The sequence below is a fragment of the Mauremys reevesii genome, linkage group 3, assembly GCF_016161935.1.
Source record: "Mauremys reevesii isolate NIE-2019 linkage group 3, ASM1616193v1, whole genome shotgun sequence".
NCBI classification, from domain to species: domain Eukaryota; kingdom Metazoa; phylum Chordata; order Testudines; family Geoemydidae; genus Mauremys; species Mauremys reevesii.
In genome coordinates this window covers 1-115,000 of record NC_052625.1, presented here as the reverse complement: position 1 = coordinate 115,000, position 115,000 = coordinate 1, and the positions used below count along the sequence as shown (strand labels likewise).

General features: G+C 52.3%; 11 long non-coding RNA genes across 19 annotated transcripts; 1 reads left to right on the top strand and 10 right to left on the bottom strand.

The window, feature by feature from the left end:
- The first annotated feature begins 4,554 nt into the window (after positions 1-4,554).
- LOC120402374 lies at positions 4,555-5,772 on the top strand. Its single transcript, XR_005597193.1, has 2 exons — positions 4,555-4,584; positions 4,780-5,772. It is a non-coding gene; the product is annotated as an uncharacterized LOC120402374 (long non-coding RNA).
- A 15,885-nt stretch (positions 5,773-21,657) lies between these two features.
- LOC120401905 lies at positions 21,658-26,229 on the bottom strand. The gene is made up of 7 exons (XR_005596827.1): positions 26,078-26,229; positions 25,826-25,917; positions 24,884-25,648; positions 24,602-24,653; positions 23,818-23,976; positions 22,036-22,890; positions 21,658-21,752 (listed from the first exon to the last, which is right to left on the bottom strand). It is a non-coding gene; the product is annotated as an uncharacterized LOC120401905 (long non-coding RNA).
- Positions 26,230-35,881: 9,652 nt separating this feature from the next.
- LOC120400704 lies at positions 35,882-40,585 on the bottom strand. Of its 3 annotated transcripts, none has more exons than XR_005596014.1 (3): positions 40,175-40,585; positions 38,507-39,564; positions 35,882-38,188 (listed from the first exon to the last, which is right to left on the bottom strand). It is a non-coding gene; the product is annotated as an uncharacterized LOC120400704 (long non-coding RNA). The 3 variants fall into 3 exon arrangements; XR_005596015.1 differs by having other exon boundaries at positions 35,882-38,185; XR_005596013.1 differs by having other exon boundaries at positions 38,514-39,564.
- A 141-nt stretch (positions 40,586-40,726) lies between these two features.
- Positions 40,727-43,419, bottom strand: LOC120400707. The gene is made up of 3 exons (XR_005596019.1): positions 43,366-43,419; positions 41,357-42,198; positions 40,727-41,044 (listed from the first exon to the last, which is right to left on the bottom strand). It is a non-coding gene; the product is annotated as an uncharacterized LOC120400707 (long non-coding RNA).
- Positions 43,420-44,660: 1,241 nt separating this feature from the next.
- Positions 44,661-49,913, bottom strand: LOC120400706. 2 transcript variants are annotated; one of them, XR_005596018.1, is made up of 4 exons: positions 49,879-49,913; positions 47,577-47,703; positions 45,160-45,523; positions 44,661-44,774 (listed from the first exon to the last, which is right to left on the bottom strand). It is a non-coding gene; the product is annotated as an uncharacterized LOC120400706 (long non-coding RNA). The 2 variants fall into 2 exon arrangements; XR_005596017.1 differs by lacking the exon at positions 49,879-49,913 and having other exon boundaries at positions 47,577-48,433.
- A 13,516-nt stretch (positions 49,914-63,429) lies between these two features.
- Positions 63,430-69,595, bottom strand: LOC120400699. Of its 5 annotated transcripts, none has more exons than XR_005596007.1 (6): positions 69,469-69,595; positions 68,516-69,154; positions 67,480-68,217; positions 66,401-67,181; positions 65,739-65,772; positions 63,430-65,364 (listed from the first exon to the last, which is right to left on the bottom strand). It is a non-coding gene; the product is annotated as an uncharacterized LOC120400699 (long non-coding RNA). The 5 variants fall into 5 exon arrangements; XR_005596006.1 differs by having other exon boundaries at positions 66,390-67,181; positions 67,346-68,217; positions 69,469-69,593; XR_005596003.1 differs by having other exon boundaries at positions 67,346-68,217; positions 69,469-69,593.
- A 383-nt stretch (positions 69,596-69,978) lies between these two features.
- LOC120400705 lies at positions 69,979-73,188 on the bottom strand. Its single transcript, XR_005596016.1, has 3 exons — positions 72,965-73,188; positions 71,164-72,011; positions 69,979-70,753 (listed from the first exon to the last, which is right to left on the bottom strand). It is a non-coding gene; the product is annotated as an uncharacterized LOC120400705 (long non-coding RNA).
- Positions 73,189-82,408: 9,220 nt separating this feature from the next.
- Positions 82,409-85,262, bottom strand: LOC120400701. The gene is made up of 4 exons (XR_005596010.1): positions 85,085-85,262; positions 84,530-84,626; positions 84,087-84,198; positions 82,409-82,799 (listed from the first exon to the last, which is right to left on the bottom strand). It is a non-coding gene; the product is annotated as an uncharacterized LOC120400701 (long non-coding RNA).
- Positions 85,263-88,410: 3,148 nt separating this feature from the next.
- LOC120400702 lies at positions 88,411-89,752 on the bottom strand. The gene is made up of 3 exons (XR_005596011.1): positions 89,593-89,752; positions 89,094-89,225; positions 88,411-88,804 (listed from the first exon to the last, which is right to left on the bottom strand). It is a non-coding gene; the product is annotated as an uncharacterized LOC120400702 (long non-coding RNA).
- Positions 89,753-95,326: 5,574 nt separating this feature from the next.
- LOC120400700 lies at positions 95,327-100,215 on the bottom strand. Of its 2 annotated transcripts, none has more exons than XR_005596009.1 (3): positions 100,180-100,215; positions 96,773-96,899; positions 95,327-95,407 (listed from the first exon to the last, which is right to left on the bottom strand). It is a non-coding gene; the product is annotated as an uncharacterized LOC120400700 (long non-coding RNA). The 2 variants fall into 2 exon arrangements; XR_005596008.1 differs by lacking the exon at positions 100,180-100,215 and adding an exon at positions 99,697-99,735.
- A 13,153-nt stretch (positions 100,216-113,368) lies between these two features.
- Positions 113,369-114,699, bottom strand: LOC120400703. Its single transcript, XR_005596012.1, has 3 exons — positions 114,432-114,699; positions 113,991-114,132; positions 113,369-113,424 (listed from the first exon to the last, which is right to left on the bottom strand). It is a non-coding gene; the product is annotated as an uncharacterized LOC120400703 (long non-coding RNA).
- Between the last annotated feature and the right edge of the window lie 301 nt (positions 114,700-115,000).

Below are 115,000 nucleotides of genomic sequence, written 5' to 3'. Positions count from 1 at the left end.
CCATCCCCCCACAAGCAAATGCAACACCAACTGCATACACCGTGACACCTTCTTTTACAGATTACCAATACTAGGACCCCAACATGTACACCCACATACGTGCATCACAAAGCGAGCAGGACTTTAAAAGAACAGCACATGATACAAAACACCGAAAAATATAACCAGATACTCACTCTTTTTCCACCATATAGGGCCTCACATCTATCCTTCTTTCACAAACTGCACCCCTCAAAGCCTCTTAAGGATCTCCAAACACAAAATAATAATCCAACAAGGACTCAAAGTCAAACCGCAGACGATGCAACAAATCCCACCCTATTTCTTCAACAAACCATCTACAGGAACACAGGAATCACCGGTCATGAGATTCCCTCACCCCCCCCCCTTGAACTGCAACTCTCAGTCCCATTACATATTTTCCACACTCGCCTGCCCACCGATACCCCTTCCCTAAGGAATATCAACACATCTCCATACCTACATCACGCAATATATTCAAGGAAAACTACTCAACATTTTAGGGCAAACACAACAACACTCTCACTAACCACCCACCTAAGTCCAACCTTCTTCTAGAGAACAAGCAACAACTTAACCCAAATATTGTCTTCTCCATCTGTTGTCTCACACACAAAACTGGTGATGAATCCATTCACCATAAGCCCACCTTATCTAACACAGAAAAGACCACATTCCCATCAACAGGACTGCACTAAAAGGTCTAACTTAACACTTACCTCATGGATGCAAACAGCTCCTCTGTGCCCACTGGCACCATACTTACAAGAACCCATGTAAACCAAACGGGGCACACTTGCTACAGCCCATTCCCTCAGTTCTGGACTCAAATATCCCTGTGGCACACAAACAATAAACACCAGATTATTGCTAATGGTCACACCACCACAATACCACACTCCCTTTGCTAAACTAACCAATTTGACACCCCAAAAGAGCCCCAGCACATTCCTACCTACGATGAAGCAGCAACCAACTACTTCTATACATTTAGAATCAACATGCAAAATACTCACATTTACACAGTACTCATGGCCCTTTCCCAACACTGACAGGGGCCCATCGGTAACTAGAATGCTCACATCCTCCTCAGAAAACCAACACCCAATAAAGGACAGACAAACAGGATAGTGGTGATCAGTGATGCAAACCCAGTGCCATTTATGAGAGAAGAAGGGAGAATGGAGCATCTCTAGTTATAGACAGGTCACTCTTCCATCAGTCAACTTCCTCCATGGAAAACTCCCACTCCCATTCAATGAGCTGCCTCATGAACCCATTACAAACAGGCAAGCGTCATAGGACTCCCATCCCTACAGCCTCAACAGCACACATACTTTTTGACCATCAACCCCTCCAGCAGATACTTATCTTTGACAGCCACTCCCAATCGCCTTTTCCTTTGTACATGGGCCTTCGCTCCCATACTTCGACATCTATACAGCAATGCAGTGACAGTCAAACAGATGTAGTCACAACCCTCCACAGAATGACACGACACAATACCAGATCTGCATGCATCTGCAAATACAAACATAGCTCAACTGCAAACCTACTCACAAAATGCACAGCTACACAATTCAAAAGAGGACCTCAACTACATACTACTTCCTGAAGAAAAGGAATATCTACTACACATTACACTCTACTCAGACAAGCACCCACCCACCCCAGACACTCATCCACATATTACTGGCCCTACCCACATCCCACCACAACAGCAGCCCTTCGCTAACTAGGATGCTCACATCCTTCTCAGAAAACCACAACCATGTAGAAGACGTATAAAGGATGAAGTGGTGAACTGCCATGCAAACCCAGTACCACGTGAGAAAAAAAGAACTGAGAACAGAGCATCTCTACTTAGAGATGGGTCACTCTCCCAGCAAGCAATTTTCGTCCATGCAAAACACACACTCACTCCCTCCATACAACAAGCTCCCACCCACCCCTTACATGCCCATTAAGAACAGACACAGTTTAGAGGACTCCCATCCATAAACAAGAAGCCTCAACATCTCAAATACTTCTGACCATCAAAGCCATCAGCAAATACTTAACTTTGACAGCCACTCCCACTCTCAATATCTTCTTTTCCTTTCTACAGAGGCCTTCCCTCCCATACGTCACCATCTGTACAGCAGTGCATTGACAGTCAAACAGATGTAGTCACAATCCTCCACAGAATGACACGACACGATACCAGATCTGGAAGCATCTGCAAATACAAACAAAGCTTAACTGAAAAACCAACTCACAAAGCACCCAACTACACAGTATAAAAGATGACCTCACCTCCATACTGCTTCCTGAAGATAAGGAATATCTACTACACATTACACTCTACTCAGAGAAGCACCCACCCACCCTAGACACTCTCATCCACATATTGCTGGCCCTCCCCACATCCCACCATGACAGGGGACCGTCACTAACTAGGATGCTCACATCCTCCTCGGAAAACCACAACCATGTAGAAGATGGAGAAAAGATAAAGTGGTGAACTGCCATGCAAACCCAGTGCCGTGTAAGAAAATAGAACTGAGCATGGAGCATCACTAGTTACAGACAGGTCACTCTCACAGCAATCGACCTTCCTCCAAGGAAAGTGCACACTCCCTCCATACAGTAAACTCCCTAATGCACCCATTAAGAATGGGCAGGGTGTAGAGGACTCCCATCCCTAAACAAGGCTCCTCAACGGCTCAAATACTTCTGACCATCAAACCATTCAGGAGATACTTAACTTTGACAGCCACTCCTACTCTCAAGAAGGTCTTTTCCTTTCTCCAAGAGCCTTCGCTGCCATACATCAATAGCCATACACCAATGTCATGACTGTCAAGGAGACATAGTCACGACCCTCCATGGAATCAGATCTTGGACCAAGTAGTCTTGACACATCTGCAAATAAAAACAAAGTTTGACAGCAAACCTCAGTTATAAACTCGACTCACAAAACTCCAAACTGCACAACATGAAAAATGACCTCATCTCCACATTGCTTCCTGAAGAGAAGGAATATCTACTACACATTACACTCCACTCAGAGAAGCACCCACCCACCCTACACACTCATCCACATATTGCTGGCCCTCCCCACATCCCACCACGACAGGGGACCGTCTCTAACTAGGATGCTCACATCCTCCTCGGAAAACCACAACCATGTAGAAGATGGAGAAAAGATGAAGTGGGGACCTATCATGCAAACCCAGTGCCGTGTAAGAAAAAAGAACTGAACGGAGCATCGCTAGTTACAGACGGGTCACTCTCACAGCAATCGACCTTCCTCCAAGAAAAGTGCACACTCCCTCCATACAGTAAACTCCCTAATGCAACCATTAAGAATGGGCAGAGTGTAGAGGACTTCCATCCCTAAACAAGGCTCCTCAACGGCTCAAATACTTCTGACCATCAAACCATTCAGGAGATACTTAACTTTGATGGCCACTCCTGCTCTCAAGAAGGTCTTTTCCTTTCTCCAAGGGCCTTCGCTGCCATACATCAATAGCCATACAGCGATGTCATGACTGTCAAGGAGACATAGTCACAACCCTCCATGGACTCAGATCCTGTACCAAGTAGTCTTGACACATCTGCAAATAAAAACAAAGTTTGACAGCAAACTTCAGTTATAAACTCAACTCACAAAGCTCCTAACTGCACAATATGAAAAATGACCTCACCTACATACTGCTTCCTTGAGAAGGAACACCTACTACAAATTGGGGTGGGGTGCTCTGAGGGGCAGGGTGCAAACACTCATCCACACAGAAAATAGCTACACCTCTACACACTCATGCCCCTCCCCCTTTCCCTACACCACAGGGGCCTGTCACTAACTAGGATGCTCACATCCTCCTCAGAAAACCACACCCATGTAGAGGAGAACACAATGATGAATTGGTGACCTGTCATGCAAACCCACTGCTGTGTAAGAGAGAGGAATTGAGAATGGAGCATCTCTAGTTACAGACAGGTCAAGCGGCCAGCAATCAATCAATCTCCATACAACAAGCACCCACCCACCACTCTTCTACAATAGTCCAACACCAAAGATGTGCCACTGGTATTGGATACAGGTGTTTAACAGATGCTCTATCAGAAACACCCCCCCCCAATATCTTCCCTCCCAATGAAAATAAAAATCATAAATCAAACACACTATGAACAACCTGCAATGAAATAAAAACACATTACACAGCAATAAGACAAGGAAAACAGTACATTAACCACAAATACATGTCATCGTTACCCTGTATCAATACTCACCATGACTAAAAACACCCATAGAAGCACCTCAGCACATCTCTTTGGACCACCACAAAGCTGAATGACTTCAAGTGACAATACACCAGCTTATATACTGCCTAAGCTCCACCCCTCCATTTCCCAGCATGCCTTAGAAGCCAAAGGCAGCTATAAATACAGACTCAGGTGCCACAGAAACTCTTTAGTTCATTTCTAGCTTGACAGCAGGAAGCACTGTTCCTCTTGATGTAGTGATCAACCTTTCTTCTTACAATGTGAATCTATAGAAGATTCAAACTCTATCACCAGGTAACACTATAATTACCATATTTCACACTCCTAAAAAGAAAATGTTACCTGCAGAGAGTATGGGACTCCACTTGGGCGTTGCTGAAAGAGGTATCTCAATTCCCCCAAATCGGACCCCACGCCTAAGAGAGCCCCATGCCCTAAAGAAGACCACCTAAGTTACATACCTTTTTAATTTTTTTACTCATCCTACAGTGGGCCAGATCTTCAGCAGCATTTCAGTGGTAGCTCCTTCACTCGCTATCAGTCTTCGGCGGCATTTCAGTGATGGGTCCTTCAGTGCCACAGAAGACCAGGAGCAAGTGAACAGCCCGCCACCAAAGTGCCACCAAACACCCAGACCACCGCCGGCTATTCAAATTGAGCCCCACACTTCCTAAAGCTGGCCCTGCTTGCCACCCACAGCACTGCACCATCAGCAGGGCAAGCTGAGGCTGCACAGCAGTAGGGACAACAGGGGATGGCCAGAGGCTAGTTTCCCAAGCCAGGAGCTCAGGGGCTGGGCAGGAGGGATCCACGGGCCAGATGTGGCCAGCGGGCCATAGTTTGTCCATCTCTGTCTTAAGGCAATGCCACCACCCTCAGCAGCATCACAGACATAAGGGTCGCATAGCATATTGCCACCCTTGCACCTCCACTGCTGCTGCAGCTTGTGCTGCCTGGCACTCATCATATAGCTCAAGGCCAACTTCATGCTGTCAAACAGGGGGCTGGAACTTGCCATAGCCCTCTGGCCGCTCATGGCTCACCAGAGGCAACATTTCATATTGAGGCGGTGAGGCAATTTTAATGGTGATTCCAGGGGCTAGTTGAGCACCTGAAAACTCCAGGTTTCTTCCACATAATAACTTAAATAAATAATGTGGCTTTAATTGGACTTTGTATCTGTTTCAATTAAAGAATAAGGATTTAGCTGGCAGGAGTATTGTATCTATGTAAGTTTACTCCAATCAGGAGATAATACAGCAAGACACTCCCACTTCCAAGCATCAGGGTGTCAGTTCTGGAGCTTTAACAATGATATCAGAAACACAAGTTTCATATTTTGTACACTAGCTTTAATACAGATATATACAAATTGAAAAAATAAACAAACTCTGCTTAAAATCCGCTTAACACACACTCTGCATTTACTGCCATTATCTAGTCAAAATTAAATAAATACTCTTTAATATTTTTTTTAGTGAATGGTTTTTCACTGTGTTAATGTGTTGTTTTCTCTTTTATTAAGAAAGGAAATTAATGTCTCTAAATATTTTTGCATTTATGTTTACTTATCAAAATCATGTACATGACTCACTAACATTTGATTCCATCATGGCTATTAGTATCATACATGGAACTACATTTATTTTCATATAAGTGTTAAGGTCTTTTGCAGCTATCACTAAAAATACAATTTGAAAATAAGCAACCTTCAGTTGCAGTGTCTAAAGTTGTGCGTTGAAGCAGAATTTATGGTCTAGCAGGATACTATTATTTGAGTGCCAGACTTTTATCATATTGTGCTCTATCGTTGTTGTTTTAAATCATCAATGACAATTATGCCAGCCATGGCCAGGTGAGGCATTTTAGAACTCACTTCTACCTTAACTTGAATTCTTGGAGTAGTAAAATTATGAAATGCATGGACCACAGAAACAAATAAACTAAGAGTACTGTAATCCTTGAAATGCACTGTACACATATTACTTCTGTTGAAAGAATAAAATAGTAGAGACTATAACAGTCCAACCATATATGTGAAAGACAGAGGCTGTGTGTGTTTGGGGAATGAGAGAAACAGCACACTCTCACTTTAAGCAGAGACCTCACTAATCAGAAGGTTTGTTGAGTCCATCAGCAGCACTCAGCATCTGCTACTCATAACCCAGAGGCAACATCACAGATGCCTGTCACACCCCCACACCCCCACAAACATCAGCCCCTGCCCTCTGCACAGCAGACAAGAGGTTCCCATGACCAGCTTTGCATGGAGCTGCACCAAGCACAGGGGCACTGATACAGAGGGCACCAGGGAGCCATGCCCCATTGCTTCTAATATCACTTTTTACAAGCCATAAGGGCAAGAAACATCCCTGTTTCTCAACAGGACAGGATTCAGGACACACCTCGTGTTCCCATGAGGCATACTATTGATGACACACCTCTGGTTTATGTAGGGTTAGTATTCAGGACACAACTCTTGTTTCCGGAGGGGACACTATTCAGTACACACCCCTTGTTCCCGGGAGTGATATTGATGACAGACTCTTGGTTCTGCAAGGACATTATTTGTGTCACACCTCTCATTTCCAGTGGGGACAGAATTTGTGACACGTCTCTTGTTTCTGGAGGGGACACTATTGAGGACACACTCCTTGTTCCCAGGACGACAACTATTGATGACACCTCTCTTGTTTCTGGGGGGGACAGTATTCAGGATACACCCCTTGTTTCTGGTGGGACTACAATTCAGGACACACCCTTTGTTTCTGGGGGGACTCCAATTCATGACTCACCCTTTGTTTCTGGGTGGGGGGACATTATTCAGGATACACCTCTTGTTTCTAGGGGGACTGCAATTCACAACACACCATTTGTTTCTGGAGGGGACATTATTCAGGATACGCCTCTTGTTTCTGGGGAGACAGTATTTAGGAAACACCTCTTGTTTCTGGGGGGGACAGTATTCAGGTTACACCTCTTGTTTCTGAGCAGGCTGCAATTCACGACACACACCCTTTCTTTCTGGGGAGATAGTATTTAGGATACACTTCTTGTTTCTAGGGGTAGTACAATTCACGATACACCCTTTGTTTCTGGAGGGGACATTATTCAGGACCACCCTTTGTTTCTGCAGGGACTACAATTCAGGTCACACCCTTTGTTTCTGGAGGGGACATTATTCAGGATACACCTATTGTTTCTAGGGAGACAGTATTTAGGATACACCTATTGTTTCTGGGGAGACAGTATTCAGGATACACCTCTTGTTCCTGGGGAGACAGTATTTAGGATACACCTATTGTTTCTGGGAAGACAGTATTCAAGATACACCTATTGTTTCTGGGGAGACAGTATTCAAGATACACCTCTTGTTCCTGGGGAGACAGTATTTAGGATACACCTATTGTTTCTGGGAAGACAGTATTCAAGATACACCTATTGTTTCTGGGGAGACAGTATTCAAGATACACCTCTTGTTTCTGGGGAGACTACAATTCACAACACACCCTTTGTTTCTGGAGGGGACATTATTCAGGATACACCTCTTGTTTCTGGGGAGACAGTATTTAGGAAACACCTCTTGTTTCTGGGGGGACAGTATTCAGGTTACACCTCTTGTTTCTGAGCAGGCTGCAATTCACGACACACCCTTTGTTTCTGGGGAGATAGTATTTAGGATACACTTCTTGTTTCTACGGGTAGTACAATTCACGATACACCCTTTGTTTCTGGAGGGGACATTATTCAGGACCACCCCTTGTTTCTGCAGGGACTACAATTCAGGTCACATCCTTTGTTTCTGGAGAGGACATTATTCAGGATACACCTCTTGTTTCTGGGTAGACACTATTCAGGATACACCCCTTGTTTCTGATGGGACTACAATTCAGGACACACCCTTTGTTTCTGGGGGGACTCCAATTTGCAACTCACCCTTCGTTTCTGGGGAGACTGCATTTCACGACTCACCCTTTGTTTCTGGGTGGGGGGACATTATTCAGGATACACCATTTGATTCTGGTGGGACTACAATTCACGACATGCCCTTGTTCTCTGGGGGGGACATTATTCAGGATACACCCTTAGTTTCTGGTGGGACTACAATTCACGACTCACCCTTTGTTTCTGGGGGGACTGCAATTCACGACTCACCATTTGTTTCTGCAGGGGACAGTATTCAGGGGGTCACCTCTTCTTTCTATTCATGACACAGCCCTTACATCCAGAGGGCAGGGGAGTCATAACACATCTCATGTTCCTACAAAGGACACTATTCAGCACACACCCCTTGTTCCCAGGAGGAGTACTATCTATGACACACCTCTTGTTTCTGCAGGGGGACCACAATTCATGACGCACCCCTTGTTTCTTCAGGGAGCACTATTCAGAGGACAACGTTTGTTTCCAGAGGGGCCAGTATTTGTGACTCACCCCTTGTTTCTGGAGGGTAGAGTACTCATAACACATCTTACGTGCCCAGCAGGGACAGTACACAGGCCACACCACTTCTTCTCACAAGGAGTACTATTGATCACACGTCCCTGCTTTCTGGAGGGAATGTTATTCAAGACACACCTCTTGTTTCCAGAGGGGACAGTATTCAGAACTCACCCCTTGTTCCCAGGAGGAGTAAAACTGATAAAACACATGTTTCGGGGAGGGGGGGCAACATGGAGGCGACAGTATTTGTGTTACACCTGTCGTTTCTGAAGGAGACATTATTCAGGGGACATCTCTTGTTGCCAAAGTATTCATGCCACGCTCCATGTCTCCGGAGGACACTGTACTCATAACACATCTCTTGTTGCCAGAAAGGACGGTATTCAGGGCACACCTCTTGTTCTCAGGAGGACTACTATTAGAAGGGGTGACTCATTGTCTGGAGGGGATACTATTTGAGACACACCTCTCCAGAGGGAACAATATTCAGAACATACCTTTTGGTCCCGATGGGGACAGTATTTGTGACACACCTTGTGTTTCTACAAGAAGTACTATTGATAACACACCCTTTATTTCTGGAGGCAACAGAATTTGAGACACACCTCTCCTTTCCATAGGGGACACTATTCAAGATTCACTTCTTTCGAATTAGGCTTCACAGAATTTACAAAGGCCCCTCGGGGGTATGACAGGAAGCTCACACTGAGACAGATATATCCTTAAAGATTTTTTAATAAAATCAATGAAATAGTAAGTCAATGGTAAAATACCCAGAGTTACAAAGGTACAATTGCATTACTGCTATTCAAAAGATACATATGATAATATAGTATTATATGCAGCAAATCTTTGGTTAACATACTTACACCCTTTGTTTAAAAGCAGCAAAGAATCTTGTGGCACCTTATAGACTAACAGACGTTTTGCAGCATGAGCTTTCCTGGGTGAATACCCACTTCTTCGGATGCAAGTGGTGGAAATTTCCAGGGGCAGGTATATATAAGCAAGCAAGAAGCAAGCTAGAGATAACAAGGTTAGATCAATCAGGGAGGATGAGGCCCTGTTCTAGCAGTTGAGGTGTGAAAACCAAGGGAGGAGAAACTGGTTCTGTAATTGGCAAGCCATTCACAGTCTTTGTTTAATCCTGAGCTGATGGTGTCAAATTTGCAGATGAACTGGAGCTCAGCAGTTTCTCTTTGAAGTCTGGTTCTAAAGTTTTTTTGCTGCAGGATGGCCACCTTAAGATCTGCTATTGTGTGGCCAGGGAGGTTGAAGTGTTCTCCTACAGGTTTTTGTATATTGCCATTCCTAATGTCTGATTTGTGTCCATTTATCCTTTTCCTTAGAGACTGTCCAGTTTGGCCGATGTACATAGCAGAGGGGCATTGCTGGCATATGATGGCGTATATTACATTGGTGGACGTGCAGGTGAATGAACCGGTGATGGTGTGGCTGATCTGGTTAGGTCCTGTGATGGTGTCGCTGGTGTAGATATGTGGTCAGAGTTGGCATCGAGGTTTGTTGCATGGATTGGTTCCTGAGCTAGAGTTACTATGGTGCAGTGTGCAGTTGCTGGTGAGAATATGCTTCAGGTTGGCAGGTTGTCTGTGGGCGAGGACTGGCCTGCCACCCAAGGCCTGTGAAAGTGTGGGACCATTGTCCAGGATCGGTTGTAGATCCCTGATGATGCGTTGGAGGGATTTTAGCTGGGGACTGTATGTGATGGCCAGTGGAGTCCTGTTGGTTTCTTTCTTGGGTTTGTCTTGCAGTAGGAGGCTTCTGGGTACACGTCTGGCTCTACTGATCTGTTTCCTTATTTCCTCATGTGGGTACTGTAGTCTTGAGAATGCTTGGTGGAGATTTTCTAGGTGTCGGTCTCTGTGTGCAGGGTTAGAGCAGATACGGTTGTACCTCAGTGCTTGGCTGTAGACAATGGATCTTGTGGTGTGTCCAGGATGGAAGCTGGAGGCATAAAGGTAGGCATAGCGGTCGGTAGGTTTTCGGTATAGGGTGGTATTAATGTGACCATCGCTTATTTGCACCGTGGTGTCTAGGAAGTGGATCTCCTGTGTAGATTGGTCCAGGCTGAGGTCGATGGAGGGGTGGAAGCTGTTGAAATCATGGTGGAATTTTTCCAGAGTCTCCTTCCCATGGGTCCAGATGATGAAGATGTCATCAATGTAGTGTAGGTAGAGAAGGGGCATGAGTGGACGGGAGCTGAGGAAGCATTTTTCCAGGTCGGCCATAAAAATATTGGCATATTGTGGGGCCATGCAGGCAGGGCCACCCAGAGGATTCCAGCAGCCCAGGGTCTTCGGTGGCAGGGGGCCCTTCCGTTCCGGGACCCGCCACCAAAGTGCCCAAAGACCCGCAGCGGGGGCCCCACCATCACGGAATTACTGCCGAAGCGGGACCCGCCACCGAAGCGCAGCCCGGTCTTCAGTGGTAATTCGGCGGCAGGTCCCGGAACGGAAGGGCCCCCCGCCACCGAATTGCCGCCGAAGACCGAGCTGAACTTCGGCGGCGGGTCCCGCTCCATCTTCAGCGGTAATTCGCCAGTGGGGGGTCCTTCCGCCCCCAGAGCGGAAGGACCCCCCGCTGGCAAAGACTGGAAGAAGCGCCTGCACCCGGCCCCACAAGAGTTTTCCAGACCCGCTCCAGGGGCCCCAAAAAACTCTGGTGGGGGCCCCTTTGGGGCTCGGGGCCTGGGGCAAATTGCCCCTCTTGCCCCCCCCCCGGGCGGCCCTGCATGCGGGTGCCCATAGCAATGCCACTGATCTGGAGATATAAATTGTCATTGAATTTGAAATAGTTGTGTGTAAGGCTAAAGGCACAGAGCTCAGCAACCAGTTGTGCTGTGGCATCATCAGGGATACTGTTCCTGATAGCTTGTATTCCATCAGTGTGTGGGATGTTTGTGTAGAGAGCCTCTACATCCATGGTGGCTAGGATGGTGTTTTCTGGAAGGTCACCAATGCATTGTAGTTTCCTCAGGAAATCAGTGGTGTCACGGAGATAGCTGGGAGTGCTGGTAACATAGGGTCTGAGTAGAGAGTCTACATATCCAGACAATCCTTCAGTGAGATTCCAATGCCCGAAATGATGGGGCGTCCGGGATTTCCGGGTTTGTGGATCTTGGGTAGTAGATAACATACCTTTAGAGCCCCGACCAGGGTTATTCTGATTTGTTCCGGTGTTAGTGTAGGGAGTGTCCTGAGTAGATGGTGCAGTTTCTTAGTGTATTCCTCAATGAGATCTGAGGGAAATAGCCTGTAAAATTTGGTATTGGAGAGTTGTCTGGTGGCCTCCTTTTGGTAGTCAGACCTGTTCATGATGACAAAAGCACCTCCTTTATCAGCCTCTTTGATTATAATGTCAGGATGGTTTCTGAGGCTATGGATGGCATTGCATTCTGCACGACTTAGGTTGTGAGGCAAGCGATGTTGTTTTTCCACAATTTCTGCCTGTGCACGTCATCGGAAGCATTCAATGTATAGGTCCAGACTGTCATTTCGACCCTCAGGAGGAGTCCATGTGGAGTTCTTCCATGGGCACCTGCCACATGGACCTATACATGGACCAACTGCTAGAACAGGGCCTCATCCTCCCTGATTGATCTAACCTCGTTATCTCTAGCTTGCTTCTTGCTTGCATATATACCTGCCCCTGGAAATTTCCACTACTTGCATCCAAAGAAGTGGGTATTCACCCACGAAAGCTCATGCTGCAAAACGTCTGTTAGTCTATAAGGTGCCACAGGATTCTTTGCTGCTTTTACAGAACCAGACTAACACAGCTACCCCTCTGATACCCCCAGGTTATCAAGAAAGTGTGTAAAGTAAGAGACACAGGCCCAGCCTTGCAGCTTCAAGTTTCTTAATTTTTGATGCAGAGCTTAGAAAAACTAATGCTAAGAGCTAACTTAAACTTAAAATTAAAACCTAAGTTAGTTTTATTTATTAGGGTTTATTGACTAAGAAGAAAAGCTTAGGGAAACCAAGCTTAGTCTAGTTCCCTTAAAACAAAGTTTAAGAACAACAAGGACAGCCTATTAATAATGGCTACTACTATCGTAGATAGAATAGAGTGAGTGACTGTGCAACACGGTCGGACTCACCCCTGCAGTGCCTCCTGTTAGTGACTTCGGGAATTAGCTCGATCCAGGCAATGGAGCGCCCTCTGCAGGCTGGTGATCCACCCGTCTTCAGGCCCCCATGTCCCTCCCTGGACCTGGTGCCCTCTCATGGGGTGCTGCCCCCTAGCAGTAACCCCTTTCTTTAGGCTTCCCCTTCTGTCTCAGGGAACCCCCACCCTCTATCCCTACCTTGCCTCAGTATGTGGCTACTGTCAGTCATTGTCTAGCCCCACACCCTGGGGCAGACTGCAGTATCAGCCTATTCATCATTGGCAGGGTTGGGTTGGACCTGCTGCTTTGGCCTACCCCTGGGCTGCCCTCTGCAACCCCCAGTACCTGTTGGCCCTTCGCTACGCCACAGCCTGGGGCTTTCTAGGCTGGAGCTCCTCAGCCCCTCAGCTTTTCCCCAGCCCTGCTTCACCCTAGGTACTTATCTCAGCTCCTAAGCAGCCAGGCCCATCTCCCTCTGAAGGCAGAGAGAGACTGTCTGGACCTCCTGGCTTCCCTGCCTTTTGTAAAGCCCTGGGCTCAGTTTGGGGCATGGCCCCCAGCTGCAGCCATTTCCCCAATCAGCCCAGCCAAAAAGCCCCTTCCCAGGGCTGTTTTTAACCCCTTCAGGGCCAGAGCAGGGTCCACCCTGCTACAGACTGTGAGTAAGATAGAGTAAGTGAAAATGATAGAGCAGAGTGCAGTGAAGTGAAGTGCTCTAGCGAGGAGGGTCACCTCTTTTATAGGGCATAAGTGCCGGAAATCCTCCCTCCTATGCCCACAGTTTATTCCTCGCCCACAAACGTTAGACTACACTTACTCCATAGGGTAATAGGTTTGTGTGTACTGATGACATGTATACAGCATACTCACATAAGTTTCCTTGTGATGTCCCTGTTAAGTCTGTGGGCATAGGAGGGTTGAAACCCCCCCTATGCCATTCTTCATTATCTATGGGTCTAGGTAGAAGGTTAGAGACATAGGCGTGGATACTTATTTACTTCTATAACGTGTCAGCTGTTAATACATCTATATTAAGAGCATTTACCCTGAAAAGTAAAGTTAACTTTCCTTAGCTTAACATACGGGATATAGCCTTAAAGTAATCTTGGCTGTAACGCAAGAGACCTCAAGTATTTGGTTTATTGTAATAGGTTTATAGATTTTTCATAGATAGATATATATTTTAAGTTTAATATAAAATATATGCAAGCAAGCTGGTTAGTCCTATACGCTACATGACTCAGAATCAGGACAAGAGATTCTCCCATTGCATTCTCCTCTGAGCCATTCAAACCTCCTTCACTCATTAGTTTTGAGTCATATTATTTACAAAAGTGCTAGCATCATCATAATGGGGAAAAAACAAATAAACAAACCAACCAGCCAGCCTCCCCATCTGCAAACAATCTCATCTCAGTAGGAAAAGTCCTATAGCAGGCTTGGCCAACAGTTGGAAACTGCAATGTAAACTCCAAATGATCTCACTGTATTTGAGATCCATTCAAATTCCCCATCCAGGTCTGTGACACTTTCATCTCAGGCCCTAAATTACTGTTTTAGGAGCAAAGAAAACAAATTGTGATCCACAAACAGAGGGCTGAAAACCCTGAGTCATATGACACATTCAGTGGTGGAACTGTAGAAAGTGGAGAAGATCAATTCCACATGGCTCTAAAAGCAGAAACACTGCTGGAGTAATTCAGAAGGTGGGAATCCCTCTGACACACCACTGTTTCAGGTGTCACAGAGGTTGAAAAAAAACAACACTTTTCCCCCTCTCGGTCATAGAGTCACCAGGCGATGCTCTGGAACTACTCCATACAAAGCCAGTCAGGACTCTGGGGGAGCCTCCTCTCTCTGAGCACACAGTCAGGGGAAGACGCTTACACAGCTTCAACTTTCCTGGGTCTGATCTCAAAGCATTCAGCATCCCCTCCCTGCCTCACTGTGTGCTTCCCACAGCAAGTCTGCCCAGGCAGGATCCTGGGGAAGCCAGAGGGCCCTGCACCCCAGCTCCGCAGTCAGCAGTGACTCTCAGACAGCCGGGAGAACAGAAGTTTTATTATTTGACAGGAAGGCAGCGTAGAACGGAACTCGTTAGCACAGAAATCAATGACTTTCAGCCCAGTCCATCTTGAAGAGTTGTGGGCCAGATGCCCTGGATTCTCACTCTTCCAGTCCCCCCAAGCAGACTGCCAGCTTCCAGCGACCCAAACTCAGACACCCCCCATTGCTCCCCCTCCTTGTCTTTGTGTCTCTTCCTGAGCAAAAAGTCACTTGGTTGCATCCCATTCCTGGGTCTCAGGTTACAAAGGCACCGTGTGATGGGTTCAGTCACAGACACCCCCTTGGGACTGTCACCTGACGTACTGAAATGACCTCTGAGCCCATTTTCCCTGCCAGCTTGGGTCTTCCAAAACCCTGCCTTGTGGAGCCAGGCACGCTAGCCTGCTGCAACACAGACCCGGGGTCTGAACCACGCCTCCAAAGCTGCAGGCTTTAAGTGAAAACAGCTCAGTAGCTTACTTGTCTCCAGCACCCAGACACCCAGTTCCCAATGGGATCCAAACCCCCAAATAGATCCATTTCACTCTGTATAAAGCTTATATGGATTAAATTCATAAATTGTCCATCCTCTGTAACACCGATAGAGAGAGATGCACAGCTGTTTGCTCCCCCAGGTATGAATCACTTACTTTGGGTTCATTAATAAATCCTACTTAAACAAAAATGATGTTAAGTGGTTTCAAGTAAAAACAGACAGAACAAAGTAAGTCGCCCAGCAAAATAAAGCAAAAACACACAAGTTTAAGCCTAATACATCAAGAAACTGATGCCAGGTAATAGCTCACCCTCAGGAATGTTCCAATAAGCTTCTTTCACAGATTAGACTCCTTCTTATTCTGGCCCTGATCCTTTCCCCAGGTAGTGTTAGTTTCAGCAGACATCTTGCTGGTAAGCAGGGGATTGCTCACGACTGGCCCCCTTTGTGCTGCTCCACCCCCTTTTATAGTGTTGGCACAAGGCTGGAATCTTATCTCTCTGGGTCCCCACCCCTCCTGCTACATGGAAAAGCACCAGGTTTAAGATGGATTTCAGTACCAGGTGGCATGATCACATATCACTGTAAGACCCCTCATCTCCATTCCCCATGGGCTGGCCCACACCTATACAGGAAGGCGTTCAAGTAACTAAGGCCATTTACGACTGATTCTTTCTGGAGCACCCTTAAAGGCCTCCACTTAATACATTTACATCAGTGAGACAAGTTTATATCTTATTCTCCTAGCTCCAGATATAGAGATAATACGTGCAAACACATAGGATGAACACATTCAGGGTATGTCTACACTACAAGAGTAGTTCGATGCAACTTAATTCGAATTTGTGGAATCAACCTTACGAAGTCGAATTTGTGTATCCACACTAAGAACACTAATTCGACTTTGTGATTCCACACTAACGGGGCCAGCATCAACTTTGGAAGCAGTGCACTGTGGGAAGCTATCCCACAGTTCCCGCAGTCCCCGCTGCCCAATGGAATGCTGGGTAGAGCCCCCAATGCCTGCTGGGGGAAAAAATGTGTTGAGGGTGGTCTTGGATAACTGTCAGAATTCAACAGTCCCTCCCGCCGGCGGGAAATCAGTTTGCACACTTTTTCTGGTCAGTGACAGCACGGACGCCACAGCACTGCAGTGCGACTATGGAGCCCGCTGCGATCATCGCTGCACTGATGGCCATTGACAACTCCTCGCACCTTATCGTCCGCCTCTTCCACAGTCAGATGCTGAGAAATCGGGCGAGGAGGATCCGGCAGCGCAGTGAAGACATGAAGTCAGAGAGTGGCTCAGACCTCTCACAAAGCACGGTACACCGCGCCGTGAAGATCATGGTGGCAATGGGTCATGTTCATGCTCTGGGACAGCGATTCTGGGCCCAGGAAACAAGCACGGACTGGTGGGACCGCATAGTGCTGCAGGTCTGGGATGAATCACAGTGGCTGCAAAACTTCAGGATGCGTAAGGGCACTTTCCTTGAACTGTGTGACTTGCTGTCCCCTGCCCTGAAGCGCAAGGACACCAGGATGCAAGCAGCCCTGACTGTGCAGAAGCAAGTGGCCATAGCCCTGTGGAAACTTGCAACGCCAGACAGCTACCGGTCAGTAGCGAACCACTTTGGCGTGGGCAAATCTACCGTGGGGGTAGCTGTGATGCAAGTTGCCAACGCAATCGTGGAGCTCCTGCTCTCAAAGGTAGTGACCCTGGGAAACGTCCATCTATGACGAGCTGGCTTCGCCATGATGGGATTCCCAAACTGCGGTGGGGCTATAGATGGGACTCACATCCCTATCCTGGGATCGGCCCACCAGGCCAGCCAGTATATTAACCGAAAGGGCTACTTTTCAATGGTGCTGCAAGCACTGGTGGACCACAGGGGACGCTTTACCAACATCAACGTCGGGTGGCCGGGCAAGGTTCATGACGCGCGTGTTCAGGAACTCTGGTCTGTTTAAATGCCTGCAGGAAGGTACTTTCTTCCCGGACTACAAAATAAATGTTGGGGATGTGCAGATGCCTACAGTGATCCTCGGGGACCCAGCCTACCGCTAATGCCCTGGCTCATGAAGCCCTATACAGGCACCTTGGACAGTGACAAGGAGCTCTTCAACTACCAGCTGAGCAAGTGCAGAATGGTGGTGGAGTGTGCTTTCGGACATCTGAAGGGGAGATGGAGGAGCTTACTGACTCGCTCGGATCTCATCGAAACCAATATCCCCATTGCTATTGCAGCTTGCTGTGCGCTCCACAATCTCTGTGAGAGGAAGGGGGAGACCTTTATGGCGGGATGGGAGGTTGAGGCAAATCGCCTGGCTGCTGATTATGCTCAGCCAGACACCCGTGCAATTAGAAGAGCCCAGCGGGAAGCGGTGTGCATCCGGGAGGCTTTGAAAGCTAGGTTCCTCAGCGAGCAGGGTAACCTGTGACAGTTTTGTTTCTTTACAGAGAAGCTGAACCTGCCCGTTTCACTTACTGTTGACTTTTTTCTATGCTTACATACCCCGTTCACCACATTTCCCCCTTTCCAACACCCGTGTAAAATAAAGGTAATGGATTATTTTAAATTAACAACCTTGTCTTTACTAATGATGCCGCGTTAAAGGGTTGAAACAGGGACGCGGACTGTGGTGGGTAGGGTGTGCAGTGATGTAGAGACTGCTTCTAGACTCCAGGAATGATAGGCTACCGCTCCTACAGCGATCTCTGGGGGGAGGACGGTTACAGGTGGGTGTGCAGGAAGGGGTGAGGGGTGCAGGGTTTGGGACGGAGTTTGGGTGCAGACTCTAGGCAGGGGTGGGGGCGTAGTAAGGGGTGAGGGGTGTGTGGGAAGGGGGAGGAGGTGTAGGGGGATGAGGGCTCTGGCTGGGGCTGAGGGTTTGGGGCATTGTAGAGGCTCAAGGCTGTGGTGGAAGGTGTCGAAGAAAAACTCAGTTCTCGCTTTTTGTTTGGGTGCAGCAAAATCAAAATACTTTATTAATTCTCTAGTGAACACAAGAGGGAGAGAGTGTCAGGAACTGGGTTGCCCCTTGTCCCGGACGGATCTCTCTCAATTAGTAAACAATTCATAACAATCTTTATACCTTTCTAGCAGACAATGGTTAGTAATCTTGGAGACATTGAAGATAAACATTTGCATTTGTTTATACATAAGCCTATTCGCTATCTTATTTGTCTGCAATACTAGAACAGAAAACAAGACTGCAATTCACAAGGTCGTAATGACTCTTCACACAATTCTCTTTGTACCACATACCTTACAGCATGCAGGGTCACATTAACTTCTAACATACATTAAGATCCCTTCAAACCTATATTAATTAATTCTTGGCCTCCACAAAGGGCAGGGTAAGGGCAGCCTGCCTTGCCATTTGCGGATGGCAGGCGCTAGGACCCTGGGTCAGCAGACAGAGACCCACCTCCAAATATACCTTGAGCAGGGCACCTGCCGCCTATGAACAGAACATTAAAAACACCTCACAGACTGACCAGGGTGCCTAGTGACTGCACTCTGTGTGTGACCTGCTGTTGATCCTGCCCCCATGTCTGTACCCTGGTAATGGTGACTGTCCTACGCAATTACAATGCCCCTTCCCCTTCACACAAAGTCTTCTGCAAATAAATATGGCGGAAACAGTAATTAACAGCAAACTACTTTTAATACTCAACAACACAATTCGGGGATGAAACTGGGATTTGGGCTTGGGTGAGCCAGAAAGGTAGGGACTTTTCAAAATTTATGGACTGAGAGCTTGTGGGTAATTGAGCTCTCTGCTGGGGTGCAGTGACAGTTTTCACGGCCCCTTGCGCCCCTCCTTCTGGTTGTTTTGGGTGCGGGGGGTATTGGACTTTGTGGCGGGGGAGGGCAGTTGCAGATACAGTGCAGGGGGGCTCTGTCCTCCTGCCTGCGGTCCTGCAGAACATCGACAAGGCGCCTGAGCGTGTCCGTTTGCTCCCTCATTAGTCCAAGCAGCATTTGAGTTGCCTGCTGGTCCTCCTGACGCCATCTGTCCTCCCGTTCGCTGTGTGAGCGCTGCTGCTGAGTGAGGTTCTCCCTCCACTGGCTCTGCTGGTCCGCCTCGGCTCGGGAGCAGCCCATAAGTTCAGCAAACATCTCGTCCCGTGTCCTTTTCTTGCGCCGCCTAATCTGCGCCAGCCTCTGTGAGGGGGATGCTGGGGCAGGTCTGGAGACAGTCACAGCTGTGAGATGGGAAAAAGGGAGTGAATTCCTTGCAAAGATACATTTTTGCGAACAATGAACATAGTCTAATAGGTGCTGTGCATGGTCTTGTTAACAGACACTGATCTCATGCGAACTCACTCAGGGAAAGTTTGATTTTTCTGAATTCACTTTCATTGCCTGGGGTATCGCACTGCAGATCAGAGAAGCGGGGCAGGACAGCAGAATCCGTGGAGCAGCCAGGCATGGTAAGCCAAAGACTTTTGGCTGCTTAAAAGTGAATGTATAGCTCTGTCCTCTTGCTGCAGGCAATCCTGAAAGCATAAACTCTGCCCCTGTTCCACCCCCTCACGGCTCTTCCCTGGGAAAGATCCCTGTATGCTGCCACTCTGCAGCCCCCACCACATGGCTGTAAAGTGACGTTTCTTGTTGTGCAAAGGAACAGTGAAGCACTACCAGTACTAATAGTACACAAAGCACTCTACTTAAATGCAGGAGTCTGCGCGCGAGATCACCCTGAGGAGGGTCAGTGAGGCAGACAGAGAGCACATGCTGCATGAAAGCCAGCACAAACCAGGGGCCTTTGCTGCCATGCTCGTGAAGACAATGGTCCCGGAGTACCAGGTGAGAGCCTGGCGCGGAAAAGTGTGCTACCATGGAGCACCCAATAAGCCAGCTCTCCCCAGGAACCTCCTGCGGAGGCTTTTTGATTACCTCCAGGACAGCTTCCTGGAGATCTCTGAAGAAGATGCCTGTTCCGTCCCCCTCTATATAGACCTTCTTTTCGCCTAGCTTATATTCCTGTTTTGTTAAAAAATAAATGTTAACATGTTTAAATCACTTACCGACTGATCCTTCTCCTGATTCAGGGTCCGTGGTAACGGCTGGGGAGGGTTGGTAGGGGATCTCAGTGAGGGTGATGACGAGATCCTGGCTGTCGGGGAAATCAGCATTGTAAGCACTGTCGCCTGCCTCGTCCTCCTCAAACCCTTCCTCATCTTCCCCGTCCGTGAACATCGTTAAGGAACTGGCCGTCGACACTATCCCATCGTCAGAGTCCATGGACACTGGTGGGGCGGTTGTGGCAGACCCACCGAAAATGGCATGCAGTGCCTCGTAGAAGCGGCATGTCTGGGGCTGGGCTCCGGAGCGTCCATTTGCCGCTTTGATTTTTTGGTAGCCTTGTCTCAGGTCCTTGACTTTCACACGGCACTGCATTGCATCCCGGCTGTATCCTCTGAGTGCCATGGCTTTGGAGACCTTCTCATAGGTCTTTGCATTCCATTTGTGGGAGCGCAGCCCCGAAAGCACAGACTTATCGCCCCACACAGCAATCAGATTCAAGACTTCCCGGTCAGTCTATGCTGGGTCCCTCTTTCTATTCACAGATTACATGAACTCCTCTGCTGGAGAGCTCTGCATTGCTGCCGGTGCTGCTGAGCTTGCCCCGATGTCCAACCACGAAATGAGATTCAAACTGTCCAGACAGGAAAAGGAATTCAAATTTTCCCGGGGCTTTCCTGAACTTCCAAGCTCGGACTGCTGTCCAGAGCGTCAACAGAGTGGTGCACTGTGGGATAGCTCCTGGAGCTACTAATTTCGATTTGCATCCACACCTAGCCTAATTCGACATAGCCATGTCGAATTTAGCGCTACTCCCCTCATTGGGGAGGAGTACAGAATTTGAACTAAAGAACCCTCTATGTCGAATTAAATGGCTTCCTGGTGTGGACGGGTGCACGGTTAATTCAAATTAACGCTGCTAAATTCGAATTAAAGTCCTAGTGTAGACCAGGCCTCAGAGGAACAGTGACACCATGTGGCCACGCAGGGTAATGCACAGAGCTTTTCCTGCATGGAGCTACAGTGACACCGTGTGGCCACGCAGGGTAATGCACAGAGCATTTCTCTCAGAGGAAGAGGGACACCATATGGCCATGCAGGGTAATGCACAGAGTAGTTCCTGGAGCGAAGCGGGCAGTGAGCAGAGCAATCACCAAAACAGACACTTATCTCATTGAGAGTGGTGGCTGCTCCACTCCCAGCTGGATGGCTCTTACCTGGCATCAGTAATGCTTGCTATCTCATCGCACTCACTCGCTTTCCATCGCAGGAGAGGAGTGGACGCTGACCTTCCACTTCTTTTCTATTGGTACTAACCCAGCACAAAGGGGGGAAACAAACAGGTTAGCATCTCAGTCTGCAATGGTTCTTCTCCCATTTTCCACACCCCAGACCTCCACCCATAATCCTTTTTCCGTTACACCTTCAGGACCACAACTAGAAAGAAGCCTGTTGCAACTACACCCAAAACAGCCACTCTGAACAGGAGACTTGTGCCTTTCTCTCACCTGAATCCCACAGAGCCACATACCCAACGAAGAGCAAAACTGGAGTGACAACAGAGGAGGGATTCCAAGCACTAACCGCTTACTCACACCCCGTTATGTGGAAGGTAGAAAGTTGAGGCCTGTTAATCTCTGCTTAGAAGGATGTCCAGGCTGCTCAGGTCCATGTCTGCCAATTTCTCCTCTGGCTGCTGCTCCTGGATGATTCCTCTGCAAATGCAGCAAGTAACCCAAGCAAAAGCCATGACGACACAAAATTCAATTGGTGCACGAAATCTTGCCCTCATCCCTGCCTCCCTCTCCCATCACATCTGCTTCAGCTCCACTAGAGCAGAGATTCAATCAACACCCACAGTCACCGTTGCACTCTAGTGCCCACTACCCTGCATGATTTCGGGCCCTTCCTACTTGTTCATAGCTCCTGAGACCAAGCCTGTGGGGATGCACACCTACCACACCTGTCCATGTCCTAAAAAAGGAGACAGCACAAGGAAAAAGCAAGGACAGAGAGAGAGTGACAGACAGAGTGTGTGTTGGCCAACATATTAGAGGAGAGAGACAGAAAAACGTGGGAGGAAGTCAAGAAACTCACTACCTGGAGTCATCCCCCTGGATCCAACCCTCTGCTGCGTAGGACACACTGCTTGTGGACGGAGAAATGACCAGCCCCTGAAAACGGGAACCTTGTCTCCCTCGTAACCACAGCTAGTCAGGAATCTTTTCCTACAAACCGAGCCACATTTAACGACCAGTCCAACCCTGGAGGCAGGTGTGCCGTTACCAGAGTCTTCAGCAAACTAGACACTTATCTCACTGGTGGTGATGGCTGTTCCGCTCCCAGCTCGACGGCATCGCCATAGCCTGGCATCAACAACGCTCACTGTCTCACGGCTCTTGTGTGCTTTCCATCTCACAACGGGGACCTTGACTTCTCTCTCTGCGGTACTAAGCACAACACAAGAGGGAAAAACAAAAGTTATCATCGGAATCTGCTGTGTTGTGTAGGTTCTTCTTCTATCATCTCCCATTACACCTTTATAGATACAATTAAAAAGCACACAACACACACTCGACATATGGAGCTCCTTGCCAGAGAATGCTGTGAAAGCCAAGACTATAACAGGGTTCAAAAAATAACTAGATAAATTCATGGAGGATACGTGCATCAATGGCTATTGCTGAGGATGGGCAGGGATGGTGCCCTTAACCTCTGTTTGCCAGAAGCTGGGAATGGGCGACACAGGATGGATCACTTCTTGATTCCCTGTTCTGTTCATTCCCTCTGAAGCACCTGGCGTTAGCCAGTCAGAACACAGGATACTGGGGTACATGGACCCTTGGTCTGCATAACATTTGAATGTAAGAATGGCAGTGCTTGGTCAGTCTATTGCACCTGCACCCAATAGAGCAGGGGTCCCCAACCTTTTAGTGTGGCGGGCACCAGACAACTAGCCACCGAAGAGCTTGGTCACCAAACAAGCAGCCGCTGAGAACCAGCGTCATCACTGCCAAGAACCAGGGTCATTGAGAGGCGCAGCCGCCGAAAATCAGCAACATTTCGGCAACAACGCTTCTTGATGATGCTGGTTCCAGGTGGTATTTCTGCCGCTGCTTGTTTGGCAATTAGTAGGCAGGTGCACATAGCTGTCTCGGCAGGCATCATGGCACCCACAGGCACCGCATTGGGGACTCCTGCAATAGAGTCACACTAAAGGAGACTATTGTCTCTTCTCCTCATCATAATCCCACAGCTATTCCCACAATAGTGAAATTCTCCTCCCACATCCAGAACAAGGAGGAAAACTTTTATGAGAAACCAAACCCACCTAAAGGAAAGCAGCCGCCTGTATTCAGCTGCTACCCTGCATTTACCTTAGGCTTCAGATGTGATGCTAAAACTCGTGCAGTGTAGTTATGCAGAAGGCAGAAAGTGAGGACTGTTCATGTCTGCTTAGAACGATGTCCAAGCTGCTCAGATGCAGTTTCTCCTCCGGCTACGGCTCCAGAACAACAATTCCTCTGTTAGAACAGCTAAAAAAGCCAAGCATGAGCCGTCATTACACAGAGCTCTTGCCCTCATCCCTGCCTCCCTCTTCCATCCTACCTTCATCGGCCCCCCCCACAATGAGACCAAGTTAACAGTGACAGTCACCGCTCCACTCGCACCGACAGCCCTCCATGATTTTCGTCCCCTCCTACTACTCCCTGGCTCACGAGACATGCAATACACACATGCCAGTGTTCTATAAAGGGAGACGGCACAAGAAGGGGGGCGAAGAGAGAGAGTGTGTTGGCCAACACACTAGAGTAGAGAGCGAGAGAGAAACATGGGAGGAAGTCAAGCAACTCATCACCTGGAGTCATCCTCCTCGATACAACCTTCTGCTGCGGTGGAGAAACTGTTCCTGACCAGAGAAGTGAGCCATCTCTGAAAATGGGACCTTTTCTCCCTCGTAACCCACAGCTAGTGGGGAACCTTTTCCTACACACCCAGCCCTACATTACCAGGCTACCCAACTTGAACTCAGGCGGGGTGTGAGCAGAGCCCTCCCCAAACCAGACACTTATGTCACTGACAGTGGCCTCTACTCAGCTCCCAGATGGATGGTGCTTGTCTGGGATCAACAATGATCGCAGTCTCACAGCTCTCACTTACTTTTCACCATGTCACGGCAGTAGACTGACTCTTGACTTCTTTTCCCTTGGTACTAAACCCAGCACATAGAGAAAAAATCCAAAAAATTAGCATCACCGTCTGCAATGTGTTGTAGTCTTTTCATTTCACTTCTCCCATATCCCATGGCTCCGCTCGCAACCCGTCTCCCATTACTACTATAGAACTGCAACTAGAAGGGACCCATTGTAACGGCACGCAAAATAGTCTCTTTTTTCAGGAGATTCTTGTCCCTTCCCCAGCCTTAATATCAGAGCCTCTTACCCAGTCAGAAACATGAGAATTATTCATGTCTCTTTAAAAGGATGCCCAAGCTGCTCAGATCCACTTCTGATATAGTCTCATCCAGCTAAGTCTCCTAGACAATTCCTCTGCAAACTAATGAAGCCAAACAAGAACTATCACTACACACAGCACTATTGGTGCTTGGAATCTTGCACTCATCCCTTCCTCCCTCTTCCATCCCATCTACATCGGCCCCACTCGATGAACAGAGACCAAGTTAACACCAACTGTCATTGCTCCTTTTTAGCATCCACAGCCCCACATGACTTTCATCCCCTCCTACTACTCCAGGGCTCCCAAGACCTAACCTGTGGCAATGCACACCTAGCATGCCTGCCCATGTCCTACAAAGGCAGATAGTGCAAAGACAGAGAACGGGTGTGTGTTGGCCAATATAGTAGGGAACAGAGAGACAGACAGACAGACAGACATGGGAGGAAGGCACGCAACTCTCCACCTGCAGTCATCCTCCTGGATCTAACCTTCTGCTGCAGAGGACACAGCGCTACTGGCCAGAGAACTGAGCAGCCCCTGAAAATAGGTATCCTGTCTCCCTCATAAGCACAGCTACTCAAAAAACAGAGCAATCACCAAGACAGACACTTATCTCATTGAGAGTCACATCTGTTCTCCCAGTTGCACAGCTTGTTCGTGGCAGCAATAATTCTCATGGTCCCATTGCTCTCACTTGATTTCCATCGCATGAGGGCAGTAGACTGATGTGAGCTCTCTTTTCCCTTGGTACTAAATCCAGCAGAAGGGGAAAAAACAAACAAGTTACCATCTCTGTTGGCAATGTTGCAGAGGCTCTTCTTTCTACCTCTCCCACACAGTGGTGATCTGCCCTGAACCCTCCTCCCATCGCACCTTTAGCATTACAATCAAAAAGCATCCCTTGAAACAACACCTGAAATACTCAACTCTGCACAGCAGAATCTGGCCAGACACATCAAATCTTATGAAAGGAGGAGAGCAGACTCTGACCCTCCACTTCTTCTCCATTGGTACTGAACCTAGCACAAGGGGGAAAACAAATCCGTTACCATCTCAGTCTGCAACATGCATAGGTTCTTCTTGCATCTACCACACCTCACGGCTCCACCGTTCCTCCCATTACAGCTTTAGCACCGCAACTAAAAAGCAGCCTGTTGCACCTACATCCAAAATACTCACTCTGCACAGGAGACTTGTGCCTTTCCCTAGTCTGAATCCCACAGAGCACCGTGTTCAACGAGGAAGTTCACAGTCTCTGAACAAAACCAAAGCGAGTAGAGATGAGGAATTCCAAACACTGACCCCTTACTCACAGCCAGTTATGCAGGAGGCAGAAAGCTGAGGACTGTTCATGTCTGCTTAGGATGTCCAGACTGCTTAGGTTCCCTTCTGCAACTTTCGCCTCTGGCTGGGGCTCCTGGACAGCTCCTCTGGAAGCGCAGCTGCAAAAGCCAAGCATGAGCCATCACTACACAAAGTTCTATTGGTAGTTGAAATCTTGCCCTCATCCCTGCCTCCCTCTCCCATCCCATCCACATTGGTGCCACTCGATGAATAGAGACCAAGTTAACACCGACAGTCACCGCTCCACTCTCGCATCCACTGCCCCGCGTGAGTTTTGTCCCCTCCTACTTCTTCCTAGCTCCCGAGACACAGCCTGTGGGGATGCAAAGTAGCATGCCTACCCGTGTCCTATGAAGGGAGACAACACAAGGAGAGGAGAGGAGAGAGAGACAGAGAATTGGCCAACACACTAGAGTACAGAGAAAGAGAGAGAAAAACCATGGGAGGAAGGCAAGAAACTCATCAGCTGGAGTCATCCCCCTGGATCCAGTGTTCTGCTGCAGAGGACACACACTCCTAGCCACAGAAATAACCAGCCCCTGAAAAGCTTGTCTCCCTAGTCAGGACTCTTTTCCAACAAACTGAGCCCCAGCTAATGTTAATTCCCGGCCTAGATGCACGTAGGCAGTTACCAGAGTCCTTCCCAAACCAGACACTTATCTCACTGATGGTGACGGCTGCTCCACTCCCAGCTCGACATCATCTGCATAGCCTGGCATCAACAATGCTCACTGTCTCGTGGTTCTTGTGCATTTTCCATCTCACAATGGGGGTGGGCTCTTACCCTTCACTTCTTTCTCGTTGCTACAAAGCACAATCAGGAGGGAAAATCAAATGTTATCATTGGAATCTGCAGTGTTGTGTAGGTTCTTCTTCTCCCATTACGCCTTTACAGGTACAATTAAAAGCACACAACGCACACACAACCTGTGGAACTCCTCGCTGGAGAATTATGTGAAGGTCAAGCTTAATGGAGTTCAAAAAATAACTAGAGAAGTTCATGGAGATCCATCAGCTGTCAAGATGGGCAGGGGTGGTGCCTTTATCCTCTGTTTGCCAGGAGCTGGGAATGAGTGACAGCAGATGGATCACTTGGTTATTGCCTGTTCTGTTTGTTCCCTCTGGGGCACCTGGCATTAGCCACTGTCTGAAGAAAGTAGCCCGTTGCACCTGCATCCAAGAGAGAGTCACTGTGCAGAGGAGACTATTGTCCCTTCCCCTCGTCATAATGCCACAGAGCCCCATGCCCAACAAGGAGGCTCACAACCTCTGAAGAAATCTAGAGTTGTACAGATGAGGAATAGAGTGCCGTAATTGTTCACTCACAGCCAGTCATGGAGAAGAGAGAACGTAAGAATGGCCATAGTGGGTCAGACCAAAGGTCCATCCAGCCCAGTATCCTGCCTACTGACAGTGACCAATGCCAGGTTCACTCCCTCTGGGGCAGCTAACAGGTATATGATCAAGTGATCTCTCTCCTGCCATCCATTCCACCCTCTGACAAACAGAGGCTAGGGACACCATTCCTTACCCATCCTGGCTAATGGACTTAGCATTTAAAAGAGAACTGGATCAATTAATGCAGGTTGTTAGTCCTAGCCTTCACAACCTCCTCAGGCAAGGAGTTCCACAGGTTGACTGTGCACTGCATGAAGAAGAACTTCCTTGTATTTATTTTCAACCAGTTGCCCATTAATTTCATTTGGTGGCCCCTAGTTCTTATATTATGGGAACAAAGTAAATAAATTTTTCCTAATTCACTTTCTCCACACCACTAGTGATTTTACATACATTTATCATATCCCCCCTTAATCTCCTCTTTTCAAAGATGAAAAGTCCTGGCCTCTTTCAGCCCTCCTCATATGGGCAACGTTCCAAACTCCTAATCATTTGAGTTGTCCATCTCTGAACTTTTTCTAGTACCAGTATATCTTTTTTTTAGATGAGACCACCACATCTGTACAAAGTATTCGAGATGTGGGTGGGCCATGGATTTATATAAGGGCAATAAGATATTCTCTGCCTTATTCTCTATCACTTTTTTAATGATTCCAAACATCCTGTCTGCTTTTTTGACTGCCGCTGCACACTGCGTGGACATCTTCAGAAAACTATCCATGATGACTCCAATATGTCTTTCCTGATAAGCTGTAGTTAAATTAGCCCCCATCATATTGTGGGTATAGTTGGGGATATTTTTTCCAATATGCATTACTTTACATTTATCCCCATTACATTTCATTTGCCATTTTGCTGACCAAACACTTAGTTTGTGAGATGTTTTTGAAGTTCTTCACAGTCTTCTTTGGGTTTAAGTATCTTGAGCAGTTTAGTATCATCTGCAATCTTTGCCACCTCACCTTTCTCCAGATTATTTATGAATAAATTGAATAGGAGTGGTCCTAGGACTGACCCTTGGGGAACACAACTAGTTACTCCTCTCCATTCTGAAAATTTACCATTTATTCCTACCTTTTGTTCCCTGTCTTTCATCCAGTTCTTAAGCCATGAAAGGATCTTCCCTCTTTTCCAATGGCTATTTTATTTACCTAAGGTCCTTCACCAAAGGCTCTTATCAAAGGCTTTCTGGAAATCTAAGTACACTATGTCCCAAAATAGTCACTTTGTTCAGGAGCCTCTTGTCCCTTTCCCAGCCTTAATCCCAGAGCCTCGTACCAAACGAGGAAGAACACTGCCTGTGAAGAAAACTACAGTGAATACAAGTGAGGAATTGAAAGCACTCACCTCTTACTCACAGCCCAGTTATGCAGAAGGAAGAAATCTGAGGACTATTCAAGTCTCCTTAGAAGGATGTCCAGGCTGCTTAGGTCCAGTTCTGCATATTCTCGTCTGGCGAGGGCTCCTGGATGATTCCTCTGCAAACTAATAAAGGCAAGCAAGTACTGTCACTACACAGAGCTCTATTGGTGCATTTAATCTTGCCCTCATCCCCGCCTCCCTCTCTCATCCCATCTACATCACCCCACAAGGGCAGAGACTCAGTCAACACCCACAGTCACTGCTGCACTCTACTGCCCACTGCCCTGTACTATTTCGGTCCCCTACTTGTTCACAGCTAACAAGACCTAGCCTGTGGGGATGCACACCTACCAATGTCATGTGAAGGGATACAGTACAAGGTGAGGCAAGGACAGATAGAGAGAGAGAGACAGAGACAGAGACAGAGACAGAGACAGTGTGTGTGTTGGCCAACACATTAGAGGAGAGAGAGAGAAAACGGTGGGATAGAATCAAGAAACTCACCAACTGGAGTCATCCTCCTGGATCTAATACGCTGAGGAGGACACACCAGTCCTGGCTAAAGACATGAGCAGCCCCTGAAAATGCGGACCTTGTCTCCCTCAAAACCACAGCTAGTCAGGAATCTTTTCTTACCAACCCTGCCCCAGCCGATGGTGCGTCTCTACCTGGAGTCAGATGGAGCGTGAGCAGAACCCTCAACAAAACAGAAACTTATCTCAGTGTCGGTGGCGTCGGCTTGGCTCCCAAATGGACGGCTCTTGCCTGGCATGAACAATGCTCACAGGCTCGCTGCTCTCACTCACTTTCCATCGCATGAGGGCAATAGAATCTGACGTGTGACTTCATTTCCCTCGGCACTAAACGCAGCAGAGGGGAGAAGAACAAAGTAAATTAGCATCTCTGTCTGCAATGTTGAGTAGTCTTCATTTCACAGCTCACGTATCCCATGGCTCTGTCCTCAACTACTTCACACCTGCAACTAGAAGGGACCCATTGTAACTGCACCCAAAATAGTCACTTTGCTCAGTAGACTCTTGTCCCTTCCCCAGCCTTAATCCCAAAGAGCCTCGTACCCAACTGTGACCAAGTGGGAATGTTCGCAATGTTTTCTCGGAATACTGTGTGGGTGTCTCAGTTTCCCCTATGCCTTTCTTAAATATCTAGGTGTGGGGGATCAGGGTGTATGATATTTGCAGATCCTTAGAGGGCCCCTGTGATACTGTCTGCATAGAGAATGGCCGGCACTCTCTCCTGGCAACTAACGGCCTGGGCCCCTCCTCTATTCTCTGACACCTTCAGTTGGCCCCTTTGCAAAGACATCCGGTGACCTCCTGGCCTGGGAAAGAGACAAAGGCCAGAGAGGAGGGGCTGGAGAGTCTCCGATTTGAGCTGGCTGGGAAAATGGAGGGGAGCCCAGATGGGGCTCTGGCCTCCCTGGGGCCCCCCAAGATGGACCTACCTGAAAGGGTCCTGTGATCTGTACTTGCAAGACCTGTCTTGGACTGTGTTCCTGTCATCTAAATTAGCCTTCTGTTTTACTGGCTGGCTGACAGTCATCATGAATCGCAGGAAGCCGGGGGTACAGGGCCTTGTCTCCCCCAAACTCCGTGACACCAATGAGGAAGCACATGGCCTGTGAAGAAAACTACAGCGAGTACAGATAAGGAATTGAAAGCACTGACCTCTTACTCACAGCCAGTAAAGCGGGAGGCAGAAAGCTGAGGACTGTTCATGTTTGCTTAGAAGGATGTTCAGGCTGAGCAGGTCCACCTCCGCCAGCTTCTTCTCCGTTGAGGGCTTCTGGACAATTCCTCTGGAAGAGCAGCTGGAAAAGCCATGCATTAGCCATTACTACACACATCTCTATTGGTGCTTGAAATCTTGCCCTCATCCCCACCTCCCTCTTCCATCCCATCAGCCCCACTCGATGAACAGAGACCGAGTTAACACCGACAGTCACCACTCCACTCCCATGCCCATTACTCTGCATTATTTTCATCTCCTTCTACTTCTTCATGGCTCCTAATACATAGGCCGTGGGGATGCAATCCGAGCATGCCTGCCTGTGTGCCATGAAGGAAGACAGCACAAGGAAAGACAAGGACAGACAGACAGACAGACAGACAGACAGAGAATGTTGGCCAACACAGTAGAAAAGAAAGAGAGAAACATGAGAGGATGGCAAGCAACTTTCCAACTGCAGTCATCCTCCCGGATCTAACTTCTGCTGCAGAGGACACACTGCTACTGGCCAGAGAACTGACCAGCCCCTGAAAATGGGGACCTTGTCTCCCTCATAACTACTAGTCGGGAACCTTTTCTTACAAACCCAGCCCCAGCTAACAGGGTGTCCCTACCTGGAGGAGCAGAACCCTCAGCAAAAGAGATACTTATCTCAGTGATAGTAGCGGCTGTTCTGCTGCCAGATGGACGGCTGCTGCCTGGCACCAACAACGCTCACCGTCTCGTCACTCTCACTCGTTTTCCATCACGAGGGCTGTAGACTCTCACACGTGAAGTCTTTTTCCTTCACACTAAAACCAGGGGATAAAACAAGTAAGTTACCAGCTCAGTCAGCAACGTCTCGTAGGCTCTTCTTTTCGCCTCTCCTGCACAGCGGGGCTCCACCCTCAACCCTCTTCCCATTACACCTTTAGGACTACAAGTAGAAAGCACACCTTGCAACTACACCCGACAGAGTCGCTCTGCACAGCAGACTCTGCCCACTCCCCAGCCTTAATCCCACAGAGCCCCGTACCCAACAAGGAACCACATGGTCTGTGAAGAAAACTACAGTAAGTACAGATGAGGAATTGAAAGCACTGACTGCTTACTCATAGCCACTTAAGCAGGAGGCAGAAAGCTGAGATTTATTCATGTCTCCTTAGAAGGCTGTCCAGGCTTCTCAGGTCCACTTCTGCCATATTCTCGACTGGTGAGGGCTCCTGGATGATTCCTCTGCAAACTAATAAAGCCAAGCAAGAACTATCACTACACAGAGCTCTATTGCGGTGTTTAATCTTACCCTCATCCCTGCCTCCCTCTGCAGTCCCATCTACATCTGCCCCACTCAATGAACAGAGACTGAGTCAATGCCAACAGATACCGCTCTACTCCACTACCCTGCAGGATTTTTGTCCCCTCCTACTTCTTCATAGCTCCCGATACACAGCTTTTGGGGCTGCACACCTAGCACGCCTGCCCATGTCCTAGGAAGGGAGACAGCACAAGGAGTGGAAAGGAGAGAGAGAGTCCATGGGGCTGATCAATGGACACGTTCAGTAGGAATTTGGGGTCCGTGCATCAGTGGCTTAGTTGTATGATATTTGGGGGTGGGGACTGCACTGTGAGGTAGAGGGGTTTAGGGTTCCCAAGCTGTACTGAGGGAATGTGGGATTCATAAGCCTTGGAGAGTAAGGGCAGGGTGGAGGGGATTGAAAGGCCCCAGTGTGGCTGGGAAAGGTAACAGGAATTGGAGAGGGAAGCCTGGCTGGCTGTGGGTGGCATGGGGAAATGGGGCCCAGCAAAGGAGAAATAGGTTGGAGCCAATTGGGGTTGAGGTGTATGGATTGGGTGTCATGGAGAATATTGGGGTGCCCTGAGATGGGGAACAGATGGGGTGGATTGGAGGGCCACGTGCAGGGGGCAGATTGGGGTGGGGTGAGCAGAGTGCTGGCAAGTCTGGGGATGCCGGAGCAGGTTGGAGGAGGTTGAATGGGTCCCGGTGGGGGGCAGGCTGGAATGCACTGAAGGAGATGCTGGGTGCATTACCTCGAGTGGCCACCTGGTGTCACTAAGTATTTTCCTCCCAGAGCAAGAGTGAAACCGGGTGGCCAGTCCAGATAATTCACAAACCATTTCCCCTCATCAAGGGACAGTGACAACGAGGGACCACTCGGGGTTAATGCACAAAGTATTTCCCTCATGGAACAGCAGTGTCAGTGGGTGGCCTCTTGGGAGAATGCAGAGAGCATTTATCTCATGGCGCAAGACAGACACCGAGTGGGCCAGGGCTGGCTCCAGACCCCAGCGCGCCAAGCGTGTGCTTGGGGCGGCCTTCCACGGGGGGTGCTCTGCCTGTCGCTGGGAGGGCAGCAGGCGACTCCGGTGGACCTCCCGCAGGCATGCCTGCGGATGCTCCACCGGAGCCGTGGGACCGGTGACCGCCAGCGTGCCCCCCCCCGCGGCATGCCGCCATGCTTGGGGTGGCAAAATTGTTAGAGCCGCCCCTGGGGTGGGCACTCTGACTACTGGACAAAGCATTTCCTTCATGGAGCAACTGTGCATCACCCTGCGTGGCCACACGTTGTCACTGTTGCTCCACGCAGAAACTGCTCTGTGCAATACCCTGCGTGGCCACACGGTGTCACTGTTGCTCCACGCAGGAAATGCTCTGTGCAATACCCTGCATGGCCACACGGTGTCACTGTTGCTCCACGCGCCAAATGGTCTGTGCATTACCCTGCATGGCCACACGGTGTCACTGTTGCTCCACGCGCGAAATGGTCTGTGCATTACCCTGCGTGGCCACACGGTGTCACTGTTGCTCCACGCGTGAAATGCTCTGTGCATTACCCTGCGTGGCCACACGGTGTCTCTGTTGCTCCACGCGCAAAATGCTTTGTGCATTACCCTGCGTGGCCACACGGTGTCACTGTTGCTCCACGCAATAAATGGTCTCTGCAATACCCTGCGTGGCCACACGGTGTCACTGTAGCTCCATGCAGGAACTGCTCTGCGCATTACCCTGCGTGGCCACAGGGTGTCACTAGTTATTTCCCTCATGGAGCCACAGAGACACTAGGTCAGTGGTCAGCAACCTCCGGCAGCCACGTGCCAAAGACGTCACGGGAGCCGATTTTCAATGGCACGCGGCTGCCTGCCGGGACTCCAGGGTGCCATTAAAAATCCTGCCAGCGCGGCAAGCCACAGGGTCCGCGCTCCCGGGCTGGAGCACTGGGTTGAGCGCAGCAAGCCACCGGCCTCTCCCCCGGATCCCTGCCGCCACGCGCAGAGTTCTGGGTCTGGGGCTGCGCGCTCCCGTGGGCACCGTTTGGCTCTGCGGGGAGGCAAAGACGCTCCCCACTCATCCAGAGCCCTGCCCCCATGCGCACAGCACTCTGAGGGGGTGGGGCTGTGTGCTCCCGCGGGGCAGCATAGGCGGCTCTGCTTGGAGGCTCATGGTAAGGGGATCTGGGGCCGGGCAGGTTGGGTAAGGGGTGGGGGCAGTCAGGGAGCAGGGTTGGTTGGATAGGGGGTGGCTAGGGGCAGAGGTCTCTGGAGGCAGCAGGCAGGGAACAGGGGCGTGGATGGGCATTGGGAATTCCGGGGTCTGTCAGGGGGTGGGGGCTGGATAGGGGTCAGGGGACACTTAGGGTGGGGGGGGCTCTCTGGAGATGGTTAGGGGACAAGGAGCTGCGGCGGTTGGATGAGTCAGGAGTTTGGGGGGGGCTGTCAGGAGGCAGGGGGAGGGTTGTATGGCTCAGGAGTTCTAGGGGTCCTGTCAGGGGGTGGGGGTGTGGACAAGGGTTGGGGCAGTCAGGGGACAAGAACAGGGAGGCTTAGATAGGGGATAGAGTTCTGGGGGCCAGATAGGGGCAGGGGTGCCAGGAGGGGTGCAGCAGTCATCCCGCCCTCTGTCCTGAGCCCTGACCGCCCTCCCCCCACCCCCCACAGAGGCCCCTGCCCTGAGCCCGGTACCTCCCTCACACACACCCAGTCCTCTGTTGACTCCTTCACCCCCCCAACCCCAGCCCTGACTCTGGTACCCCCACACATATCCAGCCCCCCCACCCTGACACCTGCACCCCCCTCACATGGCCCCAGTCCTCTGCCCTGACTCTTGCACCCCTGCACATCCCCACCCCCACCCTGAGCACCAGAGGGGAGCTCCTGCACCCCCCCTCACATTCCCACCTGCACCCCTCACACCAAATGGGAGCTGCCCAGTTAAGTGCCCCCACACCCAGACTTCCTGCCCCAACCCTGAGCCCCCTCCCTCATTCTAGCTCCTGGGCCAGACCCTTCAGCCCCAGCCCTGTGCTCGGTCCACTCCCACCCTCAGCTCAGTGCAGAGAGAGGAAGAGAAAGGGCCAGAACCAGGGAGAAGGTAGCTACCCACTGTATGTGGGCAGGGCCCCGCCGAGCCTGCTGGCGGCCTAGTGGAACAGAACCCCAGACCAGCAGCGGGTGGAGCAGGCCAGTGCTGTAAGATCAACTTTTTAATTTAATTTTAAATGAAGTTACTTAAACATTTTGAAAACTTTATTTATTTTACCATACAACACTGGTTTCTATGTCTATATATTATAGAACTAAAGAGATCTTCTGAACAACATTAAGGTTTCGCGTGCCAGTAATACATTTTAGAGTGAATAAATGAAGACTCAGCCCACTGCTTGTGAAAGGTTGCCGACCCCTGATATAGACAATAACGCTATTTCACTCCAGTGTCTTCCTAAATGTTAATAGTGCTTTTTTGATCTTTGAATCACAGCTATAGCAATAGACAAGACCTGAGCTAACATTTACCCTTCTAACAATGCAGGCTGCATTTCAAACCTCTATTCCTTTATAAATCTTCCTAACCAGTCTTTAAAGTTCAGCCATGGGTCAAGGTCAGTTTGTGAGTTAACTAACTCTTGCAGGCCCCGTCACCTTACAATGAGATATTACATTACACGCAGATCACCACAAGGTCTCTGTGGGTTTGAGCTCCTTGGGATCTAGCCTTTAAAATGCTCTTTGCCACTGACCAATCCCTGTGAGAAGGGTGCAGGTCTCCCCTTTCTAGCTCCTCTTGGGCCGCTGGCACTTGCTGGGCAATGAGACCACGCTCTCCTGAGGGAACGGAGGTCTCTCCTTTACAGCGCTTTTCTCTCTGCCCCATTCGAACGCCCCTGGCTTAAGGACCACCCTGTAAGGAAGGTTTGGGTCTCCTTTGCCAAGCAAATTAAACCACAGGTCACTTTGACACACCTGGCAAAATGACTGCCCTGTAACCAGGGTGTAAGGTCTTATCCCTCCAACGCTTAAACTAGGGGAGCCTTTTTGTGCCTGTGGCTGAGTGACACCCCACCGCTTGAGAAGGCTTGAGCTTCTGTTTCTCTTAGTGACAGGAAATTCCCCCACAATTATTTCTACTGGACTTTTTTGAGATTTGAAGTGAAATCTTACTTGCATCTGACCTGGATAGGTCGCAACATGGTGTGGCGAAGGGGCAGCTGTAAGGGGATGGTGGAGGCCGTGGAAAAGTCGCCCCTTTTCTCAAAAAAGCCAAGAAATGGCCCAACCCATGCAAATGTCACACCGTCTGGAAATGAACAGGTGAGGTAGGGGGCTCCTTTCAGACCCTCACTTCCACCTCATCCTTCCTCAAGTCCTTTTCCCCTGCCCAACTTACACCGCTCAACCAACCACAACTTTGACCCTTTGTTTTCTTGTGCACAAGAAACACACCGTCGCACTGATGAGTGTTCAACTGTAGACATTCGGACAGCTCCCTCAGCTGTGTCCAAATTCCAGGCCTTGTGTCTCTTTGGAGATAGACAGAGGAGATTCCTAGGGCTACGTCTGAAGGGATTGATATGGCTATCCTTTCTGAAATGTGTTGATGTTCAGGTGTTGTAAGCACATGTGGTGGTATTCAGAGCCAGCACATGGGTGCACCTAACCCTACTAACAGGACTGTGTCACAAGGACGAGGGGTCTTTTCTGGTAAAGGTTAGGGAGCACCAGGTTATTTTCTTGGTGAGGTAGGAAGGTAAGTCCGGAAGGGTGTTGCTGAGAGATGGAGGATTGATCGGAAAGGAGACACTCAGCAGGATCCCTCCCTTACCTGTTCATTTCCAGATCTTTTCACATTGGGGACTTCCCCCCCACACACACACCGCGTTTAAAGAAGGCGTATTTTACTAAAGAAAGGGTGACCGCCCTGTAATCAGGGTTCAGGCCCCTTTTCTCCTGTCTACATTGGCCCTCTTAATGGCACCCAACATAGTCACTCTGCAGAGCAGATTCTGGCCCCTCCCCAGCCACAGAGCCCCGTACCCAAGGAGGAAAAACACAGCCTATGAAGAAAACTACAGCAAGTGCAGATGAGGAACAGCCAGTTATGCAGAAACCCGAGGACTATTCATGTCTCCTTAGAAGGATGTCCAGGCGCCTCAGGTCTGCGTCTGCCGCTTTCTCCTTCAGCTGCTGCTCCTGGATAATTCCTCTGCAAGCGCAGGAAATGAGCGTAGCAAGGGCCATCACTACACAAAATTCAATTGGTGCAGGTAATCTTGCCCTCATCCCTGCCTCCCTCTCCCATCCTATCTACATCAAGCCCACTTGGAGAGAGACAATCAACATCCACAGTCACCCGCCCACTACAATGCATGATTTTCGTCCCCTCCTACTTGTTCGTAGCTCCCGAGACCTAGCCTGAGGGGATGCACACGTAGCACTCCTGCACGTGCCCTATGAAGGGAGACAGCAAAGAGAGAGAGAGAGAGAGAGAGAGAGTGTTGGCCAACACAGTAGAGTAGAGTAAAGTAGAGAAGACAGAGAGAGAAACAGAGGAGGAAGGCAAGCAACTCACCACCTGGAGTCATCCTCATGGATCTAACCTCCTCCTGCCGAGGACACACCGATCCTGGCCAGAGAAATGATCAGCCCCTGAAAATGGGGACCGTGTCTCCCTCAAAACCACAGCTAGTCAGGAACCTTTTCTTACAAACCCAGCCCCACCTAACGGGGTGTCTCTACCTGTAGGTAGCCAGGTGGGCCGTGAGCAGAACCCTCAGCAAAACAGATACTTATCTCAGTGATAGTAGCAGCTGTTCTGCTCCCAGATGGACAGCTCCTGCCTGAGACCTAGCCTGTGGGGATGCACACCTAGCCCTCCTGCCTGTGTCCTATGAAGGGAGACAGCACAAGGAGAGGCAAGGACAGAGAGTGTTGGCCAACACACTAGAGAAGAGAGTAAGAGAGAGAGAGAGAGAGAAACACAGAGAAAGGCAAGAAACTGATATGGGCCGTGAGCAGAACCCTCAGCAAAACAGACACTTATCTCACTGACAGTGGCGTCTGCTCGACCCCCACATTGACGGCTGTTGCCTGGCATGAACAATGCTCACAGGCTCGCTGCTCTCACTCACTTTACATCGCACGAGGGCAGTAGACTCTGATGTGTGACTGCTGGGTTTAGTACCAAGGAAGAAGTAAAAGGAAGAAAAAAATAAAATAAAATTACCATCTCCGTCTGCAATGTCCCATAGTCTCTTCATTTCACATCTCCCGTATCCCACAGCTCTGCCCTCAACCCATCTCCCATTACTTCTTTACAGCTGCAACTAGAAGAGACCCATTTTAACTGCACCCAAAATAGTCACTTTGCTCAGGAGACTCTTGTCCCTTCCCCAGCCTTAATCCCAAAGAGCCTCGTACCCAACGAGGAAGCACACGGCCTATGAAGGAAACAAGAGTGAGTACAGATAAGGAATTGAAAACACTGACTTCTTACTCATAGCCAGTTATCCAGAATGCAGAAAGCTGAGGACTCTTCATGTCTCCTTAGAAGGATGTCCAGGCAGGTCAGGTCCACTTCTGCCAGCTTCTTCTCCAGCTGAGACTCCTGGACAATTCCTCTGCAAACTAATAGAGGCAAGCAAGAACTATCACTACACCAGTGCTTCTCAACCTTTTGTACTGATGGTCCCTTTTACATAGCAAGCTTCTGAGTGTGACCCTCCCCTTATAAATTAAAAACACTTTTTGTATATTCAACACCATTATAAATGCTGGAAGCAAAGTGATGTTTAGGATGGAGGATGAAATTTCACAACCCCCCAAACAACAACCTTGCGGCCTCCTGACAGGACCTAAACCCCAGTTTGAGAACTCCTGCACTACATAGAGCCCAATTAAGGCCCTTTTCCCTGCGTCACTTTCGATCTGTCTTAGCCCCGCAACACCCACAGTCACCGCTCCACTCTAGTGCCCACTGCCCTGCATCATTTCGGCCCCTACTTGTTCATAGCTCACAAGACCTAGCCTGTGGGGATGCACACATAACACACCTGCCTGTGTCCTACGAAGGAAGACAGCACAAGAGGAGGCAAGGAGAGAGAGTGAGAGACAGACAGACAGAGTGTGTGTTGGCCAACACATTAGAGGAGAGAGAGAGAGAAAAACGTGGGAGGGAGTCAAGAAACTCACCAGCTGGAGTTATCCCGCTGGATCTAATATGCTGTGGAGGACACACTGGTCCTGGCCAGAGACATGAGCAGCCCCTGAAAATGGGGACATCGTCTCCCTTGTAACCGCAACTAGTCAGGAACCTTTTCTTACAAACCCAGTCCCAGCTAACGGGGCATCCCTACCGGGAGCAAGATGGGCTTTGAGCAGAGCAATCACCAAAGATGACACTTATCTCATTGAGAGTGGTGGCGGTTCCGCTCCCAGATGGACGCCTTCTGCCTCGCATCAACAACGCTTGCAGACTCATCGGTCTTGCTCTCTTTCCATTGCACAAGGGCAGTAGACTCTGGCCTGTGACTTCTTTTCTCTTGCTACTAAACCCAGCACAAGGGGGAAAAACAAATCAGTTACCCTTTCAGTCAGCAACTTTGGGTAGGCTCTTATTTTCCCCTCCCACACACAGTGGGGCTCCGCCCTCAACCCTATTCCCATTACACCGGTAGGACTACAAGTAGAAAGCACCCCTTGCAATGACACCTGAAATAGTCACTTTGCACAGCAGACTTTGGTCACAGAAACCAAATCTCAAAGGGGAAAATAAAACATAGAAATTGGGCTTGTATTTGACCTGTACCTTATTGCTTGTTGTAGCTTGCTGCTTCCGGCAAGCAGGGGCAAAGGGGGGAGAGAGTCAGGGGTGCACAGCGGACCCACCACAGTCCCAGACTGCACGCCAGGAGAGATCTAGTCATTGAGTGTTGGGGTTCTTAGGAATCGGCTTGTTTTGGCCTTATTGGAAATAGGATTAGCTTGATTTTTGGAATACTGTGAATTCAGGGTTCTTATGTACCCAGTGAAAGTTGGCAAGTATGACTCTGGTCTCTTCCCCAGCCTTAATCCCACAGTGCCCCATACCAAACAAGGAAGGAAACGGCCTATGAAGAAAATTACAGTGAGTACAGATAAGGAATTCCAAGCACTCACCGCTTACTCACAGCCAGTTAGGCAGAAGGCAGAAACCTGAAGACTGTTGAGGTCTCCTCAGAAGGATGTCCAGGCTGCTCACGTCCACTTCTGCATATTCTCGTCCGGCAAGGGCTCCTGGATGATTCCTCTGCAAACTAATAAAGTCAAGCAAATACAATCACTACACATAGCACTACTGGCACATTTAATCTTGCCCTCATCCCTGCCTCCCTCTCCCATCCCATCTACATCCGCTCGACTCAATGAACAGACACTGAGTCAACATCCACAGACACCGCTCCACTCTAGCGCCCACTGCCCCGCATGATTTTCATCCCCTCCTATTTGTTCATAGTTCCTGAGATCTAGCCTGTGGGGATGCACACCTAGCACTCCTATCCGTGTCCTATGAAGGGAGACGGCACAAGAAGCAGCAAGGACAGAGACAGAGTCAGACAGACAGACAGACAGTGTGTTGGCCAACACATGAGAGGAGAGAGAGAGTAAAAAACACGGGAGGGAGTCAAGAAACTCGTAAACTGGAGTCATCCCCCTAGATCCAACCTTCTGCTGCAGAGGACACACCCCTCCTGGCCAGAGAAATTACCAGCCCCTGAAAATGGGGACCTTGTCTCCTTCATAACCACTAGTTAGGAACCTTTTCTTACAACCCCAGACCTTGCTAATGGGGCGTCCCTACCAGGAGCTGAGCCGTGAGCAGAACCCTCAGCAAAACAGACACTTATCTCAGTGACAGTAGCATCTCCTCGGCTCCCAGATGGACGGCTCTTGCCTGGCCTGAACAATGCTCACAGGCTCGCTGCTCTCACTCACTTGCCATGGCACGAGGGCAGTAGACTCTGACGTGTGACTTCTTTTTCCTTGGTACTAAACCCAGCAGAGGGGAGAAAAAGAAAAAAAAATAGCAGCTCAGTCTGCAATGTCGCATAGTCTCTTCATTTCACATCTCCTGTATCCCACAGCTCCACCCTCAAACCAACTCCCCTTACTACTTTACACCTGCAACTAGACAGGACCCATTGTAACTGCACCCAAAATGGTCGCTTTGCTCAGGACACTCCTGTCCCTTCCCCAGTCTTAATACCACTGTGCCCTGTACCCAACGAGAAAGCACATGGCCTGTGAAGAAAACTATAGCAAGTACAGATAAGGAATTGAAAGCACTGACCGCTTACTCACAGCCAGTTGTTCAGAAGGCAGGAAGCTAAGGACTGTTCATGTCTCCTTAGAAGGATGTCCAGGCTGCTCAGATCCACTTCTGCCAGTTTCTCCTTGGGCTGGGGCTCCTGGACAATTCCTTTGCAAGCGCAGCTGCAAAAGCCAAGCATGAGCCATAACTACACGCAGCTCTATTGGTGCTTGAAATCTTGGCCTCATCCCTGCCTCCCTCTTCCATCCCATCTACATCGGCCCCACTCGACGAACAGAGACCGAGTTAACACCAACAGCCACCGCTCCTCTTTAGAGCCTACTGCCCAACATGGTTTTCGTCCCCTCCTACTACTCCAGGGCTTCCAAGACCTAACCTGTGGGGATGCACACCTAGCACACCTCCCCATGTCCTAAGAAGGGAGACAGCATAAGGAAAGGTAAGGATAGAGAGAGGGTGTGTGTTGGCCAACATACTAAAGAACAGAGAGAAAAACACAAGAGGAAGGCAAGCAACTCTCCACCTGCAGCCATTCTCCTGGATCTAACCTTCTGCTGCAGAGGACACACTGCTCCTGGCCAGAGAACTGAGCAGACCCTGAAAACGGGGACCTTGTCTCCCTCATAACTACTAGTCGGGAACCTGTTCTTACAAACCCAGCCCCAGCTAACGGAGCATCACTACCAGAAACAAGGGGGCCATGAGCAGAGCAATCACCAAAACAGACACTTATCATTGAGAGTAGCAGCTGTTCCACTCCCAGTTGGACGGCTTTTCCGTAGCATCAATAGTTCTCGCAGACCGATCACTTTTGCTCACTTTCCAACGTATGAAGGGAGTAGACTGACGCCTGATTTCTTTTCCCTTGGTACTAAAGCCAGCACAAGGGGAAAAAATAAGTTACCATCTAAGCAGGCAAAGTCACATTAGCTCTTCTTTTCACCTCTCCCACACGGCGGCGCTCTGCCCTCAACACTCTTCCCATGACACCTTTAGCATTTCAGCCAAAAAGCAGCCCTTGCAACAGCACCCGACAGTCACTCTGAACAGCAGACTCTGGCCACTCTCCAGTCTTAATACCACAGAGTCCTGTACCCAACAGGGAAGCACACGGCCTGTGAACAATACTAGAGCAAGTAAAGATGAGGAATTAAAAGTATCAGTTTTAAACAAACAATTTAATACTGTAACCAGTAATGAGGATTGTGAAGCTTGGTTGAGGTGGTGCAGTCAGAGGGTGGGATATTTCCCAGGGAATGCCTTACTGCTAAATGATGAACTAGCACTCAGCTGAGCCCTCAAGGTTTAACGCATTGTTGTTAATGTAACCTCACAATCTACAAGGCAGCACGAATGGAGGGAGGGAGGGCAGACAGCATGGCGGAGAGAGACAGAGACACACCCTGTGGGGAGAGAGACATCCTGTGTGGGGAGAAGAGAGTGAGTGATGCACATTGCCCCTTCAAGTGCGCTGACACCACTTTAAGGACATTGCCTTTTTAAGTAGGTCAGGAAGTTGAGACAGCAGCTGCAGGCAGCAGACTCTCTCCACCCTGAGCCCTGTCCTGTCCCCACCCTGCTCTAGATGAAGGGGTAAGTGGGGGGCAGGAATAGGGGGAGGGGGACACCCTGACATTAGCCCCCCTTTCCCCTCTCCCCTGCACAGCAAGCAGGAGCCTCCGGGGAGCAGCTCCAAGGCAGAGGGCAGGAGCAGCACATGGCAGTGGGGGGGAAGGGACAGCTGAACTGCCGGCAACTGATAGCCTGCTGGGTGGCTGCCGCACAGGGAACTTAGGGGGTCAGGGAGCTTTGGGGGGCTGCCGGTCCACCCTGGTTCCAAGCCCCCACCAGCTAGCTGAAACGGGCTGCTCTTCCTGCAAGGACTGGATAAACCAGGCAGCTGCCAAGCAACATTATAAGGAAGGATTGCACAATGTTACACAAGCATGTTCCCTAATTGATCAGCAACGTAACAACTTTAACCGGGGCAACTTTAAGTGAGGAGTTCAGTGCTTTGAATACAGTATCGCTTACTCACAGCCAGTTATGTGCAAGGCAGAAAGCTGAGGACTGTTAATCTCTGCTTAGAACAATGTCCAAGCTGCTCAGGTCCACATCTGCCACCTTCTCCTTCGGCTGCTGCTCCTCCATGATTCCTCTAGAAGCGCAGCTGCAAAAGCCAAGCATGAAACATCACTACATACAGCTGTATTGGTGTGTGAAATCCACTAAATGAATACAGACCGAGTATACACCGACTCACCGCTCCACTCTCGCACCCATTGTCCAGCATGATTTTCATCCCCTCCGACTTGTTCATAGCTCCCAAGACCTAGCCTGTGGGGATGCACACCTAGCACGCCTGCCCGTGTGCTATGAAGGGAGACGGGATAAGGAGAGGCAAGGACAGAGACAGACAGAAAGAGAGTAAGAGAGTGTTGGCCAACATACTAGAGAAGAGACAGACAGAGAGAGAAACATGGGAGGAAGGGAAGCAACTCGTCACCTGGAGTCATCCCCCTGGATCTCACCTTCTGATGCAGAGGACACACTGCTACTGGCCATAGAACTGAGCAGCCCCTGAAAATGGGGACCTTGTCTCCCTCATAAACAAACACTTTCTCACAAACAGCCCCAGCAAATGGAGCGTCCCTACCAGGAGCAAGGCCGTGAGCAGAGCAATCACCAAAACAGACACTTATCCCATTGAGAGTGGCGACTGTTCCACTCCCAGTAGGACAGCTTTTCCTTGGCATCAGTAGTTCTTGAGGTCCCATCGCTCTCGCTCGCTTTCCATGACATGAAGGCAGTAGACACTGACACGTGACTTCTTTTCCCTTGGTACTAAACCCAGCATGAGGGGAAAAAACAAATAAGTTACCATCTCAGTGGGCAATGTTGGGGAGGCTCTACTTTTCGCCTCTCCCACACAGTGAGGCTCTGCCCTGAACCCTCCTCCCATCAGACCTTTAGGACTACAAGTAGAAAGCAACCCTTGGAATGACACCTTAAACAGTCACTCTGCATAGCACACTCTGGTCACACACACCACACCTGTGGGGATAAGCATGATTTGGCTTGTAACTTATTGCTTTCTGTAGCTTGTTGCTTCCAGCAAGCAGAGGCAAAGGGGGGGGGGCGAGAGTCAGGGGTGCACAGTGGGCCCACCACAGTCCCAGACTGCAGATGCCAGGAGAGATCCAGAGACTCTGGTCCCTTCAAGCCTTAATCACACAGAGCCCCATAGACAATGTGGAAGCAAACAGAGTGTGAAGAAAATTGCTGTGAGTACAGATGAGGAATTACAAGCCCTGACCTCTTACTCACAGGCAGTTATGCGGGAGTCAGAAAGCTGAAGACTGTTAATGTCTGCTTAGAAGGATTTCCAGGCAGCTCAGGTCCACTTGCGCCAATTTCTCCTCCGGCTGCTGCTCCTGGATGATTCCTCTGCAAACGCAGGAAGTAACCCAAGAAAAAGCCATCACTACACAAAATTCAACTGGTACATGAAATCTTGCCCTCATCCCTACCTCCCTGTCCCACGCCATCCACATCAGCCCCATTAGAGCAGAGACTCCGTCAACACCCACAGTCACCGCTGCACTCTAGCGCCCACCACCCTGTGTGATTTTGGTCCCCTCCTACTTGTTCATCGCTCCCAAGACCTAGCCTGTGGGGACGCACAGCTACCACACCTGCCCATGTCCTACGAAAGGAGACAGGACAAGGAGAGGCAAGGACAGAGACAGACAGAGAGTGTGTTGGCCAACGCATTAGAGGGGGGAGAGAGAGAGAGAGAGAGAAAAACGTGGGAGGAAGTCAAGAAACTCACCAGCTGGAGTCATCCCCCTGGATCCAACCTTCTGCTGCAGAGAACACACTGCTTGTGGACAGAGAAATGACCAGCCCCTGAAAATGGGGACCTTGTCTCCCTCGTAACTACAGCTATTCAGGAACCTTTTCCTACAAACTCAGCCCCAGCTAACGACAAGTCCTGGCCTGGAGGCAGGTGGACCGTTACAAGAGTCCTCACGAAACCAGACACTTATCTCACTGATGGTGACGTCTGCTCCACTCCCAGCTTCATGGCATCTGCATAGCCTGGAATCAACAACGCTCACTGTCTCACGGCTCTTGGGCGCCTTCCATCTCACAGTTGGGGTGGGCTCTTACCCTTCACTTCTTTCTCCGTGGTACTAAGCACAACACAAGAGGGAAAAACAGAACTTATCAGAATCTGCAGTGTTGTGTAGATTCTTCTTCTCCCATCTCCCATTACACCTTTATAGATACAATTAAAAAGCACGCAACGCACACTCAGCCTTTGGAGCTCCTGGCCAGAGAATGCTGTGAAAGCCAAGACTATAATGGGGTCCAAGTAAGAACTAGGTACAGTAACTCCTCACTTAACGTTCTCGTTATGTTCTTGAAAAATGCGACTTTAAGTGAAACGATGTTAAGCAAGTCCAATTTCCCCATAAGAATGAATGTAAATGGGGGGTTACGCTGCAGGGAATTATTTTTTGCCATACAGGACAGTACTATAGTTGGGGAGTGCCCCCGCCTTACCCCACACGGGCACAGCCCACTGGCACTGGCGACAATGAGGCAGGCAAGGAGGCTGAAGGTGCTGTAGGCTAGCAGAAGCACGTTGCCTCAACCCTCGGCCGCCTCTTCCCCCAAGCCCCCACCCTTAACCTGCCTCTGTAGTAAGAGGAGGCCCTAAGATATAAACCTTGGTATCAGAGGCCCGGTATGAGGCCTGAGGCCTGAACTAAAGTAATGGTCAAGACTTTGCTAAAGCAAAGTGAAGCTGTGAGCCAGAGGCAGGCCCTGCTCACAGGAGCTGGCAAGGAAAGGGCTGATACGTACCTAAAAGGTACTGAACATTCACATACTTATACATTCCACACAGATAATAAAGAACAGGCTGGCCCATCCCAATGACAGGGGCAAAAGGGTAATATGATGGATAGAGTTGTTTTGATCGAACCAACATGTACAAGGTGAAAGGCGGCACCTTACTACGTAGAGGAGTTGTACTGTGCTACGTGGAGGGGTTGTACCTCATACGTCAGGAGTGATGTGTAACTTGTTTGTATCTGTGTATAAGAATGCATTCCTGGGGTGGAGTCTTTGTCCGGCCGTAGGGGGAGTGGAAAGTCCCGCCACTAAGCCGGGTCCTTGCCAAGAGGCACTCTCTCGCAGTACGCCCGGTAGACTAAGTAATCTACGGGGACCCTGCACGGGTGTCCGAGGTCGCAATAAACCTAGCCGACGTGGCTTTGCATCTTACTGGACTCTGTGGTCATTGGGGATTCTTGTCGGGTCTGCTGTGTCAGCTATCTGCAGAGCTGGGGCAGCACACAGAGGGAACTCACACACGCAGCCGAGTGATATCAACAAGGAGAAAGCAGAGCACCACACCGGTACCGCTCTGACAACAGCCTCTTCCTCCCCTTCCTTCCCCTTTACTTCATACACCGCGTCCTCGCTCCTGCCCGCAGCCATCAGCTGGCTTGCGGCATTTGGAAGCAGGGGAGGGAGCCTGCACAACGAGTCTTCACTCCCCGTCCCCGGACGCCACAAGCCAGCTGATTGCCACAGGCAGGAGGCCGTGGGGGAAGGCACTGATCCGCGGGGTCTGCTGGCAGCCGGGAAGTGCTGGGGTGGGGGGGCATAGGAGAGCTGATGGGGGGCTGCCGACTGTGGACAAAGCAGACAGCCAAACGCCGTTATAGCGAAGCATTGCACAACTTTAAATAAGGGCATGTTCTGTAATTAACCAGGGACCTAAGATTGAAACAATGTTAAGCGAGAGGATGTTAAGTGGAGAGTTACTGTCAATTCATGGAGGATGAGTCCATCAACGGCTATGAGTCAGGATGAGCAGGGATCGTGTCCCTGGCCTCTGTTTGCCAGGAGCTGGGAATGGGTGACAGTGGATGGACCACTTGGTAATTCCCTGTTCTGTTCATTCCTTCTGGGGCACCTGACATTAGCCACTGTCGGTAGACAACATACTAGGCTAGATGGACCTTTGATCTGACCCAGTCTGGCCATTCTTACGTTCATATGTTAAGCAGCCTGTTGCACCTGCATCCAAGACAGTCACTGAGCAGAGGAGACTGTTGTCCCTTCCCTTGGTCGTAATCCCACAGAGCCCCATGGCCAACAAGGAGGCTCACGGCCTCTGAAGAAAACTTGAGTGGTACAGATGAGGGATAGAGGCCATAATTGTTCACTCACAGCCAGTCATGGAGAAGGCAGAAAGCTGAGGACTCTTCATCTCTGCTTACAAGGATATCCAGGCTGCTCAGGTTCACTTCTTCCTGTTTCTCCTCCGGCTCCAGCTCCTGGACAATTCCTCTGCAAACTAATAAAGACAAGCAGGAACTATCACTACACAGCGCTCTATTAACACCCTCATCCCTGCCTCCCTCTCCCATCCCATCTCCAGCCGCCCCAGTGGAGGAACAGAGACTGAGCCCACACTATCAGTCACCGCTCCACTCTACAATCCACTGCTCCCCACGGGTTTCGTCCCCTAGCTCGCCTGCCCGTGTGCTATGAAGGGTGCGTGTTGGGCAGGAAGGAGAGAGAAGGGCTGAGGGGCCCCATGGGTGGAGGGAGGAATGGGGGTGCAGGTTGGGGAATGCTGGACAAAGGAGAAAAGGGCACTGGGTGTCCCACAGATCTAGGGTCAGAGTGGGATGCAGGTTGCGGTGGGAGGGAGGAAAAAAGGGGACTGAGGGGCCCAATGGATGGGGGAATGAACTGGGGGGGGCTGTTGGTGAGGAAGGGGCGCTGAGCAGTCCCTACAGGTGGAGGAATCGATGGAGGCGCAGGTTGTGGTGAGCTGGGAGGATGTTGGAGAGAGATGGGGTCTGAGGAGTCCCTTGAATGGAGGAATGAACTGGGGGATACAGGCATGTAGGCTGGGGAAAGTTGTTGCAGGCAGGGGGGTGTTGGGGAGGGAGGAAGGGAGGCGGAAGGGGGCTATGGGAGAAGGCATGTATGGGGTAAAGTAGGGATGGGGTGCAGGTTGGGATGGCCTAGGAAGTGTTGGAGGGAGAAGAAAGGACTGAGGGGCCCAACGGATGGGGGGATAGACGGGCGTGGGCTGGTTTCGGCTAGAGGAATGGGTGTTCAGATTGGAGAAGGCTGCAGGCATAGGGGCGGGGTGGGTGGGTTGGGGACCAGGGAAGCAGGTTGGGGAAGGTTGGGGCGGGCTGGGAGTTAAAGGGGGGGACGAGGAAAGTCAGGGCGGGCTGGGGGGTGCGGGAGGGAAGAGGAAGGTTGTGGGGGACTGAGGGGGGTTAGAGAATGTCACGGGAGCTGGGGGTTGGAGAGGTGGGGAAGGTCGCAGCGCACTAGGGATGCAGGGGGGCTGGGGGCACCAAGGGGGCTTGGGAAATTCACAGTGTGCTGGGGGCACCGTGCGGGGAGGGAAGCTTGCGGCATACTGCAGATGTGTGGGGAAGGTGGTGGCCCATGAGGAGCTGGGGAAGCTCACAGCAGGGCTGGGGCATGGGGCGGGGCATGGGGTTGGGGAAGATTGCAGGGGCTGTGGCTGGGCAGGGGAGCCTGGGGGCAGGAAAGGCACGCTGGGAGGGTGGGGGCTGTGGCTGGGTGAGGGAAGCTGTGGGGATGGGGCTGTGGTCAGGCGGAGAGGAGGAAAGGCGCGCTGGGGAGGAAAGACGCGTGGGGGCTGTGGCTGGGTGAGGGAAGCGGTGGAGATGGGGGCTGTGGCTGGGCGGGGAGGAAAGACGTGATGGGGAGCCGGGGCACTGTGGGGGCCCGTCGGGAGGGAAGCTTGTGGCACACTGAAAGTGTGTGGGGAAGGGTGGCCCATGAGGAGCTGGGGAAGCTCACAGCAGTGTGGGGGCACGTGGGGGCATGGGGTTGGGGAAGGTCGCAGGGGCTGTGGGAGCCTGGGGGAAGGAAAGGTGCGCTAGGAGGGGGCTGTGGCTGGGTGAGGAAGCGGTGGAGATGGGGGCTGTGGCTGGGCGGGGGAGGAAAGACGTGATGGGGTGCCAGGGCACTGTGGGGGCCCGTCGGGGAGGGAAGCTTGTGGCACACTGAAAGTGTGTGGGAAGGAGTGGCCCATGAGGAGCTGGGAAGCTCAGAGCAGTGTGGGGGCACGTGGGGGCATGGGGGTTGGGGCAGGTCGCAGGGGCTGTGGGAGCCTGGGGAGGAAAGGTGCGCTAGGAGGGGGCTGTGGCTGGGTAAAGGAAGCTGTGGGGATGGGGAGGCTGTGGCTAGGCGAGAAGGAGGAAAGGCGCGCTGGGGTGCCGGGGGTAGGAGAGGTGCGCTGGGGGGGCTGTGGCTGGGTGAGGGAAGCGGTGGAGATGCGGGGGGGGGTTGTGGCTGGAGGGTTATGGGGGTGCCGGGGAGGAGGGGGCTGTGGCTAGGCGAGGAGAGGCGCCGGGGGGGCTGTAGGAGCAGTGCGGGGGGACCGGTCCCAAACACCCTGCGGGGGGGGCGGGGTCGCTGGGGGGGGCACACGTCCCGGTGCCTCCCGCCCACCGCACTAGCGTCCCCCGGTTACCACGGGCGGTCTCCAGACCGCTGACGTCACTTCCGTTCCAGGCCCCGCCCTGCGAGCGCAGCCCGTCGCGCCCAAAGCACCGCCCGCTGGGTCCGCGGGGGCTGATGGGAGTTGTAGGCCGGGGCGCACTGCCACTCCCACAACCCCCTGCGTCCTCCCGGCCTGCGCCCCTCCCCGCAGCGGGGGCTGGGGGCTCTGGCTGGGACCCCCGCCCCGGTGAAGGATTGAACAGCTGGAGACTGGGGCCGTGCGCAGAACAGATGCAGAACTCTGCAAAACCCACCCGTGCCCGAGAGAGAGATGGACCCGGACCGATCCTATCGGCTTTAAACACAGATCGACAGACTGGAGCCAAGGAGGCAACACTGGAAAGGAAACGTAGCGGGGAGGGTTTTGCTAGGGAACAGCTGCTATTAATTACCCCCTCCCCTGGGATCCCATCCCCTCCCCGCCTCGTCACCCCAATTCCTTCCCCAGCCCCGTCTCACCTGGGGCTCCGCAGGCTGCTCCTCCCAGTCTCGTCTTACCTTGGGCTCCGCAGGCTGATTGAATCAGCTCCCGCAGGCTGAGAGCTGCAGTCTGATTCAAACAGCCAGCCAGAGCCCAAGGTAACAGGAGACTCGGAGGGCAGGAATCCGGGGGTGACGAGGCTTGGGGGGCTGCCAGGCAAACCGGGGGAAGGGAGCGCTCGGGAAAAGGAGGCTCTAGCTGCACAGAGCCAGGGGTCCTGTCTCCCAGCAGCACCCCCAGCTGCTCGCTGTATGGTAACCCTAACAACAGGTTCTAAACCAGTTTCAAATTTAGCAACCTGTTCCAGTGAACCGTCTCCGGCTCACCACTGTACGTAGGTATCTGTGCCCCCACACAAACCTCGTAAGCCCCCTGGGACCCCTCTTCTCTGTACGTAGGTATCTGTGCCTGCACTACCCCCGTAAGACCCCCAGCTTCCCCTGCAGCCTGGACGTAGGTATCTGTGCCCCCCATGAACCCCCTAAGAGCCCCTGCGACCCCTGCAACCTAGACGTAGGAATTTGTGCTCCTAACGGACCCCCTAGGACTCCCCCCAAGGGATCCCTACAGTTTGTATGTAGGTATATGTGCCCCCCCACAAGCCCCTAAGCCCCACCCCAGGACCCCAGAGCCTTGACGTAGGTATCTGTGCCCCCCACAAATACCCTAAGGCTCCCAAGAGCCCTCCAGCCTGGACTCATGTATCTGTGCCCCCACAAACCCCCAAAGCCCCCTGGGACCCCTACAGCCTGGACATAGGAATATGTGCTCCCCACGAACCCCCAAAGCCCCAAAGAGAACCCTACAGCCTGGACATAGGTATTTCTGCCCCCTACCAGGGCCGGCTCCAGACCCCAGCGCGCCAAGCGCACGCGTGGGGCGGCATTTTCCCTGGAGGGCGGCAGGCGGGCCCGGCGGACCTTCCACAGTCATGCCTGTGGATACTGAACCGGAGCCACCGCACCAGCTGCGGGAGGTCCACTAGAGCCAGGGGACCAGCGGACCCTACGCAGTCATGTGGGAGGTCCTCTGGTCCCGCGGCTCCGGTGCACCTCCTGCAGGCATGACTGCTTGGGGCGACCAAATTCCTAGAGCCGCCCCTGCCCTCCACGAACTCCCAAAGTCCCCCAGGGTTGCCTAAACCCTAGAAGTTGCTATCTGTGCCCCCAAAAAAGATTCTAAACCCTCCAGGGGCTCCTGCAGCCTGGACGTAGGAATATGTGCTCCCCACCAACACCCTTGTCATAGGTCTCACCCCCACTTAGAGCTGTTGGGTTCCAATATGGGGACCTGCATGGACTCCCCTAAACTAAAATCCTAGTTTAGATCTGGTAAAAGCTGCCACCACCCAATAATGTACGTGTATTGGGACACAGTCGTTCCCCAAAATCCTTGGGGATCCCAAGAGCCCCAAATCCATAGAGTTCTTACACCTAGGAGAAATAAACCATTCCCCCCTGCTTCCTCCCCCCTCCCTTTTCCTAGGAGAGATACCGGGATCCAACTACAGAGGGATGCCTTCCTCCTCCCCTTTCCCTGAGAATTCACCCAAGGAAAGATCAACCAAGTCCTTAACAGAAAAGATTTATTAAAGAATAAAAAGAAAGTAACTGTCTCTGTAATACCAAGATGGAACAATACACAGGGTCTAAACATATCAATCTCTGGAGAGAATCCCCCCTCCTTTCTTTCTCAGTAAAAGCAATAACAGTACAGAATTAAAGAAATTTTATAGCAAAACACAGAATTGCAAATACAGAAATAAAAGTATAAGAATACTAGTTCCTTGCTAATACTCACTAGCTTGAATAGAAGAATTTATTGCAGAAACCTGGGAGGACTTGATTAAGATGTCTGGACTCCCTTAACTCCCAAGAGAGACTCTAAAACAAAGGATACAGGAAAAAAAACTTCCCTCCACAGGGATTTTAAATTATCTTGTCCCTGATTGGTCCTCTGGTCAGGTGTTCACAGGTACTGCTTGTTAACACAGTACAGGTAAAAGAGACCTTAACCCTTAACTAACTGTTTATGACAACCCTAAACCCCAGAGGAAACCCTACAGCTCGGAGATAGGAATCTGTGCCCCCTCCCGAAACCCTAAGCCAGGGCCGCCCAGAGGGGGGGGCAAAGGGGGCAATTTGCCCCGGGCTCCGCAGGGGCCCCCAAGAGAACAGCGGAGGCTCCCGCCTCCGCCCCTCTCCTGGAGCCTCAGCGCTTGATGTCTGCGGCCGAGCCCCTGAGCCCCGCCCTGCTCAGAGCCACGTGGTGAGGGGGCGGGGCTGGGAGCTCCGGCCTGAGCTCTGCTCCCTCCGCTGGGCATGGAGCTCCCAGCCCCGCCCCCTCACCATGCGGCTCTGAGCGGGACGGAGCTCAGGCCCCGCCGGAGGCATGCTGCAGCTGTTCCGGCGAGGCACTGAGGCTCCGGGTGAGGAGGGAGCCGGGGTTAAGAGGCTGGGGCTGGGGCTGGGGTGGGGAAGGGACCCGCCGCCGAAGCGCAGCCCGGTCTTCGGCGGCGGGGGGCCCTTCCGTTCCGGGACCCGCCACTGAAGTGCCCCGAAGACCTGCGATGAGGACCCCCCCACCGCACTTCGGCGGCGGGTCCCGCTTCGGTGGTAATTCGGTGGCAGGGGGCTCCCACCGCAGGTCTTCGGGGCACTTCGGCGGCGGGTCCCGGAACGGAAGGGCCCCCCGCCGCCAAGGACCCCGGGCCCCCGGAATCCTCTGGGTGGCCCTGCCCTAAGCCCCCGCTCTGGGACCCCTACAGCCTGGACAGAGGTACCTGTGCACCCCCGAACCTCCTAAGCCCACCCGGGACCCCTACAGCCTGGGACGTAGGTATCTGTGCCACCCCAAACCCCATAAGCGCCCCTAGGACCCTCCAGCTGTTATACCAATATAATAAAAACCAGCAGGATCTTATTAAGAGGGATAAGGCAAAGATGCCACATTTATTGTGAATACCATAACAAAACAAAAGACAACAGTAAACAATATTGTTTTACTACTTATTTCTTATACACACACACATATATTCATTCACACAATCATTCATTCAGGTTCTGTATAGATGTTATAGTTACCAGCCTAGATGTTGCTCATGCCAAGTTACTGGCCAGGTATCTTGGTCATGAGGATGGAGCCGAGTCTGTGTCAGATGCATCTGATGCTCCTGGAGGCTGGCGGCAGAACCATAGACTCAAAGTCCTCAGTCTTTAGAGTCCAGTTTTATAGGAATTTATTCCTATGTCAGTTCATGAGAGTTGCTTCACTTTGCTGTTGCTAAATCAATCAGCAGGTGGCTGGCTCCATTCTGTCAGATGCTTGTTTTTCCTTCCTTTGAGGTGGTGGGGGTCATCTGGTTGATCCCACTTGACACCTTCTTCAGCCAACACTGAATTCTTTAGACTGGTAACTCCCTAACCATTCATTCATTGTTTAAACTAGGCATGCATTCACATACATTCTTTATCTTAATCACATCTATTTCACTGTCTCTTTACCTTTTGGGGTGTTACCAATTTATGTGAGACTCCCTGTCTTTTAACAAGCAAAGATAAAGTGAGATGAAAACTTACAGAGGGTGGGAGTCTCTATCTATATACTATAACAGCTACTGTTTTGGCTTACTTAGAGTTAATTAATGTTTAACAAGTTTTATACAAAGTATTTCTTTGAGCAGGCTTCACACAGACACAGCTGGTGGCTTTCAGGTTAGAATCACAAATTTACTTTTAACATAAACCTTTAGTTATAAGGCATCAGTTAACAATAAGTCATTTTTCATATAAACCATGTTTAATATAAACCTTCTTTAATATTCCTACACAGCCTGGATGTAGTTGTAACCCTTCTGCCAGGCTGAACTGAGAGCAGCAAGGGCCGGGTTCAATACATAGGGGTCCCTTCCTTACAACATAATGCAAACCAACTCGAGCTCCCACCCAGTGACCTGGAAAATCTTACACATACACCCCTCTGGGCGCCTCAAAGAGGCAATAGTTCCCCTCCCACAAGCACAGAGTCTCGGTGTAGCAGAAAATGTTTAATAACATGAGATAAACAACATAGCATTAAATTGGGGAAACACCTCAACTAGGCCGAGTCCTTTTCCCTGGGCTCTTGAGTCCAGCAACCCCCAAATCACCCCAAGACTCCAAAGTCCAATGCCTCAAATATCCCGAGTCCAGCAACCCAAAAATCAACCACAGTCCCACAGCCCCAGAGTCTCTCTGCAAGTGTTTTCCCCCTGCCAGCCTGGGTAGAAAGGGGAACCTTACGTGGTCCAGGGCTGACTGCCCTACCTCTCCCTGGGATTCTACTTCCGCCTTCCCCACGAACTTACCTCTGCTCCACCCAGGGGCGGCTCTAGGCACCAGCAAAACAAGCTGGTGCCTAGGGCGGCAAAATCTAGGGGGCGTCCCCTGCGGCCGGGGGGGGCGGCAGGCTGGGCCGGCGGAGCCCCGGGACGACTGGACCTGCCGCAGGCATGACTGCGGAGGGGGCGCTCGTCCCGCGGCTCGGCTGGACCTCCCGCAGGCATGACTGCGGCAGCTCAAGCGGAGCTGCCGGACCCGCGAACCGTCCGCAGCCGCGGGAGGTCCAGCTGAGCCACGCGGGACCAGCGGTCCCTCTGCAGTCATGCCCGCGGGAGGTCCGCTGCTCCCGCGGCTCCGGGGCGCCTCCCGCGCATGACTGCTTGGGGCGGCCAAAAACGTAGAGCCGCCCCTGGCTCCACCAGCCATCCCACAAACTGCTCCGCTCTGCAATATAGCTTCAGGCTCCCCCACTACTTAAAACAGCTCAGGTCAGAATCCATAAATGAGCTCTCCTATTCAAGACTGGAAAGAAAAGCAGGTGTAATCAGAGTTTCTGGCTCACCCAAGGAGCCCACTCCCTTGTCTAGCGAGTGCCACTCAATTCGTGGTGAGATTCCCTGTCATAAAGCAGTTTCACAGTTCCTCATCCCGGGTGACAACACTCCCCTTCTGCCACCCTAACAACAAAGAAACTGGGAATCCCACAGTTGCCAAGCAACCATCCCAGGATGCCGTGGGCTGTGCCTATGCAAACACGATCAGCCTCTGAAATTATTTTCCGCACTCGCCATAATTAACCACCAGATGTCAGGGTAGAGCTCATCCTGACTCTGCGTACATAGGTATCTGTGCCTCCCACGAAACCCCTAATTCCCCCCGGACCGCTACAGCCTGGATATAGGTATCTGTGCCCAGCCCCAAATCCACTAATCCCCTTGGAACCCCTCCAGCCTGTATCATAGATATCTCTGCACCCCACAAATCCCCTCAGAACACGTGGGAACCCTAAAGCCCCCCCCGAACCTCCTAAGCCCCCCCAGGAACCGTACAGAATGAAGAGAGGGCTGGAGGGTCCACCTGAACCCCCCAAACCCCCCGGGGATGCCTACAGCCTGTAGACAGGGCTAGGGGGCCCCGAGGAACTCCCTAAGCCACCCCGGGACTCCTACAGCCTGGAGAGAGGTCTGGGGGTTCCCCCGAACCCCTAAGCTACCCCGGGACTCCTACAGCCTGGAGAGAGGTCTCGGGGGCCCCCTGAATCCCCCTAAGCCCCCTGCAACTCCTACACCTTGGAGAGAGGGCTGGGGAGCCCACAGAACCCCCTAAGCCCCCCCAGGAACACTACAGCCTGGAGAGAGAGCTGGGGGTCCACCAAAATCCCCCTGCCCCCCTGGAACACCTAAAGCGTGGAGAGAGGGCTGGGGGGGCAGAACCCCTTAAGATGTCAGGGTAGAGCTCATCCTGACTCTGCTTACATAGGTATCTGTGCCTCCCACAAAACCCCGAATTCCCCCCGGACACCTACAGCCTGAAGAAAGATCTGGGGGGTCCCCCTGGGATCCCTACAGCCTGCAAAGAGGCCTGGGGAATCCCCACAAACACCGTAAGCCCCCCTGGGAACACTACAGCCTGCAGAGAGGCCTGAGGGGTCCGCCCGAACCCTTAACCCCCTTGGAACCCCAACAGCCTGCAGAGAGGCCTGGGGGGTTCTCCCCAAACCCCATAAGCCCCCAGGGACCCCAACAGCCTGCAGAGAGGCCTGAGAGGTCTGCCCAAACCCCTTAACCCCCCTGGGACCCCAATAGCCTGCAGAGATGCCTGGGGGGTCCCCCCAAGCCCCTTAAGCCCCCTAGGGAGCCCTACAGCCTGCAGAGAGGCCTGGGGGGGTCCTCCCGAACCCTGTAAGCCCCCATGAGACACCTACAGCCTGCAGAAAGGCCTGCGGGATCCCCCAGAAGCTCCTAAGCCTCCCTGGGAACCCTACAGCCTACAGAGAGGCCTGGGGGGTCTCCCCAAACCCCTTAACCCCCCTTGTACCCCAACAGCCTACAGAAGCCTGGGGGGTCTCCCCAAACCCCGAAAGCCCCCCAGGGACCCCTACAGCCTGCAGAGAGGCCTGGGGGGGTTCCCCCCAAACCCCGTAAGCCCCCCTGGTAGCCCAACAGCCTACAGAAGCCTGGGGGGGGTCACCCCAAACCCCGAAAGCTCCCCAGGGAGCCCTACAGCCTGCAGAGAGGACTGGGGTGTCCCCCCAAACCCCATAAGTCCCCCCAGGGACCCCTACAGACTGCAGAGAGGCCTGGGGGGTTCCCCCAAACCCCGTAAGCCCCCCTTGTACCCCAACAGCCTACAGAAGCCTGGGGGGGTCTCCCCAAACCCCAAAAGCCCCCCAGGGACCCCTAGAACCTGAAGAGAGGCCTACGGGGTCCCCCAGAACACCATAAGTCCCCCAGGAACCCCTACAGCATGCAGAGAGGCCTGGGGGTCCCCCCGAACCCTGAAAGCACCCCAGGGACCTCTACAGCCTAGAGAGTGGGCTGGACGCCCCCCCAGAACCCCATAATACCCCCTGGGACCCCAAGAGCCTGGAGAGAGGGCTGGGGGCCTCCTGGAAACCCCTAAGACCCCTGGGACACCTACAGCCTGGAGAGAGGCCTGGGGCCCCTCCGGAACCCCCTAAGGCCCCCCGGGACACTTGCAGCAGGGGAGAGAGTGCTGGGGGGCCCCTCCAAACCCCCTAAGCCCCATCGGGATGCCTACATTCTGGAAACAGGGCTGGGAGGGCCCCTGGAACCTCCTACGCCCCAGTAATGGCTGCAGTGACACCGTGTGGCCATGAAGGGTAATGCACAGAGCTGTTCCTGCATGGAGCAACAGTGACACCATGTGGCCATGCATTGTAATGCACAGAGCATTTCTCTCAGAGGAACAGTGACACCATGTGGCCACGCAGGGTAATGCACAGAGCATTTCTAACAGAGGAATAGTGACACCGGGTGTCCACGAAGGGTAATGCACATAGCATTTCTCACAGAGAAATAGTGACTCCCTGTGGCCACGAAGGGTAATGCACAGAGCAGTTCCTGCGTGCAGCTACAGTGACACCGTGTGGCCACGACGGGTAATGCACAGAGCATTTCTCACAGAGGAATAGTGACTCCCTGTGGCCACGAAGGGTAATGCACAGAGCAGTTCCTGGGTGCAGCTACAGTGACACCGTGTGCCCACGCAGGGTAATGCAGAGAATAGTTCCTGCATGAGCTACAGTGACATCGTGTGGCCACGAAGGGTAATGCACAGAGCAGTTCCTGCGTGCAGCTACAGTGACACAGTGTGGCCACGCAGGGTAATGCACAGAGTATTTCTCATGGAGCAACAGTGACACCATGTGGCCATGCATTGTAATGCACAGAGCATTTCTCTCAGAGGAGCAGTGACACCATGTGGCCACGCAGGGTAATGCACAGAACAGTTCCTGCATGGAGCCACAGTGACATCGTGTGGCCACGAAGGGTAATGCACAGAGAATTTCTCTCAGAGGTACAGTGACACTGTGTCGCCACGAAGGGTAATGCACAGAGCATTTTTCACAGAGGAATAGTGACACCGTGTGGCCACGAAGGGTAATGCTCAGAGCAGTTCCTGCGTACAGCTACAGTGACACCGTGTGGCCACACAGGGTAATGCACAGAACAGTTCCTGCATGGAGCAACAGTGACATCGTGTGGCCACGACGGGTAATGCACAGAGCATTTCTCTCAGAGGAACAGTGACATCATATGGCCACCCAGAGTAATGCACAGAACAGTTCCTGCATGGAGCAACAGTGACACCGTGTGACCACGACAGGTAATGCACAGAGCATTTCTCTCAGAGGAACAGTGACACCATGTGGCCACGAAGGGTAATGCACAGAGCATTTTTCACAGAGGAATAGTGACACTGTGTGGCCACGAAGGGTAATGCACAGAGGAGTTCCTGTGTGCATCTACAGTGACACAGTGTGGACACGCAGGGTAATGCACAGAGGAGTTCCTGCATGCAGCTATAGTGACACCGTGTGGCCACACAAGGTAATGCAGAGAATAGTTCCTGCATGAGCTACAGTGACATCGTGTGGCCACTAAGGGTAATGCACAGAGCAGTTCCTGCATGCAGCTACAGGGATACAGTGTGGCCACGCTGGGTAATGCACAGAGCAGTTCCTGCGTGCAGCTACAGTGACAACGTGTGGCCATGACGGGTAATACACAGAGCAGTTCCTGCATGCAGCTACAGTGACACCGTGTGGCCACGCAGGGTAATGCACAGAGCATTTCTCCCAGAGGAACAGTGACACCGTGAGGCCACGAAGGGTAATGCACAGAGCAGTTCCTGCATCAGCTACAGTGACATCGTGTGGCCACTAAGGGTAATGCAGAGAGCAGTTCCTCCGTGCAGCTACAGTGACACCGTGTGGCCACTCAGGGTAATGCACAGAGCATTTCTCTCAGAGGAACAGTGACACCATGTGGCCACGCAGGGTAATGCACAGAGCAGTTCCTGCATGAGCTACAGTGACATCGTGTGGCCATGCAGGGTAATGCACAGAGCATTTCTCTCAGAGGAACAGTGACACCATGTGGCCATGCAGGGTAATGCAGAGAACAGTTCCTGCATGAGCTACAGTGACATCGTGTGGCCATGCAGGGTAATGCACAGAGCATTTCTCTCAGAGGAACAGTGACACCATGTGGCCATGCAGGGTAATGCAGAGAACAGTTCCTGCATGAGCTACAGTGACATCGTGTGGCCATGCAGGGTAATGCACAGAGCATTTCTCTCAGAGGAACAGTGAAACCGTGTTGCCATGCAGGGTAATGCACAGAGCATTTATCTCAGAGGAACAGTGACACCGTGTGGCCACGCAGGGTAATGCACAGAGCAGTTCCTGCGTGCAGCTACAGTGACACAGTGTGGACACGCAGGGTAATGCACAGAGCAGTTCCTGCGTGCATCTACAGTGACACCGTGTGGTCACGCAGGGTAATGCAGATAACAGTTCCTGCATGAGCTACAGTGACATCGTGTGGCCACGAAGGGTAATGCACAGAGCAGTTCCTGCGTGCAGCTACAGTGACACCATGTGGCCACGCAGGGTAGTGCACAGAGCATTTTTCAGAGAGGAATAGTGACACCGTGTGGCCACGAAGGGTAATGCACAGAACAGTTCCTGCATAGAGCAACAGCGACATCGTGTGGCCACGACGGGTAATGCACAGAGCATTTCTCTCAGAGGAACAGTGACATCATATGGCCACCCAGAGTAATGCACAGAACAGTTCCTGCATGGAGCAACAGTGACACCGTGTGGCCACGACGGGTAATGCACAGAGCATTTCACTCAGAGGAACAGTGACACCGTGTGGCCACGAAGGGTAATGCACAGAGCAGTTCCTGCATGCAGCTACAGTGACACCGTGTGGCCATGCAGGGTAATGCACAGAGCATTTATCTCAGAGGAACAGTGACACCGTGTGGCCATGCAGGGTAATGCACAAAGCATTTATCTCAGAGGAACAATGACACCGTGTTGCCACGCAGGGTAATGCACAAAGCATTTATCTCAGAGGAACAGTGACACCGTGTGGCCACGCAGGGTAATGCACAAAGCATTTATCTCAGAGGAACAATGACACCGTGTTGCCACGCAGGGTAATGCACAGAGCAGTTCCTGCGTGCAGCTACAGTGACACAGTGTGGACACGCAGGGTAATGCACAGAGCAGTTTCTGCGTGCAGCTACAGTGACACCGTGTGGCCACGCAGGGTAATGCAGAGAACAGTTCCTGCATGAGCTACAGTGACATCGTGTGGCCACGAAGGGTAACGCAGAGAGCAGTTCCTGCGTGCAGCTACAGTGACACCGTGTGGCCACTCAGGGTAATGCACAGAGCATTTCTCTCAGAGGAACAGTGATACCATGTGGCCACGCAGGGTAATGCAGAGAACAGTTCCTTCATAAGCTACAGTGACATCGTGTGGCCATGAAGGGTAATGCACAGAGCAGTTCCTGCGTGCAGCTACACTGATACCGTGTGGCCACGCAGAGTAATGCACAGAGCATTTCTCTCAGAGGAACAGTGACACCATGTGGCCATGCAGGGTAATGCAGAGAACAGTTCCTTCATGAGCTACAGTGACATCGTGTGGCCATGCAGGGTAATGCACAGAGCATTTCTCTCAGAGCAACAGTGACACCGTGTTGCCACGCAGGGTAATGCACAGAGTATGTCTGTCAGAGGAACAGTGACACCGTGTGGCCACGCAGGGTAATGCACAGAGCAGTTCCTGCATGCAGCTATAGTGAAACCGTGTGGCTACGCAGGGGTAATGCAGAGAATAGTTCCTGCATGAGTTAGTGACATCGTGTGGCCATGAAGGGTAATGCACAGAGCAGTTCCTGCGTGGAGCTACAGTGACACCGTGTGGCCACGCAGGGTAATGCACAGAGCATTTTTGACAGAGGAATAGTGAGACTGTGTGGCCATGAAGGGTAATGCACAGAGCAGTTCCTGCGTGCAGCTACAGTGACACAGTGTGGCCACGCAGGGTAATGCAGAGAGCAGTTCCTGCATGCAGATACAGTGACACCGTGTTGCCACGCAGGATCATGCACAGAGCAGTTCCTGCGTGCAGCTACGGTGACACCGTGTGGCCACGCACGGTAACGCACAGAGCAGTTCCTGCATGCAGCTACAGTGACACCGTGTGGCCACGCACGGTAATGCACAGAACAGTTCCTGCGTGCAGCTACAGTGACACCGTGTGGCCACGGAGGGTAATGGTGTCACTGTTCCTCTGAGGGGAATGCTCTGTGCAATACCCTGCGTGGCCACATGGTGTCACTGTTGCTCCATGCAGAAACTGCTCTGTGCATTTCCCTGAGTGGCCACACAGTGTCACTGTTGCTCCGTGATAAATGGTCTGTGCATTATCCTGCGTGGCCACACGGTGTCACTGTTGCTCCTTGCAGCAACTGCTCTGTGCATTACCCCACATGGCCACACGGTCTCACTAGTGATTTCCCTCATGGAGCCACAGAGACACTAGGTCAGGGGTCAGCAACCTCTGGCAGCCGCGTGCCAAAGACGTCACGGGAACCAATTTTCAATGGCACGCGGCTGCCTGCCCAAACTCCAGGGTGCCATTAAAAATCCTGCCAGCACAGCCAGCCGCAGGGTCCATGCTCCCAGGCTGGAGCACTGGGCCCAGCGCAGCAAGCCGCCGCCCCCTCCCCTGGATCCCTGCCGCCACGCGCAGAGTTCTGGGTCCGGGGCTGCGTGCTCCTGTGGGGCAGCGTTTGGCTCTGCAGGGAGGCAAAGACGCTCCCCACTCATCGAGAGCCCTTCCCCCATGCGCACAGCACTCTGAGGGGGTGGGGCTGTGCACTCCAATGGGGCAGCATAGGCTGGCTCTGCTTGGAGGCTCATGGTAAGGGGATCTGGGGCCGGGCAGGTTGGGTAAGGGGTGGGGGTAGTCAGGGAGCAGGGTTGGTTGGATAGGGGGTGGGATCCTGGGGGGGGTGGCTAGGGGTGGGGGGGTCTCTGGAGGCAGCAGGCAGGGAACAGGGGGGTAGATGCGGCATGGTAATTCCAGGGTTTTTCCAGGAGGTGGGGGCTGGATAGGGGTCAGGGGACAGTTAGGGTGTGGGGTCTCTGGAGGAGGTGGTCAGGGGACAAGGAGCTGGGGTTTAGATGAGTCAGGAGTTTTGAGGGGGGCTGTCAGGAGGCAGGGGTGTGGAGGGGGTTGCAGCAGGCAGGAAGCAGGGGGAGGGGCTTTACAGGTCAGGAGTGCTGGGGGTCCTGTCGGGGGTGGGGAGTGGTTGGATGGGGCATGGGAGTCCGGGGGTCTGGATAAGGATTGGGGCAGTCAGGGGACAGGTAGGGGGTAGGCTCCTAGGGGAGCAGTCAGGGGACAAGAACAGGGAGGCTTAGATAGGGGATAGGGTTTTGGGGGGCAGTTAGGGACAGAGGTCCCAGGAGGGGGTAGTCAGGGGACAAGGTGCGGAGGGGGGTTGGAGGTGCGGAGGGGGGCAGTCACCCAGCCCTCTGCCCTGAGACCGCCCCCCCCTCACACACACCCAGGCCCCTGCCCTGAGCCCTGTAGCTCTCTCACACACCCAGCCCTCTGTTGACTCCTTCACCCCCCCCACCCCAGCCCTGACTGTGGCATCCCCACACATACCCAGCCCCCCCGCCCTGACACCTGAACCCCCTTCACATGGCCCCAGTCCTCTGCCCTAATCTTGCACCCCTGCACATCCCCACCCCCACCCAGAACACCAAACTGGCGCTCCTGCACCCCCACTTACTTTCCCACCTGCACCCCTCACACCAAATGAGAGCTGCCCAGGTAAGTGCTCCCACACCCGGACCTCCTGCCCCAACCCTGAGCCCCCTCCCTCATTCTAGCTCCTGGGCCAGACCCTTCAGCCCCAGCCCTGTGATCGGTCCACTCCCACCCTCAGCTCAGTGCAGAGAGAGCAAGAGAATGGGCCAGAACCAGAGAGAAGGTAGCTACCCGCTGTATGTGGGCACTGCCCCGCACAGCCTGCTGGTGGCCTAGTGGAACAGAACCCCAGACCAGCAGCGGGTGGAGCAGGCCAGTGGTGTAAGATCAACATTTTAATTTAATTTTAAAGGAAGCTACTTAAACATTTTGAAAACCTTGTTTATTTTACAATACAACACTAGTTATATAATATATAGAGATAGACAGTAAAGAGCCCTTCTGAAAAACATTAAGGTTTTGCGTGCCAGTAATACATTTTAGAGTGAATAAATCAAGACGCGGCACACCACTTGTGAAAGGTTGCCGTCCCCGATATAGACAATAACGCTATCTCACTCCAGTGTCTTCCTAAATATTAATATTGCTTTTTTGATCTTTGAATCACAGCTATAGCAATAGACAAGACCCGAGCTAACATTTACCCTTCTATCTCTAACAATGCAGGCTGCATTTCAAACCTCTATTCCTTTACAGATCTTCGTAACCAGTCTTTAAAGTTCGGCCATGGGTCAAGGTCAGTTTGTGAGTTAATTAACTCTTGCTGGCCCTGTCACCTTACAATGAGATATTACATTACACACAGATCACCACAAAGTCTCTGTGGCTTTGAGCTCCTTAGGACCTAGCCTTTAAAACGCTCTTTGCCACTGACCAATCCCTGTGAGAAGGGTGCAGGTCTCCCCTTTCTAGCTCCTCTTGGGCCGCTGGCACTTGCTGGGCAATGAGACCACGCTCTCCTGAGGGAACGGAGGTCTCTCCTTTACAGCCCCATTCGAACGCCCCTGGCTTAAGGACCACCCTGTAAGGAAGGTTTGGGTCTCCTTTGCCAAGCAAATTAAACCACAGGTCACTTTGACACGCCGGGCAAAATGACTGCCCTGTAACCAGGGTGTAAGGTCTTATCCCTCGCACGCTTAAACTAGGGGAGCCTTTTTGTGCCTGTGGCTGAGCGACACCCCACCCCTTGAGAAGGCTTGAGCTTCCCTTTCTCTTAGTGACAGGAAATTCCCCCACAATTATTTCTACTGGACTTTTTTGAGATTTGAAGTGAAATCTTACTTGCGACCTATCCAGGTCAGATGCAACATAGTGTGGCGAAGGGGCAGCTGTGGGGGATGGTGGAAGCCGTGGGAAAATTCGCCCCTTTTCTCAAAAAAGCCAAGAAATGGCCCAACCATGCAAATGTCACACCGTCTGGAAATGAACAGGTGAGGTGGGGGGCTCCTTTCAGACCCTCACTTCCACCTCATCCTTCCTCAAGTCCTTTTCCCCTGCCCAACTTACACCGCTCAACCAACCACAACTTTGACCCTTTGTTTTCTTGTGCACAAGAAAGACACCGTCGCACTGATGAGTGTTCAACTGTAGACATTCGGACAGCTCCCTCAGCTGTGTCCAAATTCCAGGCCTTGTGTCTCTTTGGAGATAGACAGAGGAGATTCCTAGGGCTACGTCCGAAGGGATTGATGTGGCGGTCCTTTCTGAAATGTGTTGATGTTCAGGTGTTGTAATCACATGCGGTGGTATTCAGAGCCAGCACGTGGGTGCACCTAACCCTACTAACAGGACTGTGTCACAAGGACGAGGGGTCTTTTCTGGTAAAGGTTAGGGAGCACCAAGTTATTTTCTTGGTGAGGTAGGAAGGTAAGTCCAGAAGGGTGTCGCTGAGAGATGGAGGATTGATCGGAAAGGAGACACTCAGCAGGATCCCTCCCTTACCTGTTCATTTCCAGATCTTTTCACATTGGGGACTTCCCGCCCCACCCACACCAAGTTTAAAGGAGGAGTATTTTACTAAAGAAAGGGTGACCGCCCTGTAATCAGGGTTCAGGCCCCTTTTCTCCTCTCTGCATTGGCCCTCTTAATGGCACCCAACATAGTCACTCTGCAGAGCAGATTCTGGCCCCTCCGCAGCCACAGAGCCCCGTACCCAAGGAGGAAGCACACGGCCTATGAAGGAAACTACAGCAAGTACAGATGAGGAACAGCCAGTTATGCAGAAACCCGAGGACTATTCATGTCTCCTTAGACGGATGTCCAGGCTTCTCAGATCCACTTCTACATATTCTCCTCCGGCGAGGGCTCCTGGACGATTCCTCTGCAAACTAATAAAGCCAAGCAAGGACCATCATTACACAGAGCTCTATTAATGTCTTCATCCCTGCCTCCCTCTCCAATTCCATCTATATTCGCCGGACTCAATGAACAGAGACTGAGTCAACATCCACAGACACTGCCCCACTCTAGCACCCACTATCCTGCATGATTTTCATCCCCTCCTACTTGTTCATAGCTCCCGAGACCAAGCCTGTGGGGATGCACACCTAGCACTCCTGCCCCTCTTCTGTGAAGGGAGACGGCACAAGGAGAGGCAAGGACAGAGACAGAGAGAGAGAGAGAGTGTTGGCCAACACACTAGAGGGGAGAGAGAGAGAGAGAGAGAGAGAGAAAAAACACAGGAGAAAGGCAAGTAACTCACCATCTGGAGTCATCCTCCTCGATCCAACCTTCTCCTGCGGAGGACACACTGCTTGTGAACAGAGCAATGACAAGCCCCTGAAAATGGGGACCTTGTCTCCCTTGTATCCCCAGCTAGTCAGGAAACTCTTCTGATAAACCAGCCCCAGCTAACAGGGTGTCTGTACCTGGAGTCAGATGGGCTGTTAACAGAACCCTCAGCAAAACAGACACTTACCTCACTGACAGTGGCATCTGCTTGGCTCCCAAATGAACAGCTCTTGCCTGGCATGAACAATGCTCACAGGCTTGCTGCTCTCACTCACTTTCCATTGCATGAGGGCAGTAGACTCTGACATGTGACTTATTTTTCCTTGGTACTAAACCCAGCAGAGGAGAGAAAAACAAACAAATTAGCATCTCCATCGGCAATGTCACGTAGTCTCTTCATCTCACATATCCCACGGCTCCGCCATCAAACCATCTCCTATTACTACTTTACATCTGCAACTAGAAGGGATCCATTGTAACTGCACCCAAAATAGTCACTTTGCTCAGGAGACTCTTGTCCCTTCCCCAGCCTTAATACCACAGTGTCCTGTACCCAGCGAGGAAGCACAAGGCCTGTGAAGTAAACTACAGCGAGTACAGAGAAGGAATTGAAAGCACTGACCGCTTACTCACAGCCAGTTGTTCAGAAGGCAGAAAGCTGAGGACTGTTCCTGTCTGGTTAGAACCGTGTCCAAGCTGCTCAGATCCACCTCTGCCAGTTTCTCCTCCGGCTCGAGCTCCTGGACAATTCCTCTGGAAATGCAGCTGCAAAAGCCAAGCATGCGCCATCTCTACACACAGTTCTAATGGTGCTTGAAATGTTGCCCTCAATCCTGCCTCCCTCTTCCACCCATCTACATCAGCCCCACTTGAACAGAGACCGATTCAACACTGACAGTCACTGCTCCACTCTCGCACCCACTACCCCCCATGGTTTTCGTCCCCTCCTACTACTCCAGGGCTTTCAAGACCTAACCTGTGGAGATGCACACCTCGCAGGCCTGCCTGTGTCCTAAGAAGGGAGATGGCACAAGGAAAGGAAAGGACAGATTAAGAGAGAGCGTTGGCCAACACACTAAAGAGACAGAGCGAGAAAATGAGAAACACGGGAGGAAGGCAAGCAACTTGTCACCTGGAGTCATCCTCCTGGATCCAACCTTCCGCTGCAGAGGACTCACCGGTACTGGCCAGAGGACTGAGCAGCCCCTGAAAATAGGGACCTTGTCTCCCTCATAACCACAGCAGAGCCTTCACCTAACAAGACACTTATCTCACGGACAGTGGTCCTTGCTCCACTCCCAGCTGGATGGCTCTTCCCTGGCATCAACAATGCTTAGAATCTCCCAGCTCTCGCTCCCTTTCCATGGCATGTGCGGAGTGGACTCTGACTCTGCACTTGGTACTAAACCCAGCACTAGGGGGAAAAACAAATCAGTTAGCATCTCAGTCTGCAACGTGCATAGGTTCTTCTTCTCCCATCTACCACACCTCAGGGCTCCGCCCTCAACCCTCCTCCCATTACAGCTTTAGCACTACAACTAAAAAGCGGCCCACTGCACCTACATCCAAGATACTCACTCTGCACAGGAGACTTGTGCCTTTGCCTCGTCTGAATCCCACAGAGCACCGTGTCCAATGAGGAAATTCAGAGCCTCTGAACAAAACCGGAGCCAGTACAGATGAGGGATTCCAAGCACTGACCGCTTACTCACAGCCAGTTGTGCGGGAGGCAGAAATCTGAGGACCATTCATGTCTGCTTAGAAGGATGTCCAGGCTCCTCAGGTCCGCGTCTGCCACTTTCTCCTTCAGCTGCTGCTTCTGGACAATTGAAGAGAGACAGTCAACATCCACAGTCACCCCTCCACTCTAGCACCCACTACGATGCATGATTTCCGTCCCCTCCTACTTGTTCATAGCTCCCGAGACCTAGCCTGAGGGGATGCACACATAGCACTCCTGCCCGTGCCCTATGAAGGGAGACAGCCGAGAGAGAGAGAGAGAGAGAGAGAGAGAGAGAGTGTGAGTGTGTTGGCCAACACAGTAGAGTAGAGTAGAGTAGAGTAGAGAAGACAGAGAAACAGAGGAGGAAGGCAAGCAACTCACCACCTGGAGTCATCCTCATGGATCTAACCTTCTCCTGCCGAGGACACACCGATCCTGGCCAGAGAAATCATCAGCCCCTGAAAATGGGGACTGTGTCTCCCTAAAAACCACAGCTAGTCAGGAACCTTTTCTTACAAACCCACTCCACCTAACGGGGTGTCTCTACCTGTAGCCAGGTGGGCCGTGAGCAGAACCCTCAGCAAAACAGATACTTATCTCAGTGATAGTAGCAGCTGTTCCGCTCCCAGATGGACGGCTCCTGCCTGGCACCAACAACGCTCGCAGTCTCGTCACTCTCACTCATAAGGGCAGTAGACTTTGACATGTGACGTCTTTTTGCTTGGTACTAAAACCAGGGGATAAAACAAGTAAGCTACTGTCTCAGTCAGAAATGTCTCTTAGGCTCTTCTTTTCCCCTCTCACGCACGGCGGGGTTCCGCCCTCTACCCATTACACCTTTAGGACTAAAAGTACAAAGCACCTCTTACAACAACACCCAACAGAGTCACTCTGCACAGCAGACTCTGGCCCCTCCTCACCCTTAATCCCACAGAGCCCTGTACCCAACAAGAAACCACACCGTCAGTGAAGAATACTACAGTGAGTACAGATGACTGAGTTCAAAGCACTGAGCCCTTACTCACAGCCAGTTATGCAGAAGGCAGAAACCTGAGGACTATTCTTGTTTCCTTAGAAGGATGTCCAGGCTGCTCAGGTCCACTTCTGACATTCTCATCCGGCTGGGGCTCCTGGACGATTCCTCTGCAAACTAATAAAGCCAAGCAAGAACTGTCACTACACAGAGCTCTATGAATGCCCTCATCCCTGCCTCCCTCTCCCATCTCATCTACATCAGCCCGACTAGATGAACAGAGACTGAGTCAACACTGACAGTCACCGCTCCACTCTAGCGCCCACTACCCTGCATGATTTTCATCCCCTCCTACTTCTTCATAGCTCCTGAGACCTAGCCTGTGGAGATGCACACCCAGCACTCCTGCCCGTGTCCTATGAAGGGAGACAGCACAAGGAGAGGCAAGGGCAGAGACAGAGAGTGTTGGCCAACACACTAGAGAAGAGAGTAAGAGAAACACAGAGAAAGGCAAGAAACTGATATGGGCCGTGAGCAGAACCCTCAGCAAAACAGACACTTATCTCACTGACAGTGGCGTCTGCTCGACCCCCACATTGACGGCTGTTGCCTGGCATGAACAATGCTCACAGGCTCGCTGCTCTCACTCACTTTACATCGCATGACGGCAGTAGACTCTGATGTGTGACTGCTGGGTTTAGTACCAAGGAAGAAGTAAAAGGAAGAAAAAAAATAAAATTACCATCTCCGTCTGCAATATCACGTAGTCTCTTCATTTCACATCTCCCGTATCCCACAGTTCCGCCCTCAACCCATCTCCCATTACTACTTTACAGCTGCAACTAGAAGGGACCCATTTTAACTGCACCCAGAATAGTCACTTTGCTCAGAAGACTCTTGTCCCTTCCCCAGCCTTAATCCCAAAGAGCCTCGTACCCAACGAGGAAGCACACGGCCTATGAAGGAAACAAGAGTGAGTACAGATAAGGAATTGAAAACACTGACTTCTTACTCATAGCCAGTTATCCAGAATGCAGAAAGCTGAGGACTCTTCATGTCTCCTTAGAAGGAAGGATGTCCAGGCAGTTCAGGTCCACTTCTGCCAGCTTCTTCTCCAGCTGAGACTCCTGGACAATTCCTCTGCAAACTAATAGAGGCAAGCAAGAACTATCACTACACCAGTGGTTCTCAACCTTTTGTACTGATGGTCCCTTTTACATAGCAAGCTTCTGAGTGTGACCCTCCCCTTATAAATTAAAAACACTTTTTGTATATTCAACACCATTATAAATGCTGGAAGCAAAGTGATGTTTAGGATGGAGGATGACATTTCACAACCCCCCAAATAACAACCTTGCGGCCCCCTGACAGGACCTAAATCCCAGTTTGAGAACTCCTGCACTACATAGAGCCCAATTAAGGCCCTCTTCCCTGCGTCGCTTTCGATCTGTCTTAGCCCCACAACACCAACAGTCATCGCTCCAGTCTCGCACCGACTGCCCCGCATGATTTTCATCCCCTCCTACTTCTTTATGGCTCCCAAGACACAACCTGTGGGGGTGCACACCTAGCTCGCCTGCCAATATCCTAAGAAGGGAGACAGCACAAGGAAAAGCAAGGACAGATTGAGAAAGAGTGTTGGCCAACACACTAGAGAAGAGAGAGAGAGAGAGAGAGAAACACGAGGGAAAGGCAAGCAATTCACCACCTGGACTCATTCTCCTAGATGCAACCTTCTGCTGCGTAGGACACACGCTCCTGGCCAGAAAACTGAGCAGCCCCTAAAAATGGGGATCTTCTCTCTCTCTCTCTCTCTCTCTCTCTCTCTCTCAAAACCACAGCTAGTCAGGAACCTTTTCTTACAAACACAGCCTCAGCAAACGGGGCATCCCTTTCAGGAGCAAGGTGGGCCGTGAGCAGAGCAATCACCAAAACAGACACTTATCTCATTGACAGTGATGACTGTTCCATTTCCAGTTGGACGGCTTTTTCAAGGCAGCAATAATTCTCCCAGTCCCATCACTCTCGCTCGCTTTCCATCGCATGAGGGCAGTAGACTCTGACTTGTCACTTCTTTTCCCTTGGTACTAAATCCAGCGGAAAAACAAGTCAGTCACCATCTCAATTGGCAATGTTGGGTAGCTGCTTCTTTTTGCCTCTCCCACATGGTGGGGTTCTGCCCTGAACCCTCCTCCCATCACGCCTTTATGACTACAAGTAGAAAGCACCCCTTGCGACGACACCTGAAATAGTCACTCTGCACAGATGACTCTGGTCAGACACACCAAACCTGTGGGGAAAACACGTAGAAATTGTGCTTCTTTTTGCCTTGTAACTTATTGCTTCTTGTAGCTTTTTGCTTCTAGCAAGCACGGACAAGGAGGAGCAAAGGGGACGGCTAGTTGAGGTGCACAGCGGGCCCACCACAGTCCCAGACTGCATGCCAGGGGAGATCTAGTCATTGAGTGTTGGGGTTCTTAGGGATTGGCTTGTTTTGGCCTTTTCAAATGGGTTTATCTTGATTTTTGGCTTATTGTCAAAGTTGGGGTGTTCATTTCCCCAGTGAAAGTTAGCAATTGTGACTTTGGTCCCTTCCCCAGCCTTAATCCCAAAGAGCCCCACACCCAACAAGGAAGCAAACAAAGTGTGAAGAAAATCACAGCAAGTACAGATGAGGAATTCCAAGCACTGACCACTTACCCACAGCCAGTTATGCACGAGGCAGAAAGCCGAGGACTGTTCATGTCTCCTTAGAAGAATGTCCAGGCTCCTCAGGCCCACGTCTGCCAATTTCTCCTCCGGCTGCTGTTCCTGGACAATTCCTCTACAAGTGCAGCAAATAAGCCAAGCAAGAGCCCTCACTACAAAAAATTCAATTGGTGCGTGAAATCTTGCCCTCATCCCTGCCTCCCACATCAGCCCTACTAGAGCAGAGACTCAGTCAACACCCACAGTCACCGCTTCACTCTAGCGCCCACTGCCCTGCTCATTTCGGTCCCCTACTTGTTCATAGCTCACTAGACCTAGCCTGTGGGGATGCACACCTAACACACCTGCCTGTGTCCTACGAAGGAAGACAGCATAAGAAGAGGCAAGGACAGAGAGAGTGAGAGACAGACAGACAGAGTGTGTGTTGGCCAACACATCAGAGGAGAGAGAGAGAAAAACGTGGGAGGGAGTCAAGAAACTCACCAGCTGGAGTTATCCCCCTGGATCTAATATGCTGCGGAGGACACACTGGTCCTAGCCAGAGACATGAGCAGCCCCTGAAAATGGGGACATCGTCTCCCTTGTAACCACAACTAGTCAGGAACCTTTTCTTACAAACCCAGTCCCAGCTAACAGGGCGTCCCTACCGGGAGCAAGATGGACCTTGAGCAGAGCGATCACCAAAGAAGACACTTATCTCATTGAGAGTGGTGGCAGTTCCGCTCCCAGATGGACGCCTTCTGCGTCGCATCAACAACGCTTGCAGACTCATCGCTCTTGCTCTCTTTCCATTGCACGAGGGCAGTAGACTCTGGCCTGTGACTTCTTTTCACTTGCTACTAAACCCAGCACAAGGGGGGAAAACAAATCAGTTACCCTTTCAGTCAGCAACTTTGGGTAGGCTCTTATTTTCCCCTCCCACACACAGTGGGGCTCCGCCCTCAACCCTATTCCCATTACACCGGTAGGACCAGGGCCGGCTCCAGAGCCCAGCGCGCCAAGCAGGCGCGTGGGGCGGCGTTGTCGGGGCAGGGCGGCATTTGGCTCCGGCGGACCTTCCGCAGTCATGCCTGAGGGAGGTCCACCGGAGCCCGGGACGAGCGGACCTGCCGCAGGCATGACTGCGGCGGGTCCCCTCTTCCCGCGGCTCCGCTTGAGCTCCCGCAGGCATGACTGCGGATGCTCCACGGGCAGCGGGACCACCACACCCGCCGCAGACACTTCTGCCCGGCCGCGGGACCGGGAAGGCGGCGCAGCGCAGCGCCCTGCTTGGGGCGCCGTATTTTATAGATCCACCCCTGGGTAGGACTGCAAGTAAGCACCCCTTGCAACGACACCCGAAATAGTCACTTTGCACAGCAGACTCTGGTCACACACACCAAATCTCAAGGGGGAAAATAAAACATACAAATCGGGCTTGGTTTTGGCCTGTAGCTTATTGCTCGTTGTAGCTTGCTACTTCCGGCAAGCAGGGGCAAAGGCGGGAGAGAGAGTCAGGGGTGCACAGCGGACCCACCACAGTCCCAGACTGCACGCCAGGAGAGATCTAGTCATTGAGTGCTGGGGTTCTTAGGAATTGGCTTGTTTTGGCCTTATTTGAAATAGGATTAGCATGATTTTTGGAATATTGTGAATTCAGGGTTCTTATCTACCCAGTGAAAGTTGGCAAGTATGACTCCGGTCTCTTCCCCAGCCTTAATCCCACAGTGCCCCATACCAAACAAGGAAGGAAATGGCCTATGAAGAAAATTACAGTGAGTACAAAAATTCCAAGCACTCACTGCTTACTCACAGCCAGTTAGGCAGAAGGCAGAAACCTGAGCACTGTTGAGGTCTCCTCAGAAGGATGTCCAGGCTGCTCACATCCACTTCTGCATATTCTCGTTCGGTGAGGGCTCCTGGATGATTCCTCTGGAAACTAATGAAGTCAAGTAAGTACCATCACTACACACAGCACTACTGGTGCATTTAATCTTGCCCTCATCCCTGCTTCCCTCTCCCATCCCATCTACATCCGCTCGATGAACAGAGACTGAGTCAACATCCACAGACACCGCTCCACTCTAGCGCCCAATACCCTGCATGATTTTCATCTCCTCCTATTTGTTCATAGCTCCCGAGATCTAGCCTGTGGGGATGCACACCTAGCACTCCTATCCGTGTCCTATGAAGGGAGACAACACAAGAAGAAGCAAGGACAGAGACAGAGTGAGACAGAGAGACAGAGTGTGTGTTGGCCAACACATTAGAGGAGAGAGAGAGAGAAAAAAACATGTGAGGGAGTCAAGAAACTCAAGAGCTGGAGTCTTCCCCCTGGATCCAACCTTCTGCTGCAGAGGACACACCCCTCCTGGCCAGAGAAATTACCAGTCCCTGAAAATGGGGACCTTGTCTCCTACATAACCACTAGTTAGGAACCTTTTCTTACAAACCCAGACCTTGCTAATGGGGTGTCCCTACCAGGAGCTGAGCCGTGAGCAGAGCAATCACCAAACCAGACACTTATCTCAGTGACAGTGGCCTCTGCTCGGCTCTTGCCTGGCATGAACAATGCTCACAGGCTCGCTGCTCTCACTCACTGTCCATCACATGAGGGCAGTAGACTCCGACGTGTGACTTCTTTTTCCTTGGTACTAAACCCAGCAGAGGGGAGAAAAGCAAAAAAAGAAAACAGCATCTCCGTCTGCAATGTCGCGTAGTCTCTTCATTTCACAGCTCCTGTATCCCACGGTTCTGCCCTCAACCCATCTCCCATCACTACTTTACACCTGCAACTAGAAGGGACCCATTGTAACTGCACCCAAAATAGTCACTTTGCTCAGGAGACTCTTGGCCCTTCCCCCACCTTAATGCCAAAGAGCCTCATGCCCAACGAGGAAGCACATGGCATGTGAAGAAAAGTACAGCAAGAACAGATGAGGAATTCAAAGCACCGACAGCTAACTCACAGCCAGTTATGTGGGAAGCAGAAAGCCAAGGACTGTTCGTGTCTGCTCAGAAAGATGTTCAGTTTCCTCATGTCCACATCTGCCAACTTCTCCTCTGGCTACGGCTCCTGGGAAATTCCTCTGGAAATGCATCTGCAAAAGCCAAGCATGAGCCATCACTACACACATCTCTATTGATGCTTGAAATCTTGCCCTCATCCCTGCCTCCCTCTTCCAGCCCATCTACATCTGCCCCACTTGATGAACAGAGACCAAGTTAACACTGGCAGTCACCCCTCCACTCCCGCGCCCGCTACCTTGCACAATTTTCGTCCCCTCCTACTTCATCATGGCTCCCGAGACCTACCCTGTGGGGGTGCACACCAAGCATACGTGCTCGTGTCGTACGAAGGGAGACAGCACAAGGAAAACCAAGGACAGAAAGAGAAAGGGTGTGTGTTGGCCAACGTACTGGAGAAGGGAGAGAGAAAAAAAACACAGGAGGAAGGCAAGCAACTCGCCACCTGGAATCAACCTCCTGGATCCAACTTTTTCTGCAGAGGACACAGCTCTTGTGAACAAAGAAATGAGCAGCCCCTGAAAATGGGGACCTTGTCTCCTTCAGAACCACACCTAGTCAGGAATATTTTGTTACAAACCCAGTCCCAGCTAATGGGACATTTGTATCTGGATTCAGGTGGGCAGTGAGCAGAGCAATCACCAAAACAGATACTTATCTCATTGACAGTGGCGGCTGCTCCGCTCCCAGCTGGACGGCTCTTGCCTGGCATCCAAAATGCTTGCAATCTCGTCGCTCTCACTCGCTTTCCGTAATGTGAGGTGAGCCGACGCTGACCCTCCACTTCTTTTCTCTTGGTCCTGAACCCAGCACAAGGGGGTGGAGGAGAAACAAACGAGTTAGCATCTCAGTTGGCAACACCACATAAGTTCTTCTCCCATTTACCGCACCCCAGACCTCCACCCATAACCCTTCTTCCGTTACACCTTCAGGATCACCACTATAAGGCAGCCTGTTGCTCCGCCCTCAACTCTTTCCATCACACCTTTAGCACTACAGCGAAAAATGAGCCTGTTGCACCTACACTTAAAATAGTCACGTACCCAACGAGGAAGCACATGGCCTTATGACAGCAAGTACAGAGAAGGAATTCAAAGTACAGACCACGTACTCACAGCCAGTTATGCAGGAGACAGAAAGCTGAGGACTGTTCGTGTCTGCTTAAAAGGATGTCCAAGCTGCTCAGGTCCACTTCTGCCTCTTCCTCCTCCAGCTAGGGCTCCTGGACAATTCCTCTGCAAGAGCAGCTGCAAATACCAAGCATGAGCAATCACTACACAAAGCTCTGTTGATGCTTGAAATCTTGCCCTCATTCCTGCCTCCCTCTTCCATTCCGTCTGCATCGGCCCCACTTGATGAACAGAGACCGAGTTAATAGCGACAATCACCGCTCCACTCTCAAACCCACTGCCCTGCATTATTTTCATCCCCTCCTACTTCGCCAGGCTTACCGAAACCTGGCCTCTGGGGACGCACAGCTAGCTCACCTGCCTGTGTGCCATGAAGGGAGACAGCAGAAGGAGAGGCAAGGACAGAGAGAGAGAGTGTTGGCCAACACTAGAGAAGAGAGAGAGAGATTAACACGGGAGGAAGGCAAGCAACTCGCCACCTGGAATCATGCTCCTGGATCCAAGCTTTTCTGCAGAGGACACACCGCTTGTGAACAGAGAAATGAGCTGATGCTGAAAATGGGGACCTTGTCTCCCACATATCCACAGCTCGTCAGGAACATTTTGTTACACACCCAGCCGTAGCTAACTAGGCATCCGTACCTGAAGCCAAGTGGGAAGTGAGCAGAGCCCTCACCTAACAAGACACTTATCTCACTGACAGTGATGACTGCTCGGCTCCAAGCTGGACGGCTCTTGCCTGGCATCAGTAATGTTTGCTGTCTCCCCGCTCTTACTTGCTTTCCATCGCACGAGGGGAGCAGACTCTGACCCTCCACTTCTTTTCCCTTGGTACTCAACCCAGCACAAGGGAGGAAAACAAATCAGTTACCATCTCAGTCAGCAACATGCATAGTTTCTTCTTCTCGCATCTACCGCACCCCAGGGCTCCATCCTCAACCCTCCTCCAATTACAGCTTTAGCACAAACTGAAGCGACTACAGATGAGGGATTCCAAACACCGACTGCTTAATTAGAGTCACATGCTTAACAGCCTCACCTGACTCTTAGCAGGTTAATTGGAGTCAGGTGTTCTCATTAGCCTGGAGCAGCCCCTGCTCTGGTCACTCAGGGAACAGAAAACTACTTATCCAGAGGCAGGTTTATCTCCCTTCTACTACTCTGCTGTTCCCTGGCCTGGGTCTATCACAGCAGATACTGGATAGAGAGAGATTTCACAAAAACACACACCTGCTCCTCGAATATCACGAGAGCACTTCTTAGCTCCACTGCCAAGTGAAAAACATCTAGATTGTGCAGGTCTGGTTCCTCCAGATGCTTCTCCTCTGTCTGGGGCGGCTCCATTGGCCTTGAGCGGGCCTCTGCAAGAACAGCAAACCACCTATGGAAGAGCCATCACTGTCCAACATGCTACCGTGCTAGATATTTTACAATATCTGTCTCCACTCACACCCACGACCCCACATAATTTTCATCCCCTCCTACTTCTTCCTGGCTCCCGAGACCTAGCCTGTGGGGATCCACACCTACCCGTGTCCTATAAAGGGAGAAAGCACAGGGAGAGGCAAGGGCACAGACAGAGAGAAAGAGTGTGTGTGTTGGCCAACACAGTACAGAAAAGAGAGAGAAAGAGAAACGCAGGAGGAAGGGAAGGAACTCGCCAGCTCGAGGCATCCCCCTGGATCCAACCTTCTCTTGCAGAGGACACACCGCTTGTGGATGGAAAAATGAGCAGCCCCTGAAAACGGGGACCTTGTCTCCCTCGTATCCACAGCTAGTCAGGAACCTTTTCTTACAAACCCAGCCCCAGCTAACAGGGTGTCTCTACCTGGAGTCAGATCGGCCGTGAGCAGAACCCTCAGCAAAACAGACACTTATCTCAGTGACAGTAGCATCTCCTCAGCTCCCAGATGGACGGCTCTTGCCTGGCCTGAACAATGCTCACAGGCTCGCTGCTCTCACTCACTTGCCATGGCACGAGGGCAGTAGACTCTGACGTGTGACTTCTTTTTCCTTGGTACTAAACCCAGCAGAGGGGAGAAAAAGAAAAAAATAATAGCATCTCGGTCTGCAATGTCGCGTAGTCTCTTCATTTCACATCTTCTGTATCCCACAGCTCTGCCCTCAAACCATCTCCCGTTACTACTTTACACCTGCAACTAGAAGGGACCCATTGTAACTGCACCCAAAATGGTCACTTTGCTCAGGAGACTCCTGTCCCTTCCCCAGCCTTAGTACCACTGTGCCCGGTACCCAACGAGGAAGCACATGGCCTGTGAAGAAAACTACAGCAAGTACAGATAAGGAATTGAAAGCACTGACCGCTTACTCACAGCCAGTTGTTCAGAAGGCAGAAAGCTGAGGACTGTTCATGTCTCCTTAGAAGGATATCCAGGCTGCTCAGATCCACTTCTGCCAGTTTCTCCTTGGGCTGGGGCTCCTGGACAATTCCTCTGCAAGCACAGCTGCAAAAGCCAAGCATGAGCCATAACTACACACAGCTCTATTGGTGCTTGAAATCTTGGCCTCATCCCTGCCTCCCTCTTCCATCCCATCTGCATCGGCCCCACTCGACGAACAGAGACCGAGTTAACACCAACAGTCACCGCTCCACTTTAGCACCTACTGCCCAATATGGTTTTCATCCCTTCCTACTACTCCAGGGCTTCCAAGACCTAACCTGTGGGGATGCACACCTCACAGGCCTGCCTGTGTCCTAAGAAGGGAGACAGCATAAGGAAAGGTAAGGATATAGACAGGGTGTGTGTTGGCCAACATACTAGAGAACAGAGAGAGTCAGAGAGAGAGAAACACAGGAGGAAGGCAAGCAACTCTCCACCTGCAGCCAGCCATTCTCCTGGATCTAACCTTCTGCTGCAGAGGACACACTGCTCCTGGCCAGAGAACTGAGCAGCCCCTGGAAATGGGGACCTTGTCTCCCTCATAACCACTAGTCGGGAACCTTTTCTTACAAACCCAGCCCCAGCTAACGGAGCATCGCTACCAGAAGCAAGGGGGCCATGAGCAGAGCAATCACCAAAACAGACACTTATCATTGAGAGTAGCAGCTGTTCCCACTCCCAGTTGGACGGCTTTTCCATAGCATCAATAGCTCTCGCGGTCCGATCACTTTCCAACATATGAAGGGAGTAGACTCTGATGCCTGATTTCTTTTCCCTTGGTACTAAAGCCAGCGCAAGGGGAAAAAATAACTTACCATCTAAGCGGGCAACATCGCATTAGCTCTTCTTTCACCTCTCCCACACGGCAGCGCTCAACCCTCTTCCCATGACACCTTTAGCATTTCAGCCAAAAAGCAGCCCTTGCAACAGCATCCGACAGTCACTCTGAACAGCAGACTCTGGCCACTCCCCAGCCTTAATACCACAGAGTCCTGTACCCAACGAGGAAGCACACGGCCTGTGAACAATACTAGAGCAAGTAAAGAGGAGAAATTAAAAGTGTAAGTTTTAAGCAAACAATTTAATACTGTAACCAGTAATGATGATTGTGAAGCTTGGTTGAGGTGGTGCAGTCAGAGGGTGGGATATTTCCCAGGGAATGCCTTACTGCTAAATGATGAACTAGCACTCAGCTGAGCCCTCAAGGGTTAACGCATTGTTGTTAATGTAACCTCACACTCTACAAGGCAGCACGAATGGAGGGAGGGAGGGCAGACAGCATGGCAGAGACACACCCTGTGTGTGTGTGGGGGGGGGAGGGAGAGCGAGAGATGCACATTGCCCCTTCAAGTGCGCTGACACCACTTTAAGGACATTGCCTTTTTAAGTAGGTCAGGAAGTTGAGACAACAGCTGTAGGCAACAGACTCTCTCCACCCTGAGCCCTGTCCTGTCCCCACCCTGCTCTAGATGGAGAAGAGATAAGTGGGGGGCAGGAGTACAGGGAGGGGGACACCATGACGTTAGCCCCCCTTTCCCCTCTCCCCTGCACAGCAAGCAGGAGGCTCCGGGGAGCAGCTCCAAGGCAGAGGGCAGGAGCAGCACATGGCAGTGGGGGGGAAGGGACAGCTGAACTGCCGGCAATTGATAGCCTGCTGGGTGGCTGCCGCACAGGGAACTTAGGGGGGCAGGTAGCTGATGGGGGGCTGCCGGTCCACCCTGGTTCCAAGCCCCCACCAGCTAGCTGAAACGGGCTGCTCTTCCTGCAAGGACTGGATAAACCAGGCAGCTGCCAAGCAACGTTATAAGGGAGCATTGCGCAATGTTACACAAGCATGTTCCCTAACTGATCAGCAACGTAACAATGTTAACCGGGGCGACTTTAAGTGAGGAGTTCAGAGCTTTGAATACAGTATCGCTTACTCACAGCCAGTTATGTGCAAGGCAGAAAGCTGAGGACTGTTAATCTCTGCTTAGAAGAATGCCCAAGCTGCTCAGGTCCACGTCTGCCACCTTCTCCTTCGGCTGCTGCTCCTCCATGCTTCCTCTAAAAGCGCAGCTGCAAAAGCCAAGCATGAGACATCACTACATACAGCTCTATTGGTGCGTGAAATCCACTCAATGAATACAGACCGAGTACACACTGACAGTCACCGCTCCACTCTTGCACCCACTGACCAGCATGATTGTCATCCCCTCCTACTTCTTCATGGTTCCTGAGACCTAGCCTGCGGGGATGCACAGCTAGCACCACTGTCCATGTCCTATGAAGGGAAACGGCACAAGGAGAGGCAAGGACAGAGAGAGAGAGAGACAGACAGAGACACACAGGGAGAGAGTGTTCGCCAACACATTAGAAGAGAAAGAGAAAAACACAGGAGGAAGGCAAGCAACTCACCACCTGCACTCATCCTCCTGGATCCAACCTTCTGCTGCAGAGAACTCGCCGCTCCTGGCCAGAGAACTGAGCAGCCTCTGAAAATGGGGACCTTGTGCCCTTCGTAACTACAGCTAGTCAAGAACATTTTCTTACAAACCCAGCCCCAGCTAATGTGGCGTCCCTACCAGGAGCAGGGAGGGCCGTGAGCAGAGCAATCACCAAAACAGACACTTATCGCATTGAGAATGGCGGCTGTTCTGCTCCCAGTTGGACGGCTTTTGCGTGGCATCGACAATACTTGCAGTGTCATCGCTCTCCTTCGCTTTTCATCGCATGAGGGCAGTAGATTCTGGCACGTGACTTATTTTCCCTTGGTACTAAACCCAGAACAAGGGGAGAAAACAGATCAGTTACCACCTTAGTTCATAATGTCTTCTAGGCTCTTCCTTTCAACTCTCCCGCATGGCACGGCTCTGCCCTCAACCCTCTTCCCGTTATACCTTTAGTATTGCAACCAAAAGCACCCCTTGCAACGGCACCCGACATAGTCACTCTGCACAGCAGACTCTGGCCCCTCCCCAGCCTCAATACCATGGAGCTCCATACCCAATGAGGAAGCACACGTGCTGTGAAGAATACTACAGTGAGTACAGATGAGGATTTCAAAGCACTGACCTCTTACTCACAGCCAGTTAAGCGGGAGGCAGGAAGCGGAGGACTATTCATGTCTCCTTAGAAGGATGCCCAGGCTGCTCACATCCACTTCTGCATATTCTCGTCCAGCGAGGGCTCCTGGATGATTCCTCTGGAAACTAATAAAGCCAAGCAAGTACCATCACTACACACAGCACTACTGGTGCATTTAATCTTGCCCTCATCCCTGCCTCCCTCTCCCATCCCATCTACATCCGCTCGACTCGATGAACAGAGACTGAGTCAACATCCACAGACACCGCTCCACTCTAGCGCCCACTGCCCCGCATGATTTTCATCTCCTCCTATTTGTTCATAGCTCCCGAGATCTAGCCTGTGGGGATGCACACCTAACACTCCTATCCGTGTCCTATGAAGGAAGACAGCACAAGAAGCAGCAAGGACAGAGACAGAGTGAGAAAGACAGAGTGTGTGTTGGCCAACACATTAGAGGAGAGAGAGAGAGAGAAAAAAAACATGGGAGGGAGTCAAGAAACTCACGAGCTGGAGTCATCCCCCTGGATCCAACCTTCTGCTGCAGAGGACACACCCCTCCTGGCCAGAGAAATTACCAGCCCCTGAAAATGGGGACCTTGTCTCCTTCATAACCACTAGTTAGGAACCTTTTCTTACAAACCCAGATCTTGCTAATGGGGTGTCCCTACCAGGAGCTGAGCCGTGAGCAGAGCAATCACCAAACCAGACACTTATCTCAGTGACAGTGGCCTCTGCTCCGCTCCCAGCTGGACGGCTCTTGCCTGCCATGAACAATGCTCACAGGCTCGCTGCTCTCACTCGCTTTCCGTATCATGAGATGAGCCGACGCTGACCCTCCACTTCTTTTCTCTTGGTCCTGAACCCAGCACAAGGGGGTGGAGGAGAAACAAACGAGTTAGCATCTCAGTTGGCAACATCACATAAGTTCTTCTCCCATTTACCGCACCCCAGACCTCTACCCATAACCCTTCTTCCGTTACACCTTCAGGAGCACAACTAGAAAGCAGCCTGTTGCACGTACACTCAAAACAGCCACTCTGCACAGGAGACCTGTGCCTTTCTCTCCTCTTAACCCCACAGAGCCATGTACCCGACCAGGAACAAAACTGGAGCGACAACAGATGAGGAATTCGAAGCACCGACTGCTTACTCACAGCTAGTTACGTGGAAGGCAGAAAGCTGAGGACTGTTAATCTGTGCTTAGAAGGATGTCCAGGCTGCTCAGGTCCGCGTCTGCTAGTTTCTCCTCCTGCTGCTGCTCCCGAAGATTTCTCTGCAAGTGCAGGAAATAAGCCAAGCAAGAGCCATCGCTACACAAAATACAATTGATGCGTGAAATCTTGCCCTCATCCCTGCCTCCCTCTCCCATCCCATCCACATCAGCCCCACTAGAGCAGAGACTCAGTCAACACCCACAGTCACCGCTCCACTCTAGCGCCCACTGCCCTGCATCATTTCGGTCCCCTACTTGTTCATAGCTCACAAGACCTAGCCTGTGGGGATGCACACCTAACACACCTGCCCGTGTCCTACGAAGGGAGACAGCACAAGGAGAGGCAAGGAGAGAGAGAGAGAGAGAGAGAGAGAGAGAGACAGTGTGTGTTGGCCAACACATTAGGGGAGAGAGAAAAATGTGGGATGGAGTCAAGAAACTCAACAGCTGGAGTCATCCTCCTCGATCCAACCTTCTGCTGCGTAGGACACACTGTTTGTGGACAGAGAAAAGACCTGCCCCTGAAAATGGGGACCTTGTCTCCCTCGTAACCACAGCAGGTCAGGAATCTTTTCCTACAAACCGAGCCCCAGCTAATGACAAGTCTCAGCCTGGAGGCAGGTGGGCCGTTACCGGAGTCCTCCCCAAACCAGACACTTATCTCACTGATGGTGACGGCTGCTCCACTCCCAGATCGACGGCATCGCCATAGGCTGGCATCGACAACGCTTGTGGTCTCACGGCTCTTGGTGCTTTCCATCTCACAACGGGGGTGGGCTCTTACCCTTCACTTCTTTCTCCGTGGTACTAAGCACAACAGAAGAGGGAAAAACAAAAGTTATCATCGGAATCTGCAGTGTTGTGTAGGTGGTTGTTCTCCCATCACACCTTTATAGCTCCATGGAGTCATGAAGAATCCCCTAGCTACCACCTGAGCTAGAACAAGAGCTGTACCAGGGAAAGAATTGTGCCCAAGCCTGGATGGGGTCCAGTCTGAGGAAAAAACTTACTGAAGCATCTCTGAGGGTGAGATTATCTGTGTTCAGTTTGATTAGACATAGATTTGCGCTTTTTAATTCGCTTGGTGACTCACTTTGTTCTGTCTTACTATTTGGAACCACTTAAATCCTACTTTCCGTATTGATAAAATCACTTTTTACTTATTAATTAACCCAGAGTTAATCTGGAGGGGGGGCAAACAGCTGTGCATCTCTCTCTATCAGTGTTATAGAGGATGAACAATTTATGAGTTTACTCCGTATAAGCTTTATGCAGGGTAAAACAGACTTATTTGTGTTTGTACATCTGAGTGCTAAAGTTGGGCATCTGAGTGCTAAAGACAAGCACACTTCTGTGAGCTGTTTTCAGGTAAACCTGCAGCTTTGGGGCAAGTAATTCAGACCCTGGGTCTATGTTGGAGCAGATGGGAGTATCTGGCTCAGCAAGAGGGTGCTAGAGTCCTGAGCTAGCAGGGAAATCATGGGCAGAGGTAGACTTGGCACATCAGTTGGCAGCTCCCAGGGGGGTGTCTGTGATCCAACCCGTCACAGGGGCCGTCACTGCCCAAAGTTCTATTGGTGTGTGAGATGCCGCCCTCCCTCTCCCACCAACCGTACATCAGCCCCACTTGATGAACAGAGTCAGAGTCAACTCCTACAATCACCCCCACCACTACCAATGGAGGATCTAGTACCCATCATGCTTCTCTTCCCCCTCCCAATGCCCCAGTGGGATGCAGGCTCTCCAGCCTCTCCACCATTGCCCATGTTCTATGCAAGGAGAGACAGAAAAAGAGCGCGCACATGTTGGCCAACTATGAGAGCAGAGATCCACATACAGGAAGGAGGCAAACTCAGCACCTCTAGTCACCTTCCTGGCTCTCCACAAAGAGTTATCGCACTTTGGAAAGACTCCATAGCACCTGACAATTCCTTGAGAGGGCACAAAGGATTCCCCCGAGCTTATCGTGCCCCTGTGAGATGCTGAGGTCTTTCCTCAGGGGCCCTCCCCATACTCACAAATTCTCTCCACTGACAAGAGTATTTGCAGCCCTCCCTCAATACTGAACTTCAGCAAGTTTCCATTTGCTCTTACTCTGCAGATCATTGTCCGGCTTCCATCCCTAGGGATGGGCTCCGGGTGGCTGTTCCTTCCTTGGTCTCTGCCACAGGTTGGCCGATCTCTCATCTGACCAATCTCAGTACGACTGAAGAGAGAGAGAGAGAGAGAGAGAGAGAGAGAACACTTGTAAGCTAGGTCACCACTTGTGCATCGAAGAACAACGGAGACACACGTCACTGGCTGCTGCTCCCTCCTTTATTCTTCTTCAGCTTACCCAGGGCCTAAAATACTCACCACTCCTAAGGAGCTACAGCCCTCCAGGAAAGGGACAATCCCAGACCACTGCCAGCCACAGGCAGAGCTGGACCTTCCCCAGGACCCATCCCATGGATGGGAGAAGCATCTCTCTGCTCTCCACGAGGCACCTCATTCTGCAGATACTGGATAGAGAAATATCATTTCACAAAAACACGCACCTGCTCCTCCAACATTACAAGAGCGCTCCTCGGCTGCACTGCAAAGCGAAACAGCTAGATTGTGCAGATCCGCTTCCTGCAGATGCTCCGCTGCCCTCTGCAAGAACAGCAAACCACCTATGGAAAAGCCATCACTGCCAAAAACACTACAGGTGCACAAGACCTTCCAGTACCTGCCTCCACTCTCACACCCACTTCCCTGCATTATTTTCGTCCTCTCCTACTTCGCCATGCTTCCCAAGACCTGGCCTCTGGGGATACACAGCTAACTCACCTACCTGTGTGCAATGAAGTGAAACAGCAGAAAAAGAGGCAAGGACAGACTGACAGAGTGTGTTGGCCAACACTAGAGGAGAGAGAGAGAGAGAGAGAGAGAAACACGGGAGGAAGGCAAGCAACTCGCCACCTGGAACCTATCTTTTCTGCAGAGGACACATCGCTTGTCAGCAGAGAAATGAGCAGACCCTGAAAATGGGGACCCAGTCTCCCTCATAACCACAGCTAGTCATGAACATTTTGTTACAAACCCAGGCCCAACTAACAAGACGTCCCTACCTGGAGCCAGGTGGGCCGTGAGCAGAGCTCTCACCAGAACAGACACTTATCTCACTGACAGCAGTAGCTGCTCCGCTCCCAGATGCATGCCTAATGCTTGATTTTGACAATGCTCGTGGTCTCGTCACTCTCGCTCACTTTCCATCGCATGAGGACAGTAGACTCTGACCGTGACTTCTTTTTCCTTGGTACTAATCTCAGCAGAGGGAGGGAAACCAAAAAAAATTAGCATCTCCAACTGCAATGTCACGTAGTCTCTTCATTTCACGTCTCCCGTATCCCAGCCCTCAACCCATCTCCCTTTACTACTTTACAATTGCAACTGGAAGGCACCCATTGTAAAGGCACCCATAAAAACATAAGAATGGCCAAACTGGCTCAGACCAAAAGATCCATCCAGCCCAGTATCCTGGCCATTGCCAGGTGCCCCAGAGGGAATTAACCCAATGAGTAATGATCAAGTGATCTCTCTCCTGCCATCCATCTCCACCCTCTGAAAAACAGAGGCTAGGGACATCATTCCTTACCCATCCTGGCTAATAGCCATTAATGGATCTAACCTCTACGAATTTATCCAGTTCTCTTTTAAACCCTGTTATAGTCCTGGCCTTCACGAGTTCCACAGGTTGACTGTGCGCTGTGTGAAGAAGAACTTCCTTTTATTTATTGTAAACCTGCTGCCCATTAATTTCATTTGGTGGCCCCTAGTTCTTATATTATAGGAAGTAAACTTATTTTTCCTTATTCACTTTTTCCACACCTCTCGTGATTTTATATACCTCTATCATATGCCCCCTTAATCTCCTCTTTTCCAAACTGCAAAGTCCTAACCTCTTTAATCTCTCCTCATATGGGATCCATTCTGAACCCCTAATCATTTTAGTTGCCCTTCTCTGAACCTTTTCTAATGCCAGTATATCTTTTTTGAGATGAGGAGACCACATCTGTACCCAGTATTCAAGATGTGGGAGTACCATGGATTTATACAAGGACAGTAAGATATTCTCTGCCTTATTCTCTATTCCTCTTTTAATGATTCCAAACATCCTGTTTGCTTTTTTGACTGCCGCTGCACACTGCGTGGACATCTTCGGAAAACTATCCACGATGACCCTAAGATCTCTTTCCTGATTAGTTGTAGCTAAATTAGCCCCCCATCATATTTTATGTATAGTTGGGGTTGTTTTTTCCAATGTGCATTACTTCACATTTATCCACATGAAATTTCATTTGCCATTTTGTTGCCCAATCACTTAGTTTATGGGAACTTTTTGAAGTTCTTCACAGTGTTAATTGGATTTAACTATCTTGAGCAATTTAGTATCATCTGCAATCTTTGCCACCTCACCTTTCTCCAGATTATTTATGAATAAATTGAATAGGATTTGTCCTAGCATTGACCCTTGGGGAACACAACTAGTTACCCCTCTCCATTCTGAAAATTTACCATTAATTCCTACCCTTTGTTCCCTTAAGCAGTTCTCAATCCATGAAAGGATCTTCACTCTTTTCCAGTGATAACTTTATTTTCATAAGAGCCTTTGGTGAAGGACCTTATCAAAGGCTTTCTGGAAATCTAAGTACACTTTGTCCCAAAATAGTCACTTTGTTCAGGAGATTCTTGTCCCTTCCCCAGCCTTAATCCCAGAGTCTCATAACAAACGAGGAAGCACACGGCCTGTGAAGAAAACTACAGCGAGCAGAGGTGAGGAATTGAAAGTGCTCATCTCTTACTCACAGGCAGTTATGCAAAAGGCAGAATGATGAGGAATATTCATGTCTCCTTAGAAGGATGTCCATGCTGCTGAGGTCCACTTCTGCATATTCTCGTCCGAGGGCTCCTGGATGATTCCTCTGCAAACTAATAAAGTCAAGTAAGTACCATCATCACTACACAGAGCTCTATTAGTGCATTTAATCTTGCCCTCATGCCCGCCTCCCTCTCCCATCCCATCTACATCAGCCCCACTTGATGAACAGTAACCAAGTCAACATCGACAGTCTACACTCCACTCTAGTGCCCACTACTCTGCATGATTTTCATCCCCTCTTACTTGTTCATAGCTCCCGAGACCTAGCCTGTGGGGATGCACACGTAACACACCTGCCCGTGTGCTATGAGGGGAGACAGCACAAGGAGATGCAAGGACATAGACAGAGAGAGAAAAAAAGTGTTGGCCAACACACTAGAGAAGAGACAGAGAGAGAAAGAGCAAGGCAAGAAACTCACCAGCTGGATTCATCCCCCTAGATCCAACCTTCTGCTGCAAAGGACACAGTGCTTGTCAACAGACCAATAACCAGCCCCTGAAAATGGGGACCTTGTCTCCCTCATAACAGCAGCTAGTCAGGAATCTTTTCTTACAAACCCAGCCCCAGCTAATGGGGCATCCCTACCTGGAGCCAGGTGGACCATGAGCAGATCCCTCACCAAACCAGACATTTATCTCACTGACAGCGGTGACTGCTCCGCTCTCAGATGTACAGCTAATGCCTGATTTCGACAATGATCGCGGTCTCGTCGGTCTCGCTTTCCTTCGCATGATGACAGTAGACTGATACATGACTTCTTTTCCCTTGGTACTAAACCCCACACAAGGAGAAAAACCAAGCAAGTTACCATCTCAGTAGGCAAATGTCACATTGGCTCTTCTTTTCCCCTCTCCCACACGGGGGAGCTCCGCCCTCAACACTCTTCCCATTACACCTTTAGCATTACAACCAAAAAGCAGCCCTTGCAACAGCACCCAACAGTCACTCTGCGTACCAGACTCTGGCCCCTCCCCAGCCTTAATACCACAGAGTCCCGCACCCAACAAGGAGACACACGGCTTGTGAAGAATACTACACCGAGTATAGATGAGGTATTCCACTGGCACCGACCGCTTACTCACAGCCAGTTATGCAGGAGGCAGAAAGCTGAGGACTGTTCATGTCTGCTTAGAAGGATGTTCAGGTCCACTTTTGAGAGTCTCTCCTCCAGACAGCGCTCCTGGACAATTCCTCTGCCAGTGCAGTTGCAAAAGCCAAGGGTGAGTCAGCATTACACAAAGCTCTGAAGGTATGTGAAATCTTGCCCTAATCTCTGCCTCCCTCTCTCATTTGGTCTACATCAGCCCCAGGCGATGATTAAAGACCAAGTCAACACCCACAGGCACTGCTCCACTGTGGCACCCACTAATATGCATGATTTTCATACCCTCCTAATTTTTCATGGGTCCCAAAGACGTAGACTGTGCGGATGCACACCTAGCACCCTTTTCCCGCATCCTACGTAGGCACCAGGAAAGGCAAGGAAGGGAGAATGAAAGAGTGAGAGTGTTGGCCAACACAATAGAGAAGACAGAGAAACATGGGAGGAAGGCAAGTAACTCGACACCTGGAGTCATCCTCTAGATGCTACCTTCTGCTGCGTAGGTCACACTGCTCCTGACCAGAGGAATCATCAGCCCCTGAAATTGGGAACCTTGTCTCTCTTACAACCACAGCTAGTCAGGAACCTTTTCTTACAAACCCAGCCCTAGCTAACGGGGCATCCCTACCAGCATCAACGTGGGCCATGAGCAGAGCCCTCACCAAAACAGACACTTATCTCACTGCGACAGCTCTTCTGCTGCCAGATGGATGGCTTTTGCGTGGCATCAACCATGCTCACGGTCTCATCGCTCTCGCTCGCTTTCCATCACATGAGGGCAGTAGACTGGCAAATGACTTCTTTTTCTTTGGTATCAAATCCAGCAGAGGAGGGAAAAACAAAAAAAAAAATAGCATCTCCGTCTGCAATGTCGCATAGTCTCTTCATTTCCCATCTCCCGTATCCCAGGGCTTCACCCTCAACCCATCTCCCATTACTGCTTTACAACTGCAAATCGAAGATACCCATTGTAACAGCACCCAAAATAGTCACTCTCTCAGGAGACTCTGGCCACTCCCTAACCTTAATCCCACAGAGCCTTGTACCCAACGAGGAAGCACACGGCCTGTGAATAAAAGTACAGCGCTTACTCACAGCCATTTATGCAGGAGGGAGAAAGCTGAGGACTGTTCATGTCTGCTTAGAAGAATGTTCAGGCTGATCAGGTTCACTTCTGAGAGTCTCTCCTCCGGGTAGGGTTCCTGGACAATTCCTGTACCAGCGCAGCTGCAAAAGCCATGCATGATCCAACATTACACAGTTGTGAAGGTGTGTGAAATCTTGCCCTCATCTCTCGCTCCCTCTGCCATTCCATTTACATCAGCCCCACCTGATGAACACAGATCGACTCAAAACCGACAGTCTCCAATCCACTCTCATCCCTTCTACCCCACATAATTTTTGTCCCCTCCTACTTCTTCATTACTCCCGAGACCCAAGCCTGTGGGGAGCACACCTAGCACACCTGCCCATGTGCCATGAAGCAAGACAGCGCAAACTGAGGCAAGGACAGATTCAGAGAGAGTGTGTTGGCCAACACACAGAGAAAAGAGAGAGAGATATTAACACGGGAGGAAGGCAAGCAACTCCTCACCTGGAATCATCCTCCTGGATCCAAGCTTTTCTGCAGAGGACACACCGCTTGTGAACAGAGAAATGAGCTGATGCTGAAAATGGGGACCTTGTCTCCCACATATCCACAGCTCGTCAGGAACATTTTGTTACACACCGAGCCGTAGCTAACTGGGCATCCGTACCTGAAGCCAAGCGGGAAGTGAGCAGAGCCCTCACCTAACAAGACACTTATCTCACTGACAGTGACGGCTACTCGGCTCCAAGCTGGACGGCTCTTGCCTGGCATCAGTAATGTTCACTGTCTCCCCGCTCTTACTTGCTTTCCATCGCATGAGGAGCAGACTCTGACCCTCCACCTCTTTTCCCTTGGTACTAAACCCACAAAGCACCGTGTTCAACGAGGAAATTCACAGCCTCTGAACAAAACTGAAGCAAGTACAGATGAGGGATTCCAAACACCGACTGCTTAATTAGAGTCACATGCTTAACAGCCTCACCTGACTCTTAGCAGGTTAATTGGAGTCAGGTGTTCTCATTAGCCTGGAGCAGCCCCTGCACTGGTCACTCAGGGAACAGAAAACTACTTATCCAGTGGCAGGTTTATCTCCCTTCTACTACTCTGCTGTTCCCAACTGGCCTGGGTCTATCACAGCAGATATTGGATAGAGAGAGATTTCACAAAAACACACACCTGCTCCTCGAATATCACGAGAGCACTTCTTAGCTCCACTGCCAAGTGAAAAACATCTAGATTGTGCAGGTCTGGTTCCTCCAGATGCTTCTCCTCTGTCTGGGGCGGCTCCATTGGCCTTGAGCGGGCCTCTGCAAGAACAGCAAACCACCTATGGAAGAGCCATCACTATCCAACATGCTACCGTGCTAGATATTTTACAATACCTGCCTCCACTCTCGCACCCATGACCCCACATAATTTTCATCCCCTCCTACTTCTTCCTGGCTCCCGAGACCTAGCCTGTGGGGATCCACACCTACCCGTGTCCTATAAAGGGAGAAAGCACAGGGAGAGGCAAGGGCACAGACAGAGAGAAAGAGAGTGTGTGTTGGCCAACACAGTACAGAAAAGAGAGAGGGAGGGAGGGAGAGAAACGCAGGAGGAGGGGAAGGAACTCGCCAGCTCGAGGCATCCCCCTGGATCCAACCTTCTCTTGCGGAGGACACACTGCTTGTGGATGGAAAAATGAGCAGCCCCTGAAAACGGGGACCTTGTCTCCCTCGTATCCACAGCTAGTCAGGAACCTTTTCTTACAAACCCAGCCCCAGCTAACAGGGTGTCTCTACCTGGAGTCAGATCGGCCGTGAGCAGAACCCTCAGCAAAACAGACACTTATCTCACTGACAGTAGCATCTCCTCGGCTCCCAGATGAACGGCTCTTGCCTGGCCTGAACAATGCTCACAGGCTCGCTGCTCTCACTCACTTGCCATCGCATGAGGCAGTAGACTCTGATGTGTGACTTCTTTTTCCTTGGTACTAAACCCAGCAGAGGGGAGAAAAAGCAAAAAAAAAATAGCATCTCGGTCTGCAATGTTGCGTAGTCTCTTCATTTCACATCTCCTGTATCCCACAGCTCCGCCCTCAAACCATCTCCCGTTACTACTTTACACCTGCAACTAGAAGAGACCCATTGTAACTGCACCCAAAATGGTCACTTTGCTCAGGAGACTCCTGTCCCTTCCCCAGCCTTAATACCACTGTGCCCGGTACCCAACGAGGAAGCACATGGCCTGTGAAGAAAACTACAGCAAGTACAGATAAGGAATTGAAAGCACTGACCGCTTACTCACAGCCAGTTGTTCAGAAGGCAGAAAGCTGAGGACTGTTCATGTCTCCTTAGAAGGATGTCCAGGCTGCTCAGATCCACTTCTGCCAGTTTCTCCTTGGGCTGGAGCTCCTGGACAATTCCTCTGCAAGCGCAGCTGCAAAAGCCAAGCATGAGCCATAACTACACACAGCTCTATTGGTGCTTGAAATCTTGGCCTCATCCCTGCCTCCCTCTTCCATCCCATCTACATCAGCCCCACTCAACGAACAGAGACCGAGTTAACACCAACAGTCACCGCTCCACTTTAGCACCTACTGCCCAACATGGTTTTCGTCCCCTCCTACTCCTCCAGGGCTTCCAAGACCTAACCTGTGGGGATGCACACCTAGCACACCTCCCCATGTCCTAAGAAGGGAGACAGCATAAGGAAAGGTAAGGATAGAGAGAGGGTGTGTGTTGGCCAGCGTACTAGAGAACAGAGAAACACAGGAGGAAGGCAAGCAACTCTCCACCTGCAGCCATTCTCCTGGATCTAACCTTCTGCTGCAGAGGACACACTGCTCCTGGCCAGAGAACTGAGCAGCCCCTGAAAATGGGGACCTTGTCTCCCTCATAACTACTAGTCGGGAACCTTTTCTTACAAACCCAGCCCCAGCTAACGGAGCACAGGGAACTTAGAGGGGCGGGGAGCTGATGGGGGGCTGCCCGTCCACCCTGGTTCCAAGCCCCCACCAGCTAGCTGAAACGGGCTGCTCTTCCTGCAAGGACTGGATAAACCAGGCAGCTGCCAAGCAACATAATAAGGGAGTGTAATCTATCACGCCGGGGCTCGACCCTCCTGAGGGCAGGAGGGGAGCCACGCCGACTCACTCCACGTCTTCTGTGGAACCGGCTGAACAACAAAAAACAGGGTTAGGAAGCTCAGGCCCTCGGTTGCAGAGGCTCAGCAGCAACCAGCACAAGGAGCTCAGGCCCTCGGGTGCAGGGGCTCAGCAGCAACCAGCACAAGGAGCTCAGCAGCAAACAAACGGTAGCCATATAGGCCCAGGTCCCTAGACCAGAGCATTGGGTGAGGGGGGTGGCAGTGGGGACACAGGCCCACCCACTCCACTGTGTCCTAGCCCGGGGCCCTAGCAGCAGCTGTCACCGCTGCTGGTCAGTGGGGTCCTGACCGCAACACACTGACATCGGGACCTCTGCGTCTGCAGCCTGACAAGGGTCGGCTACCCCCGGGCTACTTCCACTTTCCCCCTCAGGGCTTACCTCATCCAGGGCACCGGGTCCAGGCCAGTCAATCAGCATAGGCTCCTCAAGGCCAGGGCTTAGTGGCAGGTCCGGCCGCTCCTCGGGGAAGTCCGGCCAGGCGTGCTCGGGCAGCTCCTCTGGGTAACAGCAGGGATGGGGAGGCTACGACAGCTCCTCTTCGTAGTGGGCATGGGGGAGTTCCGGCGGCTCCTCCCAGTACCGGGCCCAGGGAAGCTCCGGTGGTTCCTCTTCGTAGCGGGTGCGAGGAAGCTCCGGCCAATCAGGACAGCTGCCTCGGGCCCTGGAGAGTTCCCAGTCAGGAGCTCCCGACAGCACGTCTGCTCCCTGCGGCAGCCGGGCTCTGACTGAGCTCTGGCAGCCAGCTTTTCTACTTCCTGTCCCGCCCCTTGACCTCCAGGGGGTGGGGACAGGTGGTGGTGGCTCCGCCCACTTAGGTGTCTGCGAGGGCACTCCCTCTGCTGGGCAGGAGGGGAGCCACACCGACTCACTACAGGGAGCATTGCGCAATGTTAAACGATCATGTTCCCTAATTGATCAGCAATGTAACAACGTTACAACGTTAACCGGGGCGACTTTAAGTGAGGAGTTCAGTGCTTTGAATATAGTATCACTTACTCACAGCCAGTTATGTGCAAGGCAGAAAGCTGAGGACTGTTAATCTCTGCTTAGAACAATGTCCAAACTGCTCAGGTCCACGTCTGCCACCTTCTCCTTCGGCTGCTGCTCCTCCATGATTCCTCTAGAAGCGCAGCTGCAAAAGCCAAGCATGAGACATCACTACATACAGCTCTATTGGTGCGTAAAATCCACTCAGTGAATACAGACCGAGTAAACACTGAGTCACCGCTCCACTCTCGCACCCACTGTCCAGCACGAATTTCATCCTCTCCTACTTGTTCATAGCTCCCAAGACCTGGCCTGTGGGGATGCACACCTAGCATGCCTGCCCGTGTGCTATGAAGGGAGAAGGGATAAGGAGAGGCAAGGACAGAGACAGAGAGAGAGAAAGAGAGTGTTGGCCAACATACTAGAGAAGAGACAGACAGAGAGAGAGAGAAACATGGGAGGAAGGGAAGCAACTCGTCACCTGGAGTCATCCCCCTGGATCTCACCTTCTGATGCAGAGGACACACTGCTACTGGCCATAGAACTGAGCAGCCCCTGAAAATGGGGACCTTGTCTCCCTCATAAACACAGCTAGTCAAAAACACTTTCTTACAAACACAGCCCCAGCAAATGGAGCGTCCCTACCAGGAGCAAGGTGGGCCGGGAGCAGAGCAATCACCAAAACAGACACTTATCCCATTGAGAGTGGTGACTGTTCCACTCCCAGTAGGACAGCTTTTCCTTGGCATCAGTAGTTCTTGAGGTCCCATCGCTCTCACTCGCTTTCCATGACATGAAGGCAGTAGACACTGACACGTGACTTCTTTTCCCTTGGTACTAAACCCAGCACCAGGGGAAAAACAAGTAAGTTACCTTCTCAGTGGGCAATGTTGGGGAGGCTCTACTTTTTGCCTCTCCCACACAGTGAGGCTCTGCCCTGAACCCTCATCCCATCAGACCTTTAGGACTACAAGTAGAAAGCAACCCTTGGAATGACACCTTAAACAGTCACTCCGCACAGCACACTCTGGTCACACACACCACACCTGTGGGGATAAGCATGATTTGGCTTGTAACTTATTGCTTTCTGTAGCTTGTTGCTTCCAGCAAGCAGAGGCAAAGGGGGGGGCGAGAGTCAGGGGTGCACAGTGGGCCCACCACAGTCCCAGACTGCAGATGCCAGGAGAGATCCAGAGACTCTGGTCCCTTCAAGCCTTAATCACACAGAGCCCCATAGACAATGAGGAAGCAAACAGAGTGTGAAGAAAACTGCAGTGAGTACAGAAGAGGAATTACAAGCCCTGACCTCTTACTCACAGGCAGTTACGTGGGAGTCAGAAAGCTGAAGACTGTTCATGTCTGCTTAGAAGGATTTCCAGGTGGCTCAGGTCCACTTCCGCCAATTTCTCCTCCGGCTGCTGCTCCTGGATGATTCCTCTGCAAACGCAGGACGTAACCCAAGAAAAAGCCATCACTACACAAAATTCAACTGGTGCATGAAATCTTGCCCTCATCCCTACCTCCCTGTCCCACGCCATCCACATCAGCCCCACTAGAGCAGAGTCTCCGTCAACACCCACAGTCACCGCTGCACTCTAGTGCCCACCACCCTGTGTGATTTTGGTCCCCTCCTACTTGTTCACCGCTCCCAAAACCTAGCCTGTGGGGACGCACAGCTACCACACCTATCCATGTCCTACGAAAGGAGACAGGACAAGGAGAGGCAAGGACAGAGACAGACAGAGAGTGTGTTGGCCAACACATTAGAGGAGAGAGAGAGAGAGAGAAAAACGTGGGAGGAAGTCAAGAAACTCACCAGCTGGAGTCATCCCCCTGGATCCAACCTTCTGCTGCAGAGAACACACTGCTTGTGGACAGAGAAATGACCAGCCCCTGAAAATGGGGACCTTGTCTCCCTCGTAACTACAGCTATTCAGGAACCTTTTCCTACAAACTCAGCCCCAGCTAACGACAAGTCCTGGCCTGGAGGCAGGTGGACCGTTACAAGAGTCCTCACGAAACCAGACACTTATCTCACTGATGGTGACGGCTGCTCCACTCCCAGCTTCATGGCATCTGCATAGCCTGGAATCAACAACGCTCACTGTCTCACGGCTCTTGGGCACCTTCCATCTCACAGTTGGGGTGGGCTCTTACCCTTCACTTCTTTCTCCGTGGTACTAAGCACAACACAAGAGGGAAAAACAGAACTTATCATCAGAATCTGCAGTGTTGTGTAGGTTCTTCTTCTCCCATCTCCCATTACACCTTTATAGATACAATTAAAAAGCACGCAACGCACACTCAGCCTTTGGAGCTCCTGGCCAGAGAATGCTGTGAAAGCCAAGACTATAATGGGGTCCAAGTAAGAACTAGGTACAGTAACTCCTCACTTAACGTTCTCGTTATGTTCTTGAAAAATGCGACTTTAAGTGAAACGATGTTAAGCAAGTCCAATTTCCCCATAAGAATGAATGTAAATGGGGGGTTACGCTACAGGGAATTATTTTTTGCCATACAGGACAGTACTATAGTTGGGGGGTGCCCCCGCCTTACCCCACACGGGCACAGCCCACTGACACTGGCGACAATGAGGCAGGCAAGGAGGCTGAAGGTGCTGTAGGCTAGCAGAAGCACGTTGCACAGGAGCAGTGGCAGCTTCCCCTCTCTGCAAGCACCAGGGTCGGGGGCCTCAACCCTCGGCCGCCTCTTCCCCCAAGCCCCCACCCTTAACCTGCCTCTTCTTCCCCCCTCCTTCCCCTTTACTTCACACACCGGGTCCTCGCTCCTGTCCGCAGCCATCAGCTGGCTTGCAGCATTTGGAAGCAAGAGCGGGAGGGGGAGCCTGCACAACGAGTCTTCACTCCCCGTCCCAGGACGCCACAAGCCAGCTGATTGCCACAGGCAGGAGGCCATGGGGGAAGGCACTGATCCGCGGGGTCTGCTGGCGGGCAGGAAGTGCTGGGGTGGGGGGGCATAGGAGAGCTGATGGGGGGCTGCCGACTGTGGACAAAGCAGGCAGCCAAACGCCGTTATAGCGAAGCATTGCACAACTTTAAATACAGTATGTTCTGTAATTGACCAGGGACCTAAGATTGAAACAATGTTAAGCGAGAGGATGTTAAGTGGAGAGTTACTGTCAATTTATGGAGGATGAGTCCATCAACGGCTATGAGTCAGGATGAGCAGGGATCGTGTCCCTGGCCTCTGTTTGCCAGGAGCTGGAAATGGGTGACAGTGGATGGATCACTTGGTAATTCCCTGTTCTGTTCATTCCTTCTGGGGCACCTGACATTAGCCACTGTCGGTAGACAGCATACTAGGCTAGATAGACCTTTGATCTGACCCAGTCTGGCCATTCTTACGTTCATATGTTAAGCAGCCTGTTGCACCTGCATCCAAGACAGTCACTGAGCAGAGGAGACTGTTGTCCCTTCCCTTGGTCATAATCCCACAGAGCCCCATGGCCAACAAGGAGGCTCACGGCCTCTGAAGAAAACTTGAGTGGTACAGATGAGGGATAGAGGCCATAATTGTTCACTCACAGCCAGTCATGGAGAAGGCAGAAAGCTGAGGACTCTTCATCTCTGCTTACAAGGATATCAAGGCTGCTCAGGTTCACTTCTTCCAGTTTCTCCTCCGGCTCCAGCTCCTGGACAATTCCTCTGCAAACTAATAAAGACAAGCAGGAACTATCACTACACAGCGCTCTATTAACACCCTCATCCCTGCCTCCCTCTCCCATCCCATCTCCAGCCGCCCCAGTGGAGGAACAGAGACTGAGCCCACACTATCAGTCACCGCTCCACTCTACAATCCACTGCTCCCCACGGGTTTCGTCCCCTAGCTCGCCTGCCCGTGTGCTATGAAGGGTGCGTGTTGGGCAGAAAGGAGAGAGAAGGGCTGAGGGGCCCCATGGGTGGAGGGAGGAATGGGGGTGCAGGTTGGGGAATGTTGGACAAAGGAGAAAAGGGCACTAGGCGTCCCACAGGTCTAGGGACAGAGTGGGATGCAGGTTGCGGTGGGAGGGAGGAAAAAAGGGGACTGAGGGGCCCAATGGATGGGGGAATGAACTGGGGGGGCTGTTGGGGAGGAAGGGCGCTGAGCAGTCCCTACAGGAGGAGGCATGGATGGAGGCGCAGGTTGTGGGTGAGCTGGGAGGATGTTGGAGAGAGATGGGGTCTGAGGAGTCCCTTGAATGGAGGAATGAACTGGGGGATACAGGCGTGTAGGTTGGGAAAGTTGTTGCAGGCTCGGGGTGTTGGGGAGGGAGGGAGAGAGGGGCGGAAGGGGCTATGGGAGAAGGCATGTATGGGGTAAAGTAGGGATGGGGTGCAGGTTGGGATGGCCTAGGAAGTGTTGGAGGGAGAAGAAAGGACTGAGGGCCCAACGGATGGGGATAGATGGAGCGGGCTGGTTTCGGCTAGAGGAACGGGTGTTCAGATTGGAGAAGGCTGCAGGCATAGGGGGCGGGGTGGGTGGGTTGGGGACCGGGGAAGCAGGTTGGGGAAGGTTGAGGCGGATTGGGGGTTAAAGCGGGGTGAGGAAAGTCAGGCGGGCTGGGGGTGCGGGAGGGAAGAGGAAGGTTGTGGGGCTGAGGGGTTAGAGAATGTCACGGGAGCTGGGGAGGTTGGGGTGGGGAAGGTCGTGGCGCACTAGGGATGCAGGGGCTGGGGGCACCAAGGGGCTTGGGAAATTCAAAGTGTGCTGGGGCACCATGGGGGGAGGAAGCTTGCGGCACACTGCAGGTGTGGGGAAGGGTGGCCCATGAGGAGCTGGGAAGCTCACAGCAGTGCGGGGCATGGGGCGGGGCATGGGGGTTGGGGAAGGTTGCAGGGGCTGTGGCTGGGCGGGGCTGTGCGAGCCTGGGAGGGGAGGAAAGGCACGCTGGGAGGGTGGGGCGTGGCTGGGTGAGAGAAGCTGTGGGGATGGGGGCTGTGGTTAGGCAGGGGAGGAAAGGCGCTGCGGGTGGCGGGGGCTGTGGGAGCCCAGGGGAGGAAAGACACGCTGGGGGCTGGGGCTGGGTGAGGAAGCGGTGGAGATGGGGGCTGTGGCTGGGGAGGAAAGGTGCGCTTGGGGTGATGGGGTGCCGGGGCACCGTGGGGAGGGAAGCTTGGCACACTGCAGGTGTGTGGGGAAAGGGTGGCCCATGAGGAGCTGGGGAAGCTCACAGCAGTGCGGGGGCATGGGGGGTTGGGGAAGGTTGCAGGGGCTGTGGCTGGGCGGGGCTGTGCGAGCCTGGGAGGGGAGGAAAGGCACGCTGGGAGGGTGGGGCGTGGCTGGGTGAGAGAAGCTGTGGGGATGGGGCTGTGGTTAGGCGGGGAGGAAATGCGCTGCGGGTGGCGGGGGCTGTGGGAGCCCGGGGGAGAAAAGACACGCTGGGGGCTGGGGCTGGGTGAGGCGGTGGAGATGGGGCTGTGGCTGGGGAGGAAAGGTGCGCTGGGGAGGAAAGACGCGCTGGGGTGATGGGGGTGCCGGGGGCACCGTGGGGCCTGTCGGGGAGGGAAGCTTGGCACACTGAAGGTGTGTGGGAAGGGTGGCCCATGAGGAGCTGGGGAAGCTCACAGCAGTGCTGGGGCATGGGGAGGCATGGGGTTGGGGAAGGTCGCAGGGGCTGTGGGAGACGGGGGAGGAAAGGTGCGCTAGAAGGGTGGGGAGCTGTGGCTGGGTGAGGGAAGCTGGGGAGGCTGTGGCTAGGCGAGGGGAGGAGAGTCGTGCTGGGGTGGGAAGGGGCTGTGGAGCCCGTGGGGAAGGAAAGACAAGCCGGGGGCTGCGGCTGGGTGAGGGAAGCGGTGGAGATGGGGGCTGTGGCTGGAGGGTTATGGGGGTGCCGGGGAGAGGGGTGGGGAGGGCTGTGGCTACGCGAGGAGAGGCGCGCTGGGGGTGCCGGGGGAGGAAAGAGGCGCCGGGGCTGTGGCTGGGTGAGGGGCGCTGGGGGTGCTGGGGAGGGGCTGTGGGAGCCCGTGGGGAGGAAAGATGCGCCGGGGGCTGTGACTGGAGGTGCCGGGGAGGGGGCTGAGGCAGGGCACGGGAGGAGGAGAGGCGCTGGGGGTGCCGGGGGGGAGGGGGCTGAGGCTGGGCACGGGGGGAGGAGAGGCGCTGGGGGTGCCGGGGGGGAGGGGGCTGAGGCTGGGCACGGGGGGAGGAGAGGCGCTGGGGGTGCCGGGGGAGGAAGATGCGCCGGGGGCTGTGACTGGAGGTGCCGGGGGAGGGGGCTGAGGCTGGGCAGGGGGGGAGGAGACGCGCTGGGGGTGCCGGGGGGGAGGGGGCTGAGGCTGGGCAGGGGGGGAGGAGAGGCGCTGGGGGTGCCGGGGGGGAGGGAAGATGCGCCGGGGGGGGCTGTGGCTGGTGGTGCCGGGGGGGCTGTGGAAGCACGTGGGGGCAGCGGGGCAGGTCCCAAACACTCCGCGGGAGGGGCAGGGTCGCAGGGGGGACCCCACGTCCCGGCGCCGCAGCGTCCCCCGGTTACCACGGGCGGTCTCCAGACCGCTGACGTCACTTCCGTTCCAGGCCCCGCCCTGCGAGCGCAGCCCGTCGCGCCCAAAGCACCGCCCGCTGGGTCCGCGGGGGCTGATGGGAGTTGTAGGCCGGGGCGCACTGCCACTCCCACAAGCCCCTGCGTCCTCCCGCCCTGCGCCCCTTCCCGCACCGGGGCTGGGGGCTCTGGCTGGGACCCCCGCCCCGGTGAAGGATTGAACAGCTGGAGACTGGGGCCGTGCGCAGAACTCTGCAAAAAACCACCGATGGCGGAGAGAGAGATGGACCCGGATCGATCCTATCGGCTTTAAACACAGATCGACAGACTGGAGCCAAGGAGGCAACACTGGAAAGGAAACGTAGCGGGGAGGGTTTTGCTAGGGAACAGCTATTAATTACTCCCCCCTCCCCCTGGGATCCCATCCCCCTCCCCCCCCGCCTCGTCACCCCCAATTCCTCCCCAGCCCCGTCTCACCTTGGGCTCCGCAGGCTGAGAGCTGCAGTCTGATTCAAACAGCCAACCAGAGCCCAAGGTAAGAGGAGACTCGGAGGGCAGGAATCCGGGGGTGACGAGGCTTGGGGGGCTGCCAGGCAAACCGGGGGAAGGGAGCGCTCGGGAAAAGGAGGCTCTAGCTGCACAGAGCCAGGGGTCCTGTCTCCCAGCAGCACCCCCAGCTGCTCGCTGTATGGTAACCCTAACAACAGGTTCTAAACCCACTTCAAATTTAGCAACCTGTTCCAGCGAACCGTCTCTGGCTCCCCACTGTACGTAGGTATCTGTGCCCCCCACGACCCGCTAAGAAACCAAGGGATCCCTCCAGCCTGGACGTAGGTATCTGTGCCCCCACACAAACCCCGTAAGCCTCCCAAGGATCTCTACAGCCTGGATGACGCTATCTGTCCCCCACATAAACCCCCAAAGCCCCCTGGGACCCCTCTTCTCTGTACGTAGGTATCTGTGCCTGCACTACCCCTGTAAGACCCCCAGCTTCCCCTACAGCTTGGACGTAGGTATCTGTGCCCCCCATGAACCCCCTAAGAGCCCCTGCGACCCCTACAACCTAGACGTAGGAATATGTGCTCCTAACGGACCCCCTAGGACTCCCCCCAAGGGATCCCTACAGTTTGTATGTAGGTATATGTGCCCCCCACGAGCCCCTAAGCCCCACCCCAGGACCCCAGAGCCTTGACGTAGGTATCTGTGCCCCCCACAAATACCCTAAGGCTCCCAAGAGCCCTCCAGCCTGGACTCATGTATCTGTGCCCCCACAAACCCCCGAAGCCCCCTGGGACCCCTACAGCCTGGACATAGGAATATGTGCTCCCAACGAACCCCCAAAGGCCCAAAGGGAACCCTACAGCCTGGACATAGGTATTTCTGCCCCCTATCAGGGCCGGCTCCAGACCCCAGCGCGCCAAGCGCACGCGTGGGGTGGCATTTTCCCTGGAGGGCGGCAGGCGGGCCCAGCGGACCTTCCGCAGTCATGCCTGTGGATACTCCACCGGAGCCGCCGCACCAGCTGACCCTACGCAGTCATGTGGGAGGTCCTCTGGTCCCGCGGCTCCGGTGCACCTCCTGCAGGCATGACTGCTTGGGGCGACCAAATTCCTAGAGCCGCCCCTGCCCTCCACGAACTCCCAAAGTCCCCCAGGGTTGCCTAAACCCTAGAAGTTGCTATCTGTGCCCCCAAAAAAGATTATAAGCCCTCCAGGGGCCCCTACAGACTGGATGTAGGTATTGGTGCCCCCCACAAATCACCTAAGCCCCCAAGGGACCCCTGCAGCCTGGACGTAGGAATATGTGCTCCCCACCAACACCCTAAACCCCAGAGGAAACCCTACAGCTTGGATGTAGGTATCTGTGCCCCCCACGAATCCTCTAAGCCCCCCAGGGATGTCTAATGCCCGGAGATAGGAATCTGTGCCCCCTCCTGAAACCCTAAGCCCCCGCTCTGGGACCCCTACAGCCTGGACAGAGGTACCTGTGCACCCCCAAACTCCATAAGCCCACCCGGGACCCCTACAGCCAGGATGCAGGTATCTGAGACCCCCACAACCCCCCTAAGGCCCCCAGGATCCCTCCAGCCTGGAAATTGATATCCGTACCCCCCAAACCCCCTAAGCACCCTGGGAGTCCTCCAGCCTGGACTGTAGGTATCTGTGCCCCCCACAAACCCCCTAAGCCCCCCAGGGACCCCTCCAGCCTGGGATGTAGGTATCTGTGCCACCCCAAACCCCACAAGCTCCCCTAGGACCCTCCAGCCTGGATGTAGTTGTAACCCTTCTGCCAGGCTGAACTGAGAGCAGCAAGGGCCGGGTTCAATACATAGGGGTCCCTTCCTTACAACGTAATGCAAACCAGCTCAAGCTCCCACTCAGTGACCTGGAAAATCTTACACACACACCCCTCTGGGCGCCTCAAAGAGGCAATAGCTCCCCTCCCACAAGCACAGAGTCTCGGTGTAGCAGAAAATGTTTAATAACATGAGATAAACAACAAAGCATTAAATTGGGAAAACACCTCAACTAGGCCGAGTCCTTTTCCCTGGGCTCTTGAGTCCAGCAACCCCCAAATCACCCCAAGACTCCAAAGTCCAATGCCTCAAATATCCCGAGTCCAGCAACCCAAAAATCAACCACAGTCCCACAGCCCCAGAGTCTCTCTGCAGGTGTTTCCCCGCTGCCAGCCTGGGTAGAAAGGGGAACCTTACGTGGTCCAGGGCTGACTGGCCTACCTCTCCCTGGGATTCTGCTTCCGCCTTCCCCACGAACTGCTCACCTCTGCTCCACCGGCTGCTCTGCTCCACCAGCCGTCCCTCGATCCATTCCAGCCGTCCCACAAACTGCTCCGCTCTGCCAGCTGCTCTGCTCCACCAGCCGCCCTGTGATCTGCTCCAACTGTCCCACAAACTGCTCCGCTCTGCCAGCTGCCCTGCTCCACCAGCCGTCCTGTGATCCGCTCCACCCATCCCACAAACTGCTCCACTCTGCCAGCTACTCTGCTCCACCAGCCATCCTGTGATCTGCTCCAACTGTCCCACAAACTGCTCCACTCTGCCAGCTGCCCTGCTCCACCAGCCATCCTGTGATCTGCTCCAACTGTCCCACAAACTGCTCCACTCTGCCAGCTGTTCTGCTCTGCAATATAGTTTCAGGCTCCCCCACTACTTAAAACAGCTCTTTAGGAACTTCAGCTCTTTAGTGATTTCACTTCAGGAACCTAAAACTTAGATTCTTAAGAGAATCCAAAATCAGCTCTGGTATTCAACACCGGAGAGAAAAAACAGGTGCAATTGGTATTTCTGGCTCACCCAAGGAGCCCACTCCCTTGTCTAGCGAGTGCCACTCAATTGATGGTGAGATTCCCTGTCACAAAGCAGTTTCACAGTTCCTCATCCACACAGTCAGGGTGACAACACTCCCCTTCTGCTGCCCTAACAACAAAGAAACTGGGGATCCCACAGCTGCCAAAGGAACCATCCCAGGATGCCGTGGGCTGTGCCTATGCAAACACGATCAGCCCCTGAAATTATTTTCCACACTCGCCATAATTCACCACCAGATGTCAGGGTAGAGCTCATCCTGACTCTGCTTACATAGGTATCTGTGCCTCCCACAAACCCCTAATCCCGGGACCCATCTAGCCTGGACGAAGGTATTTCTGCCACCCACAACCCCTAAGCCTCCCACGGAACACCCCCCCAGGGACATAGGTATCTGTGCCCCCCACACCCCCCGTATACCCCCACGGAACACTGCATCCTGGATGTAGGTATCTGTGTCCCCACTAAACCCCTACTCCCCCCCGGAATGTCGCCAGCCTGGATATAAGTATATGGGCCCAGCCCCAAACCCACTAATCCCTCGGGACCCATCCAGCCTTGGCGAGGTATCTCTGCACCCCTAATCCCTAAGATCACCTGAGACCCTAAAGCCTGGAGGCTGGTATCTGTACACCTCAGAAACCCCTAAACCCCAAGGGATGCCTCCAGCCTAGACGTAGTTATCTGTGCCGCCCACGAACCCCTAAGCCCTCCCAGGACCCCTACACCCTAGAGAGAGGTATCTGTGCCCCCACGAACCCCTAAATCCCTCCTGACACCCCTGAAACCTGGAGAGAGGGCTGGGGGTCCACGAACCCCCTAATACCCCCCGGGCCCCCTACAGGCTGGGGAGAGGGCTGGGGCCCCACCGAACCCCTAAGCCTCCCTGGAAAACCTACAGCCTGGAGAGAGGCCAGGGGCCCCACCAAACCCCTAACCACCTAACCCCCCTGGGACACCTACAGCCTGGAGACAGAGCTTGAGGGACCCCCCAAACCCCTAAAGCCCCCCAGGGACCCCTACAGCCTGGAGAGAGGACTGGGGGCCCCCAGAATGCCCTAAGCCCCCCCGAGCCCTACAGCCTGGAGAGGGCGCTGCCCCCCCCCGATGCCCGAAGCCCCACCTGGACCCCCTACAGCCTGGAGAGAGCTGGGGACCACCCGGGACCCCTACAGCCTGGAGAGGGGCTGGGAGCCCCCGAACCCCTCAGCCCCTGGGACCCCTACAGCCAGGAGAGAGGACTGGGGAGTCCCCCAGAACCCCCTCAGCACCCCCAGGACACCTACAGCCTAGAGAGCGGGCTGGAGGCCCCCCCCGAACCCCATAATACCCCTAGGACCCTACAGCTTGTTGAGAGGGCTGGGGGCCCCCAAACTGCCTAACCCCTGGGACCCCAAGAGACTGGAGAGAGGGCTGGGGGGGGCTCCTAGAAACCCCTAAGATCCCTGGGACCCCTACAGCCTGGAGAGAGGCCTGGGGCCCCTCCGGAACCCCCTAAAGCCCCCCGGGACACTTGCAGCAGGGGAGAGAGTGCTGGGGGGGCCCCTCCAAACCCCCTAAGCCCCATCGGGATGCCTACATTCTGGAAACAGGGATGGGAGGGCCCCTGAAACCACCTAAGCCCCAGTGACGGCTGCAGTGACACCGTGTGGCCACGAACGGTAATGCACAGACCATTTCGATCAGACAAACAGTGACACCGTATGGCCACGCCGGATAATGCACAGAGCATTTCCTGCATTGAGCTACAGTGACACTGTGTGGCCACGCAGGGTAATGCACAGACCATTTCTCTCAGAGGAACAGTGACACCATGTGGCCACCCAGAGTAATGCACAGAACAGTTCCTGCATGGAGCCACAGTGACATCATGTGGCCACGCAGAGTAATGCACAGAGCATTTCTCTCAGAGGAACAGTGACACCATGTGGCCACCCAGAGTAATGCACAGTACAGTTCCTGCATGGAGCCACAGTGACACCGTGTAGCCACACAGGGTAATGCACAGAGCATTTCTCTCAGAGGAACAGACACACCATGTGGCCAAGAAGGGTAATGCATAGAACAGTTCCTGCGTGCAGGAACAGTGACACCATGTGGCCACGCAGGGTAATGCACAGAACAGTTCCTGCATGGAGCAACAGTGACACAGTGTGGACACGACGAGTAATGCACAGAGCAGTTCCTGCATGTAGCGACAGTGACACCATGTGGCCACACAGGGTAATGCACAGAGCAGATCCTGCATGGAGCAACAGTGACATCGTGTGGCCACGACGGGTAATGCACAGAACAGTTCCTGCATGCAGCTACAGTGATCCCATGTGGCCATGCAGGGTACTGCACAGAGCATTTATCTCAGAGGAACAGTGACACCGTGTGGCCAAGAAGGGTAAAGCATAGAACAGTTCCTGCGTGCAGCAACAGTGACACCATGTGGCCACGCAGGGTAATGCACAGAGCATTTCTCTCAGAAGAACAGTGACACCATGCGGCCACGCACAGTAATACACAGAACAGTTCCTGCGTGCACCTACAGTGACACCATGTGGCCACGCAGGGTAATGCACAGAACAGATCCTGCATGGAGCAACAGTGACACCATGTGGCCACACACGGTAATGCACAGAGTATTTCTCTCAGAGGAACAGTGACATCGTGTGGCCATGCATGATAATGCACAGAACAGTTCATGCGTGCAGCTACAGTGACACCATGTGGGCACGCAGGGTAATGCACAGAGCATTTCTCTCAGAGGAACAGTGACACGATGTGGCCACGCAGGGTAATGCACAGAGCATTTCTCTCAGAGGAACAGTGACACCATGTGGCCATGCATGGTAAAGCACAGAACAGTTCATGTGTGCAGCTACAGTGACACCATGGGGCCACGCAGGGTAACGCACAGAACAGATCCTGCATGGAGCAACAGACACACCATGTGGCCACGCAGGGTAATGCACAGAAGAGATCATGCGTGCAGCTACAGTGACACCATGTGGCCACGGAGGGTAATGCACAGAACATTTCTCTCAGAGGAACAGTGACACCGTCTGGCCACGAAGGGTAATGCACAGAAGAGTTCCTCCGTGCAGCTACAGTGACACCATGTGGCCACACAGAGTCATGCACAGAGCAGTTCCTGCATGGAGCAACAGTGACACCGTGTGGCGACGCAGGGTAATGCACAGAGTATTTCTCTCAGAGGAACAGTGACACCATGTGGCCACGCAGGGTAATGCACAGAAGAGTTCATGCGTGCAGCTACAGTGACACCATGTGGTCACGCAGGGTAATGCACAGAGCATTTATCTCAGAGGAACAGTGACACCGTGTGGCCACGCAGGGTAATGCACAGAACAGATCCTGCATGGAGCAACAGTGACACCATGTGGCTACGCAGGGTAATGCACAGAGTATTTCTCTCAGCGTAACAGTGACATCGTGTGGCCAAGAAGGGTAATGCATAGAACAGTTCCTGCGTGCAGCAACAGTGACACCATGTGGCCACGCAGGGTAATGCACAGAGCATTTATCTCAGAGGAACAGTGACACCATGTGGCGATGCAGGGTAATGCACAGAACAGTTCCTCCGTTCAGCTACAGTGACACCATATGACCACGCAGGTTAATGCACAAAACAGATCCTGCATGGAGCAACAGTGACACCATGTGGCCACGCAGGGTAATGCACAGAGTATTTATCTCAGAGGAACAGTGACACCATGTGGCCACACAGGGTAATGCACAGAACAGTTCATGCGTGCAGCTACAGTGACACCATGGAGCCACGCTGGGTAATGAACAGTGTATTTCTCTCAACGGAACAGCAACACCGTGTGGCCACGCAGGGTAATGCACAGAACAGATCCTCCGTGCAGCTACAGTGACACCGTGTGGCCACACAGGGTAATGCACAGAGCAGTTCCTGCGTGCAGCTACAGTGACTCCGTGTGACCACGCAGGGTCATGCACAGACCAGATCCTGCATGGAGCAACAGTGACACCATGTGGTCACGCAGGGTAATGCACAGAGCATTTCTCTCAGAGGAACAGTGACACCATGTGGCCACGCAGGGTAATGCACAGCGTATTTCTCTCAGAGAAACAGTGACATCATGTGGCAATGCAGGGTAATGCACAGAGCATTTATCTCAGAGGAACAGTGACACCGTGTGGCCAAGAAGGGTAAATCATAGAACAGTTCCTGCGTGCAGCAACAGTGACACCATGTGGCCACGCATGGTAATGCACAGAACAGATCCTGCATGGAGCAACAGTGACACCATGTGGCTACGCAGGGTAATGCACAGAGTATTTCTCTCAGTGTAACAGTGACATCGTGTGGCCAAGAAGGGTAATGCATAGAACAGTTCCTTCGTGCAGCAACAGTGACACCATGTGGCCACGCAGGGTAATGCACAGAGCATTTATCTCAGAGGAACAGTGACACCATGTGGCGATGCAGGGTAATGCACAGAACAGTTCCTCCGTTCAGCTACAGTGACACCGTGTGACCACGCAGGTTAATGCACAAAACAGATCCTGCATGGAGCAACAGTGACACCATGTGGCAACGCAGGGTAATGCACAGAGAATTTCTCTCAGAGGAACAGTGACACCATGTGGCCACACAGGGTAATGCACAGAACAGTTCATGCGTGCAGCTACAGTGACACCATGGAGCCACGCTGGGTAATGAACAGTGTATTTCTCTCAACGGAACAGCGACACCGTGTGGCCACGCAGGGTAATGCACAGAACAGATCCTCCGTGCAGCTACAGTGACACCGTGTGGCCACACAGGGTAATGCACAGAGCAGTTCCTGCGTGCGGCTACAGTGACTCCGTGTGACCACGCAGGGTCATGCACAGACCAGATCCTGCATGGAGCAACAGTGACACCATGTGGCCACGCAGGGTAATGCACAGAGTATTTCTCTCAGAGGAACGCTGACACCATGTGGCCACGCAGGGTAATGCACAGAAGAGTTCATGCGTGCAGCTACAGTGACACCATGTGGTCACGCAGGGTAATGCACAGAGCATTTCTCTCAGAGGAACAGTGACACCATGTGGCCACGCAGGGTAATGCACAGCGTATTTCTCTCAGAGAAACAGTGACATCATGTGGCAATGCAGGGTAATGCACAGAGCATTTATCTCAGAGGAACAGTGACACCGTGTGGCCAAGAAGGGTAAATCATAGAACAGTTCCTGTGTGCAGCAACAGTGACACCATGTGGCCACGCATGGTAATGCACAGAGTATTTCTCTCAGAGGAACAGTGACATCGTGTGGCCATGCATGGTAATGCACAGAACAGTTCATGCGTGCAGCTACAGTGACACCATGTGGCCACGCAGGGTAATGCACAGAGCATTTCTCTCAGAGGAACAGTGACACCATGTGGCCACGCAGGGTAATGCACAGAAGAGTTCATGCGTGCAGCTACAGTGACACCATTTGGCCACGCAGGCTAATGCACAGAGCAGTTCCTGCATGTAGCTACAGTGACACCATGTTGCCACGCAGGGTAATGCACAGAGTATTTCTCTCAGAGGAACAGTGACACCATGTGGCCACGCAGGATAATGCACAGAAGAGTTCATGCGTGCAGGTACAGTGACACCATTTGGCCACGCAGGCTAATGCACAGAGCAGTTTCTGCGTGCAGCTACAGTGACACCATGTGGCCACGCAGGGTAATGCACGGAGCATTTCTCTCAGAGGAACAGTGACACCATGTGGCCATGCAGGGTAATGCACAGAGCATTTCTCTCAGAGGAACAGTGACACCATGTGGCCATACATGGTAATGCACAGAACAGTTCATGTGTGCAGCTACAGTGACACCATGGGGCCACGCAGGGTAATGCACAGAGCAGTTCCTGCATGGAGCAACAGTGACACCATGTGGCCACGACGGGTAATGCACAGACCAGTTCCTTCGTGCAGCTACAGTGACACCGCAGACCACAAAAGGTAATGCACAGAACAGATCCTGCAGGCATCTACTGTGACTCGATGTGGCCACGTAGGGTAATGGCCACAGCATTTCTCTCAGAGGAACAGTGACACCATGTGGCCACACAGGGTAATGCACAGAACAGTTCATGCTTGCAGCTAAAGTGACAGCATGGGGCCACGACGGGTAATGGACAGAGCAGTTCCTACGTGCAGCTACAGTGACACCGTGTGGCCACACAGGGTAATGCACAGAACAGTTCCTGCATGGCGCAACAGTGACACCATGTGGCCACGACGGGTAATGCACAGAGCAGTTCCTACGTGCAGCTACAGTGACACCATGTGGCCACGCAGGGTAATGCACAGAACAGTTCCTGCATGTAGCTACAGTGACACCATGTGGCCACGCAGGGTAATGCACAGAACAGTTCCTGCATGGAGCAACAGTGACATCATGTGGCCACGACGGGTAATGCACAGAATAGTTCCTGCGTGCAGCTACAGTGACACCATGTGACCACGCAGGGTAATGCACAGAGCATTTCTCTCAGAGGAACAGTGACACCATGTGGCCAAGCAGGGTAATGCACAGAGCATTTCCTATACAGAGCAACAGTGACACCATCTGGCCATGCAGGGTAATGCACATAACAGTTCCTGCATATAGATACAGTGACACCATGTGGCCACGTATGGTAATGCACAGAGCAGTTCCTGCATGGAGCCACAGTGACACCGTGTGCCCACACAAGGGAATGGTGTCACTGTTCCTCTGAGAGACATGCTCTGTGCAATACCTTGCATGGCTACAGGGCGTCACTGTTGCTCCGTGAGAAATGGTCTGTGCATTACCCCACATGGCCACACGATCTCATTAGTTATTTCCCTCATGGAGCCACAGAGACACTAGGTCAGGGGTCAGCAACCTCCGGCAGCCGTGGTGCCAAAGACGCCACGGAGCTGATTTTCAATGGCATGCGGCTGCCTGCCGGGACTCCAGGGTCCCATTCAAAATCCTGCCAGCACAGCAAGGCGCAAGGTCCGCGCTCCCGGGCTGGAGCACCGGGCCGAGCGCAGCAAGCCGCCGGCCCCTCCCCCAGATCCCTGCCGCCACGCGCGGAGTTCTGGGTCTGGGGCTGCGTGCTCCTGTGGGGCAGCGTTTGGCTCTGCAGGGAGGCAAAGACGCTCCCCACTCATCCAGAGCCCTGCCCCCGTGCGCGCAGCACTCTGAGGGGCGGGGCTGTGCGCTCCCACAGGGCAGCATAGGCTGGCTCTGCTTGGAGGCTCATTGTAAGGGAATCTGGGGCTGGGGCTTTGGTAAGGGGTGGGGCAGTCAGGGAACAGGGAGCAGGGTTGGTTGGATAGGGGTGGGATGCTGGGGGTGGCTAGGTGCAGGGGTCTCTGGAGGAAGCAGACAGGGAACATGGGGTGGATGGGGCATGGGAATTCCAGGGTCTGTCAGGGGTCGGGGCTGGATGGGGGTCAGGGGACAGTTAGGGTGGGGGTCTCTGGAGGATGTGGTCAGGGGACAAGGAGCTGGGGGTTGGATGAGTCAGGAGTTTTGAGGGGGCTGTCAGGAGGCAGGGGTGTGGAGGGGGCTTGCAGGCAGGGAGCAGGGGAGGGTTGTACGGGTTGGGAGTGCTGGGGTCCTGTCAGGGTGGGAGTGGTTGGATGGGGCATGGGAGTCCAGGGTCTGTCTCGGGTGTGGATAAGGGTTGGAGCAGTCAGGGGACAGGTAGGGGCTAGGCTCCTAGGGGCAGTCAGGGGACAAGAACAGGGAGGCTTAGATAGGGATAGGGTTCTGGGGGCAGAGGTCCCAGGAGGGGTAGTCAGGGGACAAGGAGCAGAGGGGGTTGAGGTTCTGAGGGGGCAGTCACCCAGCCCTCTGCCCTGAGCCCTGTACCTCCTCATACACACCCAGCCCTCTGTTGACTCCTTCACACACACCCTGACCCCAGCCCTGACTTTGGCACCCCACACATACCCAGCCCCCACCCTGACACCTGAACCCCTCACATGGCCCCAGTCCTCTGCCCTGAATCTTGCACCCCTGCACATCCCCCCCCCCACCCAGAGCACCAAACGGGCGCTCCTGCACCCCCACTCACATTCCCACCTGCACCCCTCACACCAAATGGGAGCTGCCCAGGTAAGTGCTCCCACACCCAGACCTCCTGCCCCAACCCTGAGCCCCCTCCCTCATTCTAGCTCCTGGGCCAGACCCTTCAGCCCCAGCCCTGTGCTCGGTCCACTCCCACCCTCAGCTCAGTGCAGAGAGAGGAAGAGAAAGGGCCAGAACTAGGGAGAAGGTAGCTACCCGCTGTATGTGGGCAGGGCCCCGCACAGCCTGCTGGTGGCCTAGTGGAACAGAACCCCAGACCAGCAGCAGGTGGAGCAGGCCAGCGGTGTAAGATCAACATTTTAATTTAATTTTAAATGAAGCTACTTAAACATTTTGAAAACCTTGTTTATTTTACAATACAACACTAGTTATATAATATATAGACATAGAAACTAAAGAGACCTTCTGAAAAACATTAAAATTTATTACTGGCACACGAAACCTTAGAGTGAATAAATGAAGACTCAGCACACCACTTGTGAAAGGTTGCCGTCCCCGATATAGACAATAACGCTATTTCACTCCTGTGTCTTCCTAAATGTTAATATTGCTTTTTTGATCTTTGAATCACAGCTATAGCAATAGACAAGACCTGAGCTAACATTTACCCTTCTATCTCTAACAATGCAGGCTGCATTTCAAACCTCTATTCCTTTACAGATCTTCGTAACCAGTCTTTAAAGTTCGGCCATGGGTCAAGGTCAGTTTGTGAGTTAATTAACTCTTGCTGGCCCTGTCACCTTACAATGAGATATTACAATACACGCAGATCACCACAAAGTCTCTGTGGCTTTGAGCTCCTTAGGACCTAGCCTTTAAAACGCTCTTTGCCGCTGACCAATCCCTGTGAGAAGGGTGCAGGTCTCCCCTTTCTAGCTCCTCTTGGGCCGCTGGCACTTGCTGGGCAATGAGACCACGCTCTCCTGAGGGAACGGAGGTCTCTCCTTTACAGCGCTTTTCTCTCTGCCCCATTCGAACACCCCTGGCTTAAGGACCACCCTGTAAGGAAGGTTTGGGTCTCCTTTGCCAAGCAAATTAAACCACAGGTCACTTTGACACGCCCGGCAAAATGACTGCCCTGTAACCAGGGTGTAAGGTCTTATCCCTCGCACGCTTAAACTAGGGGAGCCTTTTTGTGCCTGTGGCTGAGCGACACCCCACACCCTTGAGAAGGCTTGAGCTTCTGTTTCTCTTAGTGACAGGAAATTCCCCCACAATTATTTCTACTGGACTTTTTTGAGATTTGAAGTGAAATCTTACTTGTGACCTATCCAGGTCAGATGCAACATGGTGTGGCGAAGGGGCAGCTGTGGGGATGGTGGAAGCTGGGAAAATTCGCCCCTTTTCTCAAAAAGCCAAGAAATGGCCCAACCATGCAAATGTCACACCGTCTGAAATGAACAGGTGAGGTGGGGGCTCCTTTCACACCCTCACTTCCACCTCATCCTTCCTCAAGTCCTTTTGCCCTGCCCAATTTACACCTGGCTCAACCAACCACAACTTTGACCCTTTGTTTTCTTGTGCACAAGAAAGACACCGTTGCACTGATGAGTGTTCAACTGTAGACATTCAGACAGCTCCCTCAGCTGGGTCCAAATTCCAGGCCTTGTGTCTCTTTGGAGATAGACAGAGGCGATTCCTAGGCTACGTCCAAGGGATTGATGTGGCGGTCCTTTCTGAAATGTTTTGATGTTCAGGTGTTGTAAGCACATGCGGTGGTATTCAGAGCCAGCACGTGGGTGCACCTAACCCTACTAACAGGACTGCGTCACAAGGAAGAGGGGTCTTTTCTGGTAAAGGTTAGGGAGAACAAAGTTATTTTCTTGGTGAGATAGGAAGGTAAGTCCGGAAGGGTGTCGCTGAGAGATGAAGGATTGATCGGAAAGGAGACACTCAGCAGGATCCCTCCCTTACCTGTTCATTTCCAGATCTTTTCACATTGGGGACTTCCCCCCGCCGCCCGCACACACCGAGTTTAAAGGAGAAATATTTTACTAAAGAAAGGGTGACCGCCCTGTAATCAGGGTTCAGGCCCCTTTTCTCCTCTCTGCATTGGCCCTCTTAATGGCACCCAAGATAGTCACTCTGCAGAGCAGATACTGGCCCCTCCCCAGCCATAGAGCCCCGTACCCAAGGAGGAAGCACACGGCCTATGAAGAAAACTACAGCAAGTACAGATGAGGAACAGCCAGTTATGCAGAAACCCAAGGACTATTCATGTCTCCTTAGAAGGATGTCCAGGCTTCTCAGATCCACTTCTGCATATTCTCCTCCGGCGAGGGCTCCTGGACGATTCCTCTGCAAACTAATAAAGCCAAGCAAGGACCATCATTACACAGAGCTCTATGAATGTCCTCATCCCTGCCTCCCTCTCCCATTCCATCTATATCCGCCGGACTCAATGAGCAGAGACTGAGTCAACATCCACAGACACTGCCTCACTCTAGCGCCCACTATCCTGCATGATTTTCATCCCCTCCTACTTGTTCATAGCTCCCGAGACCAAGCCTGTGGGGATGCACACCTAGCACTCCTGCCCCTGTTCTATGAAGGGAGACGGCACAAGGAGAGGCAAGGACAGAGAGAGAGAGAAAGAGAGTGTTGGCCAACACACTAGAGAGGAGAGAGAGAGAAATACAGGAGAAAGGCAAGTAACTCACCATCTGGAGTCATCCTCCTGAGCTAACCTTCTCCTGGAGGACACACTGCTTGTGAACAGAGCAATGACAAGCCCCTGAAAATGGGGACCTTGTCTCCCTTGTATCCCAGCTAGTCAGGAACTCTTCTGACAAACCAGCCCCAGCTAACAGGGTGTCTGTACCTGGAGTCAGATGGGCTGTTCACAGTGCGCTCAGCAAAACAGACACTTACCTCACTGACAGTGGTATCTGCTTGGCTCCCAAATGAACAGCTCTTGCCTGGCATGAACAATGCTCACAGGCTTGCTGCTCTCACTCACTTTCCATTGCATGAGGGCAGTAGACTCTGACATGTGACTTATTTTTCCTTGGTACTAAACCCAGCAGAGGAGAGAAAAACAAACAAATTAGCATCTCCATCGGCAATGTCACGTAGTCTCTTCATCTCACATATCCCACGGCCCGCCATCAAACCATCTCCTATTACTACTTTACATCTGCAACTAGAAGGGATCCACTGTAACTGCACCCAAAATAGTCACTTTGCTCAGGAGACTCTTGTCCCTTCCCCAGCCTTAATACCACAGTGTCCTGTACACAGCGAGGAAGCACAAGGCCTGTGAAGTAAACTACAGCGAGTACAGATAAGGAATTGAAAGCACCGACCACTTACTCACAGCCAGTTATGTGGAAGGCAGAAAGCTAAGGACTGTTAATCTGTGCTTAGAAGGATGTCCAGGCTGCCCAGGTCCGCATCTGCTAGTTTCTCCTCCTGCTGCTGCTCCCGAAGATTTCTCTGCAAGTGCAGGAAATAAGCCAAGCAAGAGCCATCGCTACACAAAATACAATTGATGCGTGAAATCTTGCCCTCATCCCTGCCTCCCTCTCCCATCCCATCCACATCAGCCCCACTAGAGCAGAGACTCAGTCAACACCCACAGTCACCGCTCCACTCTAGCGCCCACTGCCCTGCATCATTTTGGTCCCCTACTTGTTCATAGCTCACAAGACCTAGCCTGTGGGGATGCACACCTAACACACCTGCCCGTGTCCTACGAAGGGAGACAGCACAAGGAGAGGCAAGGACAGAGAAAAAGAGAGAGAGACAGACAGTGTGTGTTGGCCAACACATTAGAGGAGAGAGAGAGAAAAATGTGGGATGGAGTCAAGAAACTCAACAGCTGGAGTCATCCTCCTCGATCCAACCTTCTGCTGCGGACACACTGTTTGTGGACAGAGAAA